Source organism: Globicephala melas, chromosome 6 (assembly GCF_963455315.2).
Source record: "Globicephala melas chromosome 6, mGloMel1.2, whole genome shotgun sequence".
NCBI lineage: Eukaryota > Metazoa > Chordata > Mammalia > Artiodactyla > Delphinidae > Globicephala > Globicephala melas.
Window position 1 is genome coordinate 33,959,796 of NC_083319.1, and position 131,798 is coordinate 34,091,593.

Here is a 131,798-nt window from a genome sequence, read left to right on the forward strand (position 1 = left end):
GCAGTCTGGACCCCAAAGCCGGCGAGACTGGGCAGCAGCGCCCCCTCCTGGCTACTGAGAGAAAGAAGGGCCTCCTCCCGATATTCAGCGGCCCTCTTGCCCTCTTCCTCCCGGCGGATTGGGAAGCCTCAGGAATTACTCTACCAGGCCAGGTTCACCAAGCGCTACTCCCGTGGCGGGCTCTGCGCGCGCACTTTGCCGTGCGGGGTAAATTAGATCGTCTCATCTAATTTTCAAACAGCTCTCTGAGGCAGACACGGTTACTGTTTCCATTTCACCAAGGGAGAAACTTGAGGCTCCGGGAGGTCGAGTCCCTTGTTCCAAGCCACTCAGCGAGGGAGCGGCGGGACGTGAAGGCAGGAGAGTGTGACTGCCCCCAGCTTCTGTTTGGTCGCGCGGGTCAGCCCGCCCCAGTCACTGCGGCGAGTGCGCGCCGGTGTACGCGCCCGTTCTGTGCGCGTGTGCGCGCCCCGAGACCAGCCCCGGGGGGCCCGGAGCGCGGCGAGGAGCGTGAGGAAGCAGTGGTTGCCCCGCGGGCTCGCGGAGCGCGAGGGCGGGGCTTGTGCCGGCCCTTGCCCCGCCCACCGGCCCCGCCTGCCGTGCTTAGGGAGGGAGGAGGCGGCGCTGGGAGCCGGGACTCGGCGGGCGGCGAGGAGCGCGGAGCCGGAGCCGGAGCCGGACGCCGCCGCCGCAGCCACCTGCGCGGCAGTCATCAAGGTAGGGCGGCCCCGAGCCACCGGCCATACCTTCCCTGTCTGTGCGATGTGTGCGCGCTGCGCCTCTGGGCTGCAGCGCCCGGGGAGGGATGCTGGGGCTCGGCGCACCGCAGGGGACCCGGCGGGGCTCGGGGGACCTGGCTTCCAGCCCCTCTGCGTGACCTTGCACAAAGCACTGCTCCTCTCCAGGCCTCAGTTTCCCCATCGGGACAGCGGGCCCAGTGGTGGCCCCTTCCTCGCTGGGCTCTTGGGAGGGGCCGCCTCAAGCTCCAGCCTCCCGACGGCGAGGGGCCTGGATGGGTACTGTCTGCACAGCCCACCCGCAGTGAGGGCCTCTTATGCTGGCTGTGGCGAGTCGGTCCCGACAGTCCCCCCATTAGTGGCCTGGGTGCCTCGCGGGACCTGTGTCAGGACCTCTTCCCTCTCCTGGTTGAGCAACCTGCTGGGCCTCAGCTTCCCTGTACAGGAAACAGGAAGCGGGGGGACACCCCCAAGTCCCTATCAAGCCGGTCTGGGCATGCAGGGTGGGGCGGTCAGAGTCTGCCTGCCAAGTCTGCCTCCCGGTCTGGGGCTGGGGGAGCCCTGGGTTGGCGGTGGTGGGGCCCTCGGCCACAGACTTGCCTAGACCAGACCCATGCAGGCACCTGTATTTAGGGAATGGTGTGGAACATGCCCTTCCCCATCCCTTCCCCACCAGTGCTGATGCCCAGCTCTACGTCCCAGCCTGGTGTGATAGGGATGGCTTGTCCACACACGGACCCCAGAGGGGCTACAGTGCCAAGAGAGCCATGTCTGAGTGGGATTCGGTCTGGGACAGAGCAGATGTCTGAGGGACTGTGGCTCCAGGCTCTCTGGGTGAAGAAGACCTCTGGCATCTGACCCAGCCCCTTGGTCAGATCTCCTTTGGAAGGTCCTGCTGTCCCATTGCACACCCCTTGTTATGGGAATCTCACTAGCTGTAAACAGAGCTAGAATCTACTAGTCCTGCTCTGAGCACACAGACAACATCTGACCCCTCCATCCCCCACCCCGAGGCAATCATCTGGTCCCTTAAATCAGTTTACCTCAGGGCTAAACAGCCCCAGATCCAGCATTGTTTCTCCTGTCAGAGCCTTAGGGAGCAAAGGCAAGACGAGGGAGCTGAGGTGTCTGCCCCAGAGCAGGCAGTAGTCAGCCTGGGGATTATTCAGAACCCACTGTCATCAGCACTGGAATGTGTCCCCTGTACCCTTGGGTTAGCAGCTACCTTAGAGGTCTGGAGTGAGAGAAGGAGCCAGAGGAGCCCCTCTCCAGGCCTTCCAGCCCATGCGTGTTCTTCCCTGTCTTCTGTTGCCTGCCCTGATTGAGGGAGTAGTTTCTGAGAATCAGGACTGGGCCTTCTGGTCTCTCTTGTCCCCCCTCGTGACCTGCCCCTCACCCGGGAGCTTTCTTACAGCCAAAAGAAGGGAGGCATTGCCAGGGCAGGTAGTGAGCACTGTGTCCTCAGAGGTTGTGAGCAGAGGCTGGATGAGCACTTGCTGGGGGTGAGCTGCCTTTGACTGCAAGTCTGGGACTCTAGGGCCGAAGTAGAGTGAGCATGACCTTACCTTCTGGCCATGGTGGAGCTGCACAGAACTTGAAGCTAGACCACAAACGAGTGTTATTATCCCGTCGTAAAAGCAGACTAAGTATATGTGCTGTCACTTGAGCATAGCTCCGACCCACAGGCTTAAGTGCTACCTATGTCTCCTGTCATCTCTACCTGCGTATAATCTGGGCTCTGTTTTCCTGCTCTACTAGTCCAAGCTATTTAGGCCTTGATTTAGAGGTATAGCAAATTCTGGTTATTAACAAGTCATCCTATGCCAATAATTTTAAAATGCACCATGGAATTATGGAATATCTAAACTGCAAGGGATCTTAAGAAATCATCTCATTCAACCCCCTCATTTGACAGATAGGTATCCCCTATCCCTGGAGGGGATGTGACTTGTCAAAGGTCACACAGCAGATGAGCAACCAAGCCCAGCGATCTTGATTCCAGAACCAGAGTGTGTGTGTGTGTGTGTGTGTGTTTGGAAACACATACCACATAGTAAATGAAAGCAATCTGTATTTATTCCTATAAAATTAGCAGAAATAAATATAAAAGGATAAACGTCTATGCTGGCAAAGCTATAGGGATTCTCCGGTAGCATTTAATTTTGCAGAGCAACCTGGCAGTTTGTTACAAAAGTCCATGAAAATGATCCTAACTTCCCTTTGACCCTAGAATTCTAATTTAAGGACTTTACCCTAAGGAAGTAATTATAGAGAGAGACGAGTGTAGTGCTGTTATTTGCAAGAAGTTATCTTATGGTGAAGAAGCTCTTGGTGTTTTATCTGAGGCTTAATAAACATTTCATTTAAAAAGTACACCTTTAATAATAGTGATACTAAAGCTTCCATGTCCAGAGTCTGGCCAGCGCAGGAGCAGTGTGGTCCAGAGGAAAAGCAATGAGACTCCTGCCAGCCTAGATTCCAGGATGAGCTCTTCCTCTACCCCACCGAATGACCTTAGGTCAATCCCTGCCCCTTTCTGTACCTCACTTACCCTATATGTGAAATGGGGTAGATTCAGTGATTGCTGAATTTCTTTGAACTCTGACAACCCACATTCTAGACTTAGCAAACCTCTGTAGAGGAAGCCTTTATTAGAAGGAGCAGTGAACACAGGGATAACCAAAGATTGTTGCAGTCTCCCTCCCCCATCATTACATGAATCCCCTTAGAGGCAAGCAGCTAGCTAGGGGAAGGGGCTTCCCTCAGCCTTAGACCTTTGTTATCTCCAAATGGCCAGAACCTGGATTTTTTTTTTTTGGCCGTGCCCCTTGGCATGGAGGATCTTAGTTCCTGGACCAAGGATCAAACCCATGTCCCCTGCACTGGAAGCATGGAGTCTCAACCACTGGACTGCCAGGGAAGTTCCAGAACCTGGATTATTTTAGATCCTACTGTATTTTTGTTTTTATCCTCTTTACCAAATATCAGGGGACAGAGATTTTTCAGGAGGATTGGAAAATAATTCAGCAAGATCCTCCATTTATTATGTTACGTCTATAGGGTGTGCCTTGCCTTCTTCAGAACAGATTGGAGGTGTTTAGCAATCACACCTATTATGAAGGGCCAGGAGTTGGTGAACAAACATTTACTGAGCACTGACTGTGTATTAGGCCTTGAGGTACCTCCCAAGGGCCTGCAGGCTGCCGTGCGAAACGTATTAGGTCATATGTGAAATGGCCAATATCTGGCTGTTTTTGACTTACAAGAAATGGCCATTTGGTTCAGCCTAAATGGAAAAAGATATAATTAAAAAGCACTGTGCTCCTTACCATAATTGAGAGATTGACAGGGTGCGGTGGGGACTAGTACAGTGTGATTACTGTATAAGCTTGGAGAAGTCAAGTAAGAAGGACATGGGAGCCTCACCTCGAAGAATCAATAACAACAACAACAACAATAATAATAAGCTAACATTTATTGAGTACTTACCACCTGCCTGATTGTCCTAAGTGCTTCACAGTCATTCATGTAATCATTCAGCCTTTCATTTATTAAACACCTGCATTGCGCTAGGTATCTTCTAGGTATTGGGGGGAAGGGCGTTCTTGACAGTAAACAAAATAGACCAAAAAGATAAAAAATCTGTCTTAAAAGAGCTTACAATCTAATAGGAAAAAAAGACAGACAATAAACACTAAGTACAATAGGTGGTGATAAATGAGATGGAGCGAATAAAACATAGGATATTTTGAGTGTGTGAGGGGGAATGGAAGGAGGGGTTGTGGTTTCAAGTAGGGTGTATGTGAGGGGAATCACTGAGAATCACTTCTGGGCAAAGGCTTGAAGGAGGTGAGGGAGTGAGCTGGCTGATTCCTGGGGAAGAGCCATCCAGGGAGAGGGAACAACCAGTGCCAAGAAAAAAGCCCTGAGGTAGGACCATACCTGACACGTTGAAGGAAGAGCAGATGAGAAGATTGCCACGAGGGAAGAGGAGACAGGTGAGAGAGGCCGCAGGTCCGATTGTGTACCCTGTCTCGTACAACATGATGGACTCCTGTAAGTTTGAGGGAGGTACTACTTGTATGTCTCTTCTTCAGTTAAAGGGACAAAGGTACAGAGAGTTTAAGTGACAAAGGTACAGAGAGTTTAAGTAACTTGCTGAAACAGGGTCTCATAGAGGAGCTAGGGCTTTTAGTCAAGGGCAGTGGGAGCCATGGAAGGCTTTTGAACAAGTTATGGGCATGGCCACATTTGAGTGTTTTTTTTTTAATTTATTTTTATTTTTGGCTGCATTGGGTCTTTGTTGCTGCACGCGGGCTTTCTCTAGTTGCGGTGAGTGGGGGCTGCTCCTCGTTGTGGTGCGCGGGCTTCTCATTGTGATGGCTTCTCTTTGTTGCGGAGCACGGGCTCTAGGCGCGTGGGCTTCAGTACTTGTGGCACTCGGGCTTCGTAGTTGTGGCTTGCGGACTCTAGAGCGCAGGCTCGGTAGTTGTGGCGCACGGGCTTAGTTGCTCTGCGGCATGTGGGATCCTCCCGGACCAGAACTCGAACCCGTGTCCCCTGCATTGGCAGGCGGATTCTTAACCGCTGCGCCACCAGGGAAGTCCCCACATTTGAGTGTTTGTGCGATTCCTCTGGGGTACAGAGAGAGGGCTGTGGAAATAGTCCAGGCCTGGGATGATAAGGCTGGACCCACGCAGCGTAAACCATTGAACGAGGGGGCAGAGGATCTGTCAAGCTTGGTGCGGGGGGTGAGGTAGGGGTCCAGGCCAGGTGAGTAGGAAGAGGAGGAAGCCAGGCTTGTCTTGGGCTTATTTATTTAACAAATACTTAATAGCACTTCTTATGCTCCAGGCGCCATCTAAGATTTTACATACACTGGCCCATCGAATCCTCAAAGGAATCTATAGAATAGATAATATTACTTACTATTTTTAATGGATGTATTGTATGTAAATTATATCTCAATGAAGTTAATTTACAAAGAAAGTATATTTGTTTTTTCTAAGTACTTGATGATAATAGAGAATGTAGAAAAAAGAGAGGAAAACAGAAAATAAATCACATCTCTTTTTATCTTAGATAATCAATATAAATATTTTACTATATTTACTTGGGTTTCTTTTTCTACTATTATCCCCATTTTTCAGATGAGGACACTGTGGCCCAGAGAAGTTGGGCAGCTCGCCCAGGGTCATATATTTGGACCCATGTCATCTGGGTCCAGTGTTCAGGGTCTTAATCACCGCGCTGTGTTGCCTGTAGCCAAACCTGGAATGTCAGTTGGTGGGTTCCATTGAGACACCCCCCCCACCCTGCACTCACCCCACCCCCAGCATCCTTTCACAGATAGGGAAAGTAAGGCCCAGTGAAAGGTGGCACCTTGCTCAGCATCTCTCAACCAGTTGGGAGCAGATATGTGAGGTCTTATTCTAAGAAGAAACAGGGAGCTGAGAATTTGTAGGGTTGATGTGACAGCTGCTTCCAGCCTGGCCTTGAGCCCAGAGCTAGCAGGGGGCTGGCAAGTGCCATGACCCTGCCCATACAGAGTGCTGGGCACTTCCAGGGCAGGCCTGTGTTCTCTGGGCCCAAGAGTCTCAGCCCTCCAGCAGGCCCTGGGTGGGAGGCAGCCAGGGGTGGGGAGGGAGAGTTCGGGACCTTGCCAAGCCTGCAGGCCCCCTGGGACTTGTCTCTTGTACTCTGACTGTTTCTGGCTCCGGTGCCAGCAAAGCCCTGGGGCCGCCTGCTGCCAGGGATGCAGCCCTGGCTTTGGATCCCAGCACGGCCACTGGGTGAGCCTCAGCCGGGGTCTTTCCCTCCCCACCTGCAAAGTGGCATCATAATGGTGCCAGCTTCAGGAGGAAGGGGAGATGTAGATGGAAAGTTCTGGCACAGGGCGTGGCACAGTAGTGGAGAGCCAACTACTGTTGCTGCTCCTGGGGCCACCCCAGGGTGTTGGCCCAGGCTGGGGGATTGAGCCTTCCCAGCCAGAGCCCCCTCTACGACGCTCCCCTTCATAACCTGGCTCGACCAGGGAGGCCCAGCCAGTGCAAGAGGAGATGGAAATGATCCTCAGGCAGTGGCTTGGAGTCCAAGATTACAAACAAGGGACACAGTGGAACAAAAGAGCCCACACCTCTGAGGAGGGAGACCTGACCTGGCCATTGACATGCTCTGTAGGCAAGTCCTGTCCCTTCTTTATGCCCCCTGTCCTCTTCCATAAAGTGGGCAGAGCATTTCCTGCCTTAATAATCGTAACAATCTTCAACCCAGCAGCCATCTATTGAGGTTTTACTATGCCTGGGGAGTAAGGATGGAGATAAGCCAGACTCATCGCTGCCTTCAAGGGCGCACAGCCTGGTCAGGGGCTCAGTTCTGATAGGGAAGCCGTGGAGCTGTGGGCTCTCAAGGAGGGGCACCTAATGCAGCCTGGGGTGGGGTGGGAGTTAAGGAGGCTCCCTGGAGGAGGTGATGGCTGGGCCAGGTTGTTAGTGGGATTTGGAGTTGGCCAGACTCTGAAGGGGAAGAAAGCAAGAAAGGCCATTGGGTAAATTGCCCCACTTCTCTGAGCCTCAGTCGTATAAAATTGAGGTAATTGCCTAATGTTTGCAGCGGTTGTGAGTCTTAAAATTGGGTAGAAAGCATGGAAGCACTTCATGAACTATAAAATACCAGGCACCTGTTCATTGTTGTTTACTGTGATATCTGGAGTCCCCAGGGGTTAGGGAAACACCAGGGCAGCATCTGGGTCCAGGAGAACGTCCGGCCTGTTTTGAAAGATCTACAGTCAAATCCAGCAGAGACAGACAGCCTCCATTCACCTCACACCCCTTGATTTAAGGGTTCAAGAGTATTTCTGTGCTGGGGAACGGCTTTGCTTTGAGGAGGCCCTGAGAGCAATTACGATCCAGTCACAGCTCTGTCCCAAGGAAGGGGGGACAAGTGTCCATAGGAACCCATCAGGCCAAAAGCACTGCATCCTGGTAGAGGCTGGGCACCCTGATCAGGCCTCAGGGACCTGACCAAGAGGCACTGTAGAGAGCTGCCAGGTGAAGGGATGGAGGATAGGGGAGCACCGTGAGGTCACTGGGAAGAAACCAGTCTATGTAGAGGGAGGTGTGCAAATAGGGAAAAGAGCAGTGTGTGCTATGAGCCCATTTTGGTTTGAAAATGAGGAAGGAATAAATCTACACAAATGTAAATACAGAAAAATATTCAGAAAGACACACATCAAGCTGGTTGGTTATCACTAGATGGCAAAATTTTGTTTTCTTTTTTCTGTATTTTGAAATTTTATATGTGATAGACATTTTATTTCTATAAAGATGTGGCTGTATGTAATATATGTTACAGTGGAATGTAGATAGTATGATAATCTGGCCAGCCTGCTGTCACCAGGCTGGAGGGTTTAAAGAGGCACCTGCAGCATGAGGACTTGGGTGAGGCCTGGAGGACGTATCCTCAGTGCTGGTCTTCCAGAACAGTTGAGACAGGGTCCAGGGATGGCTTGATGTAGGAGTCACATGGGAGGAGAGGGCTCTGGGGGTCTCTGGAGTTGTTCCCAAGACTCTCTTCTTGGGACAAAGACTAGGGGTTTAGATGGCTGCAAGCACAGTCAGCATTATGACCGACTGCCTGAAGCCAGGAACCCCAGGCCACATCAGCAGAAGCATAGAGTCAGATCCAGAAAAATGAAGGTCTTGCTGGAGTTTGGGCTACCCCCTGAGTGGGACTGGGGCAGCTGGGACAGACCCAGAGGCCGCCAGGCTGGGGAAGAGCCTGTGCCTTCAGATTCCGTCATGCTTCTGGCTTCCACCTCAGCGTGCCAGACCCCGGAAGACCTTTTGCCCTCCGTGATGTGTGTTCTCAGTCTTTGGTCCCTGGGACTCTCACAGACCTTCTCATCTCTTTGCAAAGAGTAAAGAAACCAGACTACTGTCCTATTTCATGGAATGCAGGGCACAGCCAGTTTTGAGATAATATACCATTATTTTATAATCCATTAAGAAAGAAAAAGGGCAGCCAATTAAACTATAAGTTACATCCCAGTTTCAGAGATGTTAAAAACTCTTGTGTCTTAGAATCAATTAAATATGACGTGTGACAGGCCCCACCCTAGGTTCTTTTTTTTTAAACTAACTTTATTTTTTATTTTTTAATATATTTATTTATTTATTTTTGGCTGCATTGGGTCTTCGTTGCTGCGTGGGCTTTCTCTAGTTGCCTCAAGCGGTGGTTTCTCTTGTTGCGGAGCACGGACTCTAGGTGCGTGCGGGCTTCAGTAGTTGTGGCACATGGGCTCAGTAGTTGTGGCTCGCAGGCTCTAGAGCGCAGGCTCAGTAGTTGCGGCGCATGGGCTTAGTTGCTGTGCGGCATGTGGGATCTTCCCGGACCAGGGCTTGAACCCGTGTCCCCTGCATTGGCAGGTGGATTCTTAACCACTGCGCCACCATGGAAGCCCCCCACCCTAGATTCTTAATGTATATTCACTCATTTAATCCATACAGCAACCTTGTGGCTAGATATTCTTGTCCTCTTTTTACATATGAGGAAACAGGGGCCCAGAGAAGTTAAGTTACTTGCAAAGTCGCACAGTCAGCGAGAGGTAAAGCTAGGATTTGAACCCTGTTCTAACTGGATTCCACCACATTTTCCTAATCCAACTCCACAAAGACAAGGCTCCTGAGCTCTGGCCCTTGGGAAGAAGAGAATGTTCAGCAAAGTAAATGTATGTCAGTGCAGAAATGCCTGGGGGGCAGGCCGTTAAACGCTGGGTGCTCTGAGTAATGCGGGGCCTAGAGGAGGGCTGGGGAGCTTATGGACAGGAAGGAGCTTTGGGAGCTCGCTGGCTGGGTCATTAGTCTCATCCTTGTTATGACCATTTCCAAGAGTAGGTTGGCCTATGGCCTGCCCTGGAGAGAGACTGCGGAGGCCTATCCCACACGGATATCCCAGAACCTCACTCAGACTTATCCACTCATTCATTCCCTAAATAGTAATTTTTCAATTTGATTTTTTGAAGGAGACCTTTGTTCGTGTATTGGTCACTTTCTGCATGTGAAACAGAGCTCAGAGCTAGGGATCCAGAGCAGAGCAAAACAGATAAAGGGGCTGCCCTGGTGAGCTCACAGACCAGAGAAGAGCTGGGCAGTAACTAGAGAGTCCCACAAAACCCGGAGAAGTGGGGCATAAGGAGTGTGCAGAGTAGAGAAATGTGCCTGGTCCAGGATCACTGCAGAAGGCTGTTCTAAGGGAAGGACTTTTGAGCTGAGATCTGAAAGATGAGTAGGAAGTAACCAGGTGAGGGTGGGGAGGGGAACATGCTAGACCAGCCTGTGCAAAGGCCCTGAGGCTGGAGGAAATGGACTTTTGAGGAATTAAAGGCACTGAGTGTCTGTAGCTCGGATCCCTGGGCAAGGTGAGTGTGGAAAGGGAGAGTGGGCCAGAGCCTACAAGCTGGCCTTTCAGAAAAACTGGAGCCAAGTTTGACAGATTATGTTGTCCTAGAGAGGGGTCTCTGGTCCAAGGCTCTCTCCTTGGGCCTGAACCCATTTTTATTGACCCATCAGGGGTGCTGACAAAGGGCTGGTCATATCTGGACGTGCCAGGAAGCTGGAGGCAGGGAGGGTGTGATCAGCAAGGGGGTGCTTGAACTAGTGACTTTGGAAGCAAGTGGAACTGTTTCAGTCATGGGGCTCATCTGAGGTCACACAGCTAGGAAGTGGCTCCCTGGTTTGATTTTCTGTGCTGTGGATTCCAGATTTCAGAGGGTAGTTCCTTTCTTGTATCTTGCTCTGAACCTGAGAACATGACACTGCTGAGTCTGCAGCCTGGGAGGGGAGTTGTAGCCAGCTAGGGGATGGCCGGGACTGCATGCAGGAAGACTTCCTGGAAGAGGGAGCATCTAAGCTGAGCCTTGGACAGAGTGATGGGGAGGGAGATATTGGCAAAGGAACAACAGAAGCCAAGGACTGGCGATGGGAAGCACACTGAGCCTTTTTGGGATGCCTTGAACATACAGTCTGAGTCTGGTCTGGCTCAATCTAAAGGGAATAGCATCAGATACTGACCAGATACCAAGGGCAGGGAGGTGGAAACAACCCACCCTGGCAGGGAGGAGTGTTTTATCACTGACATTGTTTAGAATTATAGGCACATAATGATAATAAAGTCAGGCTTTTTGTCGTTCTTATTATTGTTTTTAAGTTCTCTATAGCAAATACACCCCGTTATTGTCTGCACCCAGGCTGACTGCTCACCTCCCTGCTGCCTTTGTCCCCCCACTTCCCCTTCCCAGCAGGGGGGAAGAGAGCCATAGAGATAGGAGTAAGATTTCAGCCTGTGCCTCAGAAGGCCCAGGACCCATGTCCACAGCTGCCCACACCTTACCAGGCCTGGGCTGGCATACCTTGGGGACCACTGGGCTGCAGGGCTCCAAGTCCTGTGGTGTCCAGGGCTGCAGTTGGTGGTCAGAGGCAGAATTCTTGGGCTCTAGGGGAACCCCAGATCTCACCCTCCTAAACAGCCTTCCAGAGTAATAAGGACAGTAGTAATACCCTTCAGGGGTTACTTCCCAGCCCACAGATGTCACCCTCATGGGCACTCAGACAACAGCTGGACCCGAATAGTCCTGTTTCACCAATGAGGCTTCAGAGTGACTCAGAACCGTGGCCAGCTGATGACCCCATGTCCCCCATCCTGATGGCACTTGTAACCTTTGCTGATATCTCCCTGCCACCCACGGCCACCCTCAGAGCTAGTGGGTGATCTTACATCACAAGGGAGGCAGCCCAGAGGGTGAGAGGTCAGGCAGCTGCCTACGGCCCAGTGAGAGAGCCAGGAAGGGACCCACTGTGGCCAGGACTCAGAGGTGTTTAGCATCAAGAACTAGAGATTTGCGTTCTCTCTGGGATCTACCACTGACCAACTAGGTGACCTTGGACCAGTTACATCCCTTCTTGGGTCCTTGTTTCCTCACCTGCAAAGTGAGGGGTTAAACTAGGTGATCCCTACCATCCCTTGCAGCCTGAAAATCTTCTCTGAGAGTCTCCCTGTCTTCTATCCTGGTGGCCTCCAAGGTGAGGTACGCAAGATGCTCATTGGGGTGCAGGAAAAAATATCATCTAAACAAGAAAATCATTCACGTTTGCTCACATTTGCCAGGTGTAGACACACTGACACACTCCAGTCAGGGGGCAGGCAGCTTCATGTCTCAGGTCTCCAGAAGTCTCTGAGAAAGGGGTGACAAGGACATCCTACTCTTTGGTTTGTTTTAGGCAGGTTATCCCAACTAATTAAACTGGTCAATTAATCCAGGTTAATCTAGACTAATTGGTTGGATTTGTGGATTATATTAACCAGTTTTAACAAACTAACCCTCACAAAATGGACAAGTGGTTTTGAAAGATTTCTATGAGGACACTGGATTGTTAGTAATTCTGATAATGCTAGAGCATGGGGACAAGACAATGTGAGAATTAACACTTGGCTTTCCAGCACTATCACTTCAGTCAGCCACAAGGCAAGGAAAAAAAAAAACATGAGACAAGAAGTCAGCACAAGGTTTTTTGTGTGGGGGAGGACACTATTTGAAATAGAGATTTACAGTCACTCTAGTTAATGATGAATCTCGCCTCTTGTGTACATTGTACCTTACGTCTACAGGTGATGGTTACTTGTATATAATATAATATATTGGGGTCGGTGAGCTCGATGTTTTTCCCTTTGGAAGGAGTAAATGATCAAAACAGTTTGGGGCCCACTTCTGTAACTTCCTGGTCTTTGCTATGCTGCTGCCACTTCTGACTCACCACCACCTTTGTGATCATACTTTGCTCGAGTGAGATGCGATTTCTCCAGTTTTCTACCCGTTCCCAGGGCAAAGACTCCATGGCTACCTCTGGGCCCACAGAGCCCAGCATGGGGGTCTGTCTCCAAATGGGGACTTGGAAAATATGGGTTGAGTTGATGTGCTTCAGTTTACCCTTCATGCTCTACTGGCCTTTCTAGCAGCAAAGACTTGGGGTCTGTCTCCTCTCCTGACCCCAGGGAGCCCCATCTTTCCCAGCCTGAACCACACTCTGGAGAAACGCAGCCCACCTTTCAAAGGTCTGAGCCTCAGGAGGGCCCAGCTAGGGTGAATGACCCTCGGCCTCACAATTAGAAGACTTTCTTCCCCAGCCATCCTTGGAATTTGTTCCTCTGAGAACAGCAGCACAGATAAGAAGCAAAATATTTGACACCGTATCCAAGCACAGGATCAAAGGAGACTTTGTTCCGTGTCTTAGAGGACTCTCCTGGGCTGGGAGTGCTGGAGACCTGGATCCCATTCCTGGTTCTGCCCTGTGTGTGTGGCCCTGGGCATGCTGACTCAGTTTCCCCTTTCGTACCTCGTGCTCTCTGGGGGTCTGGCCAGTGCTGCTCTTCTGAGATGTGAAGTCTGGGATCTTTTTGGAGACCTGCTCTGCTGAGTGGTTCTTTGCCCCTCTCTGGAGGGTTTGGGTATGCTCTGGTCTCCAAACTGGGTGAAAGATGGGGACAGCTTGGAGCATTACTGTGAGGCAACCAGAATGGGTGGAAGATGGGGAACTGAGTCGCACAAGAAACTCCCCAACCTGGAGCAGAGCCATCCCAGGGTTAGGTGGCAGGGGCCTCAGATCTCTGGAAGGGCTGTTGTGGGGCAGAGAAACGGATGTGGTTGGTGGGGCTCCAGGGATGGAGACAGGGCAGTGGGGGAAATTGTAGATTTCCGCTCAGCAGAAGGAGGAAGTCTAACGGTTGAGCTCTCCTGCCCCCCGGAAGGGGTGAGCTTCCCTTCAGCAGAATGGTACAAGCCGAGACATGCAGACTTTTCAGATGGAATGGTGTGGAAAGGAGAGCAGAGAGCTGGGTTGCGTGCTTCCCTGGGTCCCTGACCCTGGGCAGTCCTGGATTATTGTGTCTGTTTCTTGCCCCCAGATGTAATAAGATCATTTGAGAGAGGGGGTTAGTGGGTCTGGCTGAGAATTAGATTAGACGAGAATTAGAGCTTCAGGCTCTAAATCAGCGCTGAGGGCTGGGGGAGGGGCATAAGACTTCCTCTGTTTTCATCCAGTTAAGGGGATTTTCATGCCTCCCAGCACTGATGACCCCTGAATCACTCCTGAATCTTTAGATCTTTAGGTGTCGCCTCTCTGAAGAGAAAAGGAACATGGGCACTTTGTGCTTCTGGTTTAATCTGTAAGCCCTGTTCAAAGTCCTAAATATTCATTTCATTTTATTTTATTTATTTTTGGCTGTGTTGCGTCTTCCTTGCTGCACACGGGCTTTATCTAGTTGTGGCGAGCGGGGCCTACTCTTCGCTGCGGTGCACTGGCTTCTCATTGCGGTGGCTTCTCTTGTTGCAGAGCATGGACTCTAGGCACGCGGGCTCACTAGTTGTGGTGCACAGGCTTAGCTGCTCCACGGCCTGTGGGATCTTCCTGGACCAGGGCTCGAACCCGTGTCCCCTGCATTGGCAGGCGGAGTCTTAACCACTGAGCCACCAGGGAAGCCCAATATTCATTTCAATCCATTAATACAGGTAAATAGTTTAAAACCATGCCTTCTTATAGTGAGCAGTCAATAGAAGTTACCATTATTACTTATTTAAAAAAATTTTTTTATTGAAGTATAGTTGGTTTACAATATTTTATTAGTTTCAGGTGTACAACATAGTGATTCAGTATTTTTATAGATAGATTATACTCCATTTAAAGTTATTACAAAATAATGGCTATATTTCCCTGTGCTGTACAATGTATCCTTGATGCTTATTTATTTTATACATAGTAGTTAGTACCTCTTAATCTCATATCACCCCCTTCCCCCTTCCCTCTCCCCACTGGTAACCACTAGTTTGTTCTCTATGTCTGTAAGGTCATTTCTGTTTTGTTGTATACATTCGTTTGTTTTATTTTATTACCTTCCACATATAAGTGATAACATAGAGTATTTGCCTTTCTCAGTCTGACTTATTTCACTAAGCATAATACTCTCTAGGTCTATCCCATGTTGTTGCTGTGATTACTTACTTTGAATTTACCTTGCGTTTACCATGTGCCAGGCAGTGTTGTAAATGCTTGTCAGGTATGAACTCATTTACTATTCCCACCCCATTTTATAGATGGAAAACCTGAGGTCTAGAGAGGCTGACTCACCTGTCCAGGGTCTTTCGGCTGGTATGAGGTGGGGCTGATGTTTGAGCCCAGCAGGTGGGCTCCTGACTATGTTTGTAACCACTGCTATGCCACCTCTCGACGTCGTCATATTGATCTCGAGTGTCCTCTGTGTAATAGAGAAAGAAAGCGCCTTTGCCTCCATTCTCCCTTCAGAGCCTCCCAAAGCCTCAGGAGGGTTTCAGGCAGGGATGCACATTCCCATTTTATGGATGGGGCTCAGGGGCACAGAGAGGGACAATGACTTGAGCAGGGTCACACAGACGACGAGGGCAGAGCAGAATGGAGCCGGGCCCCTGATCTCAGAATATCTGTGTACCATCGCTCTACAGAGCAGGGCTCCCAGCTGAAGCCCGGTGGGAGTAGGTGCTGGTTATTGAGGGCACTGCTCCCTTAAGGGGCCCCTTCCTTCCTCACAAGGAGCAGAGCCAGCTCTATAGAGAGGGCAAGCAAGCCAAAGGGAAGATGATGGGAAAAGCCACCCTCTGCCAGGGAGAAGGTCGAGGCGGTCCTGAAGGTGCCTGAAGGAGGGGCGAGGATTGTCACCCTGCAGGGCCCCTTCTGCAGGAGGCCTAGGCAGAGAAGGCCCTGACTAGCCACGAGTAAAAGGGTGAAGGGGCAACCAACCTGCCCCCCCCCCCACGCCCTGAGGTCACGTCAGGGACTGACTCTAAGGCCAGGGGTCAGGGAGGGTTAAAAGAAGCAGGTGCTCCCTGGGGAAACAATCATGGAAGTGGAGCCAGTGAAGGAGTGCAGGAGAGCTGGGTGCTGATCTAGCTTGGTGCTGCTGTTTCTTTCTTTTCTTTTTTTTTAATTAATTAATTTTTTATTTTATTTATTTTTGGCTGCATTGGATCTTCATTGCTGCACGCAGGCTTTCTCTTGTTGCAGAGAGCAGGGGCTACTCTTTGTTGTGGTGCGCGGGCTTCTCATTGCAGTGGCTTCTCTTGTTGCAGAGCACAGGCTCTAGGCACGCGGGTTTCAATAGTTGTGGCCCGCGGGCTCAGTAGTTGTGGCTCACAGGCTCAGTAGTTGTGGCACACGGGCTTAGTTGCGGCATGTGGGATCTTCCCAGACCAGGGCTCAAACCCATGTCTCCTGAGTTGGCAGGTGGATCCTTAACCACTGTGCCACCAGGGAAGTCCTCAGTGCTGCTGTTTCTTTTTTTCTTTTTTTTTTTATTGTGGTAAAATATACAAAACATAAAATTTATCATTTTAACCTTTTTTTTTTTTTTTTGCGGTACACGGGCCTCTCACTGTTGTGGCCTCTCCCGTTGCAGAGCACAGGCTCCGGACGCGCAGGCTCAGCGGGCATGGCTCACGGGCCCAGCCGCTCCGCGACATGTGGGATCTTCCCGGACCAGGGCACGAACCCGCATCCCCTGCATCGGCAGGCGGACTCTCAACCACTGCGCCACCAGGGAAGCCCTTAACCATTTTTAAGTATATCATTCTGTGGCATGAAGCACATTCACACTGTTGTGCAGTCATCCCGCCATGATTTTTTAATTCTGACTTCACTGTAGCCTACTCTATTCTTTAATGGTTTGCTTACAGGTATGGATGAAAAATGTGCGTTCAGTGCTAAAATATCATGTTTAGCAAAGGAACTGTACGTAGGACACTAACACACGACTTGCCCCATGCCAGGCACTGCTCTAAGGCAATGTAAATGGATAACCGTATGGAATCGTTATGATTCCCCTATAAGGTAGGTTCTGTTATTGACCCTAGTCTACAGATAAGGAGACCGAGGCGCAGAGGGGTTTGGTATCTTTCCCACTCCCCGCACCCCGGCTCTCGTCTGGGCCCACTGGTTTGTTGAGGCCTCACTGTGTGCCAAGGCTAGAGGCTCTGTTCTACTACTTGCCTCATCTCACAGCAGCCCGGCCAGAGGTAGGTGCCGTGTGGTGCCGAGACTTAGAGAAGCTGAGTTGGGTTGGTAGCCGGGTCTCTAACTCTGAAGCCTGTGTCTTGACTACCTGCCCTCCATGCCTGCTGTTCAGGTGGTGAAGCTGTCGTGGGAACACCTGCGCGATTCTTGAGTGCTGGCCCGAACCCGCGTTTGTGTATTTAAAAGAATCTTGGAGAGAGAAATCCCAGGATCACAGCCCCAAGTGGCCCCGAGTTAGGAACTGGCTGTGTGCTCACAGAGCCTGTGGAGGTCAGGTTCCCACTAGTTGTGTAACCTCAGGAAAGTGCCTCCGTCGCTCTGAGCTGAGTGCAGCTTGCTGCATCCAGGAAGTGGGGATAGTTCTCCCCACCCCAAGGCGGCTGTGAGGAGTGAATGGAATAGTGAACGGGAAGGACTTTGCAAATCATGCAGCAGGGCTGTAAAGCAGTGGCTCTCAGAGTGGTCCCTGGACCAGCTGCATCAGTGCCACCTGGCAACTTGCTAGAAATGCAGAATTCTCAGGATCCACCACAGACTTGCTGAATCAGAAACTCTAGGATGGGCCCAGCAGTCTACATATTAATCAGCCTTCCAGGGGCCCCTGATGTGCTCTCAAGTTTGAGACCCACTGTTGGGAGAGATTCTTGCAAAGTGTAAATGAGATACTGTCACCAGTCCTGGCAGAGTCAGTCTCGGGGCAGAAGTGCCTCTTCAGCCCGGGGTGCTGGCATCTTTCTTATAACCTTCATCCTCCAGTGAACCTCCCACCCTCCTGCCCTCCCTGGCCTGCAGGCCCAGCCTGAACAGATGTGGGCAGAGCCCAGAGAGGCTGGAAATGGGGAGAAGTCCTCACCATCCTCTCCTGGCGTCTGTTGCAGACACTGCCTGGGGAATTGAGTAAGGCTGCACAGTGGCATTTATCTCCAGGTTGATACACAGGTTGGGGAGAAGCAGTTGGGAATTTCCCATCACCCTCCTGTGTAGCTGGTCCAGGAAATGGAGGGTTGGGCTGCCCAGGCTCGGGCAGGAGCAGGCAGCCTTCAGTCATACCTGGGGACTCTTCCCACAGGGAAATGGGTTGAATGATGAAAGGAAGCTCTTTTCTGATCTAAAACCCCAGCTGCTGAGAAGTGGCCCAGGAGTGGGCCTCGAGGCCGGGCTTCCCAGCTCCATGTTTCTCTCAAAGAGCTGAGATCTGTGGAGGGACATCAGGCCTTGACTCCTGGTCAGCCATCCGCCAGTTCTTCCCCGATCAGTCAGGCTTCTCTCCTCCTGAGTCCAGACAAGGACGGCCTCAGAATCATCCTCCTCTCACCATATTCCACAGCCCCTCCAGCAGATTGGAGCTGGGCATGAAATGAACCCACTTATTTCTTCCTTAGACACAGCCCACAGTTGACGAAAGAAAATACTTGCCCTCCCTAATGGCAGGGACTCTATCCACCTCAGCCCTGACAGGTCACACCCTGGTTATAGACTTTGACACCTCCCTCCGTGGTCTCAGGTGGCAGCTCAGCTAGCGTGCAGAGCCTTGCCCCGGCAGCTTTCCAGTCACGGCCCTCATTGCTCCTCTGCATTTGCTCAGGCCCCAGCTGAATTGGACCCTTGGGTTCCCTGGGTATGCCTTTGCCTGCCCACCCCTCATCGCGTGGCTCAGTGCAGAGCCTTCCACCTGCAGTGCCGTCCCTACTCTGTCCTGGGCTCGCTCTGCTCAGCCTTGAAGGCTTAGCTCAAACACAGCCTCCTGGCAGCCCTTACCCACTCGCCAGGTTTCAATCTCCCTGCTACCCCAAATTGAGTTTGCCAGCCTTTCCCATCAGTCTGGGCTCCTGGGGGGTAAGGATCGTTCCTGCCTCTGCCCCACGGTACCCAGCACCGGCTGGACTCACAGAAGGTCCCAGTGATGCTGCCTGAACTCACTCTGGGCCCCAGGTCCCTGCAGCAGGGCAGGGTGAGAGCTGATTTGTAGGTCCACTGACGACAGAATTCAGGCTCCCTGGCCAGGTGCCCATCCCAGAACAGAGCTTCAGGGCTTCAGCCCTACTCCAGGATCGCTGTGGGGCTCTAAACAAGGCACCTTCCCCCTTTGTTTCTCAGCGTCTCTCTCTGTCTAAAGACAGATCCAGAAGTTCTGCCAGAGAATGGACAGTAAGCAGGAAGTGGAGCTGCCAGATTTTCAACGTCTGGGAGGCATCTTTAAAAAGTCTCCGTGACCCTTGTCTCTCGAAACTCACAGATAAGGAAATTGTGGGGCAATAAATCTTCGTGGAGTTTTGGTCAGGACCTGATCAGGGGGAATAAACAGGAAGAAGGCCTGCTCTGTGTCTCCAGAGGGTCAAGGCAGGAACAGCTCTGAGGACTGGGGCAGCTGCCAGGCAGGCGGTCCCACTGCCCTCATGGGCCCCCCGGGTCTGGCACGTGCGGGCTGCAGAGCCCTCAGCGAATTGTCCCAACAGGTGGGTTAGGGCCAAGGCGTTACCATCTTATGGGTGGACAAACAAAACCCGAGAAGGGGACAAGGTTTGCCCAAGGTCATGCAGCAAATTGGCATCAGAATTAGGACTCTCCAACCTGACCAGCAAGCCTGCTGTGGAAGAGGCAGGCCCAGTCCCTGGCTCCTAGTACCGAGAAGGGGTGTTCAGGAAAGGCCGGTGGAGTGAGTGAAAGCTCAATCCAGGAGCCAAGTCAGTCTCCCCCTGGGTGCCTGCCTGTGTGGTTTGGCCTGTGGGTGGGCAAAGCTGAAGGGAGAGGACCATTTGGCATTGACAGTCCAATGGATGGTTGGATGGATAGATGGAGGAAAGATGGGAGAAACACGGGGAGCAGGACAGGAGGAAGGGAAGGGAGTATCCATCAGCTGACCTTCTACTTAGTACTGAAACCGAGCGGGACCCTGTGGGGCTCCTGGGCACAAAAGCCTTTCCGGGTCCCCCGTTTCTTACTTGCAGGGTAAAAGCTTCAGCCTCCTAGACCTTCCCAGAGTTCCAAAGGGCAGATTCAAAAAGCCACTAACCAGGGAAATAGGGAATGCTGAAACAAAGGGGGAACAGTCAAGAAACTATACTGCAGTGATTAAAGCAGGATCCTGGTTCCTCCTCAAGGGATAAACCTAGCAATATCTTTGGGCTCTTCTGCAGGAACTAAGAGCCCCACCCAGGTGGAGGGTGGCAACTTCCGGCTGAGCACAAGATTTCAGGAACACTGCTCTGTTACCTCACCACCAGCCAATCAGAAGAAAGTCACACACCCTGCAGCCCTCGCCCCAAATTTGGCCTATGAAAACTGCCCCAAAACCATCGGGGAGTTTGGGGGTTTTGAGCACAAGCCACCTTGCCTGGCCCTGCAGTAAACCTTTCTCTGCTCCAAACTCCGACGTTTTGGTTGCTTTGGCCTCGCTGTGTGTCAGGCACACGAACTTGTGTTCAGTAACAGTACCAGACACGTGCAAAGCCTTTTACATCTGTTACCTCATTTAATCTTGGACAAGGCCCCGTGAGGTAGATCCGAGGGTCCTCTTTTACAGATGAGGATGCTGGGGCCCAGAGACAAATGAGGGTCCCGGCATTTGAACCAGTTGCCTCCTCTTTCCCCTCCCTGTGTATCAGGATGGGGGACCTCATAGGCTAGAGAGATCGCTCAGGCCTTGGAACTTGGGAAGCCCCCTGGAGGCGGTTCTATTTGAGCCGGGCCCAGGAAGGTGGAGTGAGAGGAGGGGGCATCCTAGGAACCCAGCTAAGTGCCAACCTTGGACTTACCTGGGCTGACTTACCAGCTCAGACTGGTCTGGGCTGACTTGGCTCTAGGCAGAGAGAAGGGGTGTGAGCAAAGATGGGGTGTCTGGGAAAGCCAACGCTTTGAGGGGAGAGCAGATAAACCAGTGTGGCTCAAAGGGCAGGTGTGTGGAGATGAGGGGAAGGCCGTCAGGGAATGTGCAGGGGCCTCAAAACCCAAGTCCAGCCGAAGGCTTTATCCTGAGGACAGAGGGGACCTGGGGCTGGGGGGAGTCTTAAGGGAAATGACAGAGTCAGGGTGGGGGAGGATAGGAGGCCTGGGCTGGGGTGGAGGAGAAACGGAGTCACGGAGAGAAAAGGCTGGCCAGGCCTCACACAGCTTGAGGAAAGGGTCAAGAGCAAGGGTGCCGGGGGGCAGGGGAGGCCAGGTCATCTCAGGAGATGCCCTGCTCCTCCTGGGGGCCCAGGCACCTGGCTCTGGGCAGTGTCAGATGTCAGGAGGGGAGGTGCTCCCTCGGGCCTAATCTCATCAGGAGGAAAGAGGCATTTTCTTGGCGCTCTCTCTGACTCAGCCTGTATTTCCTGTGGGCCTGCGGGGAGGTATCTGTGCTGGACCAGAAGGACCACAGAGCTGGAGGAGGGGTGATAAAGGCAGAGGTGGGAGGGTGCTCGAGGCAGAGAGAACCTGGAAAGAGAACTGTTATTCCATGCTGGCTGCAGGGTGCCTCAGCCTCCACTGCTGATGGGCCGCGGGCGGTTGAGGCCTGGCGGGGGTGGGGGCGTCCCCAGGCAGCGTGGTTCTGCTTTCCTGCCTGGGAAAGCCGTGCCCATGGAGAGAACCAAAGGGCTTCCTCTGCCCTTCCGCCCTTCGCCCCACACTCCCACCAAGACCCTCAGGCCCCACAGCACAGGGCTGAGCGAGGCTGCTGGCCTCTGCTGCCAAACCCAAGTCCGTGTGCCCCGTGCACAGTGAGGCCAAACAAACCGAAATGTCAGAGTTTGGAGCAGAGGAAGGTTCGTTGCAGGGCTGAGCAAGGAGAATTGGGGAGGGGGCTCGCACTCAAAAGACCCAAACTCCCCCGTGGTGTTCAGGGAAGAGTTTTTACAGGCAAAATCCGGGGTGAGGGCTGCAGGGTGTGTGACTTTCTTCTGATTGGTTGGTGGTGAGGTAACAGGGTGGTGTTCCAGGAATCTCCTGCTCAACCTGAAGTGACCATCCTTCTTCTAGATGAGGGCCTTAGTTCCCGTAGAAGAACTCAAAGATACATTGTTACGTGTATCCCGTACATCCCTTGAGGATGAAGCAGAGCTCTGCTTTATCTCTTCACTTTTGTCTGACTGCTTTTCCTTTGTTTCTGCATTCTCTCATCTCCCTGGTTAGTAACTGTGTCAATCTACCCTTTGGAACTAAGGGAAGGAAGGTCTAGGAGGCTGCGGGCTTTTGTACCCTGGAGAGACGTGCTCAAATAAATGCCTTTCCTCTCCGGGTTCTTCTGAATCCACAGGGATTGTTAGTTGGCTTCTCACGTGCCTCATCAATGTGGTGAGCACCGAGGGTCGGAACTCTGCACCTAGCGGGCTGCTTTGCACTTTCTGGTTTGGGATTTTTACTCAGATCCCCAAAATGTTGGGCCCTCAGCACGTACCTGTCATGTACTAAATCAAATCTTAATGTCCTGTAAACATTGGGACCACAACGGTCTTCACAGCAAACATCTGTTGAGGACTAAGTATGCACCGGCATTGCTCCATGTACTGGGCGGATTATCTCATCTAATTTTCAGGGCAGCCCTGTGGGAGAGTGTGGACCCAGGACTAAACAGTTCGATTCTGGATTCCAGCTCAGCCGCCTACTTGCTGTGTGATTTTGGGCACGTTACTTAACCTATCTGTGCCCCAGTTTTCACATTTGTAAAAATGGGGTGATAATAATGTTGCAGGAAGAGGGGGACCCCTTCCAGGGCCCAAGAGTGGGCTCTTGTCTAACACTCAGGAATGAATTGTCCGAGAAGATACATGGGCTGACAAAGCAAAAGCAAAAGACTTTATTGGAAAGAGGCACCCGGGTGGAGAGCGGTGGGGTAAGGGAACCCAGGAGAATGGCTCTGCCACATGGATCGCGGTCTCAGGTTTTATGATAATGAGGTTAGTTTCCAGGCTGTCTCTGGCCAGTCATCTTGCTTGTGTCCACATTTGGTCTGACTCAGGATCCTTCCTGGGGGCGTGCATCTCTCAGCCAAGATTGATTCCAGCACGAAAGTTTCTGGGAGGTTGGTAGGATATATTATAGGCCGGCGTCTGCTCCCTCCTTTTGGCCCCTCCTGAATTCTTCTGTCTGACAGTAGCTTATTAGTTCCATGTTCCTTATTGGGACACCTCCTGTTGTGAGATAACTCTTGCAAGCGGTCATTATCGTGCCTGGCCAGGGCGGGCGGTTTCAGTCAATGGTTCTCTAACACCTGTACTTAACCAGATTGCTGTCAGGGTCAAGTTAGTACCTGGAACATATTTCACATATAATAAGCAATGTGTTAGCTATTATTTGTTATTATGCCTGATTTTACTGGTGAGGAAATAGACACATTAAGTAACTGGCCCAAGGTCACATGGGCACAGTGGACATGTCCTATAATTACACTGTTTAGTTGGGTACCCAGTAGCCACGTGCGTCTCTTGAGCACTTGAAATGGTAGTGCAACTGAGGAGCCAAATTTTACATTTCAATTCATTTTAATTGATTTTAATTTAGAAGCCATGTGTGACTAGAGACTCCGTGTTGGACAGAGCTGCTGCCTGGGTCCCATACCCAGTGACCTGATTCAAGTGATTCTAATGTGCATTCAAAGTTACAAACCACTGCCCTGTGCTTTAGCAGCCAGTTAAGATCGTGGCATCTCATCCTTTCCCGCTCTCAGCCATTTCCCTGAGAAGTGTACACGTGTGGAGAACAGTGACTGAATTGCCCCTTTACCCTGCACAGAATAAGCACTTTACAGACCTTGGATTTTTCTGCTTTGAGGTGTTCTGTTCTTTGGTTCAGGATGTTGGGCTCTTTCAGAAGTTCGTTCTAGAGCCTTCTGTCTCACAGGCAAGTTTTCAGAGTCAAGGCTACTAGTGACTTACTGTAGAATCGTTGCATGTAAATAGGGTAAAAGTTCTCTGGAGACCTCTATGGTAGGTGGCAGTGGAACAGGAGGGAAGGGGACAGGGCACAACCTTTAAAAGAATGGCATAATAGAACATGACAAAAACTGGTTAGAACCAACTAGGTCCAAGATGGCAGAAGATTCGACTTCCCATAGACCTTGAGCCTCATATGCTCATTATAATTCATTAGCTAAGTGACACACCCACCAACGCCATGACAGTTCTGAGGCCAACAATCAAAGTTCAAAAAGCAGATGGTGGCCCAATTCCTGGAAATCTCCACCGCTTCCCCAAAATAGTTGGAATAATCCTCCTGTTCATTAGTCTATGAAATTACCCAGCCCATAAAAACTAACCACCCCGTATTTCAGGGCCTCTCTCCTGAGACGGCCCACACTCCATCTGTGGAGTATGTTTCTCTCTAAATAAACCTACTTCTTACCTATCACTTTGTCTCTCACTGAATTCATCCTGTGACAAGACATCAAGAACCTGAGCTTCATTAAGTCCTGAGACCAGGTGTGTGATCTCAATTAAAAGACCATGGGTTCGGGCTTCCCTGATGGCGCAGTGGTTGAGAGTCCGCCTGCTGATGCAGGGGACACGGGTTCGTGCCCCGGTCCGGGAAGATCCCACATGCCGCCGAGCGGCTAGGCCCGTGAGCCATGGCCGCTGAGCCTGCGCGTCCGGAGCCTGTGCTCCACGACGGGAGAGGCCACAACAGTGAGAGGCCCGGGTACCGCAAAAAAAAAAAAAAAAAAAAAGACCATGGGTTCAAGGACTTCCCTGGTGGCACAGTGGTTAAGAATCTGCCTGCTAATGCAGGGGAACACAGGTTCCAGCCCTGGTCCAGGAAGATCCCACATGCCGCGGAGCAACTATAAGCTCGTGCGCCACAACTCCTGAGCCTGCGCTCTAGAGCCCACGAGCCACAACTACTGAAACTCACGTGCCTAGATCCCATGCTCCACAACAAGAGAAGCCACCGCAATGACAAGCCCGCGCACCGCAAAGAAAGGTAGCCTCAGCTCGCCGCAACTAGAGAAAGCCTGCGCGCAGCAACGAAGACCCAATGCAGCCATAAATAAATAAATTTTTTTTTTTAAAAAAAGGCCATGGGTTCAAGTCCCAATCTGGGTTTGTCCAGGTTCAAGTCCCAATTTGAGTTGCACGGTTTCAGCAGGGTAACCAACTTTTCCCTTTTTGCTGAGACTTTCCTGATTTTAGCACTGAAAGCCCTGCATCCCAGGAATACCCACCCCACACACATCCTGGACAAACCAGAACAGTTGGTCACCTCCTTCTGTGGAGAGCGACAAGGTCTCTTCTTGCTTCCATGGTTAGGCAGAGACCTGCATTGACAGCAGCGGGGCCTTGGCATCCTGAGCCAGATATCTCACTGCGTCCTGTGGGTGGATCAGAGGCCCTGATAAGGACTTAAGGTGAATTAAAAAGGTGCTTTCCTGTCAAGTTTGGGGTCAAGGCCAGGATCTAGATAAACTCTATTATGGATAATTGTCAACCCAGGATTAGAGTCGAGACATGGGACCCACCCATAATTAGGCATGTATTGTGTTGATTCTTGGTCTTTGTAGATCACCTTCAAATACAGAGTCCTTTACCCTTATGGTAATCTTTTTTCACTTTGTAAAGCTAGGAAACTTGTGATTGTAATCTCCCTCTTTTAACTGTGGCTGAGGTAAGTGTGGTGGTTCAGACCCTCCCAGGAGGCGTGTTTGGGGGCAGCTCGATGACCACAAGGTCAGGTTTTAAGGGAAAAAATAAAATACAATTCCAAATATGAAATGTGGAAACAGAAACTTACTAAGGGGACAATGGTAGCCAGGAATGCCAGACTCCTCCCCACCGCTGAGGTTCAAAGACCAAATCAGGTAATTTCATTCTCCCTGAGGCCAGGAACAGCGCAATTAATGAATAATCTATTATGCTGCTTTGTACCACACCCAGTTTGGGTTCGGTTTCAGCCACCCTGCAGCTAACCCTTGTCCTGCAATGATTCAGGGCTAGGCTGGGAAGATAGGCCTCTGGAGCCAGGCAGGAAAATCTCTGTGTCTCTGTCTCCATCTCTCTCACACACATCAGAGAGGAGCACGAGGTGGGAAGAGGAGCATCTGGACCACGTCTTGGCTTCTGCTTGCCATCTCCACTCCTACTAATTTGATCTTGGTCAAGTCACTTCCTCTGCACCAAATGGGGACAACAGGCCTCAGGAGAGTTGTAAGGGATAGGACAGGCAGCAAGCCATTCCCCTGTCAGGCACTGAGATATAAACTCAGTGGGGACTTCCCTGGTGGTCCAGTGGTTAAAACTTCTCGCTTCCACAGAAGGGGGCATGGGTCCAATCCCTAGTCTGGAACTAAGATTCCCCATGTGCTGCACGGCACGACCAAAAAATAAAAATAAATAGATAAAAAATAAACTCAGTGGGGTGTTAAACCCAGCGATGACTAAATCTTTTTGCAGGGCAGGGAATTCACAGCACAAAGAGCCTAATCCCATGGCATCAGGCCAGCTAAGCACCCTTGGGATAGCAGCAGCAGAATGGGTGCCACCGCCTGCTTTGTGCCCTAATGGGCTGGCCCGCTACGCCTAGGAAGACCTGCTATGGCTTTGATGTGGGCCCAGCTGGATGGGACCAGGCAGGATAGGACAAGTGGCGTGGGGTAAACCTGTCCCAGATCAATGTTCTGGCCCAGCCCGTGGGCAAGGGCCTCACAGTGCTGAAGGCCCGCTATGGTCCTCATTTTCAGGCAAGTGCCTGCTTGTGGGGAAAGTAAAACTCCTGCTCTCTGAATTGCTGAGTCCTTAAACTCATTCATGCACTGATAAACACAGGCACACATGTGCAGTACATGCACAGACACAAACACCCAAACAGAGGCACAGGTGCACACCCACCCACAGGGGTACACGAGCACGTAGGAACACCCTTATCAGTGCAGTGTTCACACACAGACTTGCACACACAGTGCACACACATTCGCACAAACTTCACCCACATATATGCATGCAGTCCTATACCTGGGGCAAAGGGAGAGACGGCCCACCTGGCGTGGTGCCACCCACCCACTTCTGTAAGTTTCCCTCATGGCTACAAGTCTGGAAGAAGCTTGGCAGTGAAGGCAAGGTGTTGGAGCCAGGTGGGGTGGGACGGGGGAGAGGAGTTCGGCACAGGGGTCAGGGGGCATGAGGTTCACACTGCTCAGAGGCTGGCCGGCCTCATCAGTGGAGGCCAATAGCCCCTTCGCCAGAGGACGTCCGCTTGGTTTACTGAGCCTCGTTTTCCTTTGCTGTGAAGTAGGGGCGATAATGGTCATGACACTTCCCCTTGGGACTGAGGTGGAATCCAGGGTGTAATGAGTGTGAAAGAGCTTTCATCATCATTATCTGGAGCTGAGGGCTCCAGAGACAGAGCTGCACCTCCTCCTAGCTGTGTGACGCCAGGAAGGTTGCTTCACTTTTCTGCCTCAACTCCTACTTCTGTAACAGGGAGCAAGGTAGCACCTAAGTTCATACAGGGGAAGCGCTTGGAACGGAGCCTGGCACATAGCAGGCACCCGAAACTAAGAGTTGCTATTGCCATGGAGGTGACTGTGAGCTCCAGGAGAGCATTGCCCAGGCCTCTTATGGCCCCTGACTCTGAACCTGGAACCAGAGCCGTCCCCCAGGTGTGAAGGGAGAGTGCTGAGAGTGGCCAGAGGGGCCAGGACTGTTGATGCTGGCCAGGTCATGTTGATTTCAGCAGGCATGACTGGCCCCCTCACCACACAGCCCACCATGGGCACCAAGGCTGCTTTATCCCCCTCCCATGTTTTTCACTAACACGTCCCACCCTCTCCATCCCCTCTGCCCTGCTTCAGCCCAGGCGACTGTCATGATTACCTCAGCAATCAGAGGAATCCACCTAAAAGTGAAAACTGGTCCTCATCCTCCCCTGCTATAACCCCTGCAGCAGCTCCCATTGCCCTCAGAGTCCAAGTCCTTTCACATGGCTCCTGAGGGGATCTGGGTCCTGCCTGCTTGCCCACCTCTTCCCTGCAGGCTCCTGTGCCCTGGCCACACCAAGCACAGGCAGCCATTGCCTGTCTACCATTGATTGGGCCTGCCTGGGGCAATGTGTTAGTCAGGACGGGTAGGCTATGCTCTGTGACAAGTATCCCCACTATTTCTCTGCAGTTCACTCTACAAGTTTAATTCTCTGTCATGCTATATGAGTCAGTTTGGGGCAAGGTGCCCTATTCACACAGTCCCTTGGGGACCCAGGAAGATGGAAGCTGCACCATCTGGAACATGTGGCCTCCTCATCCCTCCAGCCAAGGACGAGAGTTCTGGAGGGTCACCGGCAGGTCTTACACGCTTCAGCCTGGAAGTGGCACACATCACTCCCACCCACGATCCACTAGCTAGGACTGATAGTGGCTGCCTAACTGCAAGGAGGCTGGGATGTGAGGGGAGCAATGGAGTGTCTGGTGAGCATCACCGTGGGCCACAGAGAGACGCCCCCCACCCCCACCCCCAACTGCTGCTCAAGGCGAGGCAGGGGTGGGGGCCCAGGAGCTGAGCCTGCTGACTTGCCCCCTACTTTCCTACCCACAGCCCAGGCCCCAGGCTACTCCTCAGCTGCCACTAATTGCCAAGACCCCAGGGAGATCGTTATCCTTGCTCTTCTTTCCTTAGATGATCCTTAGGACCTGTTTCTCTCAGGGCTCAGTGCAGAGAAAAGCTGTACTGCTCCTTAGCAAGTGCAGGCATTTATCTTACAGACAGTGAGTAAATCCCTTTCTGATTCTGTTTCCCTTGTCGAATTGATCACTAGGAAGCTCCGACGCAAAACCTCCCCTGTGTGCTGGTCCTGGCAGCACACAATCGTAGTTTGACTCCCCCTACATTTCAGGTGATCTCTTTTTGTTCCTGCATTTTCCCTCTGTCCCCATTTCCTCACCATGGCTTTTTTTATTTCCTTCTATCTGTGTTTTCTCTATTTCTGTAAGGCTTCTTACATCGTTTCTGGGATTGGATGGGCATTGTTAGGCAGTCCCTGCGTTCCGTGCTACTTCCTGTAGCTCTGGCAAATGCAGCCAGAGTTTGGGGCAAAGCTCCCTAAAGGAAGGTTGAAATGTCTGAGCTTCACAGGACAGACCTGCCGCCACGAGGCTGATGGTACCTGGTGCTGTGTAAAGGGAGGGCACCTGGGAGCTGGGGGAAGGAAGGGTTTGGACTCATAGTGATGGGTACAGACAACAGTGGGCTGGGAAGAGCAAGCCAAGCAGAGGGAAAGGCAAGGGTGAAGGCCCAGAGGACTGGAAATGCAGGAGCAGGTACCAGGGAAGCTGCGTGGTGTGCTTTGTCTGGAAGGAGCCGTTTAGAAGATGAGCAAGAAAAAGCGAAATCTTGGGATATAGGGTGGGACCCAAGCTGAGTTTGGCCTTGATCCTGTAGGACAGCAGTGAATGGGGAGCATCAAAGGGTGACCTAAGGTGGGGGCCGGGGAGGGAGGAATATAGCCAGGTTTGGTGTCCAGAACAATCCCTCTGGCTGCATGAGGAGCGTAGATGGGAAGGCCCAGTGGGTCAATGAGACTGAGGGGAGGGGGTTTGAACTGAGCAGCAGCAGGGCCAAGAGGAGGCCACATGATATATATTTGGCCACTAATGAGCCCTAGACCCTCTTACAAGCCATTCATGATCTAGCCCTGCTCACCCCTCCAGCTCGTGTTCTCCTCGTTCACATCATCCAGTTTACATGTATATGTGTGTGTGTGTGTGTGTGTGAATATATATTTTCTTTTTAGCATCTCCTTACTAATCTTACCAAACCATATGTAGTTTCCCAAACATTCCACGTTCGCTTCTATCTCAGGGCCCTTGCTCAGGCTGTTCCATCTGCCTGGGACACCTTCTCCCCCAGCTCACCCTTTTCCAGCCTACATGGCCAACTCCTTCTCATCCTTCAAATCACAGTTCACGTGTCACTTCCTCTGGGAAGCCCTCCCTGACTGCCATGTACAAACGTCCATTATTACCTATAGTACACTGGGTCCCAGTGGCCCAGACTCCGCTAATGTCCTCACTCATAGGACTCTTCACTCCTGTAAGGCTGGGCTCAGGCTTGCTCTCTCCAAACCCCCAGTGCCTGGCACAGGTGGTACTCAGTAAATATTGAGTGAACAAATACAAGGCCGGATGAGGAGAGAGGGAAGGTTAAGATGGCTGGATGATAATAGTGGTAGTAATTATTACTGTTGAGCAAGGGATCTTAGTGTATCATCTCATTTCATCCTCATGACAAGTCTATGAGACAGATACTTTCTTTATCCTCATTTTACAGATGAGGAAACTGAGACTTCAGAATGTAAGTCATTTGCCCACCCAGCTGGCAAGCACAGAGCTGGAATTGGAGCCTGGGCAGGCTGGCTCCAGAGGACACTATATTTCCCACTTAGCTGGGTGGGGAGGCTGGCCTGTCTGGTGAAGTGCTGGATAGGGGAGGGAACGGAGTGAGTTCTCTCTACGGTTTTTCTGCCTTTTTGTTTTCGCACACGAAGGGATGAAAAGCAAACAGGTGAGCAGTAGTTGTACGCCATCTCACCAGGTCCCTGGAAGTAGCCACAATTATAGCCTGTTCACCTGGGTGCCCTTCATAGCACGTCACTGTCCTCATAGAACTGACTGCTGTCCTGGTCCTGCCCTCTTATGTCCTCTCCAGGTGAGACTCCGTGTGTCCTGCTGTCAGGTTGCGAGCCTCACAGCCCTTCTGTCCCATTTGTCTCCTGCAGATGTCATGGCACCCCCAGTACCGGAGCTCCAAGTTCCGCCATGTCTTTGGCAAACCAGCCAGCAAGGAGAACTGCTACGACTCCGTGCCCATCACCCGCAGCGTCCACGACAATCATTTCTGTGCTGTGAACCCCCACTTCATTGCAGTCGTGACTGAGTGTGCTGGTGGGGGGGCCTTCCTCGTCATCCCCTTGCACCAGGTAAGGATGCCTGCTAAGCTCAGGCCCAAATACCTCTCTGGAGGCAGCACGGGACAGAGGGAGAGTAGAAAGAGCCTCAGTTTTGGTTCCACATGTGAGTTCAAGTCCTAGCCCTGCCTGTTACCAGCCATGTGACCATGAATAAGTCATTTCACCCCTTTGAGTCTTGGTTTTCTCATTGAAAAAGTATACCTCTCCTGGGATTTCAGCTTCTAGCAGTTGTTTAGGACTCCTAGGACCTCCCCTCCACCCCATTGCAACGTAATTCATTCATGAATAACATTTAATTCTTAATGCATTGCTGGGCTCACAAGACATTGGGGAAATATCCAAAGCCTCCTCCTCTCTCCAAGAAAGGAAAAAAACCTTGAGCCGAAATTTAAGTAGGAGAGGTAAGCAGCAGGTGAACAGGAAGAACAGGCTTGTCCTGCGGCAAAGGTTGACGGTGTAAGTTGGGCCATATGCAATTGCTGATTATTTAACAGTTTTTGACCCCCAGAATGGTGGTTTCATATAGACTAGCTTAATAGCAGATCTTTTCAGAATCCTGAGTTTCTGCCTTGAGGTAGAATCTCTGAAGGGGCTAGAGGGATCCGGGCTTGGTAGTGCCTCTGGTTTGCAGCAGAAGCAGATAGAAGGTTTCTCCAGAGGAAAGCATTTCCAATGTGAACAGGATTCCCACAGATTAAGATCAGGGAAATTCATAAACTGAGAACACCAAGCATGTAAGCCCCCATGAGTAAGCATCCACTGAAAGAACAAACAACAGACTTAGAACCCCTTTTAGTTAAAATCACAAATATAAATTGGAATCTCATAGATCAGGTTTTCTGATCCCAATGCAATTGAGTTAGAAGTCAATAACAAAAGATAAATTTTAAATGCCCATTCATTTAGAAATGTAAAAATACTTGGAAATGAATGAGAATGAAATACATCACAAAACTTATGGGATGCAGGGAAAGTGGTGCTTCAAGGGAAATTTATAGCACTAATGCTTATATTAGGTGTAAAATTAACAACTAAACATTCAACCTGAGAAGTTAGAAAAAGGACAACAGAGTAAACCCAAAGAAAGTTTGAGGAAGGGGGTATTAAAGATCAGAAATCAGTGAAAAGAGCATCAAAGATCGATTAAAGAGGATCAGAAGAGCCAAGGGCTTCCCTGGTGGCACAGTGGTTGAGAGTCCACCTGCCGATGCAGGGGACACGGGTTCGTGCCCCGGTCCGGGAGGATCCCACATGCCACGGAGCTGCTGGGCCCGTGAGCCATGGCCGCTGAGCCTGCGCGTCCGGAGCCTGTGCTCCGCAACGGGAGAGGCCACAACAGTGAGAGGCCCGCGTACCGCAAAAAAAAAAAAGAGCCAAAGTTAGTAGTAAATAGTTGGTTCCTAGAACAGACTGATAGACAAACCTCTGGAGAGATGGTCAAGAATAAAAGAGAGAAGGTGCAAATAACTCCAAGAACAAACAAACAAACAAAATGCAATATCAGTAGAGCTTCAAAATATAAGACACTAATCTGAGCAGTTTTATGACAATATATTTGAAAACGTTGGCAATATGGACAAATTCCTACAAAAAAATATGACTTGTCAGGACCGATTCAAGTAGAAATAGAAAGCCTGAATGGTCCTTTAACTATTTTAAAAATTGCATAATAAAAATCTCTCTTAAAGAAAACAGAAGAAAGAAGAGGCAGCCATAGAGTGAGAAAAGATATCGGCACAGTAATCATGACAAAGAGCTCATTTCCTGAGTGTATAAAATGGACTAGGGGGAAAAAAAATGAACAGGTATCTCATAGCAGAGAAAATCCAAACGGTTACTAAACATTTGAAAACGTGCTCAACCTCGTTAATAAACCACAATGAGATACCACTGCGACCCACCAGATTGGCAAAAATATAAAATCTAATAATAGTGAGTGATGAAGAGGCCACGGAGCCCTCTGAACTCTCAGGCACTTCTGGGGGCAGGGTAAACCGGCACACGTGTGTTGGAACAAAGTGTGACAGTTTCTATTAAAGAGGAAAATGCACAGACTTGGAGATTCTACTCCAAGGTGTTTACCATGCAGAACTGTGTGCTTATGTCACCAGAACACAAATGCAAGAATATGCATGGGAGCATTGTTCATGTTATCAATAAACTACAAAAACCCAAATGTCCAAGAATTGAATATATAAATTACGGTATATCCATAGTGTGGAATATACACAATTATGAAAAGGATCAAAATATAAACACATACCACCACATGGATGAATCATAAAGACAGTGTCAAGGGAAGAAACCAAATAAATTACAACGTCACTACCTAAAGTTAAAAACAGACTAAATTAAACTATACTTTAAGGGATGCATAAGTAGGTACAAAAATCTTAAAGAACAGCAAGCAGGGGAGGATAGCCAGGATAATAGTTACCTACTGGGGGAGGGAGGGAGTTATGATTGGAAAGTATTCCATAGCAGGGAGTCTCCTTTGTGCTAGTAATAGTTCATGGCAGTTATATGTTTAAATTTATTTTCCAACAATTCATTAAGCTGAACATTTACATTTTATGTACTTTTTTATATTATATTTTACACAAACACACACATAAGGGTGACACTAGGTCCATGTGGTTTTACAGGCAATTTCTATGTAACTTTCAAGGAACTGATTATTCCAATCTTTTATAAACATTTTCAGAAAATAGGAAAAGAGGGACTGCTCCCCTTTTGTTCTGAGGCCAGTGTAACCTTGATTCCAAGACCAGACAGGAACAGATCAAGAAAGAAAAATATCACTCAAGAAGATGAATGCAAAATTGTTAGTTAATCAAATCTAGCATTGAATTAAAAAAAGATACATTCTGAGCAAGTTGGATTTATTCCAGAAACTAAGGGTGGTTTGATATTAGTTAACCTATAAATATAGATTATTTGCATTTGATAGAGTGCAATACCCATTCATGACAAAAATTCTTTGCAAACTAGGAAAAGGGAATTTCACTAACATATAGGAAACAGAATTGTTTGAACTTTCTGTTTTGAAAGAATCTCAACCCTACAGAAAAGTTGCAAAAATACTTGAATAAATGATTATCCTTGACTTAGATTCACCAATAGTTAACATTCTGCCAAATTTACTTTTTATCTTTTTTTATATCTTTCTCTCCATATATGTGTATATAGAATCTAACTCAGGATCATGAATTATGTTGAGTTGTCATATCTCTTAGTCTACTTTATTTCATTATATTGACATTTTAAAGCAGTGAAGGCCCACTGTTTTGTAGGACATTTCTTTTGTGATTGTTTTGTTTTTTGTTTTTTGTTTTTCGATTTAAAAAATTTTTTATTTATTTATTTTTATACAGCAGGTTCTTATTAGTTATCTGTTTTATACATATTGGTATATATATGTCAATCCCAATCTCCCAGTTCATCCCACCACCACCACCACCACCGCCACAGCCCACCCCACCCCCTGCTTTCCCCCCTTGGTGTCCGTACTGTAGGACATTTCTAAAATTGGATTTGTCCCATTGTTTCCTTGTGATTAGATTCACGTTATACATTTTTGGCAAGAGCATTAAACAAGTGATATATCCTCAGTTCATTATTAAATCATGTAACACATGATATCAGTTTGTCCCATTATTGGTGATATTGGTGATATTTGTTATCTTTATTAATATGGTGCAGACATCATCATAAAGAAGGAATGTGAGAAACATCCCTTTAGGGAATTCCCTCGTGGTCCAGTGGTTAGGACTCTGCACTTCATTGCCGTGGCCTGGGTCCAATCCCTGATCAGGGAGCTAAGATCCCAGGGCGTGGCCAAAAAAAACAAAAAACAAAACTTGGCAAGAAGGTGCTGGCCTGCACAGTAAGATTAGAAAAATAACTTAAAGGTATAAGGATTGAAAAGGAAGAGGTAAAACCACATTGTTTACTGATGTGATTGTCTACATAGAAAACCAAAAGAAAGTAGAGTCAAATAATTAGAAAAATGAGTGTTTGGCACTCCCAGACTCATTCTATGAGGCCACCATCACCCTGATACCAAAACCAGACAAAGATACTACAAAAAAAGAAAATTACAGACCAATATCACTGATGAATATAGATGCAAAAATCCTCAACAAAATACTAGCAAACAGAATCCATCAACACATTAAAAGGATCATACATCATGATCAAGTGGGATTTACCCCAGAAATGCAAGGATTCTTCAATATATGCAAATCAGTCAGTGTGATACACCATATTAACAAATTGAAGAATAAAAACCATATGATCATCTCAATAGATGCAGAAAAAGCTTTTGACAAAATTCAACACCCATTTATGATAAAAACTCTCCAGAAAGTGGTCATAGAAGCAACCTACCTCAACATAATAAAGGCCATATATGACAAACCCACAGCAAACATCATTCTCAATGGTGAAAAACTGAAAGCATTTCCTCTAAGATGAGGAACAAGACAAGGATGTCCACTCTCGCCACTATTATTCAACATAGTTTTGGAAGTCCTAGCCACGGCCATCAGAGAAGAAAAAGAAATGAAATGAATACAAATTGGAAAAGTAGAAGTAAAATTCACTGTCTGCAGATAACATGATACTATACATAGAGAATCCTAAAGATGCCACCAGAAAACTATTAGAGCTAATCAATGAATTTGGTATAAAGTTGCAGGATACAAAGTTAATGCACAGAAATCTCTTGCATTCCTATACGCTAACAACGAAAGATCAGAAAGAGAAATAAAGGAAACAATCCCATTCACCACTGCAACAAAAAGAATAAAATACCTAGGAATAAACCTACCTAAGGAGGTAAAAGACCTGTACTCAGAAAACTATAAGACACTGATGAAAGAAATTAAAGATGATACCAACAGATAGAGAGATATACCATGTTCTTGGATTGGAAGAATCAATATTGTGAAAATGACTATACTACCCAAAGCAATCTACAGATTCAATGCAATCCCTATCAAATTACCAGTGGCATTTTTTTTACAGAGCTAGAACAAAAAATCTTAAAATTTGTATGGAGACACAAAAGACCCCAAATAGCCAAAGCAGTCTTGAGGGAAAAAAATGGAGCTGGAGGAATCAGACTCCCTGACTTCAGACTATACTACAAAGCTACAGTAATCAAGACAATATGGTACTGGCACAAAAACAGAAATATAGATCAATGGAATAGGATAGAAAGCCCAGAGATAGACCCTCGCACCTATGGTCAACTAATCTATGACAAAGGAGGCAAGGATATACAATGGAGAAAAGACAGTCTCTTCAATACGTGGTGCTGGGAAAACTGGACAGTTACATGTAAAAGAATGAAATTAGAACACTCCCTAACACCATACACAAAAATAAACTCAAAATGGATTAGAGGGCTTCCCTGGTGGCGCAGAGGTTGAGAGTCTGCCTGCCGTTGCAGGGGACACGGGTTCGTGCCCTGGTCCGGGAAGATCCCACATGCCATGGAGAGGCTGGGCCCATGAGCCATGGCCGCTGAGCCTGCGTGTCTGGAGCCTGTGCTCCGCAACGGGAGAGGCCGCAACAGTGAGAGGCCCGCATACTGCAAAAAGAAAAAAAAAATGGATTAGAGACCTAAATGTGAGACCAGACACTATAAAACTCTTAGAGGGGCTTCCCTGGTGGTGCAGGGGTTGGGAGTCCGCCTACCGATGCCGGGGACGCGGGTTCGTGCCCCGATCCGGGAGGATCCCACGTGCCGCGGAGCGGCTGGGCCCCGTGAGCCATGGCCACTGGGCTTGCGCGTCTGGAGCGTGTACTCCGCAATGGGAGAGGCCACAGCGGTGAGAGGCCCGCGTACCACAAAAAAAACTCTTAGAGGAAAACATAGGAAGAACACTCTTTGACATAAATCACAGCAAGATCTTTTTTGATCCACCTTCTAGAGTAATGGAAATAAAACCAAAAATAAACAAACGGGACCTTATGAAACTTAAAACCTTTTGCAAAGGAAACTACAAACAAGACAAAAAGACAACCCTCAGAATGGGAGAAAATATTTGCAAATGAATCAACGGACAAAGGATTAATCTCCAAAATATATAAACAGCTCATGCAGCTCAATATTAAAAAAACAAACAACCCAATCCAAAAATGGGCAGAAGACCTAAATAGACATTTCTCCAAAGAAGACAAACAGATGGTCAAGAAGCACATGAAAAGCTGCTCAACATCACTAATTATTAGAGAAATGCAAATCAAAACTACAATGAGGTATCACCTCACACCAGTTAGAATGGGCCTCATCAGAAAATCTACAAACAACAAATGCTGGAGAGGGTGTGGAGAAAAGGGAACCCTCTTGCACTGTTGGTGGGAATGTAAATTGATACAGCCACTATGGAGAACAGTATGGAGGTTCCTTAAAAAACTAAAAGTAGAATTACCATATGACCCAGCAATCCCACTACTGAGCATATACCCAGAGAAAACCATAATTCAAAAAGACACATGCACCCCAATGTTCATTGCAGCACTATTTACAATAGCCAGGTCCTGGAAGCAACCTAAATGCCCATCAACAGACAAACGGATAAAGAAGTTGTGGTACATATGTACAATGGAATATTACTCAGCCATAAAAAGGAATGAAATTGGGCTTCCCTGGTGGCGCAGTGGTTGAGAGTCCGCCTGCCGATGCAGGGGATGCGGGTTCATGCCCCGGTCCGGGAAGATCCCACATGCCACGGAGCGGCTGGCCCCGTGAGCCATGGCCACTGAGCCTGCACGTCCGGAGCCTGTGCTCCGCAACGGGAGAGGCCACAACAGTGAGAGGCCCGCGTACCGCAAAAAAAAAAAAAAAAAAAAAAAGGAACGAAATTGAGTCATTTGTTGAGACGTGGATGGATCTAGAGACTGTCATACAGAGTGAAGTAAGTCAGAAAGAGAAAAATATCATATATTAACGCATATATGTGGAACCTAGAAAAATGGTACAGATGAACCAGTTTGCAGGGCAGAAATAGAGACACAGATGTAGAGAACAAATGTATGGACACCAAGGGGGGAAAGTGGCAGGCGAGGTGGTGGTGGGATGAATTGGGAGATTAGGATTGACATATATACACTAATATGTATAAAATAGATAACTAATAAGAACCTGATGTATAAAAAAAAAATTAAATTTAAAAATTCCAAAAAAAATGAACAACTAGTGACACAACAACAAGGATGAATCTCAGATGCATCATGCTAAGTAAAAGAAGCTAGACTTAAAAGGGCAAATATGTATGCATCTATTTATGTGACATTCTGGAAAAGGCAAAACTATGGGGATGGAAAACAGACCACTAGTTGCCAGTGGCTGGAGTTGAGGAAGGGTTGGCTACAGAGGGGCAGCAGGAAGTATTTTGGGGAGTGAGGGAACTGTGCCATATCTTGATTGTCAAAATAAACTGTATGCAAAAAAAAAAAGGAAAATGAATGTTTGGAAGGTGGCTGGATAAAAAATGAGAATACAAAAATGAATTGCATTTTTACATACCAAGAGTGCTTAGAAAATGTAAATATTTTCAGTAGAATAAGAGAAGTGTGAATACCTAGGAATAAATGAGCAAGACTTACTAGGAAAGGGCTTCCCTGGTGGTACAGTGGTTAAGAATCCGCCTGCCAATGCAGGGGACACAAGTTCGAGCCCTGGTCCAGGAAGATCCCACATGCTGTGGAGCAACTAAGCCCATGTGCCACAACTACTGAGCCTGTGCTCTAGAGCCCGTGAGCCACAACTGCTGAGCCCACGTGCCACAACTACTGAAGCCCGCGTGCCTAGAGCCTGTGCTCTGCACCAAGAGAAGCCACCACAGTGAGAAGCCCACACACTGCAACGAAGAGTAGCCCCCACTCGCCCTAACTAGAGAAAGCCTGCGTGCAGCAACATAGACCCAATGCAGCCAAAAATAAATAAATAAAATAAATTAATTTTTTAAAAAAAGACTTACTAGAAGAAAATTACATAGGATCATTGAAAGACTAATATTGAAGATGCCCTAAGTAAATGGAGATATGTACCATGTTCATGAATAGCCACTTTTTATCCCTCCCCCAAATGTCCACAGCATTCTCCTTTTTATGACATATTCTACAGCACATTCCTTTCTTAGGATATCATGCCCTGAGTACTTTGAATTAGAGTCATTTGGTTTTTCTGGTAGCACCTCCTAATGTACTTGCAATGGGGGGTAAGGGGGGAAGAACTAGTACTTTGCTTACCCATATATCACCTTTTGGGCACACACAGTTGGCGCTTATAAATTTTCATCAATTGAACAAATCTGTTCTCCATTTCTATACTTTTGCCATTTTAAGAATGTCATACAAATAGAACCATACAGTATGTAGCCTTTTGCACTTGACTTCTTTTACTCAGTACAATTCTCTGGAGATTCATCGAGGTTGTTGTGTGTATCAACTGCTCATTCTTTTTTATTGCTGAGTAGTATTCTGTGGTGTGGTTGCACACAGTTTGTCGAACCATTCTCTGTTGAAGGCCATCTGGACTGTTTCCAGTTTGGAGCTGTTAGGAATGAAGCTGCTATAAACATTTGTGTACAGGTTTCTTTTTATTTCTTTTTTAAATATTATTTGAATTTATTGTATCATGAATATCACTAACAAAACATCAGAGGGGAGAAGGAAGAGAATTTATACCTAAAAGGAATCAATTCAAGAAGTAGAATAAACATAGCAATATAAAAATATTAATTAGAAAACATACTTCAATATACAGGAATGGTCTCTTGTGGAACTGAAGTTTCATTTGTGTGTACAGGTTTCTGTGTGAACATAAGTAAGTTCATTTTTCTGGGATAAATGCCTAAGAGTGCAATCTCCCTGGATCATAAAGTAGTTATATGTTCAGTTTTATAAGAAACTGCCAGGATATTTTCACAAATATTTTTATAGCATAAGCAAAATATTACATGGAACATACTTCTAAAAAGTTCTTTGCTGTTTATCTGAAATTCAAATTTTACTAGGTATCCTCTATTTTTATTTGCTAAATCTGGCATCCCTATTCCCAGGTGATGCCAGTGCTGCTGGTTTACAAACTACATTTTCAGCAGCTAGGCTCTATTCTAGTTCTTTTTTTTTTTTTTTTTTTTATTCTAGTTCTCTTTTATCATTAGGAAAAACTTTCAAACCCAAGGTAGGTTAAAAACATATAATGAACTCTTCATACTCAGATTCTAGAATCTTGAAGACTTTGCCACTCTTGCTTCATCCATCCCCCTTTTTCCCCTGAAGGTTTGTTTGTTTGTTTTTTAAGATTTTTTTTTTGATGTGGACCATTTTTAAAGTCCTTATTGAGTTTGTTACAATAGTGCTTCTGTTTTATGTTTTGGTTTTTTTGGCCGTGAGGCATGTGGGATCTCAGCTCCCCGACCAGGGATCAGACCTGCACCCCCTGCATTGAAAGGCGAAGTCTTAATCACTGGACCGTCAGGGAAGTCCCCTCTGAAGTTTTTTTTTAAAGCAAATCCTGGACAGTTTGTCATTTTACCCCCACAAAGTTCAGTTTGCAATTCTAAAAAATAGTAACATTTTCTGACATATCCACAATGCTAGGATCACAGCATCAACAATATCTCCTGTGCCAACCGATTGCCTGTTACGTAAAAATGCCTTTGACCGCCTCATAAGTGCCTCTTTGCACCTGGTTTGTTTGAATTAGGATCAAGAAAGGTCCACGCATTGCATTTGGTTGGCATTTTCTTAAGTAACCACATCCAGTGTGACGGAACAGGGGGGAGAGGCTGAGAGAGGGAAAGGACACACATGCTGGTCCCATCATGCAGTGCTTACCTGGGCAGATAGGCCTGCAGGCCCTTTTTCATGTAGTCTGCGGGGACAGGGCTTATGCTCTGCCTTTATTAGCTCATTTTCTAGGAAGTATTGCTCCATAGTACAGATGAGAATGCTGAGGCTCAGGGAGCTGACTGCCTGAAGGACCCTGAGCAGGAAGGGTGAGGACCCAGACCTGGGCATGGTCTTGGGCCCCACTCTCATTCAGCTGACCTGCACTCCTGAGGTTTACCTCTGGTTTACATTGGCTCCTTGTCAGTTACCAGGGATTAAGTCCCATCCGGGCACAGAGAGTGTTAGTAAAGGAAGGAAGGAAGAGACAAGCTAGCTAGTTCTTTATTGGAAAGAGGATTGGAAGGTGCCTGGCCTCACCACCATGTCCCAGAAGTTATTCTCAGAAGGGCCAGGCTGTCCCAGGTGCTGTCAGGTGTCCCGAGGGGAGTGACTCCGCAGTCCTTTCCTCTTGCACGCTGAGGCCCAGGGTGAGCCCCTTGCAGAGTGGCTCTTGCAGCCTAGGCAACCAAGGGCTGTGCTCTGGGAACAAAGGCACGGTGGGAAGGTCTGGGGACAGGCCCGCACTGAGCCTGGGGACATGCCAGGTTGGGCTCTGGACCCTGGCGCCCGGCCTACAGCAGACCCACTGCATCAGAGTGGGAGGTGGACTTTGCTGTGAGGTGTGGAGGTCGGGAGGAATGCCAGCAAGAGCAGGCAGAGCCCTGGGGGTGTGCCCTGCAGCATCACTGGGAGTGGACCAGGCCAGAGTCGGGCATGGGCCTGACACATGGCGAACAGGTGCCTGGGAGCAGGGGTTAGGGGAGCACTTCACTGCTGTGCTCTTAGAGGCCAGCTGGACCCTTCTTAAAGCCTATGTCAGACCATGTCACTCCCTTGCCTAAACACCTCCCAGGACCCCCCATTGCCTGCACACAAAGTCCTGACTTGCTCATCAAAATCCTTCATCCCCATCCCAGCTGACGTTTTGAACCTTAGAGCCTTCCACAGCATACACCTGTCCCCTCCACACTCAGGTTCCCCTTCTAGAAATGCAGGATATAGGCTAGTCGATTTTACTTTTTTATTTGGGGGGAGAGTCTCTTCCAGTTCTAGGGGTCTATTAAGCCTGGAAAAGAACATGTTCAAGGAATGGGTCCTCTGCCTTCAAATATCAAGGAGCTGGCCTTGGGGCCGGGGGAGTGGGATGGGAGTGGGGGTATCTATGGGGTCCCGAAAGACAGAGCTAGAACCAGAAATGGAGAGTGAGGGGAGCAGGGAGGGCCACAGGGACGCTACACCAGGCTCCGAGTAAGAAGCGCTTTCTCACAGTTCAGCAAGGTCTAAAAGTGGAATAAACCAGCTAGGGAGGAAGTGAGCTTCCCATCTCTGGAGGTAACCAAGCAGGGTTACCAGATAGCCTCTGCAGTTCACAACTTTCAGCCCTGGGTGTGGGGTTCTATGGTGAACATTCCCCATGCTCATCTGTGTATGTGAGGGGAGGGCTGATGAATGACGCTCTGCCCTAAAGCTTCCTGGGAACATGATTTGCATTTCAGCAGCACGTGTGTTCGCAGGATTAGGGAACACTCCTGTCATCTTTCCCCTGCTCAACTGTCTCTTCTGGGGAGCCCTCTGGCTAAGTCTCACCCCCTCTAGTTAGGACATGACTCATCTGTCCACTTGTCCATCTCTCCATGGGCATCTCTCTCTGTGCAGGGTGACTGTCTCCATGCCCACAGCCTCTCCCCTCTTCTCTGACCTCCTCTACTGTCCTACCCATCAATGTACCTTCCCTGCTGTCTGCTTTAGCATCCTCTCTGCTTAAAACCTACCTAAGGCCCAGCCTTTCTGGCTTGAAATGCCTCCCCTTCACCATAGCCTGGTCAAAGTCTCCCTTTCTTTAAGGCCCAATTGAAAGGCCTCCTCCTCCAGGAAGCCTTCTTCGATTAATCCCCCCAGGGCCTTTCTTCTGCCTCTGTTTCTCTCTGTGAGCCCTGAGTACACTACATCCTGTCACCTCCACAGATTGGAGGCTCCTGCAGGGCATGGACCATGAGTAATTCACCTTTTGCCACCACTTGCACACGGCATAGGACCTGGCACATAGTAGGTCCTCAGTGAAAGGCCTCCATGATGCTGATGATAACTATGGTGTGAGGATAGCAAGAGGCAGACCAAGAATGAGAGGAAGCTTTCCCAGTTCTCATGGTTCTGCCGTGGATGGAGTGGCTCTGATTGTCAACCCTTCCGACCCCCAGCTTCTGCATTATCAATGGGGATTTTTGCACTACTTCCTGGGGTGGTTGGAGGTAAATCAAATAATATTAGCAGAGCCCCTAACACAGGGCCTGGCACATAAATGACTCCCTAAATTATGATTCCTGAAGAAAATACTTGCAAACCTGTTCCTTATAGATGTGATAATGTTCTTGAGTCCGTCAGTGGGACCATCAAGACATCAATTTATTCACTGAGGGCCCCCCTGGAGCCATTGCCCATCAGTTGTGTAGGAAGTGATAGGAGCCTCCCATGGAAGCTTGGCCTCACACTAAGTACACCCCTGGGCCCCTCTGAAACATACTGAGCAACAATAAAACTGGGTAATTGTGATTAATTATTATCACAATTAATAAATGTGTGAGTTCTGATGAACTTAAACTGGTGAATTTCCTGACAGCTTACCATGTACCGGGCAGAGTCTTTTTCTTTTTTTTTCTTTTTTTCTTTTTTTCATTTGGCCGTGCTGCGCGGATCTTAGTTCCCCGACCAGGGATCGAACCCAGGCCCCAGCAGTGAAAGCGCTGAATCCTAACCACTGGACCACCAGGGATTCCCGAGGCAGAGTCTTAAGCACTTTATGTGTATGAACTCATTTAATCCTCATACCCACCCTATGAGATTCTACTACTGTTGCCATTTTGTAGAGGAAGAAACTGAGGCACAGAGAGCTGAGGTCACTTGCCCCAGATCACACAGCAGTAAGTGCTGTAGTAGGGATTCAAACCCAGGAAGCCAGATCAGCCTGCCTGCCTAACCTCTTCTACACTGTGCAGCCTACTTCTGCCTCCCATGTCCACCTGGGCTGTGGGGAGGGTCTCCCGAGGCCATGACTCTGATGCTGTTCTGGGGATAGCCGGCTCCCTGTGAGCCCTAGCGGTCACAACAATAGCCCTACAGCCTCTCCCATCCTGGCAACTGAGGTCCTCCACCCACCTGGCTCTGCCTTATGGGTCCTACAGTCCCATTCACTCCGTCTGCCCCAGGGCGGCCCCTCAGAGACTCAGAGGTGGCGTCTCTCCAGGCTGAGCAGCTGCCTGGGGTCTACAAGGAGGGCGGGTGTATCTCCTCTGATTTAGAGCCTGCACCCCCGTAAATCAGAGGCCTGTCCCTGGCTGACTGCTGGCCTAATGGGCTGAAAGGCAGCAGTGGCCTCCTAATTATAAATGTCCCTGCCCTGACAGGGCTTTTAGCAGCCCGGTCAATAGCCCATCAGACTGGCTAATGTCTGTTAATGTCAGTCCTCCACACAAACCCTTTAAGACACAGAGCCTGCCCGCCTCTGGAGAGGAGCAGCCATCCCTTGCTTGCTGAGAAGGAAGAGAAGCTGTGTGGGGCTGGGGCCTCTGCTCTTAGAGGCCTGGGAGGAGCGCCCATCAGAGCCAGGCATGGCTCTCAGGCACCTCCAGGTCTGAGGCAGACAATGTACAGAGGCTCTCTTCCCTGCCCAGGGGCTCATTTTCTCTATCCATGGAGGAGCCAGACCCATCCAAAAGAAATGGAACTTTTGCTCACCTCCTCACACATCATTATCAAATGACACAAGTCCAAAGCCTTTCCTTTATTTTCTCTCTCTCTCTCTCTGAATGTGTATGTGAAAGTATTCTTTTTTCTGAACCCTTTGAGGGTAAGTTACATACATCTTTGCTCTTTATCCCTAAATACTTGTGTGTTTCCTAAAAATAGGAATATTCTCTTAGGTAACCGCAGGACATTGTCAAATTCACTCAGTTTAACGTTGCAACAATACTTTAATCTACCATTCACATTCCAGTTTGTCAAATAATGTGCTTTATAGCGTTCCCCCTCCAGGAAGGGATCCAGTCTAGGGTGAGGTTTCTGAGACCCTTTCCCGAGGGGCAAGATCGGAATTGGGCAGAGTACTTCTGAAGGGGAGCCCGGGACCACAGCCTGTTTGCAGAGCTACTAAGATGCATGCATAAAACCGCCGTGAACCAGAGTCTCGGTTGTCTGTCCTCTAGTTTACCAGGGGTGAACAGGGGTGTCCTGTGTCTGTTCTCACAGCAGCTCCCTGCTTTGCTGCCCTAGTAAGCAAGGCCAGGGACCATCACTGGTCTTTGCTTCATCTCCCTTGGGCACGGTCTCAGGACGTCCCACAAGAGTGCAGTGGTCTCTGCAGAGTTTGGGAGGTGAGGGAAGGAGAGACCGTGGGTATTCCCTGAGCTCACTCTGTTCTTCAAAATTAATTTTTAAATATCATGAGACAGTTAGTTCTGTGAAGTCAAGTACTACGTCTTATGTTCACCCAGCACCTCGCATAGGGCCCGTCCCCTAGGTTCCTCGTAAAGATGTGGTGAATGGGTGGGTGTTGGCCAGTTTTCTTCTCCACTTTCTCCCTCACTTAGATATAAAAGTGGAGCCTTCCGGTGGGTGGGCTGCAGAACCTGAGGCTGGCTAGTGGATGTGGCGGTGCCTGTGTTGGCAGGCAGAGGGCCTGGTCCTGGTCCCTGTCCTGCCAGGGCAGTGCAGTGTGGTGTGTAAGATGTGTGTGTTGGTCCCTGCCAGCTGCTGGTTTCTGTGGCTGAACTGGTGTAGTTGTCCCATGGCCCAGGAAATCTCAGCTTCAGGGCTGTGTAGCCTGAGCTGTGAAAACTGTGTGTCCTCCTATCACCTGGACAGGAATTCTCAGAAGGAAAGAGGGGAAGGGAAGAAAATGCTCTTTCTTTTTAATTGAAGTATAACTCACATACCACAAAATTCACCACTTAAGTGTACAATTCCATGAGTTTTAGATGTTCACGTGGTTGTATAACCATCACCCCTAATTTGAAAATGATTTTATCACCCCCAGAAACCCCACACCCATTAGCAGTCACTCCCCATTGCCCCCTCCCCCCAGCCCTAGGCAACCACTGCTCTGCTTTCAGTCTTTATGGATTTACCTATTCTGGATCCCACCGCCCACCCCTGTCCCCCCACTGCATGGCCTGTGGGATCCTAGTTGCCTAGCCAGGGATCGAACCCAGGCTCTCGGCAGTGAAAGCGCTGAGTCCTAACCACTGGACTGCCAGGGAATTCCCCCTATTCTGGATTTTTCATATCATTATTCAGAGTTCTGAATTCCAGGTACCAGGGGGTGTGTTCATTTGCTCAAGCAGTGAAACTACATCCGGTACATCATCTAGTGGAATCATGCGGTATGTGGCCTTTTATGTCTGGCTTCTTCCACTTAGCATGATGTTTTCAAGGTTCACCCACGTCAAAGCATGTGTCAGTACTTCATTCCCTTCTTTGACTGAATAATATTTCATCGTGCGAATATACTGCATTTCAGATATCCATTTATCCATTGATGGACATGTGGATTGTTTCCACCTTTTGGCTATTATGAATAATGCTGCTGTGAACATTGGTGTACAAGTCTTTTTGTAGACCTATGTTTTTACTTCTCTTGAGGCTATACCTAGGAGTAGAATTACGGGGTCATGTACTAACTCTGTGTAACCTTTTGAGGAGCTGCCAGACTGTTTTCCACAGTGGCTGCACCATTTTTGCATTCCCACCAGCAGTATATGAAGGGAAACGTCCTTTTACTGAACACCTACCCTGTGCTAGGCACTGTGCTAGACCCTTCCCACACCTCGTCTCCTATGATCCTCACATGAACGCTCTGAAATACCTATCATCGCCTCTATTTTACTGAGGAGGATACTGAGGCTCAGAGAAGCGCCGTGACTCCCCCAGGATCACACAGGGGTTAGTGGTAAGTCCTAGATTCACTCCCAGTTCTGCCCCGTACGTTTTCTTGTCTACTCGGTGATTGCTGCCCGAGGGACCCTCCAGGTGCTAAAGTGGAATTAGCCCCCTCCCTCCCCAACCTTCCTGGGTACTGTTTTACAGACGGGAAAGTTGGACCCCCACTACCCAAAGGTCTGCGGGCACAGAGGGAACGTCTTAGACGTCAAATGGAACCCTTTCAATGATTTTGAGATCGCCTCCTGTTCTGAAGATGCCACGGTGAGTGTCAGTGCGTGAGGCGTTTCCCTTTCCCGAGAGGAGTGGGACTGGGGCAGAGGGAGATGGCATGGTGTCTAGACTCAGCTCTGACGTTCCTGATTCCTTCATCCTTCACGAGGTGAGGTCACTGTGTGCGGAGGGGGTAAGTTAGATTGAGGAGGAGAAGCTCTGGGCTCCGTGGGACTCGGGGTACCACCCCTCCTCTCTATGGGTCTCAGTTCCCCCATCTATAAAATGAGCATAATAGCTCCCAACCGTCTAATGAAAATCCAGTGAGATTCATTTCCCAGTGCGAAAGCCCATCTTTTGGGGGAACTGTAAAATGCTGTGAAGGGCATTTTTACTGTGGCCTGAAAATATTGTGCCACATAATCTCATAGACAGTGGGGAGGGAAGATTTAAAAGGATAAGAGTGGGAGCCTTAAATGAATGTGAACACCAAAACCATCCCAAAAGCTTCAGTCCCACCAACTTTTTGAGCCCCTGTTCTGTACCAGGATCACAGTCCCTGACTCCACAACGTTTGGTGTTATTTATAATATATTCTCTGCCTACTTCTAAAACTCAGCGGGTATGGCTTAAAACAAAAGACACAGATATGATCACATGATTGAAATAAGGATGAAAGTCATAGTTACCCTTTATTGTGAGCCTATTGTGTTCCTGACTCTCATTACACGTATCACTTCACTCAGTCTTCCCAGCAACCCCACAAGGTAGGATGTTTTTCTGATGCAGAAGCTGAGGATCTGAGAAATGTGGCAATTTGCCCAAGGTCACACAGTTTGTGGAGGCAGAGCCAGGGTTCCGACTAAGGCCTGATTCCAGAGCCCAATCTTTTTCCACTGAGCTGTTCCACTTCCCTAAAGAGCAGCAGCCACAGATGGAGGAATTTAACTATGGAGGGTTGCAGCTGTTGAATTCCAGGCTTAGCTTGGAGCTGCCTGGCAGCCAAGGCAAAAAAAGGAAATAGCCTCACTGTCTGATCAAAGGAAACAGACCCGTTCATAGAGAGAAGCAGGTAGAAAGTTCTAAGAGGACTTGTGTCATTTTCCATATGAGGGTTGCTGAGGAACATAAAGGACAGTGTCTGCCGATGTGGCTTCACCAAAGGGACAGCTGGGCCCTGTGAGAACTGACCTTGTCTCCAATGAGTGTAGGGCTTCTGACAGGATATCGAGTATCTGACTCTGTGTTCACTCCTGGAATACCTGCCCTTTCAGGCCTGCTTTGAAGGCTTCCTTCAAGGTCTTTATTAAATTCCTAGCTAGCCTCATCACCCGTCCCTTCCCCGTTGCCCTGGGGGCAGGAAGAGTGGACACAACTATTGGGAGTGGCAGGGATGACCCTCTAGCTCTGAGGGACGGTGTCTGTTTCTACCAAACAGGCCTGCCCAGAGTCTGTCCTCCAGCCAGGTCCAGTTCTGTTTGGTAACAGCCCTGACCAGACTCCATCTATCTGGAGCCTGGCACTATTGTGAGGTTGGCTTTCCGTTTTAAATCCAGGATGACCAGGAAATAAATGCTGAATTAAAAGAGAAGTCTACCTGAAAGCCCATAGATCCTAAGAGAAAGAGGACGTACAACCACATAGGGGCCTGAGAGCCCTGCAGGACAATAAGGGACGTTAAGTCAACACCGGCCTGGGCTCTGTCACCCTTTGTAGCATCCTCTGTTCCTCCGTTTGTATGCCTCTGTGATGGGGAAATGACTTTCTACCATGTAAGCCCCTTCCATCCTCAACAACACTGCTCTGGAAGGAAGCCCCAGCCCCTCCTCCCAGGCCCTCACTGTGGAATACAGGCCTGTGACCCCATCCGACCCTGCCTTCTGGCCTTTAGTCTTCCTCTTCCGGGCCATCCAAGGGGGCCCCTGTAACGGAAGTGGTTGGGGGTTATCCCTGCCCTGTCCTGCTCCAGAGGCTGCGCTGGCTCCCTGGCTCCCTGAGGAGATAGCATAGACCCTTTCTCCTGGCATTTGAAGCTCTACCCTGAGCCTTGGCCACCAGGAGGGGGTAGAGCACTGTACTTTGAGGGGCATTCTAGGCTGAGAGGCAGGTGTGCTCTGACATTCAGCCTGGGAATCAGGCCTGTGGCCCATCCACTCACCCACTGCCTCAGATCGCTAAGAATGGCAAAGATTACCAGAAGCCTAGGCTCATCCCCAGCCCCTGCTTGGGCTGGAGGACCTTGGCAAAGCGCCTGTCTCTCTGAGGGGCCCCAGCTGCCTCTCCATTGAGTGAGAGGTAGACACAGAGAGAGCTCCCCCGGACTGTCTGCTGAGCACTGCCAGTTCTGCTGCTCAGGGTCGTGGACGGCCAGGGTGACCCCAGCTAACCCTTCCCTTGGACCGTGTCTTCCCTGACAGATTAAAATCTGGGACATCCCCAAGCAGCTGCTGGCAAAGAACCTCACGGTCTGCAAGAAGGAGCTGGTGGGCCACGCCCGCAGAGTGGGCCTGGTGGAGTGGCACCCCACAGCCGCCAGTATCCTCTTCAGCTCCGGCTATGACTACAAGGTGGGTCTGTGTATTAGTTTCCTAGGACTACCCTGACATATGACCAAACTTGGTGGGTTAAGACAACAGAAATGTATTCTCACATAGTTCCGGAGGCCAGAAATGCAACATCAAGGTGTTAGGAGAGAGCCATGCTTTCTCCGAAGTCTCTAGGGAAAAGTCCCTCTGCGCCTCTTCTGGGTTCTCGTGGCTCCAAGCGTTCCTTGGTTTGTAGCTGCATCACTCCAGGCCACCTCTGTCTCCTGCCCTCTTCTCTTGTGTATCTATACATCCCCTCCTCTTCGTGCAATGACACCAGCCATTGCATGTAGGGCCCACCCAAATCCAGCATGACCTCACTGTAACGCATTACACCCGCAAAGACCCTGTTTCCAAATAAGGTCCCATTCTGAGGTCCCAGGTAGATATGAGTTTGGTGGGGGCGAGCGGGTGGTGGAGACACTATTCAATCCATTAGTCTTTCTGGAGGGGATGGGCTGGACCCTGCCCAGAGATGCCTCCCCCTGCTCCATTGATTTCAAAGCTAGCAAGCTGTGGGCCCTGTGGATTGGGAAAATTCACAGTAGAGGAGACCTAGATTCTATTCCCACTCCGTCCCTGACTTGCAGTATGACCTGGGAAAGTCCCTTGTCTTCTCTGGGCCTCAGTTTCTCAGTCTGCACACAAATGGAGTTGATGTGGGATGGGAGTGGTTGAGAGGTCCTTTACCCCGTTCTGATCAGAAGTGCTCTATTATCTATTTATGTAGGGTGTGCTACTGCTTATGGTTGTACAGTTTATCTGTACACAACTCCAGGGGGCGCTATTCGCATTATAGACTACGGGAATGGGTTGCCCTGGAGCTGTGCAGTGCACAGCCTGTGTAGCTAAACATGGCAGCCCTTGTTATCTGTGTGGTAGAAACTGTTGCTAATGACTGTTTGAAACCCCCTGGACTATCTGGTCCCCTGGGGTCCTCCCAGCATGGATGTTTCATTGCTCCAAGCAGATGGCGTTTTCTTTTCATTGCCAGATAGCCTGACTCCCCACTTCCCCCTCCTGCCACGTGGCAGCTTCAGCCAGCAGACCCATCCTCCCACCCGAGGCCTCTTGGCCAAACTGCCATCTGTGGCTTCCCTCCCGGGGATACCGTGTTTCACTGCAGCCTGGCTGGCGCGTGACTGTGGAGGCCAGGGCGGGGCTCGGGGGGATGCACTGTGCTCAGAGCCGGCTCTCTGCCATGCAGGTGATGGTCTGGAACCTGGATACAAAGGAGGCTGTAATCATGAGCCCCGTGAAGACAATTAACTGTCACCAAGACGTGATCCTCTCCATGTCCTTCAACACCAACGGCAGCCTGCTGGCCACTACCTGTAAAGACCGCAAGATTCGGGTTCTCGACCCCCGAGCAGGGGCCGTCCTCCAGGTCAGTGCTGGGCTGGGGTCTGGCTTGGGGTCAGAGGAGCAAGGAGTGGAGTGGGCATGGCAGGGTGGGGGAGGTCTGAGAACAGGGCAGTAATGATGTTAATGTTCTGGCCAAGCCTTCATGCGTGTTTATCCCCATCTGTTGGGGGGGTGTAGAATATGTCATACCCATTTTTCAGATGAGAAAACTGAGGCTGAAGAGAGGCTAAGGGACTTGCTCACATTGAAAGCTGGGACTGGAACCTGGTCTAACTCCAAAGCTTGTCATTGTGCCTCACCTCTGTCAGGAGGCATGACATGGGGTCAAGAAACCTCAGGGCACCACTGTTATCCACTGTGTGACCTTAGACAAGCACTTTCTGATCTCTGAGCATCTATTTTCTCATCTGCAACAATGGGCCATTAATCCTTCCTCTGGGAGGGTTAAATGAGATATCCCAGGTGACAGTGGCCACCCAGCTCTATGCCTTGCATATAGTGGATGCTCAATAATAATCTTTTAGCAAAAACATGGAGCTGGGCCGAAGTTTACCTCTGTCCTAGCTCAGAGAAAGAACTCTCAACAAAAATAGTGGGAGAGACTTTATGTGGATGGGAGAGACCCAGGAAGGCTTCCTGGAGGTGGTGCCTCTGGAAGGATTCTCCAGGCAGAGCTGGGCTGAGAAAAGAAGGCATTCCAGGCGGAGCAGCAGCATAAGCAAAGACAGGGTGTCCCTGACCACACATGTCCCTCCAGGAAGCCAGCTATAAGGGGCACCGGGCCAACAAAGTGCTATTTCTGGGGAACCTGAAGAAGCTGCTGTCCACGGGCACATCCCGATGGAACAACCGGCAGATGGCCCTGTGGGACCAGGTGAGTCTCCCAAGCAGCCCCACCAGCGCCCCTCACCAGCGCCACACCTTGTGCATCTTGTTGTTCAAGGAAGGGGAGGGGTCAGGACCCAGGAGAAGCCTCGACGTGGGGGAGGGGAGGTGGCTGAGTTTGGGATCGGGACTTGGAGGTGGGGGGGAGGGCAGGAGAAGGAAAGGGCCTTCTAGGCGGAGGGAACAGCTGGAGCAAGCCCTTAGAGTGAAATAGGGAGGTGTGTGGGCAAGAGGAGCTGCCTGTTCAAGGTGGGTGGGGGTGGGGATGGGGAAGAAGACCAGGCCAAGTAGTATTGATTTCAAGGAGCACTTGGCCGGAGTTCGACAGATCGCTTCCTCTCTGTCTGAATCTCCTTGCATTATAGTAGATATAAAACAGGAGGAGGGGGGCTGGAATGACATCATGTGTATGAGAAATGATTCGTTAAAGGTAAAATGCTAGCAAGGGAAAAAGAGGTGGTCTCTCTCTCTCTCTCTCACACACACACACACACAGCCCTGTGACAGGAATTCTTAGCACCACCAAGGGGCACTCCATGAGTGACCCATAGGCCCTCCTGGTCTCCCTTCCCTTGCAGGATGACCTCTCTGTGCCTCTCGCAGAGGAGGACCTCGACGGCTCCTCAGGCGTGCTGTTTCCGTTCTATGACTCGGACACCAACATGCTCTACGTGGTGGGGAAGGTCAGTCTGACACGGGAAGGAGGTGGCGGCCTGGTGCCGTTGGGGTACGGGACAGGGGCAGGGACAGGCAGGAGTGGCTAGATACTCTCCCGCTGTGGTGAGCCTCGCCCCTCTCTCACCTTCCTGGCTCCACAGGAACACCTGGGACCAGGGCTTTGCCTGACACCCTGAGCTAGTCCCTCCCAAGTTCTGGGTCCAGATAAGGAGGGACCAGTCGGTGTTTTCTGTCAGGGGCACCTTCAAATTTGAGGCAGAACAGGTCTTCACTGGGTAAGACTATCTTGTACTTGGCATCCCTGGCCCCTACCCACCAATGCCAGGAGCAGCACCCACCTCCCCCCCCCCAGTCATTATGACAGTGACAACCAGAAATGCCCCAGGGTCTCAGGAACCCCACTTCTGACCTTGGTGTGTGGCTCTCAGATGGGAGTGGGGTTCAGGCCTGTGCTCCCAGAACCTCTGCCTTGGAGGCATCTGTGTGGGCTTTGGGTCATGGTTGTGGGGACTAAGTGTTAAAATGAGGTGCCTTGGTGCCCTGCTGCCTTGGTGGCAGTCCTCTGCTCTGCCCTTGTGAGAGGCGGCTCTGCCAGCTCTTCACTCACAGTCCTCTCCAGGTTTCTGCTGTGTGGCAGTGGGGACCAGGTGGGGGGCTGATGGGGCCCGGCTCTGAGCGGTGCCCTCCCCTCCACAGGGAGACGGGAACATCCGCTACTATGAGGTCAGCACCGACAAACCTCACCTGAACTACCTGACCGAGTACCGCTCCTATAATCCACAGAAGGGGATCGGTGAGTGCGGGACACTGAGGCCACTTGGGGCCTGGGGAGACGGGGATGAGTCAGGCCTCGCCCTAGAGGGCCCCTCATTGGGGAGGGAGACAGCGGGTCAACGCTCTGAGTCATGGGAGCTCTAGTTGAGGTATGTGGGAGGTTCTCTGGGAGCACACAGGAAGAAGTCCGGGAGGGCTTACTGGAGGAGGCAAGACTTGAAGAGCCAAAAGGGAAGCAGAGCACAGCATGGGGAGAGGATGAAGGTGTTCTAGCTGAAAGTTAAGCAGTTACAGCAGTAGCAAGGAGTTGGGGAACACTGACCTAAGAGAGGTCCTACTTTTTAAGTGTGTTTAGGGATTCAAGACAAAACAAAACAAAACAGGATGCAACTATATGCCCTCTACAGGAAACCCACTTATATATAAAGACACAGCTAGATTAAAAGTAAAGATGGAGGTACTTCCCTGGCGGTCCAGTGGTTAAGACTCCGTGCTTCCACTGCAGGGGGCACGGGTTCAATCCCTGGTCGGAAACTAAGATCCCGCAGGCCACGCTGCACGACCAAAAAAAAAAAGTGAAGATGGAGAAAGATAGTATGCTAACACTAATAATCAAAGGAAAGCTGGCATTGCTCTAATAAGAGCATCTGGGTTGGGAGCTATGGGGAGGGTGATGGAGGGCCTTGAGCAGAGCACACTTTCTGTAAAAGTTTAGCTAAAATCCTTGAAGGTAGGGGAGAAAGTCTGAGGATTTCAACCTCATTTCCCCAGCTCGGGACCTGGTCCAATGTAGGACTGTTTGTTAAGGGAAGGATAGTGGAAAGAGGCTGGTCTCTGTTCACTTCCAGGTGTTCAGCCTGGCTTTGCCACTCACCCTGGGTCCCCAGGGCCCCAGCCCACCCTGAGGAATCTCTTGGCCCTCCTTGGTCATCTCCCCACAGGTGTTATGCCAAAGAGAGGTCTCGACGTGTCCTCCTGTGAGATCTTCCGCTTCTACAAGCTGATTACAACCAAAAGCCTCATTGAGCCCATATCCATGATTGTACCCCGGCGGGTAAGGGTGGTGTGAGCCGTCTCCGAGGGAGGTAGGGAACCCCTCCTGGAGAAGAAGGACCCCGGGACCTGGAGCCTGGAGCCCACGCCCCTGGGGGAGCAACAGGGAGGCTGATGGCCCCTCCTCAAGGGGAAGCCTTTCTCGTGGTCAGCACACTGTCCCTCCCACCTCTGCTCTTGAGTTGCTCTGTGACGTTGGACACATCCCTTTGCTCTCTGGGCTTCAGTTTCCTCAACTCACAGGGGTTGGGGGGAGTCTGCACCCCTGGATCTCTAAGGGCCCTCCCCCACCATCCCAGCTCTCACTGTCCTGACTTCTCCTGCAGTCGGAATCCTACCAAGAGGACATCTACCCGCCCACGGCAGGTGCCCAGCCGTCTCTGACGGCCCAGGAGTGGCTCAGTGGGATGAATAAAGGTGAGGAAGGCAGAGAAAAGGCCTCGGCTGAATGTGGGGGACAACGGAGCGTCCAGTGGCCCCAAGTAGCTGAGAGGGGTTTGGCTGGTATTTGTGTCCTCCCGTAACGCCAGAGGACTGGTCCTTGACAGTCGGTTCCCAGTGGTTAGGATGGTCGCATATGGGTCCAGGAAGGGAGGGGCTTGTCCCAAGTGGCTCAGGAAACTCCCTCCGAATCAAGGGATTTTGCTCCAGGGAAAACGTCTTTAAATTCTGGGCTGTGCAGAGTGACGGGAGAGTCTCAGCTGGATGCCCCATGCCCATCCTCCCGCCACCTCTGCAATTACTCTTTGACCCCAGAAACCCTCTAGGCAGCAGCCCCCGCCCGGGCCCTTCTGCCCACTCTGCCTGCCCTGACTCTCCCTCCCTGGCCTGTCAACATAAGGGCCTGCGCAGGGGGAGGCAGTGTGTGCTCCCACCCCTGCTGCAGCCCCCGGAGCTGCATGCCACCCCCTCCCTTTTATGTGTAACCCTTAGACAGTCTCGCTCCTTTCTGGGCTCGGTTTCCTCATTGTAGCCATGTTGCCTGCCTCCCCTGCTTCTTGGGGTGTTGGGAGAATTCATGAACTGGTAGACGGCAGAGTGCAGTGCAGGCGCGAGGGGCCCGCGGTATTCTGGGGCAGTCCCTACAAACCAAGCCTCGCTTAGATAATCACACGAGTGTGTATTTGCACTCTGCTTGCCCTGGTCTGTGGGTTTGTGCCTGTCTGCGTGTAGCCATATCGCCCACACGTGTCATGTGTATCTCTGTGTCTCCGTGTGGCTTGTGTGTGTCTGCGTGTGTCAGTGCCCCCCATGCCCACCTGCTCAGGGGCACTCAGTCCTCACCCAGCCCTTTGCTTCCCTCCCAGGGCCAGTCCTGATGTCCCTTAGGCCTGGCTCCGAGCTGCTGAGCCCCCAGCCTCTGCCCCCAGAGAGACCCCCCTCCAAGCCCAGGCCCCACACCTCGCCTCGCCTCTTCAACCAGACAGAAAAGCTGGCTGCAGAAGATGGAAGGAGGCCCCTCTCCCTGCTGGAGGAGAGGGCGCCACGGTGGGTGGCAGAACACAGACTGGAGGAGAAGAAAACTTGGTTCACAAATGGCTTTGACATCTTCGAATGTCCCCCACCAAAGACAGAGAACGAGGTGCGAACGAGGGTGGGGTAGGCCTGCCAAGGGAGGGGAGCAGCTGTGAGCAGCTGGGGGGCGGCAGAAAGTGAGGGGCGAGGAAAATAACCAGCTGTGTGGCCTGGCCTAGCCCCTTAACCCACTTTGCTGATTCACTCACAAACACGTCATGAGCACCATCTGCGTGTCAAGATGGTGGGTTTACTTACAGGTGGTAGGGAACCATCTGTAAAATGCCGAGGGTTTGACTTGGTAGGTAGTAAAGTCCTTTCCACTTCTGATGCTCTAGGATTTTCTTTGCGCTCAGAGTCAACATTTGTTAAGTGCCTACTGTGTGCCACGCCCTGGGTAGGTAGACACTTCAATATATCATCTGACTGTATTTTCTCAACAGCCCTGGGCGCGTGTAGCAGCTAAGAACACAGGGGTTGGGGTCTCACAGAGGGATTCTGATCCTGGCTCTACTGAGCGCTACTTCTAGGACCTTGGACGCGGGGGCTGAATCTCTCTCTCTTTTTTAAAATAAATTTGTTTATTTATTTATCTATTTTTGGCTGCGTTGGGTCTTCGTTGCTGTGCGCGGGCTTTCTCTAGTTGTGGCGAGCGGGGGCGAGTTGCGGTGTGCAGGCTTCTCATTGCTGTGGCTTCTCTTGTGGAGCACGGGCTCTAGGTGCGGGGGCTTCAGTAGTTGTGGTGCATGGGCTCAGTAGTTGTGGCTCGCGGGCTCTAGAGTGCAGGCTCAGTAGTTGTGGCGCATGGGCTTAGTAGTTCCGCTGCATGGCTGAGTCTCTCAGCTTCAGTTTCCACAGTGGTGGAGTGGGGGTACTAATACTACCACCCTCGGAGGGGTGTTGTTAGCACCCAGTGGAATAACGAAATCCTTAGGGGGGACACCCAACATCTAGTACCGTTCTATACAGTGGCAACAGTTATAATAATGCTGAGGTTAGTTTTCTGATCCCCAGTTTCCAGAGGAGGAAATTGAAGTTCAGAGAGGGTAAGTAAACTGCCTGAGGTCACATAGTTTAGCGGTGGTGAAAACTCCAATCTCCAAGACTTCAGGGCTAAGTATCCTTTGCTCTACCCATGGGGGAATCTAAGGAGGCAAAAAATGTCTGAAACGTCAAGACTTTTTGATTTTCATTAATTGGGTGAAGAAAACTAGGTTTTTGTAAAAGATCTATGCCATGGCTGTCCCCTCAGGCCTCAGCCACGTAAATGTAATCACCCACCTTTCTGAGTCAAAAAGGGGCAATGTTTAATGCTTTCTGCTGGTGTCCTGACCCCAGGACACCCAGGTGACCTTCCCCTCTGCTCTGTGCTTTCCCAGCTGCTGCAGATGTTCTATCGGCAACAAGATGAGATCCGAAGGCTCCGGGAGCTGGTGACCCAGCGTGAGGTCCAGGCCAAACAATTGGAACTGGAGATCAAAAACTTGCGGATGGGCTCAGAGAGGCTCTGAGCAGGGTCCTCTGCCCTCCTCGCCCTCAGGGACACCACTCGGCTCACGGGGAGGTCCGGAACCAAACCACAGGTCCCCCGAGAACAGCCACTATTTCTGTATTTTTTACCAGAGATGAAACTCTTGGTCGCGGAAAGATTCCAGTGGGACCTGGTGCCGATTTTCTATTTGCCTTCTTGAAACAACAGTGTCTGAATTGACTCTTTTTAGATGATACCTTGCCTTCTGTTTAATTGTTTTGAAGGGTCCACGGTAACTTCTCAAGGGGAAGAACATTGTAGAAAGTTAGAGCTGGAAGGTCCTAGGAGGTGAACCTTCCTGTGGTTTTCAAACTGTGGTCCATAGCAAGGGGGGAAGGCTAAGTCAGGAGGGCTGTGCCCGCCCCCGCCTCCATTCCTACCAGTCAGCTCCCCTTCTTTCTGTTTTATATATTAGCTTCTACGGAATACATAATTCTGCTACTAAAAAAATATTAGAAGTTTGAAAACCAGTGACGTGGCCCAACTTCCTTATTTTACAGGTGAAGAAACTGAGGCCCAGAGAGAGGCAAGTAATCAAGGTCCCCAGAGAGTTCATGGCCGGGCTGGGCTGAGCTCCTGGTCTCCTGGGTCTGCCTTTCTGCGGTTTATGATGCAGCAGATGTGCAGTTCTCAGCCCACAAGGCAGGAATCTGTTGGTTCTGGCCTCAGCTGTGCCCCTGAGTTGCTCAGTGACCTCTTGCAAATCATTACCTCTCTGGTCTCACTTTCTCCATCTGAACAAGGGGGACCCTGGAATGCACTGCCCTCTATAGGATCTGCCACCTGAGATAAGAAACCTTGGCCTTGACCTAAGGAAAACTACTTGTAGGGTGATGATCTGGGTTTGCTGCAGGAACTCCAAAGACGTTGACAAAGAGGCAGAGGAAGTTTAACTTCAGGGAAGTAAGTCAGGGTTCAGCCTAATTGTAGAACACAGACGGGAGGCCATCCTCTCTCTCTTCAACCAGAATCAGCTGAATATGGGCAGACACTATCCCTTATGTGGGGATGCAGACAGCAGAGTGGTGCCCATGGCTACTGACTGCCACCACCAAAGCCCTGAGGTCGCAGAGCCTGCCTCCTCCAGGATGATGTAGGCAGATTTCAGCCCAAAGTAATAGAAGAGGTCCCCAGGAGGTAGGGAGACCCAGCCTGGAAGTGTGCCGGCAGAGCCCCATGGCTGCCCAGCCATGAGGGTTTCTGGAGAAGGATGACTGTACTAGGCAAGGAAGCGGGACCAGATGGCTCTGACTTCCCTTGCAGCCTGAGAGTTTTTCTGTGTCCCTCCTTTGTGAATCTGTATTCTGAGCCCTTTAAGGTTCTCTCCTTCTCAGTGGTCAGTACAACAACCCAGCTAGAGACGGGGAATGTTGGAAGTTAAATGTGCCCCTCTTTACCAAGGCTATGCAGACGATGAGTTTGTCCATTGCACAGGGCGATCCTGGAGCTAAGATGGGAACTGCAGGAGGCCACCTAGCCTGGTAGGTTTCAACCCAGGCTAGAATCCCCTTAGAATCCCCTTAGAATCCCCTTGGGAGCCTTCAGGAAATACAGATACCCAGGCCCAACCTCAGACCAACTGGAGCCGAATCTCCAGAGTGGGGCCTGACCTTGTGTATGTTTTTATAAGTTCCCAGGTAATTCTGCAATACAGAGAGGACAGAGACCCGCTGGGCTAGTCCCTCTGTACCTATTTGCAGTAAAGATGAGGACAGTGAGTGCAGACAGGATCTGGGACTTCAACCCTGTCTTCTAAGTCCATGCTAGAAACTCCTAAAAAAAGTCAAGAAGCATTGTCCTGGGTGTCTCTGGGACCCAGACTGCAGCACAGTGAGGGCTCTGTGCTCCCAACTGCCCCCTCCCCGAGCCATGGCTGCGTCCCCTTGTTTGCCCACACACACCAGGTGCCCATGTTCCTTGTCGGGTTTACTCAGTCACTGGGGCCTGCCAAGCTTGCCAAAGGCCAAATCCCAGGCATTGTCAGGGGAGCAGAGCTCCACTGGATGGGGTTACCTTTCCCACCTCATTTGCGGCCAGCATGTCACAGTTTACAAAGCACTCCCACCCTCAATCACTGACACATTCTACTCTAATACGGGTCAGCTAGGTGTTATTATCCCCAAGTTCAGAAGAGAAGACCTAACCTCAGAGAATGAAGAATCATCAAGCCCAAAAGGCACTGGCTGCAAGGCATGGAGGTGGGGCCAGTCTGGAGAGCTTCCCACATGCCTCCTCGACACAGAGACATCCCTTCCTTCTCAAGCTTTCCCCACCCCTGAGGGACCCAGACCTCGTGCTTAAAAACAATACGAAGGCATCCATGAACAAACTTCTTTTTCCTTCTTTTTTTTTTTTTTACATCTACAATAAATTATTTAAATTATTTCACAGCAAGGGAGAGGGATAGGTAATTTTTATCAGATATTTTTTTAAGACATTTTTTAAAATTACATTTTTGTTCTTGACTGATGAAGTGGAACTCGCCCAGCATTTGCAGGGCCCTCAAGCTCAGGGCAAGCGGAATGTGTACTCATCTCCTTACTCCATACCCTAGGAACCCCCTGACTGTTGACTCAGGAACTTTCTGAGAATGAAGACAGCACTGGGAGATGAGCTTTGGGGTGTATCCACCTTAGCTCTACAGTCATTGAGATTGTATCATAGAGGGAAGCAGGAAGTCAGAAATCAATCTATGCTTTTAATATGAAACCGTGCCTGAAACAGTTTGATTGTTTTAATATTGTTTCTGAAATTCCTTGTACCTTTGTAAAAAAAAAAAAGTGAAAATAAATAGATGTGGAATAGTGCAATGGAAAGAATGGAACAAAATAATAAACAACATCTTCCTAGACATTTTAATGCATGGAGCTTACCTTGATTTGTTTCACAAATACCAATGACAGGTTCCCCTCGATATATGAAAGTAGAGGGTTCTTATGAAACCTTTTGCAAGCCAAAATGGCTAAAGTGAAGAATCAGTTACCTTAACACAACTTGCTAACGGACACACAAAATAAGTCCAGATAAAGCACAAATGCTCACAGGCACAGTTCAAAGCTAAGACTGCTTAATGTTGAGATGCTGAGTGTAGTTCCTGGGGAAGGAGCTTGGTGGTGCCACTCCCACTGCTTGGGGTGCTAGGGGGTGCACCAGTGCCTCTATAATAGCTTGCTGTAAAACAAACGCTGAACCTATTTTCACTTTTTGTCTTTTCTCATAAAAGCGAAAATCCTCTTCAGATTTCTTTCCATTAGTGAAAGCAAGTACTAATGTATGTCTTTTGTGAAAGCAAGGTGGCAGAAAGTGAACTTTTGGAAATACCCACTTGTTTGGGCCAGAATCCAAGCTGGGAAACAGGCAAGAAAGACTTGGTTCCTACCCTCCAAAGAGTTTTTAGTCGTGGTTGGAAGGAAGGGGACATTCAGGCTGCTCTTGGAGGAGAAGCAAGGAAGGCTTCTTGGAGGAAATGATACTTAGGCAGAAACCTGAAGGATACATAGGAGTAAACAAGGCAAAGGGCATCTGGGGAAAAGAGTGTTCCAAGCAGAGAAAACCAGCTGTTCCATAGTCTGGAAACAAGCAAAGAGTGGAGCATAGACAGGGCAGAGATCATGAGTATTAAGGGCCAAGGGCAGACTTCCCTAGTTGTCCAGGGGTTAAAACTCCATGCTTCTACTGCAGGGAGCGTGGGTTCAATCCCTGCTAGGGGAAGTTCCACATGCGAGCGGTGGGCCAAAAAAAAAAGAAAGGAAAGAGCCAACGGCTTTGTAGGTGGGAGCTGAAGCTTTTTTCCCTAGCTTTATTGAGGTATGATTGACAAAAATTGTATATATTTATGTTGTTTGTGATTTCTTGAGGTGTGTGTGGTAATGATTACGATATGAATACATTGTGAAATGATCACCACAATCAAGTTGATTAACACATCCATTACCTCACGTCCTTACCATTTTTTGTGTATGGTTGAGAACATTTGAGATCCAATCTCAACAAATCTCAAGTGTACAATACAGTATTATTAACTATAGTCACCATGCTGTACATTAGATCCCCAGAACTTATGGGTTCTGTAACTTAAAGTTTGTACCCTTTTCCCCCACCCTACCCTTTTCTGTGAGCCCCTGGCAACCACCTTTCTACTCTATCAGTTTGACTTTTTTTTTTTTTTAGATTCCACATATTTAGGTATCATACAGTATTTGTCCTTCTCCGTCTGGCTTATTTCACTTAGCATAATGTCTTCCTGGCTCATTCATTTAGAAAATGGCAGGATTTCCTCTTTTAAGTCTGAATAACATTTCACTATATATACGTGCATATACCACATCTTCTTTATCCATTCATCCACTGATGGACACTTGGGTTGTTTCCATATTTTGGCTATTGTAAATAATGCTGCAATGAACATGGGAGTGCAGATAGCTCTGATATACTGACTTCATATTCTTTGGATATACACCCAGAAGTAAGATTGCTGGATCATATGGTAGCTCTATTTTTAATTTTTTGAGGAACCTCCATAATGCCTGTACCACCGTGGATGCTGAGACTTTAGCGTGGGGGCAGGTGGAGTTTCCAGAATGTTTCTCACAACTGCGGGAATCGTTATTTCTCTTGGGGATAGGGCAAGAGAGAATTAAGGGAAAATGAAAAGTCTAGGTAATGCATAGCATCCCGGAAGGCCACAGCCAACTTTGGTCCCATCCACAGGGCTGCAGTTTTCTGATCATGACTGGACGAGCGTCACTCAGCGGGGAAGCCCACCTCCTTGCAGTTAGTTAGCCCATTCGAAGTGAGCCCCCATTTGTGCTGCGGCCGCCTCTGGGCTAGACACAGAGCCGGGAGACCAGGCCTGAGCATTCACCGCCCCGGCGGATGGGCGGGAGAGCACCGTGCTGTCCGCAGGGTGATGATGCTGCGGCTGTGCCCTGGCCTGCAGGCGGCGCCCTGCCATATATCTGTCTTTCCCTGCCGGAACTGGGACGGCCCGGAGCGCCCCGCCCCACCGCGCAGGTTTCTATTTCCCCGCCGGCCCCTCTCTGCGCGGCGGCCGCAAAACTTGCGGGTGAATGGCGGGCGCGGCGGCGCCAAAGTGAGACTCCTGGGGGGCTGGGCCCAGCGGAGCCCGAAGACGCGCGCGGCTGGCGCTGCCCGGAGCACGGCGACCGCGTGGCTGAGCTCTTCTGTCGCCGCTGCCGCCGCTGCGTGTGCGCGCTTTGCCTGGTGCTGGGCTCGCACCGCGGCCACCCGGTTGGTCTGGCGCTGGAGGAGGCGGTGCGCGTGCAGGTGGGGACGCGGGGGCGTGAGCCCGGGAGCAGCGGGCGGGGAGGGGCGTACTGGGTTCCACTGACAGTTCCCGGTTGGGACCAGGACCCCCAAGGCGGCCCAGAGAGCATCTAGGAGGCCGACCTGTTGTTCAGAAAAAGAAACAAGCCCAAGGAAAGGCAAGGCCATCATTTAAGCATAAGAAGAGGTGGGTTTGGGAGTGAGAACTTGGGCGCCCCGGCCGGCACCGGATATCCCGGACCTCACCCACCAAGGCGGGTCCACCACACTGCCTTTGGGCCGGGAGAAATTCTGCCTTTTAACAAAGATGAAAAAACCCCTCCCGCTTCGAAAACATCTGTGTTTCCGGAAAGCCACACAAACACCTCCTCTGGTTTTCCCTCCTGGAATTCAGAGAGGGGCTGAGGACCGCCTGATCGCCCTGGGAGCGGACAACCCTCATAACAGCCTGGTGAGAGCTAGGCCAGACGGTTCGTGGCCAAGAAGAGGAGGGTTCTGGAGGCCGAGGCGGGCCTTGAACCCAGGACTGCCTCCCACGGGCCCATTCTCACCTTGGAGCTCTCACCCATGCTTATTCTTAATAGTGGAAGGGGGCTCTGGACTCTTGTTCCAACCTTGTGGCCAACTTGTCCAGTGACTCTAGTCAGACCCCTCCAACCTCTCTGGGCTAGGCAGGCCCTCCTGTCACAGACAGATGTTGATTCTACCACTTAACCTTCAAGAAGTCGTCTGTGGTTACTCCAGCCCCACAATGACCTATTCCCTGCACAGCATGACTTAACACCATCATGGTGACAACCTTGGAGCTCCACTGTGAGAACGGGCCACGTGGGGGCCAATCTAGCAGGTAGAGTCCAGGATTCAAGTCTTGCCTCTGCCTCCAAGATCTTCTTCTTATCTATAAAATGGTTATAATAATAATTTAGTTCCTCAAAATGCTCTTTTCAGAGTTAACAAGGCTGCTTTCAGAGATACAGCTTCTAATAGGCAGGTCCACCCACCTACTCCTTTTGCATCCACACACCCACCCACTCACCTGTCTGTTCATGCATCATCCATCTGCCCATTCATTCATTCATTAGACATCCATTCAACTCATACCTGGTGCCATGAGTCAGGGAATAGACCAATTCTTCCCTGACCTGGAGGAGTTCCTTGGCTAGTGGGGGAAGAACAAACAGTGACAACACAGTATGATAAGTATTGTAATTGGGGAGTCTGAGGCAGTGGTCAGTGGGAGCCAAAGAGAGGACAATGTGAACTAGGGACAGGAAGCCCAGCAAGACTTCCTGGAGGAGGAGCCATGGGAACTGGCCGTGAAGAATAAGTGGGGTTTCACCAGGTACTAGACGGGAGAAGCACCCTGTGACTGGAGGTTTCAAGCACCAGGAAGCTAGGTTATCCTTGGCTGATAGCCAGGAGCTGGACTTGAAGGCTTAGAAATCACAGTGGGGTATGAATGTGCTCCTGGAAGTTGAGGCTATGGCTTATACTTGGGTTTCTATTGTGTTCCCAGCCCCACCACTCACTCCCAGACCCCCAGCTAAGAATAAACCTGCACACCATAGCAAATGCTTGTTGGATATTAAAATAACAATACAAGCTATGTCTATTGAGCACTTACTGTGTGCCAAGCACTATACCAAGCACTCTGTGTACTTCTTATTCTTTCCAGCAACTCTGTAGGGGTGTCCCCTTTTTTTGTCGCTGAGGAAACCGAGGTTCAGAAAGGTGAGATCACTTGCCCAGGTCATGTGGAAGGAGAGCTGGGACTCAGACCTAGGAGGTCCCATCTGAGTCTGGGGCTTAGGCTCATAACTTGCTCCAGCTCTCCACTTGAATTTGGCAGCCCCTGGTAATTCTGTTCAATTCAGCAAACACTTCTGGGTTACGCCCTGGTCCCTATGGGGGATCAGGAACCAAGAATGGAGCAGACCTGCCCTCAGGAAGCTCCCAGTTGGTCCAGCAGCTGAGTGTAAGGTGAGCCATAAGAAGGAGATGAGCCATAAGAAGATGGAGGTAAGGCCTTTGGAGAAGTGGCAGTTGCGAAAAGCAGAGATAAGGAAAGGAGCCATCTTAGGTGGGAGAGGGGACCTCTTACCCATGCAGGTCCTCTGAACTCCAGACAAGGCCAGAGGACCACAGACCAATCCTGGATGCAAGTTCCATGAGAGCAGCTCCGAGAACAGGCGCCAGCACATTATAGGTACTCAGTATTCACTCTAGAAGTGAAGGCTCTTCCCCTGACCCCAAGCTGCTTCCCTAAAGTCCTATTTGAGGGCCTGGAAAAGCAGGTCACAAGCAGGACTGTCCTAGAAAAAAAGGGGGCACCTCGAGGTTTGGAGAATACCTCATATGGGCCTCTGAGGATCAGAGTGGCCCTACTTCCAGCTCATCTTCCAACTTGCCTCATGACTTTGGGCAAGTCAGCTCACCTTTTGAGTCTCAGCTCAGCTGAAAAAAAATACAGGAGTGAGAGGACATGACCCCTGGGGTGACTTGTTATCTCAAAAGTGACAACATTAAGACTTCTCTCCTAATACTTTCACATACAGAAACTCACCCAAGAATGTTTAAAGAATTTGACAACCAAGAAGCAGCAGCAAGTTGGCAACATAACCCAGACAAGATGCTGCTGAGAAGCTCAAGGCAAGTGGGGGATTCTTCCTTATTCCAGATGAGATGTCCACCTTTGCCCTTGGACACACAGTTCTCCCCAATATGGAGCCAAGGGACAATGACAAACAGCCTCAAAGGGGCAGGTCAGGTTTGGTGAGACCTGGGGCTTCTGTAATTTAGGGGGCCCTTTTGGAGAAAAAGAACACAAAATTAGTTGCAAGATCATGAAGGGGCCATGCCAGGGAGGGACCTGGGGCTCCTGTTTCATTAGCTTTGTGGTGAATCTGCCTCTGCCCAGAGCCCTAGCCTTGTCCCATAATGCCTGACAAATTGCAGGAACGGCCTTTCCTCCCGCCATGGCCAAAGCCATTCTCTTGGACAGACTAGTCCTCCAAACCCAGCACCCCAGACTGCCTTAAGCAAAGCAGAACACAAGGTAAGGAACACACAAATCGCTCTTTAGGTTTCACTGTTGAAAAAAAGTAAATAGGTATAAATGTATTCCATAAGTATGTACTTTCTTCAGGCTTCTCCTTGTATAACACTGTTTATTTAAGTGGATTCTTTTGTGGGTTTTAAGTGGGAAGTTGGGGCTGACATTATCCCAGCTGCTGTTTTGACTGTGAGAATGGTGTTGCTCTTAAAGGAGCGTTTTAGGTGAACTTGGCCAATCCCTTCCCTTCTCACCCTCAGCTGCCACCGCCTCAAAGTGAGGGCTGGAGTGGGTTGCCCTCCCAGGGTCTGTCTCACTGAGGGCCCTGTGAACCTCAGACTGACCACCCCAAGTCAGGCAGGGAGATTGGCTCTGACGACCGCAGGAGTAGCTGGCACCCAGACCAGGCCACAGAGTTGGCCCCCTGTTTGCCCAACATCCATTATCTTTCAGGCGACGGCATGCCCCAGTTTACTGGGGACAGTTGTGGTTTACATCTGTGGCCCTGGGTTAATTATTAATCATGTCATGTCTTCAAGAGCAAGACTCTGGGTATAGGCAACTACATCAGCTCAAAAGGATTTGGGAACTGAAAGCTGGCACACCTGAAGGGATGGCAGAGGTGCTTTGGGCTGTTCAGCCAGAAGAACAGAGTCAGGGCACAGTCTCACTGTCTGTAAATCTCTAAGCAGATATGGTTTGGGGGTCCCCGAGGAAAGAGTTAGGATCCGTGTGGAAAGTCTAAGGGGGCAGGTTTCAGCTTCAACTAAGGAATGGTTTTCTTTTTTGAAGCTTTTCCCCAACTTTTAAACTTTATTTTGAAGTAATTACAGATTTATAGGAAGTTGCAAAAGTAATGCATGACCCTGGATGGATGACAAGATTCCTTGCCCTTCCCCCAGGCCCGTGGGTGGGCTTTTACTGGTGCCTAGTTCATGGATGGAGCGGCTCTCTGTGAATCTGGTTTGATGCGGGTCACGTGGCCCCCTTCCCGCTCCCAGGACGCCAGGTGCCCAGGGCGCCCTCCTAGATGACCCGGCCCCAGCATGGTGTGGCTCTCATACACCCCTCCACCCCCACCCCACCGGGGTCCCTCACTCAGCTCCTGCCCATGGTTCTGACGCCAAGTTCCCTCTTTGTTTTTGGCACTGAGGATTTCCCTTTTGTTGTTGTTGTTTGTTTGATTGTGGGTTGGTTTTGGGGGTCTTGTGGGGTTTTTTTTCAGCTTGATCGCATAATTTTAAAATTTACTCATCTTATCAGCATTTCCGTGCGTTTGAAGTAGGAAGGGGGATTTCCATGTCAGCTCCTTCTCCCTTTTTGACCAAAACTATATGTCATCTTACATATGGGGGGTTTTGTGGTTGTTCGTTTAAGACCCTAACCCTTCCCTGTGTCATTAAAAGTTCTTTGTCAGTGTCAGTATTAGAGGCTGTATATTCCATTATAGGGATCGACCATGATTCATGAAGCCGTTTTCCTAATGTTGAACATTTAGATCACATCCAGGCTTTCACTCAAGTAAAACAACGCTGCAGTGATATTTGGCACCTTGATTTATTTTCTTTGGGACACGTTCCTAGAAGTGAGTCGCCTGGCTCAATAGGCACAGACGTTTGTAGGGAGTCTGGTGCGTTCCGCTGAACTGTGGCAGGCGTAGTTGTGGCACAGAGGTCTGGGGCAACCATGCCTCTCCGTCCTTGCTTACTCAGAGGCAGTACTAGGGAAAAGGCCATTTGCCTGAAAATTAATCCATAAAACAGCTTGGTAAACAAATTAAAACCAGTAAAGTTCATAATTGACCAACGTCTACTGTTCAGAAGCCAACAACCAGGCCTACCCATCCACGCCTTTCCAGAGAGCAATCAAGAAGGACTTGATCATGAATCCCCAGCCAATACCCATTAAATGATTTTTCTCTGACATCCTTGTTAATAGGCTGTTTGCTTCCCCATCATGGCTTTTCAGCGCTCTCATACATGCCAGGTGTAGGGAAAATCAACACTTGCCTGCTGCCCTAACTTTTTACTCAAACTGGGATGAGTTGACAATATACAGCAGAGTAGTTATAGTTTTCTTTCAAATCTTCCAAATTTTCCACAGTGAGCTTTTGTTACTTTTGTGAACAACAACAAAAGAGTATATAAATACATGATATATATAGATATATATTAGCTCATTTTGAACCAATGTGGCCCAGTGTACTTCCTTGTTTCATTTCCAGAATTTTCTCTCTCAGTCTTTTTTTTTTTACCATATTGCATAATCAGCCTCATCTTGCCTATACTTAAGTTTTCTACGCTGAGATTCATAACAAAGTGTAGTGTCATTAAGCTTATTTTGTATATTCTTCTTTAAAAAGTGGATCTGTAGAAACTGCTTGGAGCCCAGTTGGTTGGGAGAAGATATTTGCTCTCAGTTTCTGTAGAAAGGTCCTCCGTGTGCATATGTTGCCTCCAAAATGTGTGGATATATCAAGCGTTTAGAACACATTTTCTTTCCTTCGTTTAGTCATTCAACAAAGATATATTTCTGTCCAGGTTCACTGACTCATAGAAACCATGTTGTAAGTGTGGACTAATTCCCAAGCTAGCTCAAAGCCAATTTAGTCAATATGAGGCTCTAAACTCAGAGCCTCACCACTGCCTAGAACATTGCATGGGAAACACAGACTTTGGGAGCCCATCCCGTAGATCCTGCCAAACCACACATTCCTGCCCCTCTAAGGAGAGAACATGGCACACAGGGGAGCCTGCCCACCCCCATGCCTGCCTGGGTACCAAGGATCTTTCTGCTGTGTGGGCTGTACAGACATTTGGGCTGAGGAAAGAAGCTGGCCTGATTTTTTTGTTGTTATGATTTTATATTTTAATTGTACTGGTAATACATGAACACATCTCAGTTTTTAAAATTTAAATAGTTTATTAGAATACAGTGTACAGCTATGGAAAGTACAGAGTGAGAGTCCCTCTTGACCATCTCCCCAATCCCACACCTCTTCCCAAACATGACCAAACTAACAGACATTTTATTTTTTAAAATTTTTGATTAATTTATTTATTTTGGCTGCGTTGGGTCTTCTTGCTCCGTGCAGGCTTTCTCTAGTTGCGGTGAGCAGGGGCTGCTCTTCGTTGCGGTGCGCGGGCTTCTCATTGCGGTGGCTTCTCTTGTTGCGGAGCACGGGCTCTAGGCGCGTGGGCTTCAGTAGTTGTGGCTCATGGGCTCTAGAGTGCAGGCTCAGTAGTTGTGGCACATGGGCTTAGTTGCTCCGCGGCATGTGGGATCTTCCCGGACCAGGGCTCGAACCCATGTCCCCTGAACTGAGAGGCGGATTCTTATCCACTGCGCCACCAGGGAAGTCCCCAGACATTTTAAATGCACTTGCAAACATGCAGATGCGTATATACATGTACACTTTTAATTTTGTTATCTTTTACATAAATGGGATCATCCTATATATATTATTCTGCAACTTGCCCTTTTTCACACGGTGTCTTGAAGAGCTTTCCACGACAGGACATATAGGTCCACTGCATTCTTTGTGTGTGTGTGTGTGTGTGTGTGTGTGTGGCAAAATACACGTAACATAAAAGTTACCATTTTAACCATTTTTAAGCATATAATTCAGTGGCATTAATTATGTTCACAGTGTTGTACAATCATCAGCACTCTTTCCAGAAGTTTTTCATTACCCTAAATATAAACTCTGTAATCATTAAGCAATTACTTCCCATTCCCCTCCCACCAGCTCCTGGTAACCTCTAATCTACTTCCTGTCTCTATGAATTTGCCTACTCTAGATATTTCATATAAGTGGAATCATACAATATTTGTCCTTCTCTGTCTGGCTTATTTAATTTAGCATCATGTCTTCAAGGTTCATCCGTATTATAGCATGTGTCAGAACACTGCATTCGTTTTAATCACTGAATATTATTATTTCATTGTATGAATGCAGCATAATTTGTACAATGAACATACATATATACTTCCCATGTTGAAAATTTTGTCCAACTTTTCTCTATCTCCAACAATACTATAGTGAGCTTCTTGGTACACAAATCTTTGTGCACATGTGAAAACATTTTCTAGGATCAATTCCTGCAAGAGGAGCTGCTGCATCAAAGGATTTAAGCGTTTAAAATTTTGATATTATCATATCACCCTCTAAAAATGCAATACTGATGGACACTACCACCTGCAGTGTATGTAAGTGCCTATTCCACACACCCTTATGGACTCTTGGTATTATCCATCAGTTAGCATTCTTCCAGTCTGATGGCATATATATATATATATATATATATATATATATTTTTTTTTTTTCTGATTATGCTGCTCACTTCCTTGATTGTTTGGGACGCAGAGACACCTGTTCATATGTCTCTTGGCATTTGTATATCTCTGGTCCATTTTTAAATTGAATGATTTCTTTTTTCACTATATGTTATGGATAGTAAGCCTGTGTAGTTTGTTACTTGTCATGTGGCTTTGTTTACAGTGCCTTACCTCTTGGGAAGAGTTTCTTTTTTTATGTAGTCCAACCTGTCATGACTCCCGTTTTGCTATCTGAGTTTTGGGTTCCTCTTACAGGGGTCTTCCCTTCTCAAGTTTTTAAAAATAAAATGGTTTTGTATTTTATTCTAGTAGGTTTATTATTCTTTTAATGTATAGTGCTTTGATCTATTTAGAATTGTTTGTTTGTTTAGCTTTTATCGTGGAAAACCTCAAGCATACATACGTGTTTTGAAGCAAATCGCAGACATTCAATTTCATCTGTAAAACTCTGAGCATATTACCTCTATAAGATAAGTACTCATTTTTAAAAATATATAACCATGGTATCATCATCACACCTATGAAAATTAACAATGGTTCCTTAATATTATCAAATATCCAACCAGTAGTCACATTCCCAATTGTCTTATAAGTGTCACATTTTATTTGTTTATTTGAATTAGGAGTGAAAGTTTTCAAAATGCTATTGGTTGATGTATTTTTTAAGTTGATGGTTAACATGCTCCTCTGTCCTCTATGTGTCTTCTAAATTGTATCTTTAAGTTAGATCTAGAGGCTTAATCAGATTCAGATTCACATTTTTCACAAGAGTACTTCATAGGTGGGGTTCTGTCTGAATTTGTTTTTGTATACAGAATAAGATAAGAATCTAACTTAGTTTTTTTTTAAATACATAATTAATTGCATGCTGTACCAATACCATTTGTTGAATTATATATATAATTATATTAATTATATATATGTATATACATACTTTTCTAAGCTATTCTTTGCTCTTGATCTTTTTGTCTATGCCTAAGCCACATAGTTTTAAACCCTGTACCTTTACAGTTTGTTTTGATATCTAATAAGGCAGCTCATCCTTCACTGATTTTTTTTTTTCGGCCATGCCACACAGCTTGCAGGATCTTAGTTCTCCGACCAGGAATTGAACCAGTGCCCTCAGCAGTGAAAGCCTGGCGTCCTAACCACTGGACCGCCAGGGAATTCCCCTTCACTGATCCTTTAAAAGAAATTTTTGGCTTTTCCTGTGCTTATTCTCCCCCATGGTAATTTAACATTTGGTTAATCTGTATGTTAAGACTTTGATTGGGATTACATCCAATTTATAGACTAATTTGGAGACAAATGGCATCTTTATAGTATTCAATCTTCCTAGCCAGGGGTATGGTTTTTCTTCCATGCATTCAGATTATTTTATGTCTTTCAGTACAATTTTATGCTTTTCTTTATCTAGGCCCTTACAGTTTTTGTTAGGTCTAGTTTTAAATATTTTGCTATTTTTTCCTACTGTTTTAAGAATGATCTTTATTTCTCCATTCATTTTCCAATTGGTTATAGCTGGTACTTAGGAAAGCTTTTTATAAGTGCTGAACTCACTTTTTAGAAGTTATAATAATTTTTTTCGTGTTGATGCTTTTGGATTTCCTGGTTGGCAATCATATCGTCTGCATCTGGTTTTGTATTGTTCGGGGTTTTCTTTAGGCTCATGCAGAGTCAAGTAAAACCTGGCTGACAAGGAAATTTACTGAACTCAGATTACTACTTGATGAAGAGGAAACTCTGACCAAGAAATTCATTGAGAAAAACACGCAGCTTGCCCTGCAGGCGTACAGGGAGCAAATCGAGTCTTGTGGGGAGCAAATCGATGTCATGAACAATCTCTCCAACAGGGTCTGGAATACCAGCCGGGAACCCAGTCCTGTACAGCTGCTGCAGGTAATGCTGGGTTTCTGCCCTCACAGTGGCCACCAGCCGCCACATTTTATCTTGGTTAATGTGGCACTGAACACAGTATTCACACACTGAGTAAATACACAGAGAACTGCCTTGTCAGCAGGTAGACTGATTACATTGTTAGGAAGATAATATACATCTTGGACTAATTAAATGACATGAACAGCCACCATTTTTGAGGGCCTCTGTGTTCCAAGCACCGCAGGTATCTTAGCTCTAATATTTACTAGAACTCTGCAAATTGGATATTCTCACCCCATTTTACTAATGAGAAATGGAGCCTCAAGGAGATGAAGGGACTCATCCAAGGTTATACAGCTGGTAGGTGGCAGATCTGGGATCAGGTCTGTCTGACTCTAAAGCCACAAGGCATCACTGCCCAGTCCTCTGACGGTACAGTCTTAATGGAAACATCACTCCTGGAAAGGCAGGCACCTTTGCAAAAGCTACTAAGCAGACTTCAAGAGTGGAGTCACAATTTGCTCAAAGGGGAGAGAAGGACGGGACTCCTTGGCCAGTGGGCTCTGTTGAAGGCTATTATCCTGAAGGAGAATCTAAAAACTAGCCCCTATAATATTCACTACTACAGTTAGTGAAAGCATGTTGTTGAGGGTCATGTTCCCGTCTTCAGGGAACCATGGGAGAAACTCCTCTCTTGTGTCAGTACTCCTGTGCAGTCACCTGTGCACTTGGATTGCTTTTTTACTCATCTAACTCTTCCTCTTTCTTTCTTTGCCATAGCTTCTGGGAAGCTCAGAGCCAAATATGTTTCAAATAGCTGGGATGAGACTTTGTGGCATACAGTTTATGCCTCATCTCACTCTGGCTTCCAGCTTCCAGTCTTATCCTGGTTTTCTCTTGGCTTCATTTTTCTCACTGTAAAGGAAAATCTTGCAACATTAGATAACTTTTGTAAGATGCTTTAAAGGTTTGTGGGATGAAGCAAGGTACAACTAAGTAAAGATGGCACTGAGTTGAACCACAGATTAGCCTGGGCTCTGGCTGCAAAATAAGACAGACAAATAAATAAGTCAGTACAAGACTAGTCAAGCCAGTCCCTGGAGGCTATTTCCCCTCCTGTGCCTTTATGTGGCCTTGGTCAATTCAGCCTGTGTCTCATTGTTAAATAACAACTACAACAAAAAAACCCTAACAAAATATTCTGGGTGAGGTGCTCTCCTAGGCACTTTAGACGTTGTACTTTAAGAGAGGCAAGATGCACAGAGGGGCACGTTTTTTTTCTTTTAAAATAATGGTACATTTTAGGAATATCTGATTCAAAGGGAGGCTTCCATGGAGAAGAATGCTATTCTTCCATCATAGATACAGTTTCAGGGCTTTCTCATCTCTCTCTCTCTTTTTTTTTTTTTAATTCTCTGGTGCCCAAGCTACTGATTTTCATCATTCATCGTTCCTTCCATTTGTTCACTCATATTTTCATCAAATATACACTGAGCAACCTGATTGCAACAGGCCCCTGCTTCACATTAGGAGCTCATGAGTGGGGAGACATGCTCAGAAAGTTACTCACAACACAGCACAGCTAAGTGAGCTAGCAAAAGTGTGTCCAAGAGAAGTCCAACTCTGTATGGGGAATCAGGGAAGGCTTCCAGGAGGAAGTGACAGTGGAGCTGGTATGGGAGAATAAGGAGGAGCTCACTGGGTATATACAGAGGAAAAAAGCAGAGAGGACATCCCAGGCAGAAAGGAAGTATGTGCGTGTGAGAGCTTGGCAGGCTGGAGAACTGCCAGGGTTCAGCCTGAGTGGAGGCGGGGCAAGGGTACAAGGGAGGGGGGCATGTTGGGAGATGTAGGGATGCCAGGGTTACTTGATGAAGGGTCTTATATGCCTGGTTATGAAGTTTAGACTTTGTCCTGTAAAGAGAACCGGGGCCAGGGGAGTGTTTTGCAGCGAGGAATGACATGGTCAGATTAATGCTTTAGAAAGGTCACTTTAGTGACAGGCTGGAAGATGGACTGGACAGGCAGGAATGGAGCCTGGAAGGAAAGTTGGGAGGAGACCACAGTATCCAGGAGAGAGATGATGGTGGGCTGGACCAGTGAAGGGTCAGTGGGGTTGGGGAGAAGCAGGCGAGTTTGATAGATGTGACAGGATTGGTGACTGGGGGAATCCAAGATGACAGCTGGTTTCTGGCTTGAGAGATGGGTGGTTATGTGGCTGTTCCCTGAGTCTGCAAAGGCAAGAAGTAGATGTGCTCAGTTTCATTCATTCATTTATTGCATTGTGAACATTTATCGAGAACCTCCTATGTGTCAGGCCCTGTGCTAGATGCTGGAGTTTGGGGTTACCAGGTGGTTGCATTTGTTCCTCATCCCCTTCCCCAGTCCCACCCCACCCATCTGCCCTCTGGGCCACCCCGGAGCCGCTCCCTGCCCTCCCTGCTAATGATCTGACTCCCTGGCCAGCCCTCTGAGTGTGACCTTAGCCCTCTTTCTCCACAAATTACCTTCTTCCCACCCAAATGAGGATGGGCTCTGGACCTGCAGCTTCCTAGGTAGACAGGGCTTGGAGACCGTCCCTCAGCCCTTCCAAGGCCCAGCATCCTTCCTGCCAAGCGCTGGGCCACCTTCCCTCCCTCCTGAGGCATCCACCCGCCCCTCCCATCTTGGGCAGCACCGCCCACCAGCCAGGACCTGCTCTCCTAAGGAAATCTGTTGTCTTCTAAATCCCTGCCCAGGACAACCCTCCAGAAAGTGCAGACAGGGATCTTAGGTGCAAACAAGAGAATCCACTGTAACTGTTTTAAGCAAGAAAGGAGTTTATGAAAGAGTATTAGGCAGCACATCTGATCTCCAGGAAGGCCAGAAAGTCGTGATGAAGACCAGGCCGCAGGAGTGAAGTCAGGGCCATGGCACAGACTTGCTCCAGTGTAGACCCATCCTCCTCCGCTGGGCAGATGTCACAGCTCACACCCCTGACCCAGAGCACGTCCCCTGCAACCTCCACTGCTGTCCCTGACAGCTACACGCCACTGTCACCAGCCCACCCTCACTTCCACATCCAAGTCTTGGAGTGGAGACTCCTCGTCACATGCCTACACCGGGGGCTGGGACAGTTTTCTTGCTTGTACTTAGCAAAGCCACACTTAACACAGGAAGGGTATTTAAAAGGTGCTGTCCAGGCAGAAAACAGGACAGGCCCCCACTGTGGTGGGCACACCCCCTTGGTCAGCATTCCAGCTGAGCTTCCAGAGTCTTTGGCTTCCCCTTTGGGATATGGTTTCCTGTTCCCCCGTTTGGACATGCCCCAGGAGCGCCTTCCCCAGGAAAACTGGCCCCTCGCTCTTTTCATCCCCTGTACCTCAGGCCGACCTCTGTCACAGTGTCTGTAAAGCTTCGGGGTCCCTTTCGAGGTGGTGAGCAACTTCAGGGCAGGGGCAGTCAGCTTGCCTTCTTCCTCGAGGCGGGGGCGGGGGGGGGACTGCCAAAGCTGTGGTCCTCGGGGCTCTGCTCCCAGGGGCAGGGCCTGGGGTGGCAGCAGGTGCCACGGCCAGGTGGGGCCAGTGCTTGCTGGCTGGGTTTGTTCCTGGGCACAGTGGTGGAGGCTGGGACGCGGCTCCAAGCCACCCAGAGCCCCACGTGCCCTCGCGCGTACACGGCCGCTGAGCAGCAGATGCAGCAGCAGATGAGCCTGGGGGAGTCATGCCACCCCGTGCCCCACTCCTTTGAGCCCGTCAAGAGCTTCTTTAAGGGCCTTGTGGAAGCCACGCAGAGTCCGCTGCAGACGCCACTGGACGTCCGCCTTAAGGCGAGTAAGTCACCGTGTGACCAAACTTGGGTCCTTTACTCCCCTGAGCCCTGTGATTAGAGACAACTGTGAAGATCGCCACCTAAATCATGTGTCTCCTGCACAGAGGCCCTAGGCTGGGTGGTCAAGGTCTCCTGGGCCTGGGCCCAACCCTCCCTTCCAACCTCACCTCCTACCCATTCGGAGACCAGGTCCTGCTTCTCGCAGCTGCCCTACTCTGCTCCTGCCCCTCAGTTGCTCCCGAGGTTCTGCCACACCTCAGCTTTGCCTGCGCTGGGCTCCCAGCTGGAAGGGCCAACTCCCCCTCCTCTTCCTCTGCCTGGTCAGGACCCACAGCTATGCTCACCTGGGAAGCCTTTCCAAGAAACCCTGGGCTCGCTCGCTCTCCCAGCCGTCTCCCCCCTCTGCCCTGGGCCTGCTCCATCTTCTGCCTGGGGGTGTTTGTCAGCTGATTACATGGACCCCTCCCTTCCTCTCTTAAATGCCTGGAAGGCAAGAACCACTTTGGGTCCAGCTCTGAGGTCACTGCAGGGCCTGACACAAAGCAGGTGCTCAGAAATATCCATTTATTCATCTCTGCTGTTAGGATTCATTCAGACCATTTACTGAGCCCCTGTTATGTGCTGGGCACAGTGGGGTACAAAACAAAGCTCCTGCCTTTGTGGTGCTCAGTCTTTTGAAGATGGACAACAAATGAATATATGTCAGCGATAAGAAGTGCTTTGGGGGACTTCCCTCGTGGCACAGTGGTTAAGAATCCGCCTGCCAATGCAGGGGACAAGGGTTTGAGCCCTGGTCCGGGAAGATCCCACATGCCGTGGAGCAACTAAGCCCATGCGCCACAACTACTGAGCCTGCGCTCAAGAGCCCGCGAACCATAACTACTGAAGCCCGCGTGCCTACAGCCCGTGCTCCACAACAAGAGAAGCCACCGCACTGAGATACCCGTGCACCGCAACGACACTCGCCGCAACTAGAGAAAAGCCCGCGCGCAGCAACGAAGACCCAACGCAGCCAAATAAATAAATTTATTTATTTATTTTTTTAAAAAAAGAAGTGCTTTGAAAAAAAATAATAAAGCTGAGTAAGGAGAATGGAGGGTGACCAGGAGGAAGAGCTATTTTCTATGGGAAGTGGGAAAGGCCTCTTTGAGAAGGGGATGTGTGAGCTGACCTGAAGGATGGGCTGGAGATCATTGTGGTCACATGCATGGACTCTGGAGCCAGACTGCCCGGGTTCCTATCCCAGGCCCACCACTTCCTAACCCTGCCATCTTGAGCAGGGCACCTAACTTTTCTATGCCTCTGTTTCCATATCCATAAAATGGAGATGATAATATATTCCTGTCTCATAGAGTTGTTGTAAGGATTAAATGAGTTCTTACATGTAAAGCTCTCAGAATGGCGCTCAGGCATAATAAGCACCATGTGAGTGTTAGCTGTTATTGTTGCTGCTGATGATATATCTGGGGGAAATGTCTTCTAGGCAGAGGGAAAAGCAAGTGCAAAGGTCCCGAGGCACAAGGGAAGAGTAAGTTTGGCATGTTGAAGGAACAGCAAAGGGCAGGTGGGGGGAGTCAACAGGAGTAGATGTGGGCGCAGGAAGGGAAGAAGAGAGAAAGAGATACCAAGGAGACTCCACAAATTTTTACTGGAACAACTAGAAGGAAGTTGTCATATTCTGAGATGGAAAAGAGCATTTAGACTTGAAGAGAATGGCCCTTTTGGCTCTCTGAGCAGCACCATGGTGGTTTGCAAGAGCAAATGCCTGACGAAAGGCAGTTAAAAGGGAGCCAAGAAGAAAATGGTTGATCTGTTTTCTAAGGAAGGTTGGTACGATGTGAAAGCACCAACTACGTTCCATATAAGAAATATTGGAAAAACCCTAGTCATGAGAACTCTAGGAACCAAAATTGCTTTTGATGGTCTCAAGTGTTAACTTTTGGAAGTGAGCCTTGCTGACCTGCAGAATGATGAAGCTGCATTTAGAGAATTAAAGCTAATTCTTGAAGATGTTCAGGGCAAGAACTGCCTAACTTTCGTGGCATGGATCTTATCCATGACAAAATGTGCTCCATGGTCAAAAAATGGCAGACCATGATTGAAGCTCATGTTGATGTCAAGATTACTAATGGTTATTTGCTTCATGTGTTCTGTGTTGATTTTGCTAAAAAATGCAACAATCAGCATTACACTGTGTGGTAGACATCTTCATTATCCCCCATTTTACGGATGAGGAAGCTGAGGGTCAGAGAGGTTAACTGACTTGCCCTAGGTCACACAGCTGGTAGGGGTAGAGGCAGAATTCAAACAGACTCTGGTCCCAAGGTTTGTTTTCTGATCCCCTGGAGTCTGCTTCCTCTCAGGCCATCACCCCTCATCCACCACCAGATAAGGCCATCATTCTTACTATCACAGGTAATACTGAGAGGTACTGACTCCCAGGAAGGCCACAGGGAGATGGGGGTCTTGCAGCACCACTGCCCTTCCAGTGTCCCGCCTCACCTCCCTACCTGTGAGTCCAACAGGCATTGCAGGCTCAAAAGGCTGAAATGGAATCCGGCATCTTCCATGCCTCAACCCCCAATCCTCTGCTTCTTGACTCCAATCTACTCTTCATTCTCCACTCCCATTAGAGTTAAGCCTTGGTACTTGTACCACTGCAGTATATCCTGAACCCAGCCCCTTTTCCATCCCTGCTGCCCCAGGTCAGGCCTGAGCCTACCAACAGGGCCTCTGCCTCCACACTCACCCTGCCCCATCCACTCCCCACCAGAGAGAGCTCTGGAGATTCTTCTGCTCATATCTACGCTCCTTCAAACACCTTCCATGGCTCCTCAGTTTTTACACGACGCTCCTAGCACCTGTCCTTAATATCTTTGCTCCTGCTGTATCCTGGGGAAAGGCTCCCATCCTTTTTCTGGGTGTCCAAATCTTCCCCATCCTTTAAGGGCCAGCTGAGGTGCTTCCTCCTCCATGAAGCCTTCACTGACCCCTCCAGGCCCTGGAGCCCTTTCACGTCTCCTCTTCGATCTAGAGCACTCTCTGCCTTGAGCGGTATGGCTCGAGCAAGCCCATTTCTCACCTCATTTACCTGACTGAGCTGTTGGAGACAGGGACCATGACTTGGGTTTCCCCTGAACTCCCTCTTACCTGGATGAGACCGGAACGCGACCTTCCTAAGGGTTCAGCTTTGATTTCTTGTTTTCGATCTTTATCCTAGAATTTGCATGTCTGCCATGAAATTGCCCCCTTCCTTGACTGCTGAATACATGGTTGACTCTCAGGATGGTCCTGGAGCCTGCTGTCTCCTCCCCATGTCCAGGCCTCACTCACACTGGCCTGTCATTGCTCAGTTTGCTTCGGATCCTGGAAAGTGCGTTTCTGTATAGATCTGAGCCTTGTCCTGAAGTTTTCTTGTTACTGTGAATTTGCATTTCCTACTTAAATTTGCATGCAATTCTTGGGGAGAGATTATGCGAATCCCCAGTTCTGTAATATTTTTAGTATGTTTTGTAATTTGTGCTGCTTGCATGAACACCAGGCACTCATTTCTCACAATTCATTACAGACGTGAACTGCCAGCTCTCGGGCTCCTCCGGCGCCCAGCCGGGTTCCCTGCTGAAAACAAGCCCCTCACCAGAGCGATCACTCTTCTTAAAATGTAAGACCCCAGGAGCGGGGAGAGGGTGAAGAGGGCGTGGGGTGTACTGGTGGGAGGGAGGGTCACTGAAGTAGAGGCCCCCCTTTTTCCCTAAGAAACCCAACTTCAGTTTTCTTAACCCTTATTATCAGTTTTTTAAAAACCACAGAAATAATACACGTTCACTGTAGAAAAATTAGAAAACAAAGAAAAGTTTTTTAAAAGAAAATCACTCATAAATCACTGAAGAGCTTCGGAAATGTTTCTGCTCACATACCCAAGCAGACACGTAGTAGTAGATAACTACTATTATTTGCCCTTTTAACTTTCTTTGGCATATCTATATACATACTGTGATAAATATTTAATATATATATTTTGTACAAACATGGTGTCATACTGTACATCCTGTTTTGTAATCTGTGTTTTCATCTACTGATATATTATGAACATCTTTGTTCCCTTAAAAAATTATACAGGTAATGTGTGCTTCTTGTAGAGAATTCGAAATTACATATACTAAAAGAAAACAATTGGCTGCCCCAGAGTTAAATGATGTTAATGTTTGTCATATATTCTTTCAGACATTTAAAAAATATATATGTCTACAGATTTTTAAAAATGGGATATTATAGATATTCTTTTGTAATGTTATTTATTTATTTATTTGTGGCTCCACCACGAGGCTTGCAGGATCTTAATTCCCCAATCAGGGGTCGAACTCTGGCCCCCAGCAGTGGAAGTACGGAGTCCTAACCACTGGACCACCAGGGAATTGCCTTCTTTTGTAATTTTAAAAATTTAGGGCTTCCCTGGTGGCTCAGTGGTTGAGAGTCCGCCTGCCGATGCAGGGGACACGGGTTTGTGCGCCGGTCCGGGAGGATCCCACATGCCGCGGAGCAGCTGGGCCCGTAAGCCGTGGCCACTGAGCCTGTGTGTCCGGAGCCTGTGCTCCACAACAGGAGAGGTCACAGCAGCGAGAGGCCTGCGTACCGCAAAATAAATAAATAAATATATAAATAAATTTAATAGTATAGATTGAACAATTTTCTATTTTAATAAACACAGATATTATAGTTATTTTTAAAGGATACATGGTATTCCATTGAATATGCCATGTTTAAATCAATCTCATATCATACTATTGGACATTTAGGCTGCTTTACATTTTCATTTCTATAAACAGTGCTGCAGTAAACATCCATTCTTGTACCTCTTTGTTGAATTAATTAGTGACTGAATACACCTTAGCTCATTTTTGTATTTTTTTAGGAGTAATTTCTCAAAATGGAATTACTAGGCATGCATTTTTTTAAACTAAACTTTAACAAATATAAAATACATAAAGTGCACAAGTCAAAGGGCTGTAGCTCAATGATTTTTTAAAAGTGAACACATTCAATAACTTCCTTCAGACCATGAAATGGAAACTTCTAGCTCCCCAGAATCCTTCCTCATGCCAGTTCACTATCCCGAAGGGTAACTACTCTCCTGACTTCTCACAGTAAAGATTACTTTTGCCTGTCTTTGACCTTTATATAATGAGATCACTCAGACTACTCTTTTGCGTCTTGCTTCGACAGAACAACATGGCATTTGTGAGATTTACCCATATGATTGTGTGTAGCAGTAGTTTGTTGATTTTCACTGTGGTGTAGTATTCCATTGTATGAATGTAGCACACTTAATATATTGATGGACATTTTGGATTGTTTAGCTTTTGCCTATAGTGAATAATGTTGCTTTGAATATCCCTGTACATGTCTTTTGATGCACCTATGTATGCACTTCTGTTGGGTATTTACCCAGGAGTGGGAGAAAAGGATGCCCAGTATAAACACTTCTATGCAACATTGTTCTAGATGTCCTAGAGAGTGCCTTGAGGCCAAAAAAAAAAAAAAAAAGTAACGTATAAGGATGGGAAAAGGGAAAAAAAGATCATTATTCAAAGGTGACATTATTATTTACAGAAAATCCAAAATAATCTATAAATAAATTAGTTATCAAATGAATTTAGAACAGCTGCTGGATGTAATGTCAGCATACAAAAATCAATTGTATTTCTATGTATTGGCAATAAACAATTAGAAAATGAAATTTTAAAAACATTATTTTCAGTAACACTTTTAAAAAGCTAGGAATAAATCTAACAAAAGACATACAAAACCTCTCTACAGAAAACTCCAAGATATTACCGAGAAAACTATCCAGCAGTATCTACTAAAGCTAAACATCCACATGCCCTAAGATCTAGACTTTTCTCTAACTTCATGTCTACAGAGGTGTATAATGCAGCAAGAACTGTTATTGGGAGTTTAAATCACCACCACCCTTCTGGAGGACAGTTTGGCAATATTTACCAAAGGCCTTAAAATCACAATCATCCCCGTCGACCGAGCAATTCTTCTTCTTCTAGGAATATATTCTAAATAACTAATCAGATACATAAAGATGTATTCATATTAGTATTTTCAAAACCTTTTTAAAAAGGGTATTTTTTAAGGCGGGGGGAGGGAATACGTTAAATTATAATTCATCTATACATCAAAATCTTAAGGTTGCCATTAAAATGCTTTTTTTTTTTTTTTTTTTTTTTTTGCGGTACACGGGCCTCTCACTGTTGTGGCCTCTCCCGTTGCGGAGCACAGGCTCCTCGGCCACGGCTCACGCGCCTAGCCGCTCCGCGGCATGTGAGATCTTCCTGGACCGGGGCACGAACCCGTGTCCCCTGCATCGGCAGGCAGACTCTCAACCACTGCGCCACCAGGGAAGCCCCTTTGCTCATTTTTTAGTTGGGTTATTCTTTTTTTTGTTTTTGTTTTTTTTTGATACTGAGTGGTACCAGTTCCTTATATACTCTGGACATTAATCTCTTAACAATTATGTGCAAATACACTCAGCTCCCTGTATCCATGGATTCTGCATGCACAGATCCAACAGCCCATCAAAATTTGATCAGAGGTTTGTTGAATCCACAGATGAAATTGATGTGGTAAAATGTTCATAAATACTTCAATAAATTTCAAAAGCAGATTACCCAAGAGCCTGTATAGTATGACACCAACGTTAAGAAAAAAACTATAAAGGGGCAAGTAAAGAAAAAATTGGAAGCATGTACACCCAAGTGTTAACAGTGATAGGATTATTATTTTTTTTTATTTTTATATAATTTAAATTTATTTATTTTTTTATTTTTGATGGTGTTGGGTCTTCGTTTCTGTGCAAGGGCTTTCTCTAGTTGCAGCGAGCAGGGGCCACTCTTCATTGCGGTGCGCGGGCCTCTCACTATCGCGGCCTCTCTTGTTGCGGAGCACAGGCTCCAGACGCACAGGCTCAGTAGTTGTGGCTCACGGGCCTAGCTGCTCCGCGGCATGTGGGATCTTCCCAGACTAGGGCTCGAACCCGTGTCCCCTGCATTGGCAGGCAGACTCTCAACCACTGCGCCACCAGGGAAGCCCCGATAGGATTATTTTTTATTAACTTTTTAGAAATTGGCAACAAATTCCATGGTACAAAATTCAAGCCGTACAACGGGTGTGCACTAAAATGTTTTCTCCTGCCCGTGCTCCCCAGCCACCGCCCCACTCGTGATTTCCGTGTTTCCCTGTATTCTACCCTGAACACTTGCGGGACAACGGGTACCAGCAGGGTCGGTTTCCAGGGGGCGGGGCAGGGGCACTGGCCCCGCCCATCGGGCCTGGCCCGGTGTCCCCGCCCTCCGCAGACGCGCGTACGCTCACGCTGGAGGCAGACACGCTGCACTCGCGCGTGCGTCTCTCGGCAGACTGCTTGAAGATGCGTTGTGGCCACCACGGCAACCTGGGGCTCAATCCTGCGCTGCGTTTCGACGCGCTGTGGCAGGTGCTGGGCCGCGACTGCTTCGACGCCGGCCGCCACTACTGGGAAGTGGACGTGCTGGAGGCGGGCGTCGGCTGGTGGGTGGGCGCGGCCTACGGCTCCCTGCGGCGCCTCTGCCGCAGCCCGCTTGGGCTGCAACCGCCAGTCCTGGTGCCTCGAACTATACGACCTCGAGTACTGGACCTTCCACGACGGCCAGCGCAGCCGTCTGCGGCGCCGCGACGACCCCGACCGGCTCGGCGTCTTCCTGGACTACGAGGTCGGCGTCTTCACCTTTTACGACGTGACGGCATGACCCACCTGCACACCTTCTGTGCCGCCTTCCAGGAGCTGCTCTACCCGGCCCTGCGGCTCTGGGAAGGGGCCATCAGCATCTCCCGACTGCCCTAGGGGCCGACACCTGAGTGGCCGCCCTAGGCTCTCCGCGGCTCTGGTCTCATCCGATCCAGAGATGGCTGGTCTACTGCCGCCTCTGTAAGCATTCCCATCCTCTCCCCTACCGGTCATGCCCTGTGCTTTGAACAGTTCCTCTCCTAGGTACGCTAGTTTCAAACTAGCGTTTAGGGCCCTAAACACAGGTCCTCTGCTGCTGCTCTCTCATCCGAATTCCCCACCGCCACCAGGGCCCTTCTTCTACACTGCTTTTAGTCCAGGTTCCTGAAAGGACACACTCATGGGTGAGCCCTAAGCATCCTCACCATGTCAGAATACATGATCCTCAGCCTCAGAACATTCTCCCTCGTACAGCACTCAGAACCGCCTGGCACATAGTAGGCGCACAGTAAATATGTGAATAAGAGTCGCTAAGACTCTTCTGTCCCTTAATGTCCCTTGGATCTGCTTCCTCCTCTCCACTCTCCTTCAGCTTGTCCATGTCACTTCCTTAAGAGCAGCTGCAAGAGCTTCTTAACACCTGGCCTGAACCCTTTCCCATGCTCATCCTCCACCCTACAGCTAGAGTGATCTGCGTGAAACCACTTAACCTCTTAGAACTATCAGAAGGTTCCCAAGGAGACTATGGGGGGGGAGGGGAGCACTTTACCTTAGCAGTCAAGGCTTTTCTAGTCTGCCCCAAACTACACATCCTCATCTAGCTCCTACTGCTCTTTTCAGAGACTCTCCAATCAGAACTGTGTGTCGCATAGTTCCACCTCTGTACCCTTGCCCTTGCCATTTCCCATATAAACACATTTATACAGGAAAGCCCCTTCTTTTTGCCTGTCTGTTTTCCCCAGGCTTAACTGCCCCCAGGAAGTCTCCCCAAGCTACAAGAATCTCTCTGTATCAGATCCACAGTCTGGGACCTGTCTTTCCAATTAGATTGGAAGATTCCTAAGGGCAGCCATGTCCTACACCTTACCCACCCTGAAAAGTTCAGAAAGTCCCTTCCCTCCAAGGCAGCGAGTGAATGACCACTAGCTGGCTGCTATTGAATCAGAACAGCTGAGCTGGGAGGGTCTCACAGATCACTCAGCCTGACCCCACTGTACATTTGGGGAGAATAAGGTCCTGAAAGAAAGTTGCCTAAAGTCACCCATGGTGATTAAGGGCTCGGCCACCTCCCAGCCCTCAGGCATGTGTCTCACTTGCCCCCTGGCCCAGCCCTTCAGGCCCAGCTTTCAACCTGGAAGATTTTACTGCTTATTCATTTCTTAGGGAATGTTGGGAAGAAATCAGCAGGTGACTGTTGCTAAGCAACCACAGGCAGTTTTCCCAACCGTCTTGGAATCAAAAGGAGAGGAACTAACTATGAGTGGGGTTTGGGCAGCTCAGGCATCCCTATGCTCCTCAGATCCAAAATGTTGCCAAGGAAACCCAGAGAGCCCCTGCTTTCCAGAAGGTAATGATGGAAATAGAGAAGGCCAAATCAGCAGGGCTTCCCAGGGAGATCATCCCCTCTAGTAGGGAGGGAAAGGCCTCTTTCCAGGGTCTGTACCTCAGTTCTGAAGGTTCAGCATCCTGTCGGTCAAATTCCTTATATGGTTTTGAAGTGGTACTATGTAAAAGTATCTTCTTAGGTGCTTGGCAGGAGGGCAGTGGTAGGGTGAGGAAAACGCAAAGCAATCTCCCTCAGGGTTTAAACAGACTCAGTGCGTTAATTGGTTTGAACCATATAAAACTGGCAATTTCCAATAGTTTTTTTTTAACCTAAAAACGGTACTTTCATATGGGGCAATGTAATGTAAGTAGAATATAAGGCAGAAGGAACCTCAAAAGTGGCTTTAGTCCTAACCAAATCATTTAAAACTCTAGCTTGGATAGATGTCTTCAGCACTATGCTCCAGGAATGCTGAGAAGAGGGAAATTAATTCTACTGGGGATGGCCCAGAGCAGAATTCTGACAGGCAGAGGGCATTCCTGACAGAGGAAGATGCATGCACTTGACCCCATATCTCTGTTCATCCCTGCAAACCAATATTTATTCCCAGACCCACGGCCGCAGGGTCCAAGTAAAAGTACTTGCTATTTTGTCAGGCACTGTTCTAATGCTTTACAGCTATTAACTCATTTGATCCTTACATCACCCCTAGGAGGTAGAAAGTTATCCCAATTGTACACATGGCAAAATTGAGACACAGAATGAGTAACTTGCCCAAGGTCACACAGCTGATGGTGGAACTGGGGTCTGTACTCATCCACCATGTTCAGGTGAATGCAGTCGGTCTCTAGCCAGTGCCTACTCGCTCTGGCCCCTCTTTTTTTTTCTTTTTTAACATCTTTATTGGAGTATAATTGCTTTACAATGGTGTGTTAGTTTCTGCTTTATAACAAAGTGAATCAGTTATACATATACATATATTCCCAATCTCCTCCCTCTTGCGTCTCCCTCCCACCCTTCCTATCCCACCCCTCTAGGTGGTCACAAACCACCGAGCTGATCTCCCTGTGCTATGCGGCTGCTTCCCACTAGCTATCTATTTTACATTTGGTAGTGTATATATGTCCATGCCACTCTCTCACTTTGTCACTTCCCTTCCCCTTCCCCGTATCCTCAAGTCCATTCTCTAGTAGGTCTGTGTCTTTATTCCCGTCTTACCCCTAGGTTCTTCATGACCTTTTTTTTTTTCCTTAGATTCCATATATATGTGTTAGCATACGCTATTTGTTTTTCTCTTTCTGACTTACTTCACTCTGTATGACAGACTCTAGGTTCATCCACCTCACTACAAATAACTCAATTTCATTTCTTTTTATGGCTGAGTAATATTCCATTGTATATATGTGCCGCATCTTCTTTATCCATTCATCTGTTGGTGGACACTTAGGTTGCTTCCATGTCCTGGCTATTGTAAATAGAGCTGCAATGAACATTTTGGTACATGACTCTTTTTGAGTTATAGTTTTCTCAGGGTATATGCCCAGTAGTGGGATTGCTGGGTCATATGGTAGTTCTATTTATAGTTTTTTAAGGAACCTCCATACTGTTCTCCATAGTGGCTGTATCAATTTGCATTCCCACCAACAGTGCAAGAGTGTTCCCTTTTCTCCACACCCTCCTCCAGCATTTATTGTTTGTAGATTTTTTGATGAGGGCCATTCTGACCGGTGTGAGATGGTATCTCATTGTAGTTTTGATTTGCATTTCTCTAATGATTAGTGATGTTGAGCATCCTTTCATGTGTTTGTTGGCAATCTGTATATCTTCTTTGGAGATGGCCCCTCTCTTATTAGGCCTGTGATGCTTTGCTTTTGCTCGGTTTCTCTGTGGGACTTAAGTCTCCCTTTGGATTACCTTCCATGGGCTCTGAGATGAGGTCTTACACCCAGAGAGAGGTTTGAGAGTTTGGGATTCATGTAGCAGAGTCAGAGCTGGACTATAAAGGATGAAAACTGCAGTTTTGGTCCACAATCAATTGTGACCTCAAGCTAGTCACTGTACTCTTTGGGGCATCATCTGTAAAATGAGGTTAATGACCCCACCTGCAAGTGCTGTGAGGCTCAGATGAGCCCACAGGATATGAACTTGCCTTAAAAACTGTACAGTACTGTACCATGCCAGGACCTATCTGCATCCGCAGTGGAGTTCCTGTTGTGCCTGACACGGTGCTGAGACAGCCGATACTCCTAGCTGCCATCTGGCAGTAGCAGGAGCCTCCGTGAATACTCAGCACAGGACTGAGCTTCCTTGGGGTCCATGTCTGTAACGGTACTGATCACTTATTCTCTTTCAGACTTGAATTTATAGAAATTTCCTTATTGATAAGAGCAAATTGCTTGCAGATGTGGTTTTAATAAAATGAGTACCGTCCCTTTTGTTTTTTTTTTTTTTTTGGTACACGGGCCTCTCACCGTTGTGGCCTCTCCCGTTGCGGAGCACAGGCTCCGGACGCGCGGGCTCAGCGGCCATGGCTCACGGACCCAGCCGCTCCGCGGCGTGTGGGATCTTCCCGGACCGGGGCACGAACCCGTGCCCCCTGCATCGGCAGGCGGACTCTCTACCACTGCGCCACCGGGGAAGCCCGTACCGTCCCTTTTAACCGTGTTCTTCATTGGGAGTTTGTGTTGCTTCAAGGACACGGCACCCAGGCCTGGACGGGGCCTTGCTCATTTCCCACCCCCTCCACAACTTTCTTGCTCTAGTCAGCTGGTCCTTGATGGAATATCTCTAGTAATGGGGGGAGTTCACTATTTCTGAAGGTAATTCACGTTAGAACTTCTTGCTTATGTGGCAACAAATTCTGCCTCCCAGCAGTTCCTATCCAAGATAATATTATGCAACTTTGGGCAACTTTTGATCAACATTGAAGCCATTTGTGGTCACTTACTAATTTTTAGAGATTTCAGGGACCCTTTCTTGTCTACTGAATGATATCTTCTGTTTCTGCAGTTCCTTTTTGCCAGGGAGAAGGGTGATGATAGCCTGGTGGAGGAGACGCAGCCTAGCAGAGGGCACACAGAGGTGGCCCAGCGCAGCCAGGGCATGGTGAGCAGGAGTCCATACCACGAGGAGGGGACAGGCTGCCCAAGAAGCCAAGCTGCATACGAGGTGGGACGGTAAGCATAAGAGGGGTGGGGCCCAAGGTTGAGTCCGCCATGTCCTGCTCTGAAGCCTTCCATGGCTTCCCATTGCCTTTTGAACACAGTCCAAAGTCAGCAGGCTTTTAAGCCCTTGCTTCCTTCCTGACAACCTTCCAAATCCCTTCCTTCCTCTCCATGTGGCCATTCCCTGCCCAACTTTCACCTGGACATACAGGGTACTTCCCATGCCCCAGATTCCACAATTCCTCCCTCAGTCACTTCTCAACATGCACAGTTGAACTAAAGTGCCACCTCCTCCAGGAGAGCTTCCCTGGCCAACGCCTCCTCTCCCATCCCCACTCCCATAGCTCTCATGACTCTTGGAAAACATTTCCGCAATTCACACATGCAGGGCACTATTTGTGGACGTAACTGCACCCAATAGGCTGTGAATTCTCCAACAGGGACCGTCTGCTGCCTCACTGTGGTCCCAGCACTGGATCTCCTTCCTGGCAGGAGCTCAGGGACGTACGAATAGGCCAGAGCTGTGCCCAGAGATCCATCCTCCTGCCCTCAGGGCCTGGCACAGCATGAGGTGGCCAGCTGCTCCTGGCTGCAGGCAGCCCCATACTTTACCTACACACGGCATTCACAGGCTATGATTTTCTCTATGTGCCCTAATGGGAAGCGGGTTCTAGACGATGGCCCTTCTTCACAGTTCTCTCCAACACATTACCCAGTCCTCTACCCAAAGGGCAGAGTTAGGCCCTGTGCCCTCACTGGCTCTTCCAGGTGTGAGCCTCACTGGCTTTTGCCCTCTGGGGGAATCCAGCTGAGGTCTACAGAGCAGCGTGGGCCCTTCTCACATTCCAGTCTGACAGGACCTGGAAGCAACTGACAGGTTCCCTGCTAGAAACCGCCTGCTGTACATTCTCAGCCAGAGCCCCAGCTAGGCTCTTCCCTCCTTTCCTTTCAGACCCACCTCCTCTTCCCAGGCCCTGGAACACATCCGTCTACTACCATACTAAGTCTCTTCTTGTTAGGAGGTCTCAGATATTTAATGTCATCTCTGCTCTTGTAGAAAAAAAAAAAAAAAGGCTATGGAATCAGAAATTTTGATTGTCTGCTCATGACTGTAGGGAGAAGTGAAAGGGAGTAAACAGCAGCCAGAAATGGATGCCGTCACACTCCAGCTCCTAGCACGTCAATCTTATGGATTCTCATGAGTACAACCCCGGATTCCCACCCCACCCCACCCACACATACAAACGCGAGTCTCCCTCCAGAAACTGTTTTGGGATCCCCAGGAGAGGGAGGCCCTATCCTCACAAGTAAAGAAACTTCAAAGAGCAATTTACGCATTTGAAAAGAGACTCCAAGATACACTTTTTTTTTTTTTTTTTTTTTTTTTGCGGTACGCGGGCCTCTCACTGTTGTGGCCTCTCCCGTCGTGGAGCACAGGCTCCGGATGCGCAGGCTCAGCGGCCATGGCTCACGGGCCCAGCTGCTCCGCGGCATGTGGGATCTTCCCAGACCGGGGCACGAACCCGTGTCCCCTGCGTCGGCAGGTGGACCCTCAACCACTGCGCCACTCGGGAAGTCCCCCAAGACACACTTTGAGTCAAGAGGAATTAAAGTAACCAGGTCAAATAGATATGAACAAAGATTAAGAATTTGAAAGTACATTTGAAAATAATCATTAATCTCAGTATTGGTTCAAAAGAACAAAGAGGACTATGATAGGGAATCTCTGTGAAGGGTTCATGCTTCAGTTCAAGGAAGTCCAACAGTGAGGATCTTTTGTTAGCTGGGTTTGTAATTTCACGACGGATCATGGAAGGGCTGATTTCAGCATCGCCAGCATACTTACAAGTCACCACAAGCTGCAAATACGCCAAGCCCCACACTCCCCAGCTCCCTCACGTGCCCCACTGCACGTGTCACCTTCTGTGGTTTACTTTACTGTGCTCCTGGTTTATGGAGCATCTGTCCCCATCTGAACGGAAGTCCCATAAGGAGGGGATTCACTGCAGTATCCTCAGGCCCCAAAGCAGGGCCTGGCACATAGTAGGCCCTCCATATTTGTTTAAAGAAGGAATAAATGCCATTTTCCTCTCTTTGCTCAGAGCTGTGAGTGCTTTGGCATCCTCTGCCTGCAAAACACTTTGGCCAACCCCTTCTCTAATGCCTAGTGATGGCTATACAGCTAACTAGACTCAACCCCAGGGCGGGCAGGGGATAAGGAGAGAGAGCTGGAAGGAAGAGATATTTGGGGTCATTAGGGTTGGTTTTGCAGGCAGGAAGAAGGAAGGCTGAAAGGAGAGGGCCCATACAGCCAGCACTCACTCCTCTGCACCCTCACTGCCACTGGGCAGTGATGAGATGCGTCTGAGCCCACCGCCCCTTCTGGACCAGCCAGCCTGAGGCAGAGGCCGCCCATATTTGCTCTCTGTATCCCTCCAACGGGCTTGACCCAGGGCCTGGCCCCTAAATGTCTGCTGTCTGGGTGGGGAGTGGATGAAAGCCAGATCCCCGGAGACCACCACTCCTGCCCCACGTCACCCAAATGCACCTGACGGCACCAGCATTCAGAGAATGGCACTTTATTTTAAGACTTGATTTTTTTGCCATGATTTTCTACCGATTCCTCCATGATGGTGTCGTCTTCTTCCACAGTGACCAGGACCTTCTTGCCCACCAGACTGAAGATATCTTCAGGAGGGTAGCCTTTGGGCTCACCCACCTTCACAGTGAGCATGTCCAGTGTTAGAATGGTGCCTTCCGGAATTTTCACTTTGGCCACCACAGACTTGCCCAGCTGTGGACAAAATTAAGACTCAGTGCCAGCCTCACAGAAATAGTTAGCACACGTTGCTTTATCCCCAAGGTCCCTGATCAGTTTTCTCGCACAAGGTTACCTGGATAGCAGGGACTCTGTTTTCCCCCTTCGGTGCCTAGAACAGTATCTCACACACAGCAGGGACTCGGCCAGTGTGGGGTGGACTCAGAGGAGGGGCCTTTATAATAAAGGACTCAGGTTATGTAGCCAAAGAGAGCCAGATCCGAATCCCAGGCAGCTGGGTACAAGCTGTGGCTGAGTTTCTCTGTAAAATGGGAAATAACAGTGTCTCTGCCCTGTCAGATGACTACAGGGATTCGTGATAATAATGTAGGTAACCTACCTGGAACATAGACTGCTCTCAGTAAATTAAAATTATGATTGCTTTTGTCATCGTCCAGTTCAGCATCACATTTTAAACATGGGGAAACGGAGGTCCACGGAGGGCGGGTAAGCTGGCCAAGGTTGCGAGGAGCCAAGATGAGAACCTGGGGTTCCTGACTCCTGGCCCACTGCTCGAGGGACACAAACCTTGTGTCCTCCTTGCTCAGTACAGTAGCAGTACAGAGGGCGCACAGACACTGAGTATGGAAGGGAGCCTCTTAGGAAGAGGCAGATAGGCTGGGCAGGTGAGGGGAACAAAGGAGACCTGAAGCTCATGACCAGTGTTTCTAGGTCTTGCCCATAGATGCTTTTCAACAAAATAATCTAGTCCAATACTCTGCATCTTCCAGGTAAGGGCCAAGGAATCAGTTCTGGAATTTATGCCAGGACAAAAGGTCTTTCGGCGGATGATTATCAGATTCTGCATCCTCTGGTACCTCACTGTTTGCCCAGGGAGCCAGGAGGCTCAGAACCAAATTAAGTGCTCAACTGCTATAACTCTCATTCCAGTTTGTGGGCCAGTTCTCTCCCCTTTTCTTGTGTAAGGTAGTTTGTTTCTTTTTACTGTTATTTTAATTTCCTGGTGTATATGCATCTTTAATCTGAGGGCAGCAAGTAGGCCCCACTGGGATAAAAGAGCACTCCTCTAGCAGGCCTGGTGTTAGAGCTTTGTTCTGGCCCAGACAGCCCGCAGCGTTTGAGGAGTGTCTGCTTCCCTGGCAGCCCCGGGACGCCTGGCTCTAGACTCAGAGGCCGAGCCAGGTATAGGCCATGGCTTCCGGGAAGCCCAGATAGTCAGTGTGCCAGGCAGGGCTCGCGGGCCTCCCCATCCCCTCTGTCTGAAGGTTAACGCTGCACAGCTCAAACTGCTCCTGAGGGAACGTTTGCGTCATCCCCCACCAACCCCGTGACAAGCCCCACCCCCATCCATCCATTGCCTCCCACGCTTAGGGATGCCTTGACATAGCACAGGCCCTCCTCCCACTGCCTCATGGGGCCCCTCTGCCTGGATGTCCCTCAAGGATTACCTACTCCACGGGACCCCAGACTTGACCTACCCGCATGCCTCACGAGGGGCCCCGGACACCATCCCCCTTTACCCGGGGTCTAGAGCGCTGGGGCCAGAGGCTTCAGAGACTTAATGGAGAACTGTAGTATGCCAGGGAACCAGAGAAACAGCTGAAGTTCCTTAAATACCCAGTTCCTCCCGCTGCTAATATGAACTCCAAAAAACTCATAGGCTCCGAGCGACATCCCTGCATCATTCCACTGGCCTGGGCTCAGGTAGGGCTGGTACCAACTACCTCTCAGGTAAGTGCACGCAGCCCCCTCTCAACAGTGGCACCCGGCAGGACAGAAGAACCCACCTTCTCGTTGCAGGCCATCTCACAGGGCAGCAGCTGCTTGGTCGGGGAGCCCAGGGCCCTCTCCACGAGGCGCACGGACCTCACTAGCTCGGCCAGCTCCGCAGGCTCCAGCGAGGCCGAGTGGTCACTCCCCTTCCAGGTCTTGTCCAAAGTTATGTGACGCTCCAAGACCTTGGCCCCCAGAGCCACTGCGGCCACAGATATCACTATACCTGTTTCATGCCCAGAATACCCTATGGGAATGTCAGGAAAGAGCTTCTGATATTCCTTTAAAATAGAAAAAGGGAGGGAAAAAAAAGTTAAATAGTGTGGTACTTTCCGCATACATTCTAGAGTCAGGCAGATCTGAGTTTGAGGCCCAGGAAGCCTCCGAGGCTCTCTGAGTCTCTCCTTCCCAGGGATAGCAGTACCTGGTGGGAGCTGCTATGAACTTGTGGAGGGCACTCAGTACACTGTAAATGCTCAAAAATAATGGCTGCTGTTACCAGGAACACATCTGAAGAATGTTACACACTGCGCAAACCACGAAGAATAATAACAGAACTATAACCAAATGCCTAAACCCATTCAAAAAGCATCTGTCACATTTAATTAGCCTGAGCTGCTGAAAGCAAGTATGCTATATGCACAAATATCACCATCAATAATACATACAGCCCAATCTCGAAACAATCCTTTGGTGGGAATGCTAAATAATTAATTAATTGGTTATCTATAATTCACTGGATGTGACGAAAGACATTCTAAGTGGAGTGAGCCTTGTCAGTGAGGGTGACCAGAAAGCTTAAGTACAGCAGAAAGACCCAGATGGGAATTAATAGAAGATAAGGATGGCTGAGTGGCAAAGGCCTTGAAAACCAGGCTTAAGGGTGTGTGATGGACAAAGAAGTGCAGGTTGCTAGGTCAGAGGACTCACCCTGCTGTGACAGGGGTGGGCTGGGCCTGGGGGGCAGGCTGGCAATTTAACTCTGACGGTGCCCTGCTCTAAAGAGAGAGGATGTGAGCCTACCTCAGGTGGGGATGGAAGGGATATGGGGACCACACTTCACAAAGGAAGAAAACTGAGGAAAATATTTGGCGTCAGACACACTAAATTGTTAATTACGGTAATCTCTGTGGGATGGGATTACAGAGGATGTTCATTTTGTATGTTATATATTTCAGGGCTGAATTTTTTTTTAAACCATGTTTAAATTTAAAAAATAACATGATTTAGAGATGAGCTAGAAATGGAGAAAAGACTACAAAACTGGGAGAGACAGAAACTTTAGTTAAAAAGAGAGTAGTGTCATTTCAAAAAAGGTTAATTTTTTTTTTAAGTTAAACATGAAGACTAAAAAAATGTATAAGAGCTTATATAATCATGGGGGGGAAAAACCCGCAGAATGTCATATACGGTAATGAAAGAAAAATATAAAAGGAAAACTGGTTAATTGCAGTATCAGGATTGTGTGTGTGTATATTTAGAATTCCACTACTCTTACTATAATGTTTTTTGTACGATAATTACACACATATATATTTCCAATTAATTATGTTTCGGGAGCTACCAGGAGGAATTGATAGAGATGGCCCGAAACAATAAGGGACAAAGAATTCTACTCCAGCTTTGCCACCAGGATGCTGTGAGATCTCAGGCCAGGTAAGGACTGGACCTCGTCACCTGTAAACCGACTGAAGTGGAACAGACAAAATGCTGGGAGAGAGAGAGCTCTCTCAAGGTTGTCACTGTAACAACTCTGACCCTCAAGGATACTCAGAATCAGAGAGCTGGTAAATAACAGAGTTGGAAGTAGGAAAAGCCAGAAGTTTCAAGAAGGTCTCCTACAACTCAATATGAAGAAAAACGGATTTCTATACACCAGTCTTCATATCTGCATTATTCACAATAGCCAAAAGGTGGAACCATCCCAAAATGGTTTTGTTGTGCTACCATCGCCACCATCCATCTCCAGGACTTTTTCATCATCTCAGAGTCAAACTCTATACTCATTAACACTAACTGCCCATTTCCCCCTCCCCCACTGACAAGACAAAATGGGTATTTTGTTTGTCAATATGGAGAAAAATGGTGTATTTGTACACCAATGTTCATATCAGCATTATTCACAATAGCCAAAATGTGGAACCATGCCTAATGTCCATCAACGGATGACTGGATAAACAAAATGTGGTACATATATACAATGGAATATTTTTCAGCCTTAAAAAGGAATGAAATGCTAACACATGCTACAACATGGATGAACCCTAAAGACATTATGCTAAGTGAAAGCAGACACACAGAAGGACAAGTACTGTACGGTTCCATTTATTTGAGATACCTAGAGTAGTCAAATTCATAGAGACAAAATAGAATGACTGTTGCCAGGGGCTCGGGGAGGGGAAATGGGCAGTTAGTGTTTAATGAGTATAGAGTTTGACTCTGAGATGATGAAAAAGTCCTGGAGATGGATGGTGGCGATGGTAGCACAACAGTGTGAAAGCACTTAATGCCACTGAACTGGACGCCAAAAAATGGTTAAGATGGTAAATCATATGTATATTTTACAAACACAAACCCACAACTCACTAAGAAAGCCAGCGATTCACAGAAGACGGACCGCTGATGGCCATTACACACAGGTAAAGAAAATGTATATGGACAATTATGAAGACTCCCCCTTAAATTTTATGAGAGAAATTAAGGTTGGTTTTAAGAAAACGTAATTTGTAATCTTTAGAATGTATCTGACTCCTTAACTGCATAGTTGATTCTAATTTGATTCTGCAACAGCAAGATCGTCAAAGGATGTTCGAATTACGAAGCATGTCAAGACTGGTTAGAATTTGGGCTGCATCTTCCCCACAGCAAACGGCCCAATCAGACAAGGGCCCTCCCTCAGGCTCACCGAGATGACGCACAGGTTGACGTCCTCGGGCTGGAGCGGGTACGCACTGGTGCACTGGAGGAAACAGAAGTTGGGGTTGAGGGGCTTCACAATCTGATAGACTTGCTTCATGGTGTCCATGGACTGCATCCCACTGGAGATGACCATTGGGCGGCCTGAGGGACCCAACACCAACACCATCATCACTTTCTTTTTAGGGGTTCTGACTCTCCCTTAAGCACACGCAGGGGTTTCATCATTCTACTGAACCCCGCAAATATCTCTTAAGCACTGTGCCAGCCACAGTGGGGGAACAGAGGTGAGCCTGGTGGGTTCCTGTTCTCAACCACGGGAAACGTAGACTCCCCTCACCCCCATAACATTATTGTTCAGCAAAGTGAACCCAATTAAGAGGAATTTCATACTCTTTAGAGAGAGATGAGCATCTCATTGGATTAAGAGGTTGCATGGTGTGGTAGGGTGAGCACTGCCCCAGGCTCAAGAGTGTGAGGCCCGGGGCGGCCAACGTCCTAACTGTGTGTTCTCAGATGCCTCGTCAGTGAAGTAAGTAGAAAGCAGCAGCATCATATGACCTGCGTCAGTCCCAGGATTGTCATGAGGATCAAATGAGATCACTCATGTTGTAAAACCACTTCACAAACTGTGATGTGTGGAGGTTGGATATTATACCTACAGAATACTTCTCAAAGTCAGAGCTTCCTCTAAGAAGTTTGACACATACTGTCATATCCTTAATTTTATATAAATATTTTCTTAGAAGTTAAAAATAATTTAAAAATTCTTTTAAAAAACTGTCTTATTTTTCATTTCTTTCCTTGCAAGTCAGCACATGAAAAAGTGGGAGTATAGGCTGACTGGAAAATCTGTCTTCAGGAGACTCCGGGGTGAAATTACTAGCGGGGTGAAAACATGAAGGTCTGGACTCAGATGTATGACAAAAATTAAACACTCACCTTTTCTGGCTGTCTTTTCCAGATAAGGGAAGTTGTTAGTGTCCCCAGATCCAACTTTGAAAAATGGAACATTCAGTTCATGCAGAAACTCAACTGCCATCTACAAAAATCCGAGAGGGAGCTCCTTTTCACGACTGCTCAGAAGCACTGTCCTGAAGACAGGTGAGGAGCCACATACGAAGAGAAAAACCCCTCTTGCCCAGCAAGAGGGACTCTCTCAACAACTTGAAAGCAGACACAGATTTGTTATGTCATGTCATTCAAATTCAAACATTCCGTCATTCATATCCACCCATCCATTTGTCCAACAAACGTTGCGTGCTGGCACACACTGGCTATGAGCAACTGGAAAAGAATCGGAACCCTGGCCAGACCTTCCTTCCCCAGGGGCCTGGAGCCCCAGTAAACAAACGAAAAAGGGTCATGACCTAATCCTGACCCAGCAAAGCAGGCAGTGAGCAAGTGAAAGTCCCTCAAAGGCCTCATCCTTTCCTCAGGACCAAACAGCCGGAAGAGAGGCCATTTCAATCCTTGCCAAAAATGGAGCGTTTGATGGCCTAGCCCTGACACACTGATCCACAGCTGGCGGGGCCCATCAAACCCAAGCCCTTTCAGACCTCAAACTATGCTGCCCACAGAAAAAACGAACCTCAGTCACTTTTTTGGACACAACGTCACTGTTTGAGGTTACCTCTCTAGGGCCCTTCACCATCCTTACCTGGGATTCATCAATAACACTCAGGAAATTGGCAAATGTCAGCAAATGCTTGCTGAAGGAATCAGTGGACCACAAGTTTTAAGAATAAAATCTCAATTTGCTGTAAAATTACAATTTTACATTACTATTACTGTTTTCATTACTATTTTTTTTAAACTGAAGTTGAAAATCAGAAGTAGGGCGAATCAATGTCTTGGAACGTTTCCCAATATCTAAGTTCCATCTATTAAAATGCTGGCTGAGTCTCAGAAGTAACTTTGGAAGACTTGATTAGCTAGGTCAGTGCTTCTCACGCTTTATTACGGGCACACGAACCTGCCATGGATCTTGCCCAAATGAAATGCAAATTCTGATTCTGTTGGTCTAGAGTGGGGCCTGAGAGTCTGCATTTCTTGTAAGTTCCTGGGTAACACTGCTGTTACTGCTCCGTGAATCATACTCTGAGTAGCAAGTAGCAAGGTTACCAGCATGAAAATCCAAAGGGCTCGGGGGTGGTAAGGAACAATATGAGAAGGCAATTCTGCAGCAGGTTCTTTAAATCAACCCACTACTGCCTGAGCTCCCTTCCATCTTCCCAGCAGGTGACGAGGTATTCCAATCATTGGTCTCACTCAGAGAATCACCTTCCTCATATGTTAATCCTCTAATAATGTAGGGGTTAGAGCTGCTGGTGATTCATACAGAGTGACCAACCAGCCAGTGAACAGTTCAAAGGCAGAAGGCAACCCCCTCGGTCTAAGAGACACCTCTCAGGATGGCCCAGGTGCCACTCCCCTCCAAGGTGCTAAGCCACCACTGCCTTCCCCCACTCTGCTTTATGTCTTCCTCGTCTCTCTCTTCCCTTCCACAGTTTTCTATGTCACTCTCTCCTGTGTACGTATCTCTCGTACTGTTAACCAGCCCTAAGGTGGAACTGAAAACCATTTGTTTTTAATATATTTCTTGAACAAAGTCTAATGTTCCCACCCTTCTCACTCCATCTGGCAGATGAAGAGTGTTTTCTATTTTAAGAGGGAAAACCCTATGCTAAGTTTTCGTCTGTAAAATGCTCTATTTGTGAGAGCATGGCTCATGATGAAAAAGTCCCCAAGGGCATAAAGAGATGGATGAGCCCACTCAGGAGAGGTGCAGAGCGCGCAGGGGCAAGGAGGGGCCAAATGCAGAAAACACACTTTGCAAAAGCTTACCTACACTACTGTATAGCCCAGGGAACTCTACTCAATGCTCTGTGGTGACCTAAATGAGAAGGAAATCCAAAAAAGAGGGGATATATGTACATGTCCAGCTGATTCACTTTGCTGTACAGTAGAAACTAACGCAATATTATAAAGCAACTACACTCCAATAAAAAATTTTTTAAAAGCTTACCTACACTGATTGTAAAATCTGCATGGAGCTCTACAATTTTCAAGTGAGGAAAAGGGGAAATTCCTGCCGGAGGAGAAAGGTGCACCTCGTTTTGCAGCCCTCCTGGGGAGCCAGCCCCATCTAGTGGCCATTTAGAAAACTGCCATTTTCTCAATCCTTGGTCCAGGAAGATCCCACATGCCACGGAGCAACTAAGCCCAGGAGCCACAACTACTGAGCCTGCGCTCTAGAGCTCGCGAGCCACAACTACTGAGCCTGCATGCCACAACTACTGAAGCCCACGCACCTAGAGCCCGTGCTCCGCAACAAGAGAAACCACCACAATGAGAAGCCCGCACACCTCAGCAAAGAGTAGCGCCTGCTCGCTGCAACTAGAGAAAGCTCGCGCACAGCAACAAAGACCCAATGCAGCCAAAAATTAATAAAATTTTAAAAATAAATAAGTAGAGAAAGCATTCTTTAAACATTAAAAAAAGAAAAAGAAAACTGCCATTTTGGATTAATCCCTGCAAACGGTGCCAACTTCCGTAGTAATCTGGAAGATACTAGCCTTCCATCCTGAGGCAATATTACTGTGCCCAGGGCCCCTCAGTCTAGGTCAGCGCCAGTGGCTGCCTTCTCTCTGTGGACTCCCTGGCTTCCTCTAGCCCTGCCCACGCTGCTGTCTGTCGTCCTTCCATCTAGGGGTACAATGCAGCCAGGCAGTCTCACAACTTCTCCTCCCTCCCACCCCACACATCATAAAGGCTTTCTGAGTCTGTCTGAAAGGAACTCGACTGAGTATGACCCTCCCTGGGCATCCAACTGGGTTAAACACACAGAAAACAGTCCCACTAGCAAACTGGTTTGGGTAAAATGCTGCATTGTTAGACTCTCCCTTAGAGGGTCCCAGTAAATACAATTGTCTAGCTATTTTACAGTGTTTCCCACACTTATTCTACTCAGAACCCTTATTTATTTGGGGAAGGGGCTTTGATTCTAAATTAATGAATTAATGAGGAACCCCCTTCCCACAACGTGTGCCCACAGAACCCCCTTTCCACATCATGTCCCATGAGAAATTTGGGGGCCCGCTGATCTAAGGGGTAACAGAAATGACAGGAGTGGAGCTGGGATTTTTCTAGAGCTGCTTCCACTCCCCTTGGTTTCTGGATCCATGGTGATGAGCTGGGGAGAACAGGGGGTGCTGGAGAGCTGCCCAGGGTGAGGAAATGATGAGGGGGGAAGCACGGAGCCATAAAGGCTGGGCCTGCCCTCAGCCCGGTGGCCCTGTCAGAGTGCACCACGACGTAGGCAGGGGGTGCCCTGTGGCAGAGGTGGTGGAGGAAAGAGGGCACCGTGGAGGCAGGCGCTGGGAGGGAAGGGCAGCTCTGCCGGAATGGGTCTCCAGGGGCCACCTCTATGTCACGGCTCCCATTTGCTTTCTCAACAGAACCCTCCATTTTGACCAGACACTGCTCATTTCAGTCAAGTTCCACATGCCTCCATGCAGTTTTGACCGTGTGCCCTGGCAGTTTTCTTGGTCTTCACAAAGTTCGTTCCACCATGCCTTAACCTTTCCTCAGCACACAAAGACTGCCCTAGGACAGCACACAGAGTGGAGAAAATCGGGACTCAATAAATGCCTACTATCCATGAGGAAGTTTGGGTGGGTAAACACTCAGAGATACTTGCCAGGTAAACACAGAACAAGGAACCAACCCACCTCCAACAGCCGGGTAGACAGGACTTGCTGGTTTGGCAAAGGGACCTGGCCGGCAAAGAAAATTAACTCTTGCAAAGGCTCTTAAGAATGCATTTCTCCTTACTGCCTATGCCCAGGTCAGTCAGGAGACTAGTGGGGAACAAACAGCATTCTTAGGAGAGAGGAGCCTCCCTGCCCTGTTAGTGTGAAGCAGAGAAAAGGGTTCTGAGCAACAGAACAGCTGTCATTCAGTGGGTGCAGATCTTGCACCTCCTAGACTCACCTCACTGGGTCCTCACTGCAGCCTCTGGGGTGGGCATCTTGATTACCCCGTTTTTACAGATTGGACACGTGTGGCTCAAAGAGGCTACATGACCAGCCCAAGCCCACCGATCAAGTGCTAGTACCAGGACCTGAACTCAGAGGGTGTCCGCAGAGCATGCGTTTATACACCAAAGAGAAGTGCTTCCTGGGAAACCAAGAGGGTACCTGCGGAGAGTCAGCCCCAGCTACCAACACCCAGCCAGGTTCCTCTCCTTCTCCCACCTGCTCCTGATTCCCACCTCGAAGCCACCGGGGAGTGAAAGACCTAAAGAAGTGACTTCCTGAGCAGATGCAAGGAGATGCACCCCCTTCAGAGTCCACAACCGGGAGCTCCGGTGCCTGGAAACGTGTACTGGACAGGAAAGTTCTCATCCCAAATCCAAGTCACCTTAGTGACACTATCTCTGATTCTATGCTGGCTCAGGACAACAGAGCAGGGAGAGCCTTTGGATAGCAGCTTGTTCACACACAAAAGGAAATGGAGGCCCACAGCAGGGAAGGGACTCTTCCAAGCTCACACTCAGAGCAGAGCAGGGCAAGGACCCGGATGTCCCGATCCTCAGCCCAGGCTGTTTCCTGAACCGTAACTAACATCGCTAAGCGCTGGCTGTGTGCTGCGCTTTACATGGGTGATCACATTTAATCCTCGTAACAACCCTACGAGATGGGTTCAGCTGAAGAAACAGAAGCACAAAGAAGGTAAATAACCTCCACCTGGACTCAGCAGGCATGACGGGCAAAACCATATTCAAACTCAAAATGTGACCCCAGAGTCTGTACACTTAACCACGGGCCCATCCAGCCAGAGTCTGCGCTAGAGAGCACTCTTAGTACTGAGGACTCTACTGAGTTTCTGTTTATGCAGGTTCTACCTATTCATATTTACTGAATTAAAATATGTTAAGGGACTTTCCTGGTGGCACAGTGGTTAAGAACCCGCCTGCCAATGCAGGGGACACAGGTTCGAGCCCTGGTCCGGGAAGATCCCACATGCTGCGAAGCAACTGAGCTCGTGCGCCACAACTACTGAGCCTGCGCTCTAGACCCGCGAGCCACAACTACTGAAGCCTGTGCACCTAAAGCCCGTGCTCTGCAACAAGAGAAGCCATGCAATGAGAAGCCCACGTGCAGCAACAACAACAACAAAAAAAATTTTTAAACCAAGGATTTTTTTTTTAGATTTTAAACTTTTTATTTTGAGATAATTAATAGCTTCACATGTAGCTGTAAGAAATAATACAGAAAGAACCTATGTACACTTTACAGTTCCCCCCAGTGGTAACATCTTGCAAAACTACAGTGTAATATCACAACTGGGAGGGTAAGGTTGATAGAGGCCACCGATCTCATTCAGATTTCACCATTTTCAAATGTACCCATCTGAGTGTGCTCGTATCTAATTCTCTGCAATTTTACCACGTGCCCAGACTCACGCGGACCACCACCACAGCCCGATACGGAGTTATGCCACCACTACAAGGCTCCCGTCATGTTACCCCTCTATAGCCACATCAACCTCCAAGCCCTCCCCTCCCTAACTCCTGACGACCACTAATCTGCTCTCCAGCTCTATAATTCTGTTATTCCGAGAATGTTAAATAAGCAGAGCCGTACGGTATGCAACCTTCTGAGAGAAGCTTTTTCACTCAGCACAATATCCCTGAGATCCATCCAAGCTGTGGCAGCCATCAGTTTTCACTCCTTTTTATTGCTGAGTAGTATTCCGTGGTATGGATACGCTACAGTTTATTTAATGATTCATCCCCTAAAGAAAGTTTGGGTTCTAGTTTGGGGCTACCACAAAAAAAGTTGCTATGGACACTCATATACAGATTTTTGGGTGAACATAGGTTTTCATTTCTTTGGGGATAAATTACCAAATGACAACTGGTGGGTCCCATGATGAGCACATGTCTAGTTTTATAAGAAACTACCAGTATACGTCAAGTGGGTGAATCGTACAGTATATGAATTATATCTTGATAAAGTTGTTTTTAAAAAAGGAAAGAATTTTCTAGAATGTACCGTTCTACATTCCCACCAGCAATGCACGAGAGGTCCATTTTCTCTGCATCCTTGCCACAATTTGGTGTTATCATCACTTTTTTTTTTAAGATTTAATTGTATTTATTTTTGGCTACGTTGGGTCTTCGTTGCTGCGCGCGGGCTTTCTCTAGTTGTGGCGAGCGGGGGCTACTCTTGGTTGTGGTGCTCTGGCTTTTCCTTGCTGTGGCTTCTCTTGCTGTAGAGCACTGGCTCTAGGCGCACGTGGGCTTCAGTAGTTGTGGCGTGCGGGCTTAGTTGTTCCACGGCATGTGGGATCTTCCCGGACCAGAGATCGAACCCGTGTCCCCTGCATTAGCAGGCGGACTCCTGTCTATTGCGCCACCAGGGAAGTCCCATCACTTTTTATTTTAGCCTTTAGCCATACTGATAGTTGTGCAGTGATATCACATTGTGGTTTAAAACTGAGAAATGTTTAAATTACAAGAATAGACAAGCATAAAAGAAAAAACTAAAAAATTGGACATCATCAAAATTAAAGATGTTCGTGCTTCAAAGGACACCATCAAGAAGTGAAAAGATACCCCACAGAATGGGAAAATTTTTTGCAAATCATGTTTCTGATTAGGGACTTGTATCAGGAATATGTAAAGATAAATAACCCAATTTTAAAACTGGCAAAGGATCTGAATAGATATTCCTCCAAAGAAGACACACAAATGGCCAATATGCATATGAAAAGATGCTCAACATCATTAGCCATCAGATAAATGCAAGTCAAAACCACAATAAGATATCACTTCACACTCACTAGGATGTCTAGAATCAGAAAGACATGTAATAACAAATGTTGGTGAGGATGTAGAGAAATTGGAACCCTCATACATTGCTGGTGGGAATGTAAAATGGTGCAGCCACTTTGAAAAACAGTCTGACAGTTTCTCGAAAAAAATTAAACATGAGCTACCGTATATACACCCAAGAGAAATGAAAATATGTTCATATAAAACATGTACATGGATGTTTGTGACAGCATTGCTCATACTATTCATACTAGCCAAAAAGTGGAAACAATCCAAATGTCCATCAACTGAGATGTGGATAAATAAAATGTAGTCTAGCCATAAAATTGAATGGTATTCAGCAACAAAAAGGAATGAAATACTGACACATGCTATCACATAGATGAACCTTGAAAAAATGTTGCCATGTGAAAGAAGCCAGACACAAAGGACCACATATTATCTGATTCTATTTACATGCAATGTCCAAAAGAGGCAAAACTATAGAGATAGACAGGAGATTAGAGGTTGCCTAGGGTTGAGAGAATTGAGGGAATTGAGCAATGACTGCTAATGGGTATAGTTCTTCCTCTTGGGGTGATAAAAATGTTCTAAATTGATTGTGGTGATGGTCGCACAACTCTGTGAATATACTAAAAACCACTGAACTGTGCAATTTAATTGATTGAACTGTATAGTATGTCAATAAAGCTGTTAATTAAACACTGGGAAACCAAAAAATTCATTTGACTTGCTCTATTGATATATTCACTTTATTGCGGTGGTCTGGAATTGAACCCACAATATCTTCGAGATATGCCTGAATGCTTATTCCAAAGACAGTACTAGGGATCCAAAATACATCTGTACACTTCCTTGGAAATTCTCTCCAGAGCCTGTTTATGGGCCCTGCAAAAACTAATCTGCCTCAAAATGAACCTCCAGGGACTTCCCTGGTAGTCCAGTGGTTAAGACTCTGTGCTTCCACTTCAGGGGGCACGGGTTTGATCCCTGGTTGGGGAACTAAGATCCCGCATGCCGAGAGGTGTGGCCAAAAATTAAAAACAAAAAAACGAATCTGCCTCATTACTGACTTGTTACCAAGTTGGTCAGATCAAAAGTTTCACCCAGGAATTTTAAGTCTATTCACATTTGACCCAAGAACAATCAGTTTCTTGAACCCAAACCAGCCCTCTCCAAGGACTAAGATTTAGCTGTCCCTGAGTGAATGAGCCCTACAGGCAGTTACCAAAGAGCAATCCCCAAAGGTTCTGAACCCACAGTACATGAAACAAGCACGGAATGAAAACTGTCATTTCTTGGGCATGACCTTCCTATCAAGCTATTTCCTAAGCATGGACTATGGGTCAACACTATGCCAGGACCTGGGTTCGTGAGGGTGTCCATGCTCCTCAGGTCAAGCCTACCTCCTGGGTATTTTTACTTTTATTTATTTATTTTAAAAATAAATTTATTTATTTATTTTTGGCTGCATTGGGTCTTCGTTGGTGCACGCGGGCTTTCTCTAGTTGTAGTGAACTGGGGCTACGCTTCGTTGCGGTGCGTGGGCTTCTCAGTGTGGTGGCTTCTCTTGTTGCAGAGCACGGGCTCTAGGCACGTGGGCTTCAGTAGTTGTGGCATGCAGGCTCGGTAGTTGTGGCTCGCGAGCTCTAGAGCGCAGGCTCAGTAGTTGTGGCGCATGGGCTTAGTTGCTCCGCGGCATGTGGGATCTTCCCGGACCAAGGCTCAAACCCGTGTCCCCTGCATGGGCAGGCGGATTCTTAACCGCTGCGCCTCCAGGAAAGTCGACTTCTGGGGATTTTTAATCCACCCCCTTGCCCTTTACCTATGAGGAAACAGGCCCGAGAGATGCAAGAAGAGTATGGTCAGGAGGGCAGGCTCTGGAGTCGCCTAGGTTGGAATCAGCCTCTGCTGATCAACAGCTACTGACAGCTAACCCGCTCCGTGCTCTAGCGTCCTCATCTGTAAAGTGGGAATAATAACTGTCCTATCTCAAGGGGTTGTTAAGGGGAGTAAATGAGCTGATACATTTAAAATACCTAGCATAGAACCTGGCAGATCATAAACACTCAAGAAACGTTGAAGATTCTTACTTTTAATCACTCAGCTAGTTAATAGCAAGACCAGAAAAAACACCCAAGTCTTTCAGATCCCAAAGCCCACAATCTTTTTTGTCTAACATTTTTGATTTACAGATCCTTTAAGGATCTGATAAAAACCATCAACGCTCTCTTTTGTTTGGCTCACTTATTTACTTATTCACTCAACAAACATCTCCTGAGCACCTACTACGTTCCAGGCACTGGGGATGCTGTGGTGTTAACAGCCTAATGGAAAGGAGCAATAGTTAGCGGTAATTACAGAAGTAAAGAAAATCGGGAGACAGGACTTCCCTGGTGGTGCAGTGGTTCGGAGTCTGCCAGCCAATGCAGGGGACATAGGTTCGAGCCCTGGTCCGGGAAGATCCCACATGCCGTGGAGCAACTAAGCCCGTGCGCCCCAACTACTGAGCCTGTACTCTGGAGTCTGCGAGCCACAACTACTGAAGCCCGTGTGCCTAGAGCCCGTGCTCTGCAACAAGAGAAGCCACCACAATGAGAACGAAGAGTAGCCCCTGCTCACCGCAACTAGAGAAAGCCCGCACGCAGCAACGAAGACCCAATGCAGCCAAAAATAAATAAATAAATTAATTAATTAATTTAAAAAAAAGAAAACCAAGAGAACACAACAGAAGGACGGGCCTGAAACAAGCAGGGGCACAGGAAGAATTTCCTGAGGAGGTACTATTTAAGATGGGATCAGAAAAATGCCCAGTAACCACTTTAGATAGGTTTTCCTAAAAATATGTCCCCTTTTCCCCAGGGCATCTCTTGGGCCCAAAGACTCTCCAGCCACCAACATCGAGAGTGGTGAAGAGCAGGGGGGAAGCCCAAAGGCTCTCCTGAGCTTTGGGAAGCCACACACACCCAGACGGACGGCCAGGTGGCAGCTGAGGGACTGCAGAAAGCACACTGCACTAGGCGTCAGATCTGCCCTCAAGACCCATTTCCCAGCTGTGTGACACTGTACAAACTTCCTGGCCCCTCTGAGTCTCCATTTCTTCATCTGCAAAATGGGGCATAGTAGGGATAAGATATATTACTGTAAGCGGGCTACGGAACTGAAGCCTGGACTTGTCAAGTTTCACAGACACCTAGGTTCTCTGCTTCCCCCCCTTTTTTAAACTACCAATGGTTTAGGCTAGAGTTATGTTTCTTTCGACTCAATTTACAGACATATCTTAGGGTTGGAATAGTGACACAAAAGGTCAGAGGCCTAGCGAAGGAACTGGGCTCCCTTCAAATATTCTAGTTGACTAAAAGAATCCTAAGTGTTTCAAGAGCCTTTAAAATGTTGTTTCATCTAATGATCCATTACTGCAAAGCTATCCTAAGGAAACAATTCAAACCACAGAAAAGAAGATGGTCATCTCAGCATTATTTATAAGCACAAAAAACTGAAAGTAAAAACATAACCTCATGTTCAAACATAAAGAAATGGTTACATACATTATAAATCCTCAAAAGAAATACTACACCATCATTAATAACTTTCAGCACAAGATATGGAGAGCTACATGTCAATTATATCTCAATAAAGCTGAGAAAAAAAAACAAGATATGGGTAAAAGCTGTAGATAATGTTAACTGGGAAAAGCATGCACGGAACTCAACATTCACAAATATAACAACTAGGAAATAAAATATGCACATAAAACAACTTCAGGAGGAAATATATAAAGAGAGCTGCCAGGGACTTCCCTGGTGGCACAGTGGTTAAGAAACTGCCTGCCAATGCAGGGGACACGGGTTCCAGCCCTGGTCCGGGAAGATCCCACATGCCACGGAGCAAATAAGCCCGTGCGCCACAACTACTGAGCCTGCGCTCTAGAGCCCGCGAGCCACAACTACTGAGCCTGTGTGCCACAACTACTGAAGCCTGCGTGCCTAGAGCCAGTGCTCCGCAACAAGAGAAGCCACCGCAATGTGAAGCCTGCGCGCCGCAACAAGAGTAGCCCCCGCTTGCCGCAACTAGAGAAAGCCCGCCTGCAGCAACAAAGACCCAACGCAGCCAAAAATAAATTAATTAATTAACTGATTAAAAAAAAAAAAAGAGCTGCCATATAGAGATTATGGGTCAGTTTTTCTCCCTTTTTCCTGTTTTCTAAACTTTCTGTGACATTGTATAACATTGTATAATTTTTATAATTATAAAAATTTTTTATATTTGAAAAAAGAGCACGTAAAGGAGTCTTGAGGCAGGTTACAGAGCAGATGGGACCCAAGACCTGGCACCAGCTGGACTCGTCCAGTATGTCAGCATGGCCATCCTGTGTGCTACTGCCTTCTGAATCATGCAATGCCACCTCACCCAGATAAGCCACGGCCACTCAGCAAGGGGAGGACTCCTGTCAGAACTGAGGTTTCCTGAGTCCAGGCCACTTTCCACTGGGAGAAAACTGGCCCAGTGTGGCATCTTCCACAGGCTTGAGGGACTCTGGGGTTCCAGGGTGGCTGGCCCCTACTCCCAGAGACAGCCTGCTTTGAAAACTATGGTTCCCTGCATCACTGGCCCTCTGATCCCCCTGGCCTCCTGTTTAGTTGGACATTTATCTTGTTAATGCTATGGGGAACTCTAGGTCCAGAAAGCACAAAAAAGTCTAAAGTGAGCAAGGGCTGGAGCTGGCTCTAAGCCAAAGCCACAGGGCTACCTGATGTCCCCTAGGTCTGCTAAAATGACAAATAGCAGCGTGGCAGAGGGCTCACCTCATCCATGCCGGAGGCAGTGAAGAAGATGCCAACCTCCTCGGCATATTTCTGCAGCTCCTTGTACTGGGCGTGGCTGAATTCCAGGTGGCGTTTGTGCTCCCCGTACGTCTTCCCCCAGGAATGCTTCGAAGTATACGGCCTCTCCAAGGCTTTCCGATTAAACTTATACTCCAGCTCACTCTTCTGGAACTTGGCACAGTCAGCGCCACACTCCTGCAACACACATTAGGGCTCCTTTAATGACCCTGCACAGATTCTGAGAGACAAGAGAAGTGTTGGGGCAACTGCTATGAAATTATTATCTTTAAAAATAACATCGGGGGGCTTCCCTGGTGGTGCAGTGGTTGAGAGTCTGCCCGCCGATGCAGAGGACACGAGTTCGTGCCCCAGTCCGAGAGGATCCCACATGCCGCGGAGCGGCTGGGCCCATAAGCCATGGCCGCTGAGCCTGCGCGTCCGGAGCCTGTGCTCCGCAACGGGAGAGGCCACAACAGTGAGAGGCCCGCGTACCGCAAAAAAAAATAAAAATAAAAAAAAATAACATGAATTGACAGATGCATTAAGAACTCCCAAAGAAGAGAAACAGGAAAAGCAAGGAAGTCTCACAGGAATAAAAGGGTGGGGATGGGGGTTCTGCTGTATTTTTCCCTCTTAAAATGTAAAAAAAAAAAAGGGGGGGCTGCTTTGTTTTGTATTATAATATTAAAAATAATTAATCAAACAGTCAAAGAAGATTTTAAGTTGTGTAACTCGGCAGAGGCTATGAAAACTGGGCCAGAATTTAGGGGAAAAAGTCAGAATCTGACTTAACTCTGACTCTCTTGGATAAGTCACTTCCTATCTCTGGACTCAGTTTCTCCATCTATACAAATGGCCATTTGGACTAGCTCTAGGACCTGTAACTTGCTGAGGAGCCCCTGATGGGGGTGGGAAACAAAGGAACAACTGTGTTTTTAGCTGTTCTGCACATCTGCTTTTCTGCATGGCATCTCGTTTGAACAAGAGGTTCTGGGGCAAAAGCAAGCAAACTTAGAAATGCCCCAGCTTTACTTAACAGAAGCTATAATATAAAAGCTGGATTGTCTGACTATAAAAGCTGTAATTTTATTGCCAGTCAGCCTCCAATCTTTCAAAATTGTTTTTTAAAACCACTCAACAGATAGATTAAGCAAAGCTCTCTAAAGTCTCAGCTCGCTGACATTTCTGTAGACACAGAGGTCTTCATGCTGCTGGAAACCTCAGCTCCAGAAATGCCTGTGCTGAGAGTGCTGCTTCTACTCCTGGAAAAATCAAAAGATGGCACAGTGAGGACTTGATGCTGGATAGAAGTTCAGAGAACATTAGACCTGAAAGTGACCTTGGGCAACAGAGTCCTCATTGTCTAGATGAAGATCCCAAGGCCTAGAGTGACCTGACCAAAGCTGCACAGTGAGTCTCTGGCAGAGCTGGCCAGAGTGGCTTTCCTGAACGCTGCAGAACATGATCTTCACAGAGCACTGCTTCCTTCCCTTTGCTTCTCACCTCCGTGTGAAGAAGTAGACTTACCCGCAAGAAGTTAAAAAGCTTGTCTCCACCTAGGCAAGTAGTAAAGTGAAGTAAAACAGCAGAAAGTACTAATGATAAGAGATAAGATAAAGTTCTACCACACTCCACCTGACAGCAGTTGTATGGGGAGGACAGCAGGTTCCTCCTCTTCTTTTCTCAGCTTCTTTCCTAAATATGACAAATTTCTCTATCTGTTTAATGCTATGGTCAACTCTTGGTTCAGAAAACACAACCACTGTCACTATTTTACCATAATGCTGATGGTTTCTTTGCTCAAGCTTTTATTGCTTCTCTACTGGCAAAAAGCAAGCTACAGAATGAGCCAAGGTGTGATGTGCCCTTTGCATCAAAATTTGAGAGTTAAAAGTATATTCAATCAGCAAATTTCTAATTGTAACACAGTTATATTTTTATACATATTATATAATTATAATAAAATTTTATTGTAATAAAATAAAAATAACTGGGTGAACAAAGAAAAGAACAAAGGGTGTCACTCATCATCCAATTATACAAAAGCTTAAGTTGCAACCCACTGTAGTCACCCAGAGAGTGAGTCCTAAGAGGAACTCAGGATAGAAAAAACAGGATGAGGGATTCTGTGCTTTGGATAAAAAGCCTCCAGAGGAGCTTCTGGGTTGGCGAACACGTGGAGGTGATGGGAGAGTGGTGCGCCTGGAGAAGTCATGGGAAGTCTGCTCCCATTCCCCGTGCCTTGCCCTATGCATCCCTTTCATCTGGCTGTCCCTGAGTTATATCATTTTATGATCCACTGCAGATCTACCGTGTGGCTGACAGGGTCTTGGTGCTCCAGCCGGGTGTCAGGCCTGAGCCTCTGAGGTGGGAGAGCTGAGTTCAGGACATTGTCCACCAGAGACCTCCTGGCCCCATGTAATATCAAATGGTGAAAGCTCTCTCAGAGATCTCCATCTCAACGCTAAGACCCAGCTCCACTCAACAACCAGCAAGCTACAGTGTTGGACACCCCATGCCAAACAACTAGCAAGACAGGAACACAACCCCATCCATTAGCAGAGAGGCTGCCTAAAGTCATACTAAGTTCACAGATACCCCAAAACACACCACCAGATGCAGTCCTGCCCACCAGAAATACAAGATCCAGCCTCATCCACCAGAACACAGGCACCAGTCCCCTCCACCAGGAAGCCTACACAACCTACTGAACCAACCTTACCCACTGGCGGCAAACATCAAAAACAACAGGAACTACGAACCTGCAGCCTGTGAAAAGGAGACCTCAAACACAGTAAGTTAAGCAAAATGAGAAGACAGAGAATTACACAGCAGATGAAGGAGCAAGGTAAAAACCCACTAGACCAAACAAATGAAGAGGAAATAGGCAGTCTACCTGAAAAAGAATTCAGAATAATGAGAGTAAAGATCAAAAATCTTGGAAATAGATGGAGAAAATACAAGAAATGTTTAACAAGGACCTAGAAGAACTAAAGAGCAAACAATGACGAACAACACAATAAATGAAATTAAAAATTCTCCAGAAGGAATCAACAGCAGAATAACTGAGGCAGAAGAACAGATAAGTGACCTGGAAGATAAAATAGTGGAAATAACTACCACAGAGCTGAATAAAGAAAAAAGAATGAAAAGAATTGAGGACAGTTTCAGAGACCTCTGGGAGAACATTAAACACACCAACATTCGAATTATAGGGGTCCCAGAAGAAGAAGAGAATAAAAAAAGGGACTGAGAAAATATTTGAAGAGATTATAGTTGAAAACTTCCCTAATATGGGAAAGGAAATAGTCAATCAAGTCCAGGAAGCACAGAGAGTCCCATACAGGATAAATCCAAGGAGAAACACACCAAGGCACATATTAATCAAACTATCAAAAATTAAATACAGGGCTTCCCTGGTGGCGCAGTGGTTGAGAGTCCACCTGCCGATGCAGGGGACAGGGTTCGTGCCCCGGTCCGGGAGGATCCCACGTGCCGCGGAGCGGCTGGGCCCGTGAGCCATGGCCGCTGAGCCTGTGCGTCCGGAGCCTGTGCTCCGCAACAGGAGAGGCCACAACGGTGAGAGGCCCGCGTACCACCAAAAAAAAAAAAAAAAATTAAATACAAAGGAAAAATATTAAAAGCAGCAAGGGAAAAGCAACAAATAACATACAAGGGAATCTCCATAAGGTTAACAGTTGATCTTTCAGCAGAAACTCTGCAAACCAGCAGGGAGTGGCAGGACATATTTAAAGTGATGAAAGAGAAAAACATACAACCAAGATTACTCAACCCAGCAAGAATCTCATTCAGATTCAACAGAGAAATTAAAACCTTTACAGACAAGCAAAAGCTAAGAGAATTCAGCACCACCAAACCAGCTTTACAACAAATCCTAAAGGAAGTTTTCTAGGCAGGAAACACAAGAGAAGAAAAGGACCTACAATAATAAACCCAAAACAGTTAAGAAAATGGTAATAGGAACACACATATCGATAACTACCTTGAATGTAAATGGATTAAATGCTCTAACCAAAAGACATAGACTGGCTGAATGGATACAAAAACAACACCTGTATATTTGCTGTCTACAAGGGACCCACTTCAGACCTAGGGACACATACAGACTGAAAGTGAGGGGATGGCAAAAGATATTCCATGCAAATGGAAATCAAAAGAAAGCTGGAGTAGCAATTCTCATATCAGACAAAATGGACTTTAAAATAAAGACTATTACAAGAGACAAAGAAGGACACTACATAATCATCAAGGGATCAATCCAAGAAGAAGATATAACAATTGTAAATATTTATGCACCCAACATAGGAGCACCTCAATACATAAGGCAAATGCTAACAGCCATAAAAGGGGAAATCGACAGTAACACAATCATACTAGGGGACTTTAACACCCCACTTTCACCAATGGACAGATCATCCAAAATGAAAATAAATAAGGAAACACAAGCCTTAAATGATACATTAAACAAGATGGACTTAATTGATATTTATAGGACATTCCATCCGAACACAACAGAATACACTTTCTTCTCAAGTGCTCATGGAACATTCTCCAGGATAGATCATATCTTGGGTCACAAATCAAGCCTTGGTAAATTTAAGAAAATTGAAATCATATCAAGTATCTTTTCCAACCACAACACTATGAGGCTAGATATCAATTACAGGAAAAAATCTGTAAAAAATACAAACACATGGAGGCTAAACAATACACTACTTAATAACGAAGTGATCACTGAAGAAATCAAAGAGGAAATCAAAAAATACCTAGAAACAAATGACAATTAAAACACGATGACCTAAAAGCTATGGGATGCAGCAAAAGCAATTCTAAGAGGGACGTTTATAGCAATACAATCCTACCTCAAGAAACAAGAAACATCTCAAATAAACAACCTAACCTTATACCTAAAGCAATTAGAGAAAGAAGAACAAAAAAAAACCCGAAGTTAGCAGAAGGAAAGAAATCATAAAGATCAGATCAGAAATATATGAAAAAGAAATGAAGGAAATAATAGCTAAGATCAATAAAACTAAAAGCTGGTTCTTTGAGAAGATAAACAAAATTGATAAACCACTAGCCAGACTCATCAAGAAAAAAAGGGAGAAGACTCAAATCACCAGAATTAGAAATGACAAAGGAGAAGTAACAACTGGCACTACAGAAATACAAAGGATCAGGAGAGATTACTACAAGCAACTCTATGCCAATAAAATGGACAAACTGGAAGAAATGAACACATTCTTAGAAAAGCACAACCTCCTGAGACTGAACCAGGAAGAAATAGAAAATATAAACAGACCAGTCACAAGCACAGAAATTGAGACTGTGATTAAAAATCTTCCAGGGCTTCCCTGGTGGCGCAGTGGTTGAGAGTCCACCTGCCGATGCAGGGGACACGGGTTCGTGCCCCGGTTCGGGAAGACCCCACATACTGCGGAGCGGCTGGGCCCGTGAGCCATGGCCGCTGAGCCTGCGCGTCTGGAGCCTGTGCTCCGGAACGGGAGAGGCCACAACAGTGAGAGGCCCACGTACCGAAAAAAAAAAAAATCTTCCAAAAAAAAGGCCAGGACCAGATGGCTTCACAGGCAAATTCTATCAAACATTTAGAGAAGAGCTAACACCTATCCTCTCAAACTCTTCCAAAATATAGCAGAGGGAGGAACACTCCCAAACTCATTCTACGAGGCCACCATCACCCTGATACCAAACCAGACAAAGATGTCACAAAGAAAGAAAATAACAGGTCAATATTACTGATGAACATAGATGCAAAAATCCTCAACAAAGTACTAGCAAACAGAATCCAACAGCACATCAAAAGGATCATACACCATGATTAAGTGGGGTTTACCCCAGGGATGCAAGGATTCTTCAATATATACAAATCAATCAATGTGATAAACCATATTAACAAACTGAAGGAGAAAAACCGTATGATCTTCTCAATAGATGCAGAAAAAGCTTTTGACAAAATTCAACACCCATTTATGATAAAAACTCTCCCGAAAGTAGGCATAGAGGGAACTTACCTCAACATAATAAAGGCCGTATATGACAACCCCACAGCCAACATCATTCTCAATGGTGAAACATTGAAACCATTTCCACTAAGATCAGGTACAAGACAAGGTTGCCCACTCTCACCACTATTATTCAACATAGTTTTGGAAGTTTCAGCCACAGAACTCAGAGAAGAAAAAGAAATAAAAGGAATCCAAATTGGAAAAGAAGAAGTAAAACTGTCACTGTTTGCAGATGACATGATACTATACATAGAGGATCCCAAAGATGCTACCAGAAAACTACTAGAGCTAATCAATGAATTTGGTAAGGTAGCAGGATACAAAATTAATGCACAGAAATCTCTTGCATTCCTATACACTAATGACGAAAAATCTGAAAGAGAAATTAAGGAAACACTTCAATTTACCATTGCAACAAAAAGAATTAAATACCTAGGTATAAACCTACCTAAGGAGACAAAAGACCTGTATGCGGTAAAGTATAAGACACTGATGAAAGAAATTAAAGATGATACAAACAGATGGAGAGATATACCATGTTCTTGGATTGGAAGAGTCAACATTGTGAAAATGACTATACTACCCAAAGCAATCTACAGATTCAATGCAATCCCTATCAAATTACCAATGGCATTTTTCACAGAACTAGAACAAAAAATTTCACAATTTGTATGGAAACACAAAAGACCCCGAATAGCCAAAGCAATCTTGAGAAAGAAAAACAGAGCTGGAGGAATCAGGCTCCCTGACTTCAGACTATACTACAAAGCTACAGTAATCAAGACAATATGGTACTGGCACAAAAACAGAAATATAGATCAATGGAACAGGATAGAAAGCCCAGAGATAAACCCACACACATATGGTCACCTTATCTTTGATAAAGCAGGCAAGAATATACAATGAAGAAAAGACAGCCTCTTCAATAAGTGGTGCTGGGAAAACTGGACAGCTACATGTAAAAGAATGAAATTAGAACACTCCCTAATTCCATACACAAAAATAAATTCAAAATGGATTAAAGACCTAAATGTAAGGCCAGACACTATAAAACTCTTAGAGGAAAACATAGGCAGAACACTCTATTACATACATCACAGCAAGATCCTTTTTGACCCACCTCCTAGAGAAATGAAAATAAAAACAAAAATAAACAAATGGGACCTAATGAAACTTAAAAGCTTTTGCACAGCAAAGGAAACCATAAACAAGATGAAAAGACAACCCTCAGAATGGGAGAAAAAGCTGCAAACAAAGCAACTGACAAAGGATTAATCTCTAAAATTTACAAGCAGCTCATGCAGCTCAGTATCAAAAAAACAAACAACCCAGTCCAAAAATGGGCAGAAGACCTAAATAGACATTTCTCCAAAGAAGATATACAGATTGCCAACAAACACATGAAAGGATGCTCAACATCACTAATCATTAGAGAAATGCAAATCGAAACTACAATGAGGCATCACCTCACACCAGTCAGAATGGGCATCATCAAAATATCTACAAACAACAAATGCTGGAGAGGGTGTGGAGAAAAGGGAACCCTCTTGCACTGTTGGTGGGAATGTAAATTGATACAGCGACTATGGAGAACAGTATGGAGGTTCCTTAGAAAACTAAAAATAGAACTACCATATGACCCAGCGATCCCACTACTGGGCATATACCCTGAGAAAACCATAATTCAAAAAGCGTCATGTACCACAGTGTTCATTGCAGCTCTATTTACAATAGCCAGGACATGGAAGCAACCTATGTGTCCATCAACAGATGAATGCATAAAGAAGATGTGGCACATATATACAATGGAATATTACTCAGCCATAAAAAGAAACGAAATTGAGTTATTTGTAGTAAGGTGGATGGATCTAGAGACTGTCAAACAGAGTGAAGTAAATCAGAAAGAGAAAAACAAATACCATATGCTAACACATATATACGGAATATAAAAAAAAAATTGGTTCTAAAGAACCTAAAGGCAGGACGGGAATAAAGACACAGATGTAGAGAATGGACTTGAGGACATGGGGAGGGGGAAGGGTAAGCTGGGATGAAGTGAGAGCGTGCTGTGGACCTATATACACTACCAAATGTAAATAGATAGCTAGTGGGAAGCAGCCACATAGCACAGGGAGATCAGCTCAGTGTTTTGTGTCCACCTAGAGGGGTGGGATAGGGAAGGTGGGAGGGAGACGCAAGAGGGAGGAGATATGGGGATATATGTTTGTGTATAGCTGATTCACTTTGTTATACAGCAGAAACTAACACACGACTGTAAAGCAATTATACTCCAATAAAGATGTTAAAAAAAAAAAAAGCCCCCAGATAGCTAACATGCATGTCTCAGGAAAAATTTTAATGATCCCAGATTCTTGCATTTGCCCATATATAGAAAAGCACTAAAATCATTAACTTGAGATATTTGTTCTTTGTGATTAGCAGTACTTTTTTTTACCAAGATTCATGCTTGATTACATGTATTTCCTAGCCAAAAAATCCATATATATACTGGCTTCTCCCCTACCTCTTTGGAGCAGTTTCTCAGATCTACTGAGAGACTGTATCCTGGGCTATAGTCCTCATTATAAAACTTAGCTCACAACTCTTCTGTTGCGCATTTTTATTTTGGTCAACAATTGAATGAACTGCCAATTAAAGAAGGTCACTTGCCACCTGGTTCTACAAGAATTAACTCACTACCCACTGCAGCTGCTGACCTTCAACATATCCTGAAAGTAATTTAGGGTAGAGATCAGGAATGAGGCTCTCTGTGCTCCAGGAAAACTGGCAGAACAGGCCTTTAGACAGTTAAGTATTTGTAGGAGAAATTTTTTATGAACCTGGATTCTTGAATCTTCCCATACTTAGAAAAGCACTAAAACCATTAACTAAGATATCTGTTCCTCGTGACTAGCAGCAACCTTCCACAGAGATGTGTGGTTGATTACAGGTTCCCTTCATCTAAATCACATATATACTTACCTCCCTCCTCACTGCTTCAGAACAGTTTCTCAGAGGCTGTCTCCCTGGTTATGACACTGAATAAACTCAGTATGACACTGAATAAACTCAACTCACAGCTCTTATACTATGTGATTTTTTCCAAGTTGACAGAATTCAACTTTTAATATTGTAAACAGATTTGGTACATGAACAAGCCAGCTTGTACATAATATACTCTGGATAACTAAACTTGGAAATGTGACTCCATCTGGCAAGAAAAAAAATCCTAAAATGTAAGGATTTCAGAAGATTCCATTGCTTTAAGTTTAAAAATAAAGATACATACATATTATAAAACAAGTGAAACTGAAGCTTAGAGAGGAAAAGTCCAAGATTATCCAGCTGCCCAAGATTATTCAGCTAGTAAATGGTATCATGACTCCAGTCCAGCGCTCTTTCCACTATAACACAACCTCAAACTCTTCATTCTCCTCCCCCGGGGAAAACTATCCTTCACAATTAAAACAGGAAGAAGAAAAAAAACCACTATAACTTTGTTTCTATGGCTTCACTATTTCTAGGTATTTTTACAACTTCAGCATTCAGAGTTGACACCTCCAAAATAAGGTTGTTTCCTAAATTAAGAGCCGAAGTCTCCCCCTAGAAAACAATGTTACAGTACAAAGGCTGGAGCCCCGTGTCTAAGAGCAAAGCTCTGAAATACATGAATTACTAGCTGTGGGCCCTCAGATAAGCCACTGATCTTCTCTGAGCCTTTAAAATGAAACCAACAGCATCTATTCCACTGTGTTGTTGTAGGAATTAAATGAGATGGTGCATTTAAAGCACTTGGCCCAGAAAGCATTCAAAAATGTTAGCAATTGTTACTCTTTAAAGGTATTTTAATTTTTAGATTTCATAAGCGATAACATAGAGTATTTGTTTTTCTCTGACTTATTTCACTAAGCATAATATCCTCCAGGTCCACCCACATTGTTGTAAATGGCAGAATTTCATTCTTTTTTATGCTTGAATAATATTCCATTGTGTTTATCAACCACATCTTCTTTATCCATTCGTCTGTTGACGGACACTTAGGTTGCAAATAGACTCACAGATCTAGAGAACAAACTAATGGTTACCAGTGGGGAGAAGTAAGGGGGAGAGGTAAGATAGGAGTGGGGGATTAAGAAGCACCATCTACTATGTATAAAATAAATAAGCAACAAGGATGTATTGTACAGCACAGGGAAATATAGCCATTATTTTGCAATAACTTTAAATGGAGTATAATCTATAAAAACATTGAATCATTATGTTGTACACCTGAAACCAATGTTATTGCAAATCAATTATACTTCAATGAAAAAATAAATAAAATTTAAAAATAAAAGTATTTTTATGATTCAGTAGGCTTCCATAAAAGCTAGTCCTGAAGGAGTAGTAAGAGTTAGTCCTGAAGGAGTAACAGAAAACCTAATCATGAATGACTGAGTGAACAGCACTGACTGAAGGGAAGTGAAAGGAAAAAAGATGGAGTGAGCTATCGCTAAACCAAGGAATCACAGCGCAGACTTATTGTGGGGCCCGGGGTCACAATGAAGAACGTGACAGGCCTCCCCTTCAGAGGGCTCACAGTCTAACAAAGAGAGAAGTTTAAACAGACAGTGACAATACAATTCGATGGGAACAATTACAGGAGCCCAGCTTTGCAGGCAGGGATTGGAGAAAGTATCCAAAGAGGGATCATAAATGTTCATTAACATCATATCACTAATAACCAACATGTATTGAGTCCTATTTGCCAAGTACTCTACTAAGAGCTTTACACGAGTTATCTCATTTGATCCTCACAACTCTATGAGGTAGGTAAGTACAAGGAATGGCAGGTGAGAGAGACAACAGCAAATTTCAGGAACTTCCCGGAAGTAATTCACTGTCGCTGGAAGATGTCAGAGATTAAAAAAAAAAAAAAAAAAGGCAAGAAGGGGCCAGGTCATTAAGGTCTTGAAGGCTTTATTAAAGGGTTTCGACTCTACCCGCTGGCAGTGGGAAGCCACTGAAGGTGCCAGGCGGCTGATCAAATCTGTGTTTCAGAAAGATCATTCTGCCACCAGAAGGGAGCGAGAGAGCTGGGAGTAAGGCGGGGGGGGCGCAGATGCAGTAATGCAAACAAATCAGGATGGTGGCGGAGGGCTGAAGAGGATTCGAAACGTTTGGAAATGGATCCGGCGAGCTGGACGGCAGGCCGGACGTAGGGCACCGAGAGGCAGAGGAAGGATGGCCCCAGCTCTGCGCAGCCCTGCCCCACCCTTGCCCAGGCCGGTCTTCCCCAGGCCCCGCCCCCCGCTCGGCGCCCGAGTACTCTAGACAGTCCCCTCACCTTGGCCATGCGGATCATGCGCTTGGCCACGTCCAGGTCGCCCTGGTGGTTCTGGCCGATCTCGGCAATGATGAAGCATGGGTGCTGCCCGCCCACCCAGCGCCCGGGACACAGCTCCAGCTCCAGCGGCATAGCAGCGGCTCGCGCTTCCTCGCCACACCACCCGTCACGGTGCCGCCGCCGCCGCCTTGGTCGTTTCGGTCAGCAGCCCAGCAGAGCCCACACACCGGCCCCGCCACGTCAGCCCGCGACCACCGCGCAGCCAATCCTCGAGCGCCGCCTCGCTCCAGCCAGCCAATCAGGTCAGGGGGCGGAGCCACCCTCTAGGGGAGAGGTGCGGCGGGAAGAGGAAGCCGCGCGCACTTCTCCGGAGCTGAGCTTGTGGCTCACGGGGTCTGGTGGTCGTGGGGTCCCTGCGTTTACCCGTGAGCAGACATTCCCCGAAGGAGGCTGACGGCTGGGTGCCTTCGGCGTGGAGAGAGTGCGCGCCCTACAGTGTAATGGAAATACAGATTCTGGAGTTAGAATTACAGAGCTGGTTCGAGCCCAGCCCATGCCACTAACCAGCTCTTGATCCTGAATACCTTAGTCTTTCTGAGTTTTATTTTCCTTTTTCTCTGAAATGGGAAAATTATAAAGACCCCACCTCTTAAGGTTCGTGAGATGATGTATAGAACACCCTAATCACAGTACTTGGCCTGTAGTAAGCTTTCAATAAGTGGTTGCCAGGCTTCCCTGGTGGCCCAGTGGTTGGGGTTCGCCTGCCGGTGCAGGGGACGCGAGTTCGTGCCCCGGTCCCGGAGGATCCCACGTGCCGCGGAGCGGCTGGGCCCGTGAGCCATGGCCGTTGGGCCCGCACGTTTGGAGCCCATGCTCCGCAGCGGAAGAGGCCGCAGCAGTGAGAGGCCCACATACTGCAAAAAAAAAAAAAGTGGTTGCCAGTCCTATTACACGAGAGGCAACAAGTTCAAAAAGGTCACTGAGGGCTTCCCTGGAACGGCTAGGCCCGTGAGCCATGGACGCTGAGCCTGCGTGTCCAGAGAGAGGCCCGCGTACCGCAAAAAAAAAAAAAGTTCACTGACTTGTCCAAAGCCGTCCAGAAAGCTGTGGTGGAGCTGGGATTAGGACCCTGGACTGCCTCCTAGCCTAGGGCTCTTGCAATACACTATACTGGGTTACAGACAAAGCTGAGAAATAACCAGTTTGAAGGAAGAAATAACACTTGATTCCCTGCTTGACTTTCAGAACTAATGAGCAAAGTAACAACAGAAAGGAGAGGAGGAGGCACTTCTGGGTGGAAGGGAGAAGGGTAGGTTTGGAACACGTTGGTGTAAATATGCAGGTAAAACTGCCCACCAGGCAGGAGGAGAGGCAGGTCTGAAGCTCTGAGTGGAGGTCTGGGCTGGAGAGAGAGATGTGGGAGCCATTTTGAGGAAAACCTGAGGATGGGTTTGACTCCTGAAGGAGAGAGTGTGCAGAGGGACGAGCAGTGGAGAGGTGAGCCTTGTGCAGCCGTCCTGGAAGGACAGAGAACTAGGGTGTGTGTCCTGAGGAGGAGAGACCCACAGATTCAAAGGCCCAGAGCAGTGCAGGAGAATGAGGAGCCAGAACTTGGTGGGAACATGGGGGCAGGGGGACCACTGGAGACAGCAGATTTGGTGGTAAAATGGATTTGGTGGCCAAAGGAAGATAAAGAAACACCGGAGGCAGAAATAGACTTTTCCTTGGAAAAGTTCAGTTGTTAAAAACAGACGGAAAATGGACCATGGGCTAGAGGGGGGTCCCAAAGTTGAGCGGTTCTGAAGAAGTGCAAGTTTGGAGGCCAGGAGGAAGCAACCAAAGGACAAGGAGATTGCAGCAGTGTTCATTCGTCTGCGATATGTCTAGACTAGATGCCATGTGCTTTATGTCTCTCAAGTTTAAATGGTCTTTCACACCTGGGTAAGGCTGAGCAACAGGACCTGATTACAGAGAAAATTAAACCCAGCACTAAAGTAACTCAGTCACTTGGGGCTAAAGAAAACCATCATGGTTTTGCATAGTTCATAAATAAGTGGAAATTAAGTTTAAAGGAAAAAAAAAGAAATCACATTTAAAAATATGATCATCCCACAAAAGCAAATTAGGCTGTTGTTATCTGTGGTTAAATAAGGACTTTCAATAAATTAAAGTAGGTACTTATTTAGTACCTACCACGAATAAGGAGGAAAGTATACAATTTTTCTTCTACTCTTGTTCTTGTTTTTTTGGGGTTTTTTTTTGCGGTACGTGGGCCTCTCACTGCTGTGTTCTCTCCCGTTGCGGAGCACAGGCTCTGGACACGCAGGCTCAGCGGCCATGGCTCACGGGCCCAGCCGCTCCGCGGCATGTGGGATCTTCCCGGACTGGGGCACGAACCTGTGTCCCCTGCATTGGCAGGCAGACTCTCAACCACTGCGCCACCAGGGAAGCCCTCGTTCTTGTTTTTAAAGCCAGTTTCCAGTGCTTTCTGTTGCTTTTTCTGCTTGGATAATGAATCAGTGTTCAATCTGTCAAAATGGACGAGAACATATGGGAAGGTCTTTAAAAACAAATTAAAACCAATGAGGGGTCTTTTCTTTTCTTTTTTGGCAGGAGAGGGCAAGGAAGAACTTAATTTTGGAGAAACTAGGGTACCCAGAGTGCTGGGTCATGAGGGTCAAGGTCAAGGATTGGACCCAGTTCCTAGAGCTCAGACCCTGGGGCCTGGGACCCCAGTGGCTAGTTTGACTGTGCTCATCAGCCCCTCCTGCAGCTGATTCCCGCAAAGCCTCCTCCAGCCTAGGACTCCTGCCTAATTTTTTTGCCACTCTGTGCTCTAGTTACACTGAACTATTTTTGAGTTCCCCTAAAGGATCATGTTCTCTCTCCTCCAGGCCTTGGCACAGGCAGTTTCCTAAGCCTGCACACTCCCTCCTCCCCTACACCCACCACGCTGAGCCTTGCCTTCTACAGGTCCTTCTGCAAGTCCTTCAGGGTAGAAGTCACCTCCTCTCAGGACCTTCTCTGATCTCCCCACCGACCTTCTCTGGGCTCCCATAGGACCCTCTTTTGGCCCACTTACTACCCTTCATGGTGACTCCCTCTTTTCTTGTCTGTTATTCTCTCTAGACTGTGAGCTCCTCTGGGTTGGAACCATCTGGAGCACCTACTCAGCACTAAACCCAGGGCAAAGCCCTAGGGACACCATGGTGAACAAACAAGAAGTCCAGGCCTCTGCCCTTATGTGGCTTAGAGCCTTATATTATAACTGTGTCCTCCAGGACAAAGACCTCCTTGAGAGCAGGGCCTGAACTGTTTCCTACTATATCCGTAGCACCAAGCACAGAACTTAACACTTCGTAGGTGCCAATAAACATTTTCTGAACGGCCAAGTGCAGAAAAGGAAAGATGACAGCAAGGACTGAGGCATAACTGACTTCATACGTTTACTCCTCAGGCCACATTCAGCCTCTTAGGTGAACATGACTGTTCCCTGAAGTCAGCTTTCTGGAAAGTTCCTCTGAGGAAGAAGTGAAGTATTAATGCACCCAAGTTCCCCGACCCCAGCCGCCGAGGACCTGTCCTGGTGTCAAGTGCCCCAGGTTCTCAGTTGTTCCATTTATAGGCACGCTTGATGGTCACACCCTGACCTACACCCACGTCCTGCTTCCTCAAACTTGGTCCTCATTCCTGGAATATAAGCATCATTTTTATACTGTCCCTGAGCGAACAAGCCCACCATCACACCTGGGGCAGTCTGGGAGGTGAAAGTCACCTCATACTGTCTCTGTGGAAGGATTTTTGACCTGGGATACACAACTTACCTGCCTCCATTTTCCAAATGCTACCTCACTCATCCATCCAGCAAATAATTCCTGCATGCTAGGCACCCCGCCAAGCACGAGGAATAGAAAGGGGAATGAAGAGTGTGGCCCTCTTTCTGTAAACTGTATTTTACAGTAAATGTAGTTTACGACAAAAGTAAACTATGTTCACGCACTGCTGTAAAATCATGGACTATGATAACGAGGGCAACGAAGGAAACAAATTGAGTGCTGTGTGTGACTAACAAGGGGACCTTCTTTACACGGGTGGTCAGGAAGTGTCTTTCTGAAGAGTCGACACTGAAGCTGAGACCCCTATCCCAAATTCCTTCCAAATGATAATAATCTATTCCCACACTGGGCCCCCACAGGAGGTTGAAACAGTATAGTGTCCTGAAAAAATCACAGGGTTTGGAATAAGTCAGGCCTGGGTTCCACTCCCAGCTGTGTTCCTTCCTGCTAAGGAACTTCTCAACTTCCAGCCAATGGAAACAACCACCACCAGAGGCCGTAGTGAGGACCATAGGAGATGAGAGGTGTGAGACCTCTAACAGCCTGGACCTGCGGCCCAAGGTTCTTACCCCAGATACTTAGGGAGAAAGAAGTCTCATCCTGAGCTCTGGCTCCCTGGCCTGCTTCCACTGCCTGTGGCTTGGAGGACCTTCCCTATCCTCATACCTCATCTTGACAGTCTCTGCCTGTCACCAGCCTCATCTCCTCTTCATCCCCCACTACAACCCCCTGTCTGGCAGGTCCTGCCCATCCCCTCTCCCCAGTTAAGACAGTGGGTCTAGGGAATTCCCTGGCGGTCCAGTGGTTAGGACTCGGTGCTCTCACTGTGGTGGCCTGGGTTCAATCCCTGGTCGGGGAACTAAGATCCCTCAAGCTGTGCGGTGTGGCCAAAATAAAGACAGTGAGTCTACGTTGTCTCACCTCCTCATATCACTCTTTTTTTAAATTTATTTTTATTTTTTTATTTTTTATTTTTTTTCCTCCTATCACTCTTAACTTCCAAGAGTCTCCAAAGCTTTAACAACTTTCACTCTTCTCCCTTACGCTGTCCTTGGGAATATCGTCCGTTCACAGAGCTTCGAGATGTATGTTTTCATGGGTGACTCCCAGATATTCATCACCAACCCCAGTCTGACTGCTCTCCTGGTTGCCTGCTCAGCTCACAACCATCTCTAGAAACAGCCCCAGTACACCAGAACGCCCCATAGCAACCTGGTCTCAAACATGTGATACTGCCAACCCGAGGCCAACCAGATTGATGCAGACGTGTATTAAAAGATAATATTCCAACCGATAAGCACATGAAAAGATGCTCAACATCATTAACCATCAGGAAAATGCAAATCAAAGCTACAATGAGATTCCAACTCACACTCAATAGGATATCTACAATTAGAAAGACAGATAATAACAAGGATGTGGAGAGACTGGAAACCTCATACACTGCTGATGGGATATAAAATGGTGCAGCCGCTTTGGGAAACAATCTGGCAGCTCTTCAAAAGGTTAAACACGGCATTACCACATGACTCAGCAATTCCACTCCTAGATATATCCCCAAGAGAAATAAAAACACGTGTCCACACAAAAACTTGTACACAGATGTTCACAGCAATATTATTCATAAAAGCCAAAAAGTAGAAACAACCCAAATGTCCATCAACTAATCAACAGATAAAGTATAATATAGCCACTCAGTGGACTATTACTTGGCAACAAAAAGGAATGAAGCACTGATGCATGCTACAACATGGAAGAACCCAATACTGGAACCTTGTCACATGAGTATTCAATAGGTGAAACTTTCAAGAGTATTCATCTGAGATAAATTGTGAAGAAGAGAGTCTGGGGGTTAGGGGAGCCATGATGGACATTGTCAAATATTTGCAAGACTCCATTTAAAAAGCTAAACTGGATTTTTCCCTTCTGCAGCTCCATGGGGAAAAATTAGAGCCAAGAGTGTTATAGGAAATTAGATAAGTAAGAGCTTTTTAAGTAGACTGCTTATCGAGTTAACAACACCCATGATAATAAAAAATAAAGCTGCCTTACTATTGCAGAGATAAAGAACTTTCTGTCTTTCTAAGATGGTAAATACATTGCCTTATAAAGTGTGAGGTCCCCATCACCAAGGTATCCAACAAAAGTCAGGTAGGCATGTTGCTGAGGGATTTCCAACATCAGTAGAGGAATTTGACTAGATGAGATCTGGTTTCTTCCTGCCTGGGGATCCTGGATTTCATTGCATTTTAGAAGTTTCCATGGGTGTCTGGAGATACAACTTTGTTAGCTCCAGATTGGTGGGTTCTGATTTTTGGGACTCTAGACTCCCTTCTGTAAACTTGTATCATCCACTGCCATTTTAGCCTTCTGCTCCTCAAAATAAAATAATTTTTCCCAGTTCCAAGTTCAAAGGGGGTGGGGATAATTAATGTGAATTAGTGTAGTTTGAAACAGCAGTAAAGTTTGGGATAACTGACTTACACAAGATCACAAAACTGGTAGGAAGAGGCAAATCAGGATTTGACTCTCCTCTCCGAATCTGTATTCCTGGGTTCGACTTTTAATCACATTTATGTCCAAACACCCAACTGTGGGGCCTTTTAAGCTCCTGACTGCCATTCTCTGCCCAGAGGTTTTCACAATTCACGTGTTTGGCGTTCTGAGTTGAATTGTGTCCCCACAAAATGCATATGTTGAAGTCCTAATGCCCAGTCCCTCAGAATGTGACCTTACTTGGAAACAGTGTTGTTGCAGATGAATTAGTTGAGTTCATTAGGGTGGGCCCTAACCCAAGATGATTAGGTGTCCTTATAGAAAAGGGAAATTTGTGCACAGACGCATACACAAGAACCCCACATGAAAGACACAGGGAGAAGATGGCCATCTATAAGCCAGGGAGAGAGGCCTGGAACACAACCTTCCCTTGCAGCCCTCAGGAGGAACCAACCCTGCCAACACCTTGACCTTGGACTTCTAGCCTCCAGAACTGTAAAACGATAAACTTCTGTTGTTTGTGTTACCCAGTCTATGGTACTTTGTTATGGCAGCCCCAGGAAGTTAATACACGTGAGGAAATGTCATTGAGGAAATATGCACTGAGGGCTGGTGGGTGAGGCACAGCAAAGGGACTCAGGCCCATGGCCCTGAGCACTCACTCTCTAGCAGGGGAGACAAGACAGGGAGCAGAGTAGCCAGTGCCAGGGCCATGAGAACAAGTTATCAAAGTCACTGAATGAGAAACCCAGGGAGGGAAGTTTCCTGTCTGCTGGCCTGCTGGGGAGGCTAATGCCTTTGCACTGGTTCTTGAAGACTGGGATGGTTGGCTTATGCAGGTGGAGGAAGAGTGCAGACAGAGGAGGCAGCATGAGCAAGGTGAAACACACAGGAATGTTCGGATGGCCAGGTAGGGCATATGGAGATTAGGTGCAGGAAGTAAGGCTGATAGGGTGATTTGGGATGTTGTGTGTGTGTGCACTTGGGGGGTGTGTGGCACTGGGAAGTCACTGAAAGTTCCTGAGCTGCATCAGGAGAACCAGGCTGTGGGGAGATCCCTTGAGCAACATAGGGAGGACAGGTCCTGGGTGAAACACTGAGGGGCCTCAAGTGGCCTATGATGTGGGAACTTGGATTTCCTCAGCCTCATTTCTTCCATTTCCCTCTTCCTCCTGCCGAAGCACCCACACTGTGGAGTGCTCTGGGTATCAGAAGTTCCCATCCACAGAGGGATCCTCTGAGATGAGCTTCTCCCAAGTCCAGTGGAATAGTCTACTGTTACTAGCTCATCCCTGGCCTTTACCCTGGGATTAGCACAAGGCAGGGAGAGAAGTCGACCTTGCTCTGCACTCTGGGGCCTTGCAACAGTCATCCTGAGCCCCAATTCCCTCATTTGAAAGATGGGGTCAGAATCCTCACACTGCCTCCCTTGAACAAGATAATGGATGTGAGCTATGCGAACTGTAGCATGGTATGGACGCATTGGGGGCCATCATTCTTTTGTCAGAAGTGGGGCTCAGGACGGGTCAGACTGGAGCCGGTCAGGCCTGAGCTTGGCAGAGTGGATGTAGGTAGGATTTGGACAGGTAGCTGTGGGAAGCACCAGGTGGCTACAGAAACAGGAAAGCAATGGGCTGATGTGCCAGCAGGAGTGAAACCTAATGGCAGATCAGGGACAAGGTAGGGCCCTGACCCAGCACTGGTATGGACAAAGCCAAGGGCCTGACAGGAATTCCTATCACCAGGGGCTGGCTGGGATCCTGCACACTACTCACTTCCCTAGAGTCCATGTCACCCACTCCCAGACTCCCCCAGTGCCAGGTCACCCACTCTGCTCAGATGCCCACCTCTCACCCACCTGCTGCTGCTGCTGCTGCAGCTACCAGGTGCACAGCTGTGCAGAACCCCCGCTGCATGCGTGCTAGCCTAGTTGGCCACTAAGAGAAGCCCATGGTGTAGGCTGTTCCCAGCAGTTCTCCACATCACCCCTCACAGTGTCCAGCACTCTCACATTCATTAGCTTACCACAGCGTGCTCAGGGCACCCCCAATTTTTAAGTGGAAAACTGAGTCCCAAGAAGCAAATGGTCTTTTGCCAGTTCACTAAGATGGTATATGGCAGGGCTGCCTCTCACAATGTGAAATTATTATGATTAAGAGTGGTAGTTGTATTTATAGAGTGCCCACTGTTTGCCTGCACCCCTAAAGCATTTCATGGTTCTAATTCTAAAAACTAGCTCTGTTCGCACTCAGTCTTCACTCTGTCCTGAGCCTCAGGGTCTTGTGAGCCAACATCTACTTTGCTCCGGAGAAGAAAGAAATAGGTCCACTAACTTTCTCATTAGAACAGAGCCAGGAGCCAGACAGCCCTACGGAGGAGCATTTGGCAAACAGCAGAAACTGAATTCGGGCAGAGCTGGGTTGGAATAGGCTGGCTATTCACCGGCTACGTGACTTTAGAAGCACTTCACCTCTAAATCCTTCAGTTTTCATACCCGTGAAATGAGGATTACGGTTTAGCTCCCTCCCTCTGATTCAGAGCATTAGTGCCCCGCTAGGGGCAGATATACATCCTGCTCATGCTAAGGCAAGTCTGTAATTCTGTCTTCCAGTCTGATTAGTCTGACTAGTAAAACAGATTTACTAGTATTCCTGTTGCAGTTTTTGGATGACACCTCATTCACCGTCAGTCTTGGGGGTGCAGCCCTCATCCAGCCTTGTCCAGGTAACTGTAACAGCCTCCTCAATGATCTCTTGCTACAGGTCTACCCCTTTCTACTCCACCAGCCTAAGGCACAGCTCTGACATTTCCCACTAGCCCAAACCCTTACCTAACTCCTCAGGAGGGTGGGGTAAGTGGAAGTAACGGCATGTAATTAACTACTAGCATGTCTACTGCTGGTTAGCACTTGGAATATATACCCCCATTCCGATTTGTATAGCTGGATCAGAGCTGCAAGCTTGCTTAAGCTTGGGCCCCATATTTTCAGCCAAGGAACTGAAGGTTCACAGAAGGGAGGTGACTCAGGAGGGTCAAATACCAGCTAGTGGCCAGGCTGGGGCTAGAACAGGTCTCTGGGTTCTCTCTGAGGCCTCCCTCACCACACCTCCACTCCTCTTCCCCAGGGCTGGGGTGGGGTGACGTTGTAACGAACACACATGCTGACCTGGGTCAAGACCCCTTAATCAGAGTAACTCTAGGGTCATTTTCTTTTCTCTATATGCCCTTCTGACACCTCTGGGACAAGTTATAAAATACTTGGTCAGAGATTACGAAGCTGACCTAATTGGCTCTAGGAAGAACTTCAACACTTGCTTCAATCTTGGTGGCTTTCCTGCAGAGCAACTGTTTGGCAGCTGAAGCTTAAGTCAGCTGGTAACTTGACTCCCTTTCAAACTGTCAACACAGTGGTATCACCAGTCTCATTAAAATTGATGTCAGCACAACTTGACAGGGCTGGAGAAAAGGGAAGGTCATAGCCTAGGGATAGAACCACCTCTGTGGTTCTGTCTCACCCTTCTCTGATGGGAGGGTGGTGTAGCCCAAACAGGAATGCCAGAAATGGAAACCATTGACTCTGCTGTAACTCTGCTCACATGTGTCCTAGTTAGGAGTCCTGGTAGTGGTGATGAGTGGGGGCTAGCGTCTTACACAAGGTGCTCTGCATTTCCATCAGAAGTGTCAGTCACTCTTCAGGGCCTGGATGCCTAAAGCAGGAATAAACTAAAGGTAAGAGCAAAGTTGAAAGCAGGGCCAGGTTCTTTCACTACTTCACCAGGAAACCTTGGGCCAGTCCTTGACGCTTTCCTGTGCCTCAGTTTCCCCATAACTACAATGAGCAATAGTTCTAAGCCCTTTTATTTTTAAGAGACAAATGCTTCAAATGCATGCCAACATATCACACAGGAACAGGGCCATTGCTCTGGATGTAGGGCAGGCGTGTGTGGAAGAGACCCCTCTCCCCACCCTGCAGGAAGGAGCAAGTAGGAACCAGTTATCCAGCCCATCACAGCTCCCATCCAGCTCAGACATTTATAACTTAAACATTCACTGCAAAAGCTGGGAGCAAACCCACTCAATGAACATCTCCTTCAGATGGGAATTAACTCCAGAAATATGGTCTGCTCTGTGACCTCATCACCAAAAATCCTGTTCCTCAAGAAGTTTAAAATAGTCTTTAGTCAAGAGCAGCTAAGCCAGGGAATTCCCTAGTGGCACAGTGGTTAAGAATCCGCCTGCCAATGCAGGGGACATGGGTTTAAGTCCTGGTCCGGGAAGATCCCACATGCCACGGAGCAACTAAGCCATGTGTGCCGCAACTACCAAGCCTGCACCCTAGAGCCCATAAGCCACAACTACTGAGCCCGCGTGGTGCAACTACTGAAGCCAACGCGCCTAAAGCTCATGCTCCGCAACGAGAAGCCACTGCAATGAGAAGCCCACGCACCGCAACAAAGAGTAGCCCCTGCTCGCCATAACTAGAGAAAGCGCATGCGCAGCAACGAAGACCCAACACGGCCATAAATAAGTAAGTAAATAAATAAATATTAAGAGCAGCTAAGCCTCAAGGCCCTACCAGAGGTCTGAATGTCACAGGCTTCTGGAAAACCTAATTTTAAAACAAGAAAAAGGGCTTCCTTGGTGGCGCAGTGGTTGAGAGTCCGCCTGCCGATGCAGGGGACACTGGTTCGTGCCCCGGTCCAGGAAGATCCCGCGTGCTGCCGAGTGGCTGGGCCCATGAGCCGTGGCTGCTGAGCCTGCGCTCCGCAACGGGAGAGGCCACAACAGTGAGAGGCCCGCGTACCGCCAAAAAAAAAAAAAAAAAAAAAGAAAAAGAAAAAGCATGATAGAAATGAAAAGCTGGTTTGATAGTTCCCTAGAATCCTCACTGGCCACAGGTAGTAGATCAAACTGACATTTTTGCAAAGTGAATGCAAAAGAAAGGTCTGCCGTTCAAGCCCCCTTGGGATAAGGTCCCAAATCACTGCTCCAGTCTCACCTGCCATTCCTCTTCTTCCTCTTCATTCTCTAGTCAAACTTGCCTATTTGAAGCCAAGCGTACACAACTCCCTACCTCTGACCTCTGTCTATCATGTTCCTCCCTACTTTCTCCATTTCTATTTCTAAACTCTACTCACATCCGCATGTGCGCCTCAAATACTTTCCTTTCTAGGAAACTTCCCTAATCCTCCCAGTTAAAAGCTACCTTTCCTACCTCTAAATTACTCTTAACACTTACTGGACCACTGGTACTAGGTCTTGGTAAACATCATTCCCATGTGTCTTCTCTTCCCTACTAGTTCCTATGAGCACCCAAGGGCTGGTTTGTCTTTTTTGCTGTTTGCAAAAAGCAAACTCCGCTTTAAAGCCTAGAGGGGACTTTAATGTAAAGTACATGATTGGGGGCTCCACTGACACTAAAATGACAAATTCAGATTAGTTTCCAATCTTTAACATTGCTTTTACATGTGTAAAAACACACTCACTCCAGTAGCTTATAGCTAAGAGTTACCAAAACAATCCTCAAGTCTTCCACTACAAAAATTGACAATGTAGTCGCACATGTATTAAATTGTTGAGACACTGCATAAAGACCGCAGAATCTTACCCCTCCCCCAAGTCCTTTTAAGATCCGTAAGAACAAATTTCCATCTTCCGCAAAAAAAGCTGAGCTGAGGCAGTGTGCACCCACGCCCCTCCCCCACCCCAGCCAAGCTTTTCACATGTCATTCCTCCTTAGCTCGCCTGTCTTGATAACAAACTATACCCTGTTCACCTGGTCAGTCGAACCCTACATGTTTCAGCCTTCGTGCAAAGCCCATTTTTTTCTTCAGACCTTCCTGTCAGAAGCCATTTGGTCACACCCCCTCAACTTTACAGACTGGGAGGTAGTCCAGAGGGCAACACAAGGTCACACGGGAAATCAGTGGCAGAGCCAGAACTAGAATTCAGATCTCCTGGGACTCAGAGTAAGGCCT

At 47.8% G+C, this 131,798-nt stretch overlaps 3 protein-coding genes and 1 pseudogene across 4 annotated transcripts; 3 read left to right on the forward strand and 1 right to left on the reverse strand.

Annotated features, from left to right (window-relative positions):
- Positions 1 to 541: 541 nt before the first annotated feature.
- On the forward strand, positions 542 to 59,490 carry CORO2A (coronin 2A). Of its 2 annotated transcripts, none has more exons than XM_030829811.2 (12): positions 542 to 717; positions 30,503 to 30,703; positions 46,682 to 46,798; positions 49,165 to 49,314; positions 50,540 to 50,719; positions 51,455 to 51,571; positions 52,161 to 52,265; positions 52,957 to 53,053; positions 53,976 to 54,088; positions 54,414 to 54,504; positions 55,395 to 55,669; positions 56,982 to 59,490. In XM_030829811.2, the coding sequence occupies exons 2-12, from the start codon at positions 30,503 to 30,505 to the stop codon at positions 57,111 to 57,113; spliced, it is 1,578 nt and encodes a 525-aa protein (XP_030685671.1). In that variant the 5' UTR covers positions 542 to 717; the 3' UTR covers positions 57,114 to 59,490. The 2 variants fall into 2 exon arrangements, with proteins under 2 accessions (XP_030685671.1, XP_060156692.1); XM_060300709.1 differs by lacking the exon at positions 542 to 717 and adding an exon at positions 24,520 to 24,724.
- Positions 59,491 to 62,008: 2,518 nt separating this feature from the next.
- Positions 62,009 to 83,427, forward strand: TRIM14 (tripartite motif containing 14). The gene is given in 9 exon segments (XM_030884147.2): positions 62,009 to 62,419; positions 64,975 to 65,042; positions 65,044 to 65,068; positions 71,475 to 71,708; positions 75,319 to 75,499; positions 79,066 to 79,158; positions 82,862 to 83,099; positions 83,101 to 83,200; positions 83,202 to 83,427. Coding segments are annotated over 9 exon segments (1,431 nt in total). The 3' UTR covers positions 83,283 to 83,427.
- Positions 77,239 to 77,699, forward strand: LOC132597452 (small ribosomal subunit protein eS1-like; annotated as a pseudogene).
- Positions 83,428 to 90,541: 7,114 nt separating the features above from the next.
- On the reverse strand, positions 90,542 to 119,718 carry NANS (N-acetylneuraminate synthase). The gene is made up of 6 exons (XM_030829809.2): positions 119,489 to 119,718; positions 108,095 to 108,310; positions 96,389 to 96,488; positions 95,436 to 95,590; positions 92,545 to 92,811; positions 90,542 to 90,772 (listed from the first exon to the last, which is right to left on the reverse strand). The coding sequence occupies exons 1-6, from the start codon at positions 119,618 to 119,620 to the stop codon at positions 90,563 to 90,565; spliced, it is 1,080 nt and encodes a 359-aa protein (XP_030685669.1). The 5' UTR covers positions 119,621 to 119,718; the 3' UTR covers positions 90,542 to 90,562.
- Positions 119,719 to 131,798: the final 12,080 nt, after the last annotated feature.

What these genes read in the sequence shown, in the direction of transcription:
- CORO2A (XM_030829811.2), top strand. Translation starts at nt 30,503, where the DNA reads ATGTCATGGCACCCCCAGTACCGGAGCTCCAAGTTCCGCCATGTCTTT. An exon ending in TCGTCATCCCCTTGCACCAG is followed by an intron (nt 30,704 to 46,681) that starts GTAAGGATGCCT and finishes ACTGTTTTACAG; the next exon opens with ACGGGAAAGTTGGACCCCCA. An exon ending in TGCTCTACGTGGTGGGGAAG is followed by an intron (nt 52,266 to 52,956) that starts GTCAGTCTGACA and finishes TCCCCTCCACAG; the next exon opens with GGAGACGGGAACATCCGCTA.
- NANS (XM_030829809.2), bottom strand. Translation starts at nt 119,620, where the DNA reads ATGCCGCTGGAGCTGGAGCTGTGTCCCGGGCGCTGGGTGGGCGGGCAG. An exon ending in GCATGATCCGCATGGCCAAG is followed by an intron (nt 108,311 to 119,488) that starts GTGAGGGGACTG and finishes TGTGTGTTGCAG; the next exon opens with GAGTGTGGCGCTGACTGTGC. An exon ending in CTGCCTCCGGCATGGATGAG is followed by an intron (nt 96,489 to 108,094) that starts GTGAGCCCTCTG and finishes GGATTTTTGTAG; the next exon opens with ATGGCAGTTGAGTTTCTGCA.